The following is a 118158-nucleotide window of genomic DNA, read 5'->3' as shown; positions in this document are numbered from 1 at the left end:
ATAGCGAGGAATAATGGAACTTCGTCTCCCATCCCTCTTGCGGCCTCTGCATTTCCCTGTTCTTTTTCCTCTCTAGAAACCCAGCGGCTTCAGAGTTCCCCTAGCCCACCCGGGTCGAGGCTCCTCGCACGACTTCCCCCTCCCGCCAGGGTTGAGCTTGGCTTTGATCAGATTCAGACCACCAAGTGGCCGCTGGCCTTCCCCGTCCTCGCCACCGCTCCTGCCGCGGGGTCTGAGAGGCCACCTCGCCGCGGCGTGCTGCTCTCCTCGCGTCGCCAGGGGGTGCTCTTTCCCCGAGAACTGTCACCCGCGCTTCCAGCTTCGGCTCCGCGTGCCGGGCTGCGCCGCGATCCTACCGGGGTCTCCCTGGACCAACTACGTCGCCTTCCACGGGTCTCTGCACAGGCCTTTGCCGGAGTGGATGGGTGCCCACCGGTTTTTCTCCAGGATCGTCGGAGCAGAGCAGTTATTGTCTAAAGCGTTCTGTCCGACCAGGGCGCCCCTTCCTGCTCTTTGGTGAGAGAGAGCAGGGTTTGCCCGCGCTGTGGTGCACGCCTGTAATTGCAGCTCGGGAGGCTGAAGCTGGAGGATCGCGAGTTCAAAGCCAGCCTCAGCCATGGAGAGGCCCTAAGCAACTCAGGACTGGAGATGTGGCTCAGTGGTTCCTGAGTTCAGTCCCTGGTATCAAAGGAAAAAAAAAAAAAAAGGTGGTTGTTGTTGTGGACTTTTGGTCTGTGCTTGTTGCTATTTCCAGATTTCCAGCATCTGGGATATTGGGGCAAGAAAGAAACCTAGGCATCCCACTCCTTATACACTCTTTATATTTGTTTTATATAAAAAGCACAAGATTTTTAGTGAGAGGAACATGGAAATTATGACCATTCCATTTTCCCAGGAATGTGAAACTCCCGGGCTTCTATTTGGAAAGGGCCTGCTATGTGGAAGATCCTCTTGATGGGAAAGCAGGGGTGAGAGGATTAACCGGGAGGTTATTGCTTTAGTCCATGAGATAAGATAAAGACCTAGATATGGCCAGTAGCATTGGGTCAGAGATGAGAATAGGGGGAAAACATAGAAAGCTAATGTACGCAGAAAAAAGGAAGGAAAATAAGTCATTTTTTCATCGTAAAGCATGTTAAACATCCCTATAATGAAAGACAGGTTAACAAGAGAAAAACAAAACATTTATTTTTGGTGCTGAGAATTTAATCCAGGGTCTCACGAATGCTAAGCGCACATTTAACCACTAAGGTACACTCTCCAACCCCATAACAAATTTATTATTGTACATAAGCATGATAATTATAGAAAATATAAAACTCAAAGGTGGGACCATTTGATTTTTCACAGGATAAGAGACGGGAGCCTGTGATGGGAACCTGTAGGTAATTTTTGAAAAGTAGTACATAACTTCTAGAAGAAATGAGCTCTGAGAACAGACAATGACCTGGGCAAATTCCCTCTGAGCTCTGGGTATGGTGATTGCTCTTTAGTCTCTTCCTCTGTGATATGTATTTGGTCTTTCTCAGTTCATGAAATTTCAGGAAGAAGATTGAGGACAATCATGTTCCTCTTAGGTGGATCTGGTCTTTGGGTAGATAAGGGAACTTCAAGGATACCTCTCCTTGTGCTTTGGAAGAAAGAGAAAATCAAAGAGAATTAAGAGACAGGGATGAGGCTGGGGATATAGCTCAGTTGGTGGGGTGTTTTCCTTTCAAGCACAAGGCCCTGGGTTCAATCCCTAGCACCACAAAAAGTGGGAGGGGGAGGGGGCAGAGTGGAGACAAGGGATGGGAAAGAGCAGAGACTTTGGTTTGAGAGTATTTCTCCAGCTCAGCAGTCAAAGCTCCGCACATCAGGGTATATAGTTTTCTGAGTCCAACGTTTCTGTAGCAGGTGTCAGTTTGGCCACCAGTAGGATGATTGCCCATTCAGTACAGAGACTGTTTCTTATCTGTCAAGGGTACAATTTGCAATTTGTCAAAAGGCACATATTTTTGTATTGACTGTCTTCGGGGTTGTGGTCTTCAGTCAGTGATAAACAGAGAACTGTCCTTTACAAAAATTAGGAAAAAACTTCACTGAGTGTTCAACCAAACAAGATTTTATCTGTCCTATTCATACAGTTAAACAGAATTAGCAAGGATATGAGGTAGAGGGAATAGTATTTTGAAAAGTCCTGAAAATGAGATTTCTCCAATACTCTTAATTTTAAATGTGGCAAGGTCTGGCTAAGCTTGGCTTGCTGTAAGAGAAGAGTGAATTTTTGTTCCATCATACTGATAAACATTGAGGGCTGCTAAACAATAAAGCCATATGTCACAGAACCTCTTAGAGATGGAGCCCAGCTTTATTGGCATTTTCCTGTTTTGTTTTCCTGGTGTATGACATAAATACCCTCCCTCTCTGTGTAGGTTAAAATGTGTTTGGCTAGGGGTAATTGGCCACCTAATGGGCTGTGATTTTAAATATAAGAATATTCCTGTTTTCTTACTAAAAAGCCCAGGGCTGGGGTTATAGCTCAGCTGGTAGAATGCTTGCCTCGGATGCACAAGGCCCTGGGTTCAATCCCCAGCACCACAATAAATAAATAAACAAACAAACAAACAAATAAATCCCAGGTGAGGTTAGAAGCTGAATATCATCCAGGATCCAGGGGCTTTATTTCATTTTATTTTATTTTTTAGTGGTGGGAATTGAACGCAGGCATGTTTTGCCATGGAGCTACGTCCCCATTTTTACTTTCTATTTTGAGACAAGGTCTGGCTAGATTGTGGAGGCTGCCCTGCTCTCTTCCTGCCTCAGCCTCCTGAGTCCCTGGGATTACAGGTTCACACCCTCTGGCAGGGTCCGGGGTTTTCCAACCTCGGTTCAGCATTCTCAGCAGCTATTGCCTCCATGTTATGTGATGTAAATGCAAGCCATCACTGAAATGAGACAAGAAGGAAGCACCAGGAAAAAATGAAGTTCTCCTCAGTGCCTCTTTCTTATCAGGGAGGAAAATCTTTCTCACGTGCCCAAGGAGATTTCCTTTGGTTCCAGACAGAATTGTTCAACTCTGACACTCTCTCTCTCTCTCTCTCTCTTTCTCTTTAAAAAAAATGGGGCTGGGGGTGTGGCTCAAGCGGTAGCCGCTCACCTGGCATGTGTGCGGCCTGGGTTCGATCCTCAGCACCACATACAAACAAAGATGTTGTTGTAAGGGTCCGGTGAAGCATCGGAGGAAGAGACCACAAGAGACTGGCTTCATGCAATAAGCAGGAGGGAGTTTATTGAGGAATTCCAATTCAGCGCGCTGAGGCTCAAGGCTCACTCAGGAAGGGAGAGTGGCCCAGAGCCCAGAGCAGAGGTCAAGCAGAGCTTAAGTACACTTTTTGGGGAGGGCGGGGGGGCTTTGCATACATCAGAACAAATCATCATGAGGCGCGGGGAAATTGAACAACAACTCTGAGACATGATTAGTACATTCATTGGCGGGAACAGATTGGACGGGGGTGATTGGTCACTTCTAAGCGGAGTACACATTCAAACTGATTGGTTTTAGGGCCTAAATAACTACATGACAAACTACACAGAATCCCAGGTTATTAGACAACCAGGGAGCCAGTGGGAATATTTACTGGGCAGTTCGGGTATTGTCCTAACAGAGGATTTTAACAATACCTGGTCCTTCACTTTTTAACCCAGGCCTTGCAGTTTAGAAACTTTACAATGCCCGGTCTTTTACACTTTAACTCAGGCTTTGCAGCTTAGAATCAGCTTAGAAATTTTACCCTTACATTGTGTCCGCCGAAAACTAAAAAATAAATATTAAAATTCTCTCCTTCCCCCCCCCTCTCTAGAAGAAGAAGAAGAAGAAGAAGAAGAAGAAGAAGAAGAAGAAGAAGAAGAAGAAGAAGAAGAAGAAGAAGAAGAAGAAGAAGAAGAAGAAGAAGGAGGAGAAGAAGAGGAGAGAGCAGGCTGGGTGTGATGACATACACCTGTAATCCCAGCAGCTCAGGAGGCTGAGACAGGAGGATCATGAGTTCAAAGCCAGCCTCAGCAATGGTGAGGCACTAAACAACTCAGAGTGAGCAACATTATTTGGTTAAAACAGATCATGATACCCTACCTTATCTTAGACCATAGGTTCTCATCAGGGACAAGAGAGTATTGAAAATAAGTGGGGACACTGTTGGTTTTAACATGAATTGAGAGGTGATTCTGGAGTCTAGTGGTTGGTCTAGTAATGCTAAGTAGCCTAAAATGCATAGAACAATTTTGCATTAAAAAAAAAAGATTTTTTTCTGCCCAATATCATGCTTGTTGGAAACACTGCTATGCCAGGCACAGTGGGGCATATGCCTGTAATCCCAATGACTTGGGAGGCCAAGGCAGGAGGATTACAAGCTCAAGGCCAGCCTGTGCCACTTAATGAGACCCTGTCTCAAAATTTAAAAAAGGTTGGTGATATGACTCAGTGGTAGATCACCCTGGGTTCAACTCTTGAAGCCAGATTTAAAGTTAGGTAGTCAGTGTAGTTAGATCGGGTCTAATATCGAGTGAAATCTAAAATGGAGGCCATGCTGAGAATGATTCAGGGAAACGCAGGACAACTCATGGAATGTTAATGAAGTCCAGGAAAAAGCCCAAGGCCAGAGCCCATCCCAAAGAAGTGTTAATGAACATCCCCTAGCAAACTTGAAGGTGCTGAATCAGAAGCCCTTCCTGCTCAGACTACTTCTTTGGCCCACCTATGTCCCACCCCTCCGGCCTTCCCACCTACATTCTATCACTGAAAGAACTATAAAAAGGGGAGACAACAACCCTTCCACGGATTCCACCTCTTGGGTCCCCTTCTTCCTCCGGGAGAAGTCTTTTCTGCTGTCCTTTAATAAACTTCTAATTTCTACTCTGACCTTGCCTCGGCGTGCTTCTTTGGTGTTATTCTTCAACATTGGGGAAGCAAGGACTCGTCACCGGTCAACAGCGGTAACACTCTCAGTACCAAATAAATAGAAAAAGGAAGGAAAACACTGTCCCATGCCAGCCATAATCCACACCTTGGGTTGAAGATACAGCATTAAACTCAGTCAAGGCATCATCAGCAAGAAGAGGCATACACCTTCCTGCAGCATGTGCCCTGATCTCCCAGCAAAAGCTGGGAGGTGATCAGTGGTGCTTAGTCATCCTGGCACATTGAACTCCTTTTAGAAAGCTGCTATTATTTGCACTGACCAAATGACAAGGAAACACATTAGAGAGATCAGAATAGGGGAATTACTTCCAAAGGGTACCTTTTTTTTTTTTCCCCCATAATGAAGGGATTTCCCCTGGGGTTGGAGGCTAGAGTTCAAATCTAGAATGTCACCAGAAGGCCAGGTGTTGAAAGCTGAGTCTATTGGGGAGTAGTGGAGTCTTTAGGAAGTAGAGCCTGGTATAAGCAAATTAGGTTATTGGAACTGGGCCCTTGAAGGAGACTTGGGACCCCAGTCTCTCCTCTTCCCTCTCCTCTCCTCTCCTCTTCTGTCCTCTCTTCTCTTTTCTTCTTGAAGTGGCACCCCCTTTCTCCACAGAAAAGCCCTCTTCACCATGGCTGATTTTAGGACTATCAGAAAAAGAGTCCACTGTAAATATACTTCCTATTTTCATGTCACCCTGTTTACTTGGCCACTGGCCAAGAAGATACCAGCACTCCAGGTGCTGGACACGCTCGTACTAGTTTTTCACAAACATATCCAGTATAATACTTTGAAGAAATGTGCAAACAAGGCCTCTGGCCTTGAGCTGGGCTTCACAGAGATGTCTACATTTTGAAGATAAATTACAAATGGGCCCATGGTAACAGCTGGCAGGGGAGGAAAGACAGGGAAGAAGAAGCTCTCCCCTTCTTAGGTGTTGTCCTTGAAGAGTTAACTTGCCCAGAATAGTGAAAGCAAAAGCTGCTTTTATGTGAACTTCTGCAGACTGTGAACTTCTGAGTCCCTCCCCTTACACACTGGGTATAAAACTGTGAAACTCCCTGAACTCGGGATTCAGGGGATTGATTGATTACAGCAAAGGCTGTACCCTCTGAACCTGGCTGCAGCCAAATAAAACTGTTTCCTGCTATCTTTGGTGCCTTGCCTAGTTTGTACCTACAACATTCTCTCTCTCTCTCTCTCTCTGGCTTTCTGTCTGCCAAGAGGTAAACAGTCTTCCTTCACCTTGCACTCTAGCCAGGATGTTCTGTGTTGCAAAAGGGCCAAGTGATCCTTCTCTGAAACCTCTGAAACCATGAGCCGAACTAAACCTTTCCTCCTGTAAGTTAATTTATTGAAGGTATTTGTCACAGTGACAGAAGCTAACACAAAGTTAATGTCCCTATCCTTAATTTTAATTAACACACCATGTACATACATACTTGTGTGGTACAAAGTGATCATTTAACACATTAATACAATGTGTAATGATCATATCAAAGCAATTAGCATTTCTGTCTCCTTAAACATTTCCTTGTGTTGGGAAACATTGAACTCCTCAATTCTAGTTCCTTATAAAATATATAATAAATTGTTGTAGATTACAGTTGCCCTACTATGTTATAGAACACTAAAACTTGGTGATTCAGTGGTAGAGTGCTTGTCTAACACACAACTCCTGGGCTCTATCCATAGTACTGGAAAATAAATAACAAAACAATAAAACCTCTAGAACTTATTCCTCCCATCCAATTTTGGTGCCTGTTATATAGTCTCCTTCTAAGTTCCCAACCCTCCACCCATTCTTTTTTTTTTTAAACATTTTTATTATTTTTTTAAATATTTATTTATTTATTTTTTAGTTTTCGGCGGACACAATATCTTTGTTTGTATGTAGTGCTGAGGATCGAACCCGGGCCGCACGCTTGCCAGGGGAGCGCGCTACCGCTTGAGCCACATCCCCAGCCCCCTCCACCTATTCTTAACCTCTAGTGACCACTACTATACTCTAATTCTATGAGATTGAGGTTTTTTTAAAATTCGTTCTAATTAGTTATACATGACAGTAGAATGCATTTTGACACATCACACATAAATGGTGTATAACTTTTCATACTTCTGGTTGTACGTGGGGTAGAGTTACACCAGTTGTGTAGTCATATATGCATATAGCATAATAATGTCTGATTCATTCTACTATCCTTCCTATTTCCATACAGCCACCCCTCTCTTCACTTCCCTCTAATTCAAAATACTTCTATTCTTCCCAGCCACCACCATCCCTTATTGTGAATTAGCATCCACATATCAGAGAAAACATTCTGCCTTTGGTACTTTGGGATTGGCTTACTTTCACTTAGCATGATACTCTCCGGTTCCATCTATCTACTGGCAAATACCATAATTTCAGAGATGAACACTTTTGAGACAGGGTCTCAGTATATTGACCAGGCTGACCTCAAACTCATACATAATCTTCCTGCCTCAACCCCCTGGGTAGCTGGGATTAGTAGATATGTGCCTGGCAAGAGATCATCTTTTTTAGTTTCCCCATGAATGAAAACACGCAGTTTTGTCTTTCTGTGCCTGGCTTAAATAAATAATTTCTTTTCTTTTTTTTTTTTTTAAAGAGAGAGTGAGAGAGGGGAGAGAGAGAGAGAGAGAGAATTTTTTTTTTTTTAATATTTATTTTCTAGTTCTTGGCGGACACAACATCTTTGTTGGTATGTGGTGCTGAGGATCGAACCCGGGCCGCACGCATGTCAGGCAAGCGCGCTACCGCTTGAGCCACATCCCCAGCCCAATAAATAATTTCTCTTAAGGCAATTACTGATGATGGATAGGGTATCTCTCTTGGCAAGGAAGAGTAGAAATAGTATTCCAGCTGGAAGGAATAGACCCAGAAAATGTACTGACTCATGAAAAGCATGATGGTCATAGTTGCACCAACTCTGAACCCAGGAGAGTATCTGGAACCACTACCAGCTTCTTCAACTACCAAATTAGGACCATCTCCAGTCTGCCTGAATTTCTTGGGTGTCAATACCAAAGGTTAGATTATTGCTATTGTCTTTTTTTTTTCTTTTTCTTTTAAAAAGTCTTACAATAACTGAATGTTTGTGTTTCCTCCCTGAACTTCCTATGTGAAAACCCTAACCCCCAATGTGATGGGTTTGAATGTGGAGGTCTTAGAGAGGATTAGGTCATAAGGGTGGAGCTCTCATGAATGAGATTACTGCTCTTATAAAAAGGGACCCAAAGAGTTCTCTCATACTCTTTCTGCCAAATGAAGATAGGAGAAATCAGTCATATGGAAGCCAGAAGAGAGCCCTCATCAGAACCTGACCATGCTGTACCCTGATCTCAGACTTCAGCCTCCAGAACTGTGGGGAAAAACATTCCAGGGTGACCTCAAACGTGAAGTCCTCTTGCCTCAGCTTCACAAAAAGCTGGGATTACAGGCATGTGTCACCACACCTGGTTAGAGTAATAGATTTTTATTTATTCTGTTTTTATTTATTTATTTATTTATTTTTGTGGTGTTGGGGATTGAATCCGCAGCCTTGTGCATGCAAGGCAAGCACTCTACCAACTGAGCTATATCCCTAGCCCTATTTATTCTGTATTTCTAACCAATTGTAGTCACCCCCCCCCCTTTTTAATGTGGTGCTGAGATCGAACTCAATGTATCAAGTGCTCTATCATGGAGCCACAACATCAGCCTGTTATTTTCCTTATGATGCTAAAATTGCCCCAAATTCGACCTGTGGGAAATCCTTTGAACTGGCTCCCATGACTTTAAAATTTACAATGGCCATTGGGGATGTGGCTCAGTGGTGCAGTGCCCCCGAGTTCAATCTCCAGTACCCAATACATACATACATAAATTTACAATGGCCACTACATGTTGTACACTAATAATTCTAACCCATAACCTGTAACAAATGACCCAAGAAATCAACCCCTTATCAACAATAACCCACCCTAAAGCCAACCTGCATTAATAAAGTCAGACTTGTAGGAAGTCAGACCAATATCATAATAATCCAGGAAGCTAAGCAATAATGTTTATAAGAATCAGCTCAAAATGGCCAGGATTTGATTAAAAATGTCAGATTCTCTAATTTTGTTCCCAGTTGCAATTTTAATTTGTGCAATCAGGGAACTGCCCTTTCCCACTGTGAATGCTTTCCCCTTCTCTGCCTGCTCTGGAGCCTCTGCCAGAACCAAGAACATGGTCCATTCCCTTACTGCACAGCAAGCTCTCAATAAATGGCCTTTGTTTTTCATTTGGTTTGTGTATTTTCCACACTTCACTGAAATACAATTTATGTGCAATACAATGCACCCATATTAATGATAGTGTGATGAAGTTTGACAAATGCCTATATTGGAGGTAATGATATAGAATACACAACATATACCTGGGTAACCATAATACAGAGCATTCCATTAGCCACCCCCCCCCCCCAGTTCCCTTATGTTCCTTTCCAATTGATTCCTCCTCTCTTTTCCTCTTAACCAACTACTGATCTGAAGTCTATTACTATGGATTAGTTTTGTCTTTTCTCCTAAATCCTGTTGACATGGCCTTGATGCCTAAGCACTTCTTGAATTCAGGCAATAAAATGACTCATCTCCCCCAGAAGTGGAATCCAAGGAGCTCTGGATCCTTTTAGAGGGAAAGGAATGTAGCAACCAACATCTGGGTGCTAGGGTGTGCACTTGTTAGGGTGAAAATCATCTTGGTTTGCCGGGGGCAGTTTTAACCTGAAAGTTCAGTTTCCCAGGAAATCCTGGCAAACAGGACAAATGGTCACCCTTGCTTCTAAGCCATTGAAGTGCATAGAACTAAGAAATTTATGAGTTCAAGTTAGTATTTCAAATTTAATCTTAATATTAGAAATTTTTTTCCCCTGAATGTCTTTGGTCCTCTCTTTATATTGCATCTCTCTTACCCTCAAAGTCTTTTGTACATAGTAACATTAAAATACTTGTGTTGTCCTATGATAGACATGATTGCAAAACCACAGCAACAATATTACTGTTAACTATAAATCATTTGAGTGAAACAAAAGATTACTTTGTACTTCTTTTTCATCATTAGGATATGTCCCTCCATACTACCATTATGCCAATTTAAACGCTCCAGGGAATAAGTCTTTCCTTTATGTATCTCAGGTAAGTTACTGATTTGTCTTAGTGTTAAGTTCATTTGTTTCAGTTTGCTTTCAACTTTGAGGTTTACGTTGTTTCCTTTTTTATTTACCTTTTCGAGATGTATAACAAAATTCAAGAACTCAAGTAAGCCTTGCTTCTAGTTCTATCCCCTGCTTTTCCCCACCACCTACTTTAGGTAATGATTTTTATTTTCTAGGGTATCTTTCCAATCCCTTCTACCCAAGTATTTCCGCACCTTGCTTCATTCACTTAATATAACCTGGGACTCATTCCAAATCAACATCCGTTTCCTATTTTATGGCTGCACTGTATTTCATTGCATGGAGATACCATAGCTAAACAGTTCCCTATTACTGGACATCAGAATTACTTCCAAACTTTTGCTTTCTCTGTCACTGCAAATTAACCTTGTGTCCATGTTGCCATTTGTGGAAGTGTAACTTCAAAACAAAGTCAGGATTTGAATAAGAATTAGAAGATAAGGGGAAAATGCACAGGTAATTTTGGTACTCCACAAGGCTTGCATAATTTTTCCATTTCACCATGAAACGATTTTAATGTGTATTTCCATTACATCCTTTTATGTTTTTTTTTTTTTAAAGAGAGTGAGAGAATTTTTAATATTTATTTTTTTTTAGTTCTTGGCGGACACAACATCTTTGTTGGTATGTGGTGCTGAGGATCGAACCCGGGCCGCACGCATGCCAGGCGAGGCGCTACCGCTTGAGCCACATCCCCAGCCCCACATCCTTTTATGTTTAAGGACACCGCCCCCCCCCTTCTTCTGATAGTCATCTATTTTGTGTCCTTCCCCACTTTCCTCTTCCTTTGGTTTTCGAACTCTTTTCGGCTTTTAACGAGTTTCTGTGAGGGCTGGGGATGTGGCTCAAGCGGTAGTGCGCTCGCCTGGCATGCGTGCGACCCGGGTTCGATCCTCAGCACCACATACCAACAAAGATGTTGTGTCCGCCGAGAACTAAAAAATAAATATTAAAATTTTCTCTCTCTCCCTCTCTCTTAAAAAAAAAAAAGTTTCTGTGATGTAAACTGCAAATATTTTCTCCATACTGGCAGATAATATCCTTTGACCATCTGGAGGATGCTTAGTCTTATCCTTATTAGAAAAATCACCCGGGGCACCTTCCTTGGGGACGAATACTTCGGGTACAGTCGGTTACGCAGACCAAGGCTGAGGATTCCCGGCCCCTCGAGGAGGCGGTAGGGCTTCGCTTTACAGGTAGCTCCGCGGTTCCTGCTCAGCGGCCCAGGCGGCGCTCACCGTCTGGCGCCAGGGAGCGCATGGAGGTAGGCTCTTTAAAGCCTCCCAGGATTCGCCGTCTCCTTTCCGAGTTTACAGGGTGTCCCCGAGGGACCGGCACGTCCTGCCTCCACTAGGGAGCAAACAATAGCGCCTGGCTTTCGCCTCCAGAGATGTCCAGGCGAGACGGACCCAAGGCCAGGAGGCTGCCGCGGCGGCGAGGAGAGGGCGCCGTCCCCGGGTGCCTCGGAGTCTGCCCGCCCACGCCGGGTTCCCGCGGCTGCACCTGGTCCGCCGCGCGGAAGCATCGCCTTTCATAACACGCGCAAAGAGCGGCCAATCACGCGCCGCCTTCGCCAGATCCCTCCGCTCGAGGCCGCGCCGCAGTCGCAGGTGGTCCCGGCGAGCGCGTCCAGCGGCGGCCGCCGTCCCGTGATGCCTCGCGGCTGACCTCCGACCTCGGCGGCCCGCCCCGCGCTCCGGCCGCTTCCCTCCCCGCCCCCACGGAGCTAGCTGAGCCCCGGCGGCCGCGGGGCGCGCGCCGCACTCCGGGAAGGGCCGGGGCGTGGCGCGGGGGTGCAGCTGCTCCATTACGGCTCGAGGCCCCGCTCGGGTCAGGCGGACGGCCGGCCTCTCTCGTCTTTTCCGTCCCGGCGGGGCCGGCCGCGGGCGGGCGGGCGGCTGCGGCCACGGCCAGGAGGCGACTCCTCGGTGAGCGGCCTGGGCGATGCTGGCGGGAGGCTGCGGCGGCGGCGCGTTCGGGCCGGCGGCGGGGCGGGGCGAGGCGGAGCGGGGCCGGCGGCGGGGCGGGGCCGGCGGCGGGGCCGGGTTTCCTCCCTCAGCGCCATTTTGTGGCAGCGAGACCCGCAAATAAAGGGGAGCGCCGGGGCTGCGGCGGCGCGGCCTCGGCCCTGGTGACTGGCGGCGCCCGTGCGGCCGCGGCCTGGAGAGGTAGGTGCGGGCGGGCGGCGTAGCGGCCGCGGGGCCCCGGGACGGCGGCGCGGCCGCCCCCAGCCGGGAAGCGGGGCGCAGGGCCCGCGGGGCGCCTCGGGCCCGCCGCGCCGGCCTCGGGTTGCGGAGGCCGCGGTGCGCGGTACCGGCGGCCGGGAGATCGCGGGCCGCGCCGTGCCCTCCCCCTCCCCGTCCCCGTCGCCCCCTCCGGTCGCTCGGCGGGGCTTGCGAGGGCTGCACCGCACTGGCGGGGCGGCCGGGTTCCGCGCCGCGCGCCGGCTTGTCACTGCGGCCGCCTGCCCCGCGGACTCCCTCCCTGAGCGAGGGCGCGCCCATGAGGGGCCGGCGGCCTGACAGCGCGGGAGGTGGTCGTGCACCTCGCCGGTCCCGGTCCCTGCGGGGCTGCTGTTGGGCGGTGTTCAGGCGGCTCCCCGTAAGTCAGCGCCCTCGGCGGAAAAGCCCCAGCTCCGGTTCTGTAGAAGAAAGTCAGTTCATTTGCTGGGTCTCGGAGGATCATTAAAGTCTTCACTGGTTGTCAGATATAAAACGGTTCTTTCGCCCGGTGGGAAAGTACTTGGTCGAGCACCCCGGAGGCGTGAGTTGTCCGCCGCTTCGCCTAGCTTTTCATTAGCGATTTCCGTTGCCTTGGAAGAGCAGTGGAAGTCACAGATCTGTCATCACCATTTTACCCGGTTTTTTTGTTTTTGTTTTTTTTTTTGTTTTTTTTTTTTAATGTGGTGCTAAAGATTGAACCCAGTGCCTCATACTTAGGCAAGCACTCTGCCATTGAGCTACCACCACAGCCTTGTTTAAAAAATTTGACCCTTAAGTTCTCCAGGATAGTTAAACATGTAGACATTTGAAATCCCATTTAAAAAATTGTGGGGACGTATTTTTAAGATTGCTAAATTTTACTTATATTTTAATTCATTCAGTAGTATATGATTAGGCAAATTGGGGAAAGATTGCAGTTCATCAGTTAGCGTTGCGATGTGGTTGAGGTTAACTTCCTGAAGGGTTAATTAAGATAGAGGTGTGTTTTAAGAATGCTTTTAGATCTTCCCAATCTTAATCGGATGGCTAAGCGGATCAGTACTTGCACACACCTTTCAGTGCCAAAGGAAACTACCAAATTTTCTGCATCCTAAAGCATGGACTGTAGTAGATATGGAAATAAAAGTTGTAACAATTTTATGTTTGTACAGTACATTACAACTTTGAAGGTCTCTTGTGTCTTGAATGTATGTAGTATAGAATCGCCTTGAAAATATTGTTTAAGTAGCAATCTTGATAATTACTGTACAATGCAGTTGTATTTGAATCTTGCTCTTTGGAAGTTTATGTAGGTGAGTCCTTTATCAAAACAAGACTTAGATAGCTTTTTGATTTTATTCTTCTCATTTTTTAAAATTACTCCCACTTTCCTGCCGGTAAATAATTTTTATTTCTTGCAATTGCTAAGCATGGAGAAAACTTTTTAAAATATTTCTATGCTAGTATAATCCATTGGTTATATTAGAGTGTTCCATCAGACCAGAATTCAGTATTATAAACGTTTTTTGCCTTTTTTTTTTTTTTTGTAGATGGACACAATACCTTCATTTTATTTTTATGTGGTGCTAAAGATTGAACCCAGTGCCTCATACTTAGGCAAGCACTCTGCCATTGAGCTACCACCACAGCCTTGTTCTTCTTCGATTTTGGGGATATATTTTATGGGATTTACTTTCATTTACTGAATGCTTGTTGAAGTTTTCTTTTATGTTCATGTTTTATTTATAAATCCTTGTACGTATAGCATTTTTATGGTACTGAAAGCATTGAGATTTGCAGCATTTGTGAGGCAGAATAAGTTGGTATCTTCTTTTATGCTGTTTTGGAACTATACCCCATAGAGCTAAGTGATTTGCTCAAGATCACACACATGACTGATTGATAGAATAAGGAAGTCAGGAATTCCTGACTTTCTGCTGCATTGCTAAAGCTACTACTATATCAGATGGTTGATTGCTTGCAACCAATTATGGTTTGTTTCAGTGATTTACATGCTTTTTCTAACTAAAGGTACATAGACTGGTGTTTGCTGCTCTACAGAGAGAACTGAGTTTCCTGCCTTAGGATCTAATGCTAAGAGCCAGGAAACTGTAGGATTTGGCATACTAGGCACCCGACTAACCAAAACTGAGCTCCCCATCCCGTGCTGTTTCTCTGTGTGAAGGTTTCAAGAATAAAAGTTGGTTATGACATTATGAATTTGAGATATTACCTCCAAAGTATCTACATAATTAGCCTTTATAGATAGTTTTAAAATCAATCATCTGGGCTGGGGATGTGGCTCAAGCGGTAGTGTGCTCGCCTGGCATGCGTGCGGCCCGGGTTCGATCCTCAGCACCACATACAAACAAAGATGTTGTGTCTGCCGAGAACTAAAAAATAAATATTAAAATTCTCTCTCTCTCTCTCTCTTTAAAAAAAAAATCAATCATCTTAGGCTTTTGAAAGATTTTGAAAGATTGGCTATTTTGCTTTTCATTCTCTACCCCAGCTAAGCTTAGTGGTTATTGAGGATGGGGGAGTGGGCCATGTATCCATCTTCATTAGTTACCAACTTTTGAGAGGCACTGAATTTAGGGTCCACGTCCCCAATTTAATAGCTGATTTAATCTGAGCAAATCACCTAATGACTCAGTCATTTCCATCCTGGAAAATGGGGACTGACTTGTGAGTTTGAAGATTTGTGATTATTAAATAAGTCTGACTCATAAGTACTGAGTGTATGTTCTTCAAGATTCAGGATTCAACTTTGACTCCAAATGGTGTTTCAGTCATTCCATTTTTCTGATGGGAGAATAGTTTGTTCTTAGAACTTTGTATAATCTTTTGTCTTTATGTATCTAGAATTGACTTTAGATGGTTATTGTGCTTGTTAGTCTAAAAAAACTTCAGGAATAATAAATTTGTTAGCATACTCATACATTGTGAATGTTAACGTTTAAGGATCATTTTCTGTTTTGACTGAATAGTTGAACATTGTAGATATTTAAAAATTTTAAATTTTTTGTAATTCACCTTTTGTTAGAGTGTGCATTTAAATCTATCTATGTGGTATATCGTGAACTCTTGAGGAAAGATTGACTTTTCATCAACTAAAGTTAAGGGAATATTTTCTTGCAAATGCTGAGGCGCTAAATTTCCCAAATCAGATTACCTTATACACAAGGAATAACCTGTGATTCTAAGAGTTGATTTATGAAGAATGTTTATATGAAACAGATATTTATCCCTGACTTATATTGCAAATTTAAGATTTATTTATTTATTTTTTTGGTGCTGGATTGAACCCAGAGCCTTGTGCATGCAAGGCAAGCACTCTACCAACTGAGCTATATCCCCAGCCCTAAGATATTTTTATAAAGAAAAATTTGGATAGCCTTCAATTCTAAAATCTGCCCAACATAAACTTTTTATGGTGTTTTTTTGTCTGTACTGGAGTTGAACCCAGGGGCACTTTTACCACTGAGCTATATCCCCAGCCCATTGTATTTTTATATTTATAGATATATTTTTTTTAGTTGTAGATGGATACAATATCTTTATTTTCATGTGGTGCTGAGGTTCTAACCCAGTGCCTCACACATGCTAGGCAAGTGCTCTACCTCTGAGCCACAACCCCAGCCCCCTATTTTTTATTTTGAGATAGGATTTTACCAAGTTGTCCAGGCTGACCTTGAATTTGAGATTCTCCTGCTTCAGCCTCCTGAATTGCTGGCATTATAGGCTGGTGCTTCTGTATCCAGCCTAACATCAGATTTTTTTTTTAAGAGAAATGAACATAAACCAACATTAGATATTTAAATAATTGGGTTTTTAAGAATTCTGAAAATTAGAAATCATCAAGAATAATTCTGTGAAAGAAACAGGAAGGCCATTTTTTGGGGGAGGAAGGTTACTAAGGATTTAACCCAGGAGTACTTTACTATTCAGCTACATTCTCCAGCCCTTTTTATTTTTTATTTTGAGACAGGGTCTCACTAAGTTGGTTAAGGTCTTGCTAGGTAGCTGAGGCTGGCCTTGACTTTGCAGTCCTCCTTTATCAGCCTCCAGAGTTGCTGGGATTTCAGGTATGTACCACCACAGCCAGCCCAGGAAGGCTTTTTGATTGTTCTTGTCCACTTGTGAATGATCTCTTCAGGTTTTTCAACAAACACTGAATGAGAGTCTTGTGGTTTTTTTTGTGGGGGGCCATGCTTGTAATCTTTTTTGAGATAAGGAGCTAAGGCTTAGAGGTTCTATTCCTTTTTTGTTTGTTTTCCAAGTTTAATGTCCTTTCCTAGAAAACCAGGGTTATCCGAATTTCCTTCATATGTTTTCTAGTCAGTCATTTATTTATATATTGTAGTACCAGGTATTGAACCCAGGTCAGTTTACTACTGACATACCTAATTAACACTTCCTAGGGAAAGTGTTGGGTTGTAGGGGTATATAATAAAGTTTAATCTAGAATTTATATGGAATAACATTCATGATACTTAAGGATTTTTTGTTTTTATTTTTTGGTATCAGGGATTGAACCCAGGGGCCCTTAACCACTGAGCCGCATACCCAGCCATCTTTTTATATTTTATTTAGAGAAAGGGTTTCACAGAATTGCTTAGGGTTTTGCTAAGTTTCTGGGGCTGGCTTTGAACTTTCTATCCTCTTGCCTCAGCCTTTCCAACTGCTGGGATTACAGGTGTGCACCACTATGCCTGCTGATACTTAAGTTTTATAACCAAAATCCTACATACCAAGTTGGTAAGGTGCCTGGTAACTAGATAACAGGTAGGCTACCTAGTCTTAGTAATAAATTTAGCTGTTTTTATTTTTTATTTATTTTATTTTTTCTTTTTATTTTTTAAAGAGACAGAGAATTTTTAATATTTATTTTTTAGTTTTTTCGGCGGACACAACACCCCTGTTTGCACGTGGTGCTGAGGATCGAACCCAGGCCGCTGCATGCCAGGCGAGCACGCTACCGCTTGAGCCACATCCCCAGCCCAATTTAGCTGTTTTTAAACTGTGACTCATATAATTCTGCCACAGTACTTATTATATTAAGGTCTGTTTTATCAGTCGCAAAATTTTATGTAATGATCACCAGCACCACTTTAAAAAAAAATGTAATGGTCTGGTCATCTTGGTTAATTCTGGAAGATAATTAATTTGGCTTATTTAAATAAGTTCACCTTTATGATTTTACTACTAGAAGGAAGCATATTCATTTGTTTATACTTTCAAGTAACATACTTTAGTGCCCGGTAGGCAATAGGACATCAGTGAATGAAACAATTCTGCTATTATAGAGCATATTATAATTTCAAGAAATAGGAGGTAAGCATAACAAATGTCAGGTTGCAATAAAAATTATGAAGAAAAATGAAGGTTAATAGAAGGGGGATACCAAAAACTGGGTATGTAGTAGTTTGAGTGAGATGGGAAGCCTTTAGATTTTTGGGTTTTGCTACTCTACCTTCCACCCCTGCATTCCAAAATGGGAATTGTTCCAAGGGCCTTGTGAATGCTAAGCTCTTAGGAGCTGTACCACTGAACCACCCCCTACCCTACCTCTTTTTCTTTTATTATATAAAGTACTGGGGATCCAGCCTAGGACCTTGTGCAAGGTAGGCAAGTGCTCAAACACTGAGCTATATCCCCAGCCCTTTTTAAATTTTGAGACAGAAGTCTCACTAAGTTGCCCAGGATGGTCTCAAACTTGTGATCCTCTTTCCTCAGCCTCCTGGATTGCTGGGATCATAGGTATGCGATAGCTCACCCAGTCTGAATTAAACATATTTAGTGTGTGTCTGTGTGTCACTATTCTGGTTAAATCTTAAAGGCTTCCCATCAACTTCTGCAATGTAGGAGACCCTGAAAGGCTGGGTGCAGTGGTGCACATCTTCAATCCTACCTGCTTAGGAGGTTGAGGCAGGAGGATCGAAAGTTCAAGCAAACAAACAAACAAATAAATAAATAAGCACAGTTCAAGACCAGCTAAATGAATAAATATGTACAGTTCAAATTGTTAAAATTGTGGGTGATTTTTTTTTTTAAGTTAAAGAGGTTCTTTACATTTACTTACTATATTTTTCTGTGAACAAATGTAAAATTACAAGGAGGTGCCAGGCTTGATTTCTGTTATAAGATTTTGTAGTCTAGTGGAGGGAAGATATAATCATGCAAAAATAGAAGCAGTTAGATCTTTGTGCAGATAAACATAGTGAGGGTTTCCTCAATGATTGGAATGAGTGATTGCTATCAGATTAGGATAGTCACTAAGCAACTTTCTGTAACTATAGCATAGTTTATAAACTGCGCAACAAAGGCTGTAAAGTTGGTAGTGATGCTTTAAAGAAAAAATAAAATAGTATATATTAAGGAAATATGGTCATGACTACATAGGAGAGAAAAACTTGATTAAAGAAAAAAACCAAAATGTAGAACCAGGCAAGAAGGTTTGTACCTATAGTCTCTTGAAAGTTTGTGCCCGCCCCCCTTCTGGTACAGGGGATCCAATCCAATGCCTCGCTGATGCTAGGTAAGCACTCTACAACTGAGTTACACCCCAAACCACATATGAAGATTTCTAAAGAGAAGAATGAAAGTAGTAATTTATGATATGGTCAGTGTATGATTTTCTTCCCCTCAAACATCGATTTCTGAAAAACAGGGTTTAATGATGATATGATTAGAATATCTTTTTTTTTTTTTTAAGAGAGAGTGAGAGAGGGGAGAGAGAGAGAGAGAGAATTTTTAATATTTATTTATTTATTTTCTCGTTCTCGGCGGACACAACATCTTTGTTGGTATGTGGTGCTGAGGATCGAACCCGGGCCGCACGAATGCCAGGCGAGCGCGCTACCGCTTGAGCCACATCCCCAGCCCCAGAATATCTTGACCATATGTAGAGTTGGGATTTTGTGTATAAATAGTACTAGAAAATAATCTTGAGGAATCCCAATACTAAGAAATTAAATACCGTTTTAAAAAATTCACCTAAACATAATTTTTTAATTACATCTCTAGTATTTTAGAGTTATACTAAATGTGAGTAAGTAATTTAAACTGGATAAAAATATTTTAAAATTTAAGAGAACAGTCATGAACCTGCTGTTACAAATAATACCTAGGAATAACAAAATTAGCTTGTCTTCTGATTAAATTCAAATATTAGGAAGTAACAGAAGTGTTTGCAATATAAGAGCTAATTTCTTAGTTGGTATAAATTATATTTCAAACTCAATTAAGATGTTTGTTAACAAACGGTACAGGAACCCAAACTGATTCAATATTTTATGCTTATAGAATTCATATGAACATTTTATTGGGTTAATTATTCTATCACATATATCTTTTTTCCAGCCTTGTATTTCCTTCCTTCCTTCCTTCCTTCCTTCCTTCCTTCATTTATTTTTAATGTGGTGCTGAGAATCGAACCTAGTGCCTCACATGTGTGAGGCAGGTACTCTACCACTGAGCTGCAGCCTCAGCCCTCAGCCTTGTATTTTAAGACATTATTTAAAGTATGTTATACATTTCTTTCTCTCCTTCCCCCTTCAGTTTCTTTTTTTTAGTTTTGGTGTTTAACAAGTAATGACTGCTATTGGCCTCATTCTAAAAGACAGCATTATACAGTGGATCTGCAGTTAAATTCATTATTTATCTTTTTTTTTAATATTTATTTTTTAGTTTTCAGCGGACACAACATCTTTGTTTGTATGTGGTGCTGAGGATCGAACCCGGGCCGCACGCATGCCAGGCGAGCACGCTACCGCTTGAGCCACATCCCCAGCCCCATTATTTATCTTTAAGGCAGCAGGGTTAAGTGAATTTTGTATAAGTATATTTGAAGAGCTATTTTTCAAACATTTTGTGGAATTAATGTAGAAATGATTTCATTAGGTATAAACATGTATTTCAAAACACATACATAGAAAGATAGCAGGTGTATGTGACACTGGAAAGTAGTGAATCGTAATATTATAATAGATTCTACCTTGCTATACAACATAATTCTGTAAAAGGAAAGGCTTGGAAACTGATTATTACCTACCCTTCTCTATTCCTTCAGCAATATGTGTAGGTGACTGCCTGTGGTCAGTGTCTGATTTGAGCAGTTACCACTTCTGCTTTCAGAAGGGTGGGGGAGTTGTTAAGATCGCAGTGCAAAGTTGTATTTTTCTTGATCCTTTTTTCTCTCTTTTTTTTTTTTAGAACATTTATTTTTATTTTATTTTTTTAAGAGAGAGAGAGAATTTTTTAATATTTATTTTTTAGTTATCGGCGGATACAACATCTTTCTTTGTATGTGGTGCTGAGGATCGAACCTGGGCCGCACGCATGCCAGGCGAGAGCGCTACCGCTTGAGCCACATCCCCAGCCCATTGATCCTTTTTCTCAACATCAAAAGGATTCATTCCTTTGTTATAGGGAAATATTAAAAATTAACCAATAACCATGATAATGGAGACAACAATGAAGCTCATTAACAAGGAGCAAATTTGGTGTAGGGTATACAGGAATTCTAATAGCTTTCCACTTTTTTTATAAATTAAAACTGTTCTAACATAAAAGGTTTATTTAAATTAAAAAATGCTAATGATTTAACCAAAACTTAGTTTACTAATAAATTGCTTTGAAAGAGTATTTTTTGTTCTACTTTAATTGGAAGATAATCGATTGAACCTCTTTTCCCCAACTTTTAATTTTTTTAAATTTTTTTAGGATTCAAGATGACCAACGAAGAACCTCTTCCAAAAAAGGTATGTTTTCTCAGCAGTATTTTTTAAAAATTTTTATTTTAGTTGTAGATGAACACAATATCTTTTTATTTATTTATTAATGTGATGCTGAGGATTGAACCCAATACCTTAGGCATGAGGTCGTGAGTGCCTTACTAATGAGCCACAACCCCAGCCCTCTCAGCAGTTTGTAAGCACTTATTTTTTAATAGTAGAGTTTAAAGGACTCTTCTGTATTGTTTGCTTATTTTTTTACTCCCTTTCCTTTATAACAATAATAGCATCTGGGCCATAGGGGGATACAGTGTGCTAGCTAATTGTATCTTACATACACTCTATATTTAGACTATTTGTAGCTTTTGAAAAACATTTATCTTGATAAAATTTCCATCTTTCTCTTTCACTATAGTATGTGTATGTATAGTACTTAATAAGTAATATATAATGTATAATAAGTAAATGTATCTGAAAAAGCTATTTTTGAAATACAGATTATTCTGTGGCATACAATCAGTATAGAAATATTTTCATTGGGTATGTACTTAATAAGTAATCACTGCTATCGGCCTTCATTGTAAAAGTCAGCATTCTATAGTGGTTCTCCACTTGAATTCATTATTTATCTTTAGTGCAAAATGGTTAAGTTACACACATACACAATGTCAGTTAAAAAAAGATTACTTTTCAAGTTCCCATATTGTTCCTTTTTCCTAATTTAAATCCTCATTATCAGAATTAAAAATTACTTCTATATATTTTTTAAGATTATAGCTAGCCATTCCCTCTGAAGTTGTTTTTTAACTTGAATTTTTTCCTGTTTTCTATCCCTACCTTAACTGATTTTAGACACTATTGCCTATAGTCTGTATACATACGCACACAATGAGTGTTACAAAAGAGTAACATAATTTCTAGGAGAAATTTAGGATTCAGTTAGTAAAGTAGGGTATTTGCTTAATAAATTGTTAATACTTTAGTGCACAACTTAGATAATGTGTCATAGCAATTTCTATCCTAAGTTTTAGAATCACATTATTCACAAAATGAATAAAGAATTATATTGTTTTACTTTTTTTGTTGAGGGAGGTACTGGGGATTGAACTCAGGGGCGCTCAACCACTCAGCCATATCCCCAGCCCTTTTTTGTATTTTATTTAGAGACAGGTTCTCACAGAGCTACTTAGCACCTTGCTGTTGTTGAGGCTGGCTTCAAACTCCTCCTGTCTTAGCATGAGGAGCACTGGATGTTTGTTTTAATTTCTTTGGGATACATAATGTTACTCCTTTGTAGCCATATGCACCCCTTCCCTCCAGCTCTAAAACCACCACCCCCAACTCCTAATTTGCTTTCCCTTCCTATGTTACATAAAGGAAATCATGCAGTATATAATTTGAGATTATTTTTTCACTCAGCATAATTTTCTTAGGGTTTATTCAAGTTGTTTTATTTATCAGTGGTTTATTTGTTTATTCCTAAATGGTATTCCGTAGAGTGGATGTATCAATAGTTTAACAAACATCTATCTTTTAAAAAACACTTGGGTAATTTCCAGTTTGGGGCTTTATTTATTTATTTTTTTCTTTTTTGGTAGTTGTAGATGGACAGAATGCTTTCATTTTATTTGTTTTTATTTTTATGTGGTGCTGAGGATTGAACCCAGTGCGTCACACATGTCAGGCAAGCGCTCTGCCACTGACCTCCAGCCCCAGCCCCAGCCCATTTTGGGGCTATTTTAAAGCTGCCATGAATATTTGTTTTAATTTCTTTGGGATACATGCTTTAAGAATGCAACTGCTGGGATACATGGCACATTGTGTTTAGTTTTTGTTGTTTTTGTTTTTGTGTTTTTAGTTTTAAAAAGAACTGTGTGGTTGTGCATGCCCGTAATACCAGCTACTCAGGAGGCTAATATAAGAGAATCCCAAGTTCAAGGCCATCCTGGGCAGTTTAGAAGGATCATATCTCAAAATGAAAATTAAAAAGAGTATTTACCTATCAAATGTGAGGCCCTGGTTTTGATTCTAGTACCACATGAATAAAGAAACAAACAGAACCAGCTATTTTTCATGGTGGGCATTACCATTTTGCTTGCTTTTTTTTTTTTTTTTTGCACCAGGGATTAAACCCATGGGCATTTCAACCACTGAACCACATCCCCAACCCATTTTTTATTTTTTTATTTTGAGATAGGGCCTTGCTAAGTTTCTGTGGCTGACTTTGAACTTGCTGTCCTCTTGCCTCAGCCCTCCCAGCTGCTGTGATTACAGGTGTACCCCACTGTACGTGGCCCATTTTTTCTTCTCACCAGCAATGTATGAAAGTTCAATTTCTCCAAATCTTCACCAGCAATTGTTACCACTTTTTTTTAAAAGCCATTTTAATCAATGTGTAGTGATTCCTCATTGGAATTTTAATTTGCATTTCTGTAATGATGATGCATATTAAGATACCAAATAGTGCTGGGCCCAGTGGCCCCAATATATTTTTTAAAAAATGACAGCGGAATGCATTACAATTAATATTACATCTATACAGCACAATTTTTCATATCTCTGGTTTTTATAAAGTATGTTCACACCAATTCGTGTTTTCTTACATGTACTTTGATAATGATGACTATCACATTCCACCATCATTGCTAACCCCCTGCCCCCTCCCTTCCCCTTCTACCCCTCTGGCAGTGGCCCAATCTTTAATCCTTGTTACTTGAGTATCTGAAGCAGTAAGATTGCAATTTCAAGGCCACCCTCAGTAACTTAACAAGTCCCTCTGTACTTTAGCAAGACCCTGTCTCAAATATAAAGGGCTGGGGATGAGGCTTGGTAGTAAAGCACTATTGGGTTAAATCCCCAGTAACCCCACCCCCCAAAAAAAGATACCAGATGGTTTGCCTTTTTAAAACTACTGTACTTTTGAAAATATGATAATAACTATTTAGCATTATAAGTCTTGATGTTTTATAGGTCTCATTATAGAGCTCCTTTTGGGAATAACTTTGTGTATTTTCAGGAAGAGCAGCACTCAGTTAATTTTTTAATTCTTTTTATAGGTTCGACTGAGTGAAACAGACTTCAAAGTTATGGCAAGAGACGAGTTAATTCTAAGGTAAAGTGTTTTTTAAATCCTTTCTTTAGAATGTTGTATTTTTATTCTATACTGTTATGTTTATCCTTATGGCAAATATTATTTTGTTTTTAAAGTTAACATGTCCTTAAGTCATTTGATGTCTTTTTGACCATATTAATTTTCGTGTGTTTCTTCATTACATAAGGACTGAGAAACACAACACTTTATTTATAACATTAGCTTAGGTAACTTATAGACAAACATAGATAACATAGATTTTGATTTCTTTCTTTCTTTCTTTTTTTTTTGGTAGAGGTAAAATGTTCAGAGTTTGTTACTTGGGAGGCATTTGTACTTAATGTGTATAACTTGCTGTAAGGAAAGACCTGGCTCTAATTTTCAGTATAACAAATTAAAAGCTTATTTTGATATATTCTTCTTACTGTATATTGAAAAAGTTGTTCTAAATAATGACATTATTTAGAAGGAATTATTTAGAAGGAAGGAATGCATGATTTACTAATGTTGGGAAGTTACTCTTCCTTCTAGGGTTGACCTTGACCAATTCATTTATCTTAATGTCCAAAGGGTTTGGATTAAATTGTTTTGAAGCTCACTTCCAGTTCTGAATTTCTGTGGTTTTTTTTTTTTTTTGGTACTGGAGATTGAACCCAGGGCCTTGTGCATGCTTGGCAAGCAATCTACCAACTGAGCTATATCCCTAGCCCACCTTATAAAAGTTTTACCAAAGGAGATTATCAAGTCCCATATTATAGTATTTAAATATAAGGAATCAAAGAATAGGATATTTTATGTTTTATAACTTAAGTATATTCTTTATGTAAAATTATTAACCGTGGTTATTAAATTAAATACTTAAAAAGTTAGTATTTTTCAGGGCAACCACTGGAAAGTCATTGAACTCTGCTTTCCCTAGAAATTTCAAGGATTTTTTATTTGAAGGAAGCAAGTTTAACAGCTTGAAAGCAGGGAAGAGAAAAGATGTTTTATATGTTAAGGAGCCGGATGATGAGCTTCATCCGTCTACCTTTTGAAAGATTCTTTCCAAGAGTCTGATAATTTCCTACTTTCATTTGTATTAAACTATTCTATTGTGGACTTTAAACTTTATCTTTTGCTATGTAGTCTCAGTTATAAGACAGTTTTCCATTGAATACGTTTATCACTCTTGTCCTCTTTTGCTGAGAAAGACACCTGCTTGGGATATGATATATCATATGTTCTCTTTTGTATTTCTGACATAGGACTTCCTTGTTTATCCCTTCTTAGGTAATTTCCCTAGTCTGCAATCCACTTTTTTTTTTTTTTTTTTTTTGGTACTAAGGATTGAGCTGGGGCGGGGTGCACTCAACCACTGAGCCACATCCCCAGCCCTATTTTGTATTTTATTTAGAGACAGGGTCTCTCTGAGTTGCTTAGCACCTCGCCAAATTTCTGAGGCTAGTTTTGAACTCGTGATCCTCCTGTGTTGGCCTCCCAAGCCACTAGGATTGCAGGCATGTACCATTACACCTGGCTGTTGGGTTTTTTTTGTTGTTTGTTTGTTTTAGTGCTGAAGATCAAGCCTGGAGCCTTGCACATATAGTAGGCAAGTGCTCTATCACTGAGCTATACCCTCATCACCGCCCCCACTTTTTTTTTTTTTTTGGAGATTGGTTCTCCAGGCTGGCCTTGAACTTGTAGTCCTCCTGAGTAGCTGGGATGACCTGGGATATTCTAATAATTTTTTTTTACTCTTGTCCAGGTTTGCTTTGAACATTTAGGCTCTAGAGATCCTCCTGCCTCAGCCTTTCTGAGTAGCTAGGATTATAGGTGTACAGTACTGTATCTGGCATGTAGTCTTTTTCTTGATTTAATTATAGGAGGAAAAAACATGATAATCTTGCTGGGTGTGGTGGCACACACTTATAATGAGAAGCTGAAGTAAGATGTTTTGAAGTTAAAATAAAATTTTGGCCAGGTGTGGTAGTGCATGCCTGTAATCCCAGCAATTATAACTAAACTGTCTTTGGTGGAAGATTAGGATGAATGAAAAATTCACAATTATACATTAATGAGGTAGCAATGGTATGTGGTGACATACAGTAGTCTGTGATTTCCGTTTTAATTTGTATGGTTTTGCTTGAACATTTATATTTTTTAGTTCCTCTGAAATAGTCCCATGTATCCCCACCACCCCCTTTGAATCTGGGGATCGATCTCAGGGCCTAACACATAATAGGCAAGTATTCTACCACTCAGCTACATTCCCAGTCCTTTTAAAATTTTATTTTAAGGCAGAGTCTTGCTGGTTGCCCAATCTAGTCTTAAACTGGTGATTCTCCTGCTTCAGCCTCCCAAGTAGTACTGCAAAAAGAAAGAAAAAAGTTTGAGAAAAATCTTTATTGTTTATCTCCAGTAGTGACTAAGAGCTGCTACTGATCTATATATATATTGAGGACAAAGGAGTTACAACAAGAAAGAAAGGCTGCCTCACCCTGATAACATATGGCATTTGTATTACTTGACAAAGAACTAGAAGAACTAGAAGGTAGACGTTTGAAGGTTCTTGGTACAGAGACATGATAAATGTTTAGAGAGATGGAAATGCTGATTGCCCTGATTTAATCATTACATGTTGTACACATGTATAAAATTATTGCAGTGTACCCTGTGAATGTCTGTCCAATTATTATGTCAGTTTAAAAAGTAGGAAAAAATTAAGACTTTGAGACAGTGACATGGTATTTTCACAAAAGAACATTTTACATGCCTTTGTTTTAAATGGAAAGTAGTATGGCGTTTTTCATAGACCTTCTGTAATTTATGCATCGTCCTGTGTATCAGTGATACCAAATGAATCCGGGATGTGATCTCTCCCAGAAGAGTATATTTAGGGAGTTTCCAGCAGAGAACACTTTTCTTTGTTTCCTTTTACCTGTCTTCTGTAAACATCTAGAATTGTATATCTTACAATTAAAAATCATCCAGCAGAATTCTCAGTATTATGGATATGATTTTCTAGAATATTTAATAAAACCAATTTCAAAATAATAACTAATATGTGGATTTAATTTTCTACTAGATGGAAACAATATGAAGCTTACGTTCAAGCTTTGGAGGGCAAGTACACAGATCTTAACTGTAAGTTTGAATTTTAGCTTTCTAAAGATTATGTGAATAGTCACCTCATTTTAGATTGTTATTACAAAGGATAATTCATTTTACTAAAGCAAATGTAATTTCTACTCAAGCATTTTATTGTGAGAATTGTCCAGGCACTCTGTTGAATGCTGGGAAATGTAGTGATCTCTTGTGGAATTTCCAGTCTTTGCGGCCGACAGACATGTAGTAATCATATAATGGCATTACTGTTTTTAGTAAAATTAAGTGCTGGTTTCTGAGAGAGTATATATTATGATAACTCAACACCTACTTGAAACTTTACTTGATATGTACCTCCTTCTACATAGGAGTTTGAATTGAACCATGAATTATTAGTCTAGAGGGAGCTGTGTTGAAGCAACCATTATGAGAACTTAAATTGTAATGTTAGGATATAGCTAGATATTTATAGATTCCTTTCAAGTTCTGCTAAAAGTAATACCAACAGATTTAATAATTTTCAATCATTTTAGTCTCACTTTTCACTGAGTAACATTTGTGAGTGTAAAAACCAATGTAGTTTTCCAAGTCTAGAAAGCTTAATATCCTGATGTTTTAATAATTATGTAACTGTATTTTTCATAGAAGTTAGGAATATAATGAATTATTATATTTTGGTACCAGGGATTGAGCCTAGGGGCACTTAACCACTGAGCCACATCCCCACCCTTTTTTTTATACTTTGATACAAGGTCTTGCTGAATTGCTTAGGCTTTGCTGAATTGCTTAGGCTTCGCTAAATTGCTGAGGAGCTGGCTTTAAACTCTGTAGCTGCTGGGATTACAGGCATGTGCTACTACACCTGGCATGAAAATTTAAAGAACTATTTGTCCATGCAGTTATTGGCAATTTTTTATATTGAATTGGTTAGAAAATACCAGTTGGCATTTTTGTGGATATTATATACAATAAACAAATTCAAATAATGCCGTTTCCTGTTTTGGTTTCATTATGGTCTGACAGGTTCTCACTTAGTTGCTGAGGCTGGCCTTGAACTTGCCATAATTCTGCCTAAGCCCCCTAAGTCACTGGGACTGTAAACTCATAACTCAGTGTAGTAGATAGTTGTGGAACATAATATCATTACTTCCTAAAAAGAGTTCTCATAAGCAAGAACAAATATCCTTGTTTTAAAAATAGGAGGAAAACTATACTTGATTGACCCTGTATTTTATTAATCTTGACAGAGATCATTGAAACTTTCTTTTGGTTTATTCTTGAAATTATATTCATAATGTTTTGTAATTTTTTTCTTTTAATCAGCAAATGACGTAACTGGTTTAAGGGAGTCTGAAGAGAAACTAAAGCAACAGCAGCAGGAGTCTGCACGCAGGGAAAACATCCTTGTAATGCGACTAGCAACGAAGGAACAAGAGATGCAAGAGTGTACTGTAAGTATTTCACATTGTGTAAGCCTTTAGTTGAGGAATTGGATTTTAATTCAGATTATTATGTGTTAATTTTAAATACTTACAATGGTAAATATGAATGCCTATTATTTATTTATTTATTTTTAAAATTTTTTAGTTGTAAATGGACACAATACCTTTATTTTATGTATTTTTATGTGGTGCTGAGGATTAAAGCTAGTGCCTTAAATGTGCTAGGCAAGTGCTCATAAAGAGTGTTTCATCATTAGATTTTAAATTTTCATCTGTGGCCAAGAAGGCATTCTCTGAAATTTTCATGTTTTATGAGAATTAGTATATATGACTTACAGATATATTCTCAGCTTGATATCTGAGGGTGTAATTAATTTTAAAAAAACTCTTTTTGTTTATTGCCTAATTTCTACTGTCTAGGCAAGGCATCTGATTCCTTTATCTTCTACTCTTGACCCTTTGCAAAGAACTATTTATTCTAGCATCAGCAACTTCTGTGTCTCCTTTTTAATTGTTAGAGCATAAATTTGTGCTGTTTGACATGTCTACATAGATCTGAAATCTAGTGTTATGTTTGATTGTCTATCTTTGATAATTTAGATTCAGTGTGAGATTATCTTTGACAGTCCTAGCCATTTCTTTTTTTTTTTTTTTTTCAACATCAGTTGTTTTTCCACCTCTTTCCTAACTTTTTCCACCTGAGGGTTTTTTTTTTTTTTTTTTTTTTTAGAGAGAGAAATTTAATATTTTTATTTTTTTAGTTATCGGCGGACACAACATCTTTGTATGTGGTGCTGGGGATCGAACCCGGGCCGCACGCATGCCATACGAGCGCGCTACCGCTTGAGCCACATCCCCAGCCCCCCCTAGCCATTTCTTTTTTTAAGTGTGTGAATATATAAGAAAGACAAATTTTATTTAAAGATCAGAGGCAACACTATCATTGTGAGCCAGAGGGATTATAGGCATGAGCTATTGCACTTGGCTTGTTTCTAGTTTCAAAATCACAAATACTTCTTCAACTCTTATTTGATCAGTCTATTAAAATCTTCTAATGTATAAGGCATTATTTTGGTCACATGGATATACTAAAAGTATATAGTGTGTGTATGTGCATGTGTGTATATATAGTATAAAATACATTCCTATTTTTGCTTTCTTATAGAATGTACATTAGGGCCCAGTAATGATTCTTTCATTTCCTGCTCAGAGAGCATCTGCATTTCTTCAAAAGCCTTATTCTTTTTTCTTTCATTTCATAGCATAAGATCTGCACACATATTCATTTTCTCTCTCTCTCTCTCGTACTGGGGATTAAATCCAGGCCTCTCTACCACTGAGCTACATGTCCCCAACTCTTTGACTGTTTTTTTAGGGGAGAGAGGGTGGGTTGGTGATGCTAGGGATTGAACCTATGGCCTCATACATCCTAGGCAAGTGCTTTACCCTTGAGCCACATCCCCTTCCCCCTGCACTTCCTTTTTATTTTTTGAGTCAGAGATTTACCAAGTTGCTCAGTCTGGCCTCAAATTTTTGATCCTCCTGCCTCAGCCTCCTACACCACCATGCCTGGCTACTTTTTCTCTTCTTTCTTCACTGAGGAAAAGAGTAGGGGCTGGGGTTGTGGCTCAATGGTAGAGCACTTGCTAGCATGTGTGAGGCACTGGGTTTGATGCGCAGCACCACATAAAAATAAATAAATAAAGGTATTGGGTTCATAAAAAAATATTAAAAAAGGAAAGAACAAAGAGTAGCCTTTGTGATTCCCCCCCCCCAACCCGCTTTTCACCACTTTTCATCCTCTCAGTTTAGTTTCTGTCCTACCACTGCTACTTTTTTTCTCCATGAGAAGTAACGAATGTCTTAACAAATACTACTACCTGGGAGAGAATAAATGGATGGTATAATGTCTTATGTCATTTCAGTATCTTTTAAGTTCTTTCTCTCCTCCTGATTTCTACTCTTTATATCATAGTTCGGATACTTCTTACTAGTTGCCTAGACATTAAGTATTATTGACTCATGTCTGAGTCTCCAGCTTTTCTACATACATACACATATAGTGGCAGTTATGATCATTATCATGCTTGGTTGAATCCTGGTGGACAGTATGCCATGACCCTTGTAGTTCTTTTTGTTTATTTTTGGTTTTTTTTTTTTTTTCGTCATAGATGAACAGAATGCCTTTATTTCACCTATTCATTTTTATGTGGTGCTGAGGATCGAACTCAGTGCCTCACACATGCTAGGCAAGTGCTGTGCCATTGAGCTACAGCCCCAGCACCCCTTTACATTTTCAGTCTAGATTTTAAGATTATTTCAAGTAGAACCTAACTTTTTCATAGCTCTGCCTTGCATAGTACAGCCGGTTCCTTCAGTTATTATATACAGAGAGCAGGAGTAAAGCCCCAAGGAAAGTTGGGGTTTCAGCTGAGGGTGAAAAGAAAGGATGAGGATCTGGGATCCTGCATATTATTCTCGGTAAGAGGGAGCCACTGAAGAATTTTGAAGCAGGAAATTTATGTGGTTTATCAGATTGGTATTTTAAGTTGATCATTCTGGCTCACATATTTAAGATAGACTTGAGAATGGCCTTACAACAAGAAAACCAGTTGGTAGTTCTTAAGTAGTCCAAAGAAGAGGGAGGCGTCCAAATGAGATAATAAAGCCGCTTGTGATAGGGAGTGGGAGGACAGGATAGATGTTTTTGAGGCACAATCAGCACAGCTTGTTCAGCTGGATGTTGTTGGGGAAACAACAAGGACGTTTATGGGAGGAATCACAGCTGGATCTCAGGTTTGTCTTTTGTGTAATTGTAAGAAATGATGCTACTAGGACAGAGCCTATAAAAAAAAACCATGAAATTTAAAGATGCAAAATATCTTGTTAGGAAATAAAGAGCAAAATATAGTGTTAGGAAAACTGAGGAAATGCAATCCCATCCCATCCCTACAGTGGTAAAGAAATTGATTAATAGTGTGAAAGGCAAAAAGTAAGTTTCAGTAAAATAGGAATTTTTTTAGTTTTTATTTTTAAATATTTTGTTGGTGTCAGAGATTGAGCCCAGGCCACCTACATGTTGCAAGTGCCCTACCCCTTTCTGGTATTCTTTTTTTTTTTTTTTTTTAGTCTTCTGCCAGTCAAGTCAAAATAACATAGGAGTAAAACTGACTTTGAAAGTACTTCACTCAGTGATCTCTCTTCCCCAGCATGTGGAATTTATTCTATAAGTTATGTTTGCCTCTCTTCATGACCAAAAAGTATTAATTGTTTGGAACTTTGCAAACCTATATATAGGAACAACGTAGAAACTGTTTTGGAGTGGGGTTTTCAGTTTTTGTTTTGTTCTGTTCTGTTATTGTGGGTTTTCTTTTCTTTTTTTCTTTTTCTTTCTTTCTTTCCTTTTTTTTTTTTGAGATTGGGTCTTACTCTTGCCTAGCTAGACTGATTGAACTTCTGGGCTCAGGCAGTTCTGTTTCAGCCTCCCAAGTAGCTGGGACTGCAGGCGTCTACCACCAACCATGCCTGGCTTAAATCACATTTTACTCTGTGATATCAGCATGTGATTTTATACTATAAGATATACCTTATTCTTCCTGTGTTAAATTATCTTAGTAGTTGATTTTATATTGAATAAGAAGTTGTACTTTTTTGTTTAAACTGATTTACTTTTAAAAAATCTGCATTAAGTTAAACATTGTTTCTTTTGTATGATGAAATAGTAATTAAATATATTCCTAATCCATTTAGTATGTTTATGCCTTGTGCTAAAGCTTTGGTAGGAAATTTTAGCCTTCATCCTGTTTAAAAACAGCCTTAATGTGGAGCAGAATCTTGAATCAGTTCTACTTTGGATATGAAGAAAGTGATGAATTTAATACTAGTAACGGTATTTCACATTTTAGAAATGTGTTTTTAGTGTGCTAGTACGTAATCAACTCAAGTTGCAATTGAAGTTTTCATGTGTAAGTAGAGGGGTTCTTGAATGGTGGGAGCAGCTCTATGCTGAGTGCCAGGAGGCCCCAGAACTAGAATTCTAGTCACAGTTCTGGCCGTGACCTACCTGTATTCTTGAACAGTGGTTTCTTTCTTTCTCAAAAAAAAGCAGTTGGACTAGGTCAGTTAACTATCAGCTTTATAATTCTGTGATTTAAATCTACTCAGAAGGAAAATAAAAAGGATATGTACTTGATTTTGATTTAAGGTGCTTTAGAATTTTGCTTTTAGAAAGGTATAATGCCAACTTATATAACTATATGTACTGTATATTTTTAAATTTAGAAATGCAAATGTTTTTAAGTTATAGTCTTGTGTTTGGTATATTTTTAGGAGAATTTATGATTTTTTTTAATGTAGAATAATTTCATAGGCAAAAATCACAACAACTAATCAAGGACTCCACTGACTTTTTTCTTTCTTTTGTGGTACTGGAGATTGAACCCAGGGCATGCTGTACCACTGAGCTACATTCCCCATCCCTTTTTGTTTTTGATAGAAGGTCTTGCTACAGTTAGCAAGGCTGCCCTTGAGCCTGCTAGCCTCCTGCCTCAGCCCAGTTGCTGGGATTACAGGCATGTGCCACCCCACCTGGCTCCACTCAGTCTTTTATAATTAATATTTTAAACTTTGCCTTTTTTTTTTTTTTTTTTTTTTAGTGTGTGTCAGTATTCTTTAGTAAATACAGCCTTTTTTTTTTTTTTTTGGTGTGTGGTAGTTTTATATTTGCAATGATGAGGCCTTTTTGTTTCAGTGTCCCACATACATGGAGATGCAATCAGATGTCCACAATTCTTGCATGAATAACAACTTTCAATTATAGTTGTTCTTAATTTAATCAGTGCTTTTTCTAGTGGATTTGTGTGTGTGCAGGGAGAGAAGCCAGGGCCTTGCATTCATGCACTCTGTCACCTCATGTGCTCTGTCACCTGTCTATTCCCCTAGCCCCTTAGGGGAAAAATCTTAAGATCAAAGGGGATAGGGATTTAATAAATGGAGCTGGTAAATCAAGTTAATGCAAGGGCATTTCCCCCATCATTTTACATATGTTTTCTTTGATTTGGTAATAATTGTTTCTTTTGCTTTGCACAGACTCAAATTCAGTACCTCAAGCAAGTCCAGCAGCCGAGTGTTGCCCAACTGAGATCAACAATGGTAGACCCAGCGATCAACTTGTTTTTCCTAAAAATGAAAGGCGAACTGGAACAGACTAAAGACAAACTGGAACAAGCCCAAAATGAACTGAGTGCCTGGAAGTTTACGCCTGATAGGTAAACAAATCATACTCCCCAGTCAAGACTTCCCTGACAGTCCCACTGCGAGAAAGCTGTGGTGGGACAGCCAAGTACTCGTTTCCACACCAAGACTCAGACTTTTTGAGCCAAACAAAACAAAACACATTCTTATACCGTGCAGCTTGTAATGATTAATGTAAAACTTACCAGATGAACCTTGTGTTTCAGCTTTTTTTTCTTCCCCTTCCCTTTGCTTCTGAGGCCTGATGTCGTCGGACTATTCCGAAGAAGAGGCCACCTCCGAAAAATTCCCCTTCTAGAACATGTAGACACTTGAGAAATGTTTCTGTTTGAAGAAAATAGAGGGAGAAACAGAAGTCTTAAGTCTGTGGCACACTGTGTCTTCAGACAGTTTGGAGGATTGAAAACCTAGAGATTTAAAAATCATGAATTGAACATGTAAAATTCCAGTAAAATGTAAAAACGGAATATGCATCGCTCTTAGCCTTGAGCATAATGACTTAGAGACACTGTGTATCAGTTTTGCCAATAAGACTGTGGACTTCATGATTGTTGTTGAACTTCTGGGTCAAAACTCAAATGAGGTGATATTGCCTTTAAAGGTTTTTCTGCTGAGAACCAACTTTTAATAGTCATGAGAAAATCAAATAATAGCTGTCAGTACAAGTAGAGCATATATTTAACCATCTAGCTTAGGGCTCTCTCTTACATAATGGAGCCTTAAATCAATGTGGTTTTCATCAATGGTTCTTTGAATGGTTTTAAAAACTGCAGACAACTGAGGACTGTGCAGACATGACGGTGTGGTATTGAACTTCAGGTTTAAACTGTGTGAAGCGTTATGAACGTTCATTTCACAACTAGATTGTATAAGGACATTGGCTGTGATGATGAGACTCACTGCATTATTTTTTCTCAGTAGTGAACTTTATGAATCCCCATCCCATTCAACAGGCACATGTTAAAAGAGCATTGTCACTGGTGTTAATGGGGGAATGTGTTCCTTCGTTGTATTGGGGCCTTTTGTATTACACTCTTGATATTAAATTAAATGTGCCTTGGAATAGTCGCTTTTTTTTCCCCCAAAGTTCAAGGAATACTATGATTTTGTTGTACTCTTAACATTTTAATTTTGGGGGGCTGTGGAGAGCAGATTCATTTTGGAAAAATGGTTGCTGTGCTCTCAAAGTGAAGGAAAAAGCTATCTCATTTTTAAAAGACCTACTTTGTTCCAGCTGGTATCATAAAAGACAAGGAGACTTGATACTTATTACTTTTTGACACTTTGTCCTAGGGTATTGTAGTAGAAATTAATGTGGGACAATCTCACAGGGTGCCTGCCAGAAGATTGGGGACATAATATGTTGGAACTATGGGCTGGCCTAAGTGAGACATTTTGCGAACCAAAAAAAAGGTATAGTGACCATTTCTAGAAAATTCATATGATCATTTAGATAAATGAGGCATTATTTTCTTCATGCTTCCATCCAATCCTGGAGATGAATTTTTTTTCATCAGAACATTCTATAAGTCACCAATTTGAATTTTCGCTTGGTGATAATGGAGTCTGAGATGAGTAGAAGAGAAATGTTCCAGCTTGTCCCATCGTTTAAGTGCAGTTTTAACAAGGGTGACTTAAGTTCTTTCTTAATCATTCAAATCAATTGTAAGTATCTTGTATGTTTGTGCTTTAGGGAATTTATGGGGCAGAGGGTGGGTTGAGGTGGTTTATGTGACTTTGCAGCAAGAAATCTGCTTCTAAAAATTGTGTTTTAAATTATCTTATTGTGCCCACATTAAGTCTTTTGTATTTATTTTGTGCTTTTTAAAATTTATGGCCTAACTGTATTTATAGTAGGTCAAAAGGTAGTTCATAAAATGTATCAATTAACATGTACTCAAATTTAGCTAGCGTCTTTCTTTGCCACTTAGGTACAGTCACTTTGAGGTCTGTGGGCTATATTCATGTTATTGTAAAACTTTTCTCTTAAATTAACAAGATAATAGATGCTTGTATGTAAAATTGAAACACTTGGAAAAAGGTAGAAATGAAAAGTGAGTGTCACTCCTGGATGTGACCTCATTCTTCCACTCTGCTTTCCAGGAGTAGTAACCATTGTTGAATTTCTTGGGTATCATCAAGATAATTTGTATGCATACACAATCATTTTATGTGTATTGATTTAAACAGATGTGATTATACCATTACATACAAATGATTTGTAGATCCCCACCACCTTTCTTTTTTCTCTTGGGCATTTTTTAGTACATATAGTTTACTATATTTTAATGGTTACATAGTATTTCCATTTAGTGAATCATAATTTATTTTAATGAAATTTTGTTCTGTAAAATTAGGCTATAAATCCAAAGTTCTTTGGGTACTAAAAATACATTATTAATTTGGAACAAATAATGCTCCATCGATTATAATCAGTGTGTAATAATTCAAGTAGAATGGGGTTTTGTGTATGTGTGGTATTTTTTTTTCCACTTTAGTATTTTTCTGCTTTAATTTTATGGGAGAAAGATTCCTGAGTTATATTGTCCACTTTAGTCAAAATATTTCATTCATGTGTATAATGCATACATTTTAGCCTGTGTTTCAGCACATTTAAAGAGGTATGTTTTAGTATTTGGCAGTTTTCAGTTTGCATTTAATCACATAGGTAATTGTGTGCTCATTTCTGCAAAATAGCCTGCCAGGCCTCCCTTCACCTCGAAATACAAGGTTCATTTCTTCATTCCTTTTTTAAAATCCTTCTCTTCAAATATTTCCCATTGTATTTGTTTTGTGAGTTATTTGGTTTTAGAAATGGTGTGTGTGTGTGTGTGTGTGTGTGTGTGTGTGTGTGTGTATAATTTAAAAATTATTTCAGAAACATTTGAATGAATGAAAAAAAAAGAAAAAGAAAGAAACATTTGAATGAGAGGAATGATCCTGACTTTTTATTCATCTTTCAAACACTTTTTATTTATTTATTTGGTACTGGGATTAAAGCCAGGCCTTTTTAATTTTTGTTTTGAAACAGGGCCTCGCTAAATTGCCCAGGCTAGCCTCATGTGCGATCCTCCTTTTTTTAAAAAAATTTATTTATTTTTACAATACCTTTATTCATTTATTTTTAGGTGGTGCTGAGGATGGAACCCAGGTCTTGCATGTGCGAGGGAAGCGCTCTACCGCCGAGCCACAACCCCAGCCCTTAATATTTATTTTTTAGTTGTACTTGAACATAATACCTTTGTTTATTCTTATGTGGTGCTAAGGATCAAACCCAGGGGCTTGCATCTGCTAGGCGGAGCCTCTACTGCTGAGCTGCAACCCAGCCCAGTATGTAGCAGTTCTTCTGTCTCATCCTCCCCAGTTGCTGGGGTTATAGACCTGCCCCTCCAGTCCTGACTTTCAACTATTTTGTATGTTTTGTTTCCTAAACATTTTATTTATTTATTTAGTTGTGTTGGGGATCAAACCCAAGGCCTTGCACATGCTAGGCAAGTGCTGTATCACTGAGCTACACCTCACTGCCTGTTTGTTGGGGGCAGGTGCTGAAGCTTGAATGTAGGGCCTCACATGCTAAACGTAGGTTCCACCCCTGATTATAACCCCAAGCCCTTTTTTTTTTTTTTTTTTTTTTTGTGTGTGTGTGTGTGTATGTTATGCATCACATAAATTTTACATGAGATAATTAATAAAAATGAGATAAAATTACACAGTTTTTTTGAAAAGTGTTTTTGTGTTTGAGTTATCACTAATTTTAGAAGTGATAGTGTTATCTTAGATCAGCTATTTATAAAAAGATGAGTTTTTAAAATTTTTTTTTGCAATAGAATTTTTTTGGGAGCTGATTGGGGGGGATGCCAGGGATTGAAATCAGGGGCACTTGAACACTGAGCCACATTCCCAGCCCTTTTTTGTGTTTATTTAGAGACAGGATCTCATTGAGTTGCTAAGTGCCTTGCTTTTGCTGAGGCTGGTTTTGAACTTGAGATCCTCCTGTCTCAGCCTCCTGAGCCGCAGGGATTGTAGGCGTGTACCACCATGCCCAGCTTGCAATAGAATTTTCGATGTTTTTATATGGGGTTAAGTCAGGTCATTAATGTATTTTACAGCTTTCTTTTCCTAATCCTTATTAAATTCATAGAAAAGAATTTTCAGTTTAATTGCTGTATGCCTTGCAAGAAATAAAGTTGTTGCAGCATTGGTAGCCAAGTGGGAAGAATTCCACTGCCTTTGACAGCGGTGTTCATGATATCTTTTTTGTTGTTGTTGTCCGTAATATCTTATTTCCTCATTGTTTGGTTTCTAAGTGCTTGTTCAGTGGAGGGTAAGTCTGAGGATGCTTATGAAAAATGGGATAAATCTGAAGCTACAGTAGCAATGAAGAAGAACACCAGCTAATATAATTGAAATATAAAAGAATAAAACCCTTGTCATGTGCTAACTCGTGAGTTTCACCTCGTACTCATTTGAGTAGTGTTAAACTGGGTTTTACTGTTCCATAGATTTTTGTAAGGAAACTTACAGGCTTTTTTGTTGGGTTAGAACATAAGCTGTGATAGTGAAAAGAACTTTGCCATACTACTTGAAAGAATAAGAATTATCTATCAAGTGCTCCCAGTTTTAAAGTTCTAAGTCTTGATAGAATCAGATGCACTCAGAAGTAATGCATCAGGAAAGTGCATTACTACTAGAACAAGGAAAAACTAGAATTAAAATATTTTTAACCAATAAAGTCATTTTGAGCTTAATTCAGTGAAAAGAATGTCGTACTGTCCCAATCCACATCCCAAAGTTATTATCACAGTTATATACTTAAATTAATACCTTTAAAAGTACCAGTAATTTCTGTCAGTATTGCTGAGGCTGAAGTAAAGCTGTTATCAGGGCTTCTGATTTTACTTCTGCCATTCCTGTGCATGTGCTTATAGGAACTACAGTATATGGCCCTAGCATTTGGAAATGGAGCTATTGAAAGTAAGGCACTCCTAATTTGGTAGACATTTTTATGTTTGCATTATTTGTCTTAAGTAATCCCTGATCGTTGTGATTCATAGTTGATCTTTTTCCACATCAGTAAAAGCTAAGCTGCATATTAGTATTAAATTTTAAAACTTATGCCCCAGTTTGGCAACTTAAAAAATATCTATCTATATGATATAGATATATATACATATATATATATATGTATGATATATATTTCATATAAAAAGTTACACGAGACTGGGCGGCTGTGCCACATGCCTGTAATCCCAGCTACCTGGGAGGCTGAGGCAGGAGGATAACAAATTCAGGGTCAGCTTGGGCAATTTATTAGCAAGACCCTGTCTCAAAAAATAAAAAGGGCTGGAGGTGATGGAGTGTCCCTGGGTTCAGTCCCTAGGCTGGGGAAAGAAAAAGTTAAATGAGGCATTGATGAGTGAGTAGAAAAGAGCCCCCACCCTCCATTCCCACTGCTACGGATCAGGCCCAGGGCCTTGTACATGCTGGGCAAGTGTTCTACCACTGGGCTACCCCAGCTCAGAAGAGTTTTAAGGCTTAAAATAGTAATACTGAAAGTGCTTCACTTAACAGAATAGATATATTCTTGAGAAGTAGGAAATATTCATGTGCCAGAGAATCTATTTAGTAGGAGGAATTTATATGTTTTTCTAGCAAGGATAAATATATTTTGATTCATTTATAGGTATTTTAAAGAAAGTATATTTATGACTGATACTGCATGTACCTTTTCAAGAACTTTTGTTTGATAAAGCTAAGTACCTGAGTGTAGTTAATATGGTATATGCAAGATGTGTATTACTTAACTGGACTGTTTCTATTTTAAATGATATTTTGAGTTGAATAGATTATTGATGTAAAAGAAAAACAATTAAAAAAGGCTTTTTGGGTACTCTCTGTATAGGGGTTATTTTTGCTGGTGTATAGGCAAAATACTGACATACAGAAGATGGACATGTTCCAGAAAAGAAGATGGTAATTATAGGGTGGCATTTATTGTGAAGTAGTTATGTTCTGTATGTGTTATATCTACTGCTGTAGTAATGCAAAGAAGGTTATAGAGATTTTTATCTTCATTTTGTGATGGTTGGCTCTTTCCTTTGCAGCCAAACAGGCAAAAAGTTAATGGCGAAGTGTCGAATGCTTATCCAGGAGAACCAGGAGCTTGGAAGGCAACTGTCCCAGGGTCGTATTGCACAGCTTGAAGCAGAGTTGGCTTTACAGAAGAAATATAGTGAGGAACTTAAAAGCAGTCAGGATGGTAAGGGGTTTTTTGAAAAGTTTGTTTAACTTTGCACTGGCTTTAAAACACTGCCAGGCATGATCACATAGGTTAGATTCTGTGCATGCTGTTCTCTGTCTGGTTATATAAAGTTATGAATGTAACATTTTTAGTTAAGTCAAAAAACAGCTATTTAATTTTAGGATTTTCCCCCCTCTCTAATTGCTTACTCCACAAATTGCATAAGAAATTTTTTTTGTTTGGTGGTTAAAAGGTGTATCTTTAACCATTTCTCGGTAAGAGTGAATCTTAGAAATGTTTAGCAATTTCCAGTAGTCTGAAAAGAATATAATTTTATCTATCAGGGTCCTAGTGAATAAGAGATTTAATATTTAAATTTGCTAAGACAACCCAAGTTTAATTGTTAGCCACTGTCCTCTTTGGGGCAAGCAGAGGTGCATCCAGTGCTCTTTCTCCTGTTTGTGAAGAGGACTGATAGTGAGGCACATAGCCAAACTGAACATTTAAACTGAGGGATACCATATGTGATGGTTAATTGCAAAGAGAATCAGTGGCCAAGTACTACCTTTAAAACTACCTTTTAGTTGGGCACAGTGGCGAACACCTGTAATCCCAGTGGCTCCAGAGGCTGGGACAAGAGGATCATATGTTTGAGACCTGTCTGGGCAACTTAGTGAGACCCTGTTTCAGAATTTAAAAAGGACTGGGGTTAACTTGTACTACTTGTAAACATGTTAACTAGGAGATTTTTATATATCAGTGAGGGACTTTGTTTTCCCAAAGTCTTTTAAAAACTTAACAGACGTGTATTTGGGGGTGGGGTATGGGTAAAGGGAATTGAACTCAGGGCACTTGGCCACTGAGCCCCATCCCAGCTTTATTTTGTATTTGTAGACAGGATCTCATTGAGCTGCTAAGCACCTCACCTTTGTTGAGGCTGGCTTTGAACTCGTGATCCTCCTGTCTCAGCCCCCTGGGCCGCTGGGATTACAGGTGCCATGGGGCCCAGCTCGGACATGTGTATCTTAACTAGTCTCCTAGTAGTATTTTATGTGATTTTGTTCTTATATGTGAAGCAGTCTTTGGCAACAGCACAGACCTCTTAAGAGAATTAAAGAACCATACTGTCCTGAGGACTGGACCTACTGTGGAGTTAAGACACTGACTAAGAGGGTGAGGAGTAAGGGGATTGGCTGTGGTGAACCCACAGGTAAATGTGGGTCATATTTTTCAGGCTGTAACCAGCTATGGGTAGCAGGATGGCTTGAATCATTTTCAGCTCGGTTCTTTAATATATTACTTGAAGTATCCAATTTGCCCCCACACTCATTTCTGAATGGCTATTTTAAAATTTCAAGTAAAAATTTAAAATGTGTTGTGGTATTAGCATCATTGTTTCTTAGCTGGTCTTGGTGGCATACATACGCCTGTAATCTCAGCCACTCAGGAGGCTGAGGCAGGAAAATCGAAGTTCGAATTCAGTCTGGGCAACTTAGCAATACCTGGTCTCAAAGTAAAAAATAAAAAGGGCTGGGGATGTAGCTCAGTGGTTAAGTGCTCCTCAGTACCTCAAAAAAGAAAGAAAGTTGTGTTTCTTTACTTACTTAGTATTTATTGACTGCTTGGCTTTATGACTTTATTGAGAAATATTTTAAAATATTTTAAGAGATATTAAAGTAGGTTTGACTCTCCTTTGCACAGAACTAAATGACTTCATCATACAACTTGACGAAGAAGTAGAAGGTATGCAGAGTACCATTCTAGTTCTTCAGCAACAACTGAAGGAGACGCGCCAGCAGTTGGCTCAGTACCAACAGCAGCAGTCTCAAGCCTCAGCCCCAAGTACCAGCAGGACTACATCTTCTGAACCTGTAGAACAGGCAGAGGCCACAAGTAAAGACTGCAGTCGTCTGGCAAATGGACCAAGCAATGGCAGCTCCTCCCGTCAGAGGACGTCTGGGTCTGGATTTCACAGGGAGGGGAACACAACAGAGGATGACTTTCCTTCTTCTCCAGGGAATGGTAATAAGGCCTCCAACAGCTCAGAGGAGAGAACTGGCAGAGGAGGTAGTAGTTACGTAAACCAACTCAGTGCGGGGTATGAAAGTGTAGACTCTCCCACGGGCAGTGAAAATTCTCTTACACATCATTCAAATGACACAGACTCCAGTCATGACCCTCAAGAGGAGAAAGCAGTGAGTGGGAAAGGTAACCGAACTGTGGGCTCCCGCCACGTTCAGAATGGCTTGGACTCAAGTGTAAATGTACAGGGTTCAGTTTTGTAATATTTTTCCAGCAAATTTTTATACAGTGTCATTTAATTTGGGAGAGGATACTGTCTAGAAAATTGATGCATACTTTTTGTCACAACTTGCCTTTTTATGGGTGTGTTTTTGTTTTGTTTGATTCTTTTCTTTTTCCCCTTTCTTTTTTCTTTTTTTCCCTGGCTTCAATACCCCTGCCACTTTGGAAATTGTAACAGTTAATTTTGAATGTTGCTAAAAGGACATTTTGTGTAGGGTCAAGTTATTTTTATATGAGTTAATGTGAAGTTGTAAATGGAAATCTTTCCTTAAAAGTATAACACAATGATGTCTGTATAAATCTGTGTCTCTAGAACCCGTGCTGTGTAAGGGCATTCTTCCTCATGCTGTTATATACTTCCGCACCATTCAGACTTGTTAGAGTAGATGTGGGTTTATGACTGCCAAGTTTGCCCAGTACCGTAGATTTTTATCACTAAAAGTTGGACTTGTTGATGGAATCCTATAGTAGTTTCAGTGTTAGATACAATTTTTTCCACCATACATCTGTGCATTTTCTCTTTAGGTGACTGAATGTTTAAGATATTTGTGTGCATAGTTAACTCAATTTTTATGAACTGTTGTATCCTGTTAATGCATATTGCTCTGTGACTCCAGTATATCTTACCTGTACTGACCAAACCTAAATAAAGATTTTTATTGTAACTCTTTATCATTGGTAAAAATTTTTTGTTTTGTTGTTTTGGGTATGTTTAGCTTTTGTCACATTGTCATTGACTTGCTGAATTTCTAATCATTATCCTTTAACATGCCACAAAGCTGAAATTTAGGTCTGCCCATTCATCAGTTTTGATTGTGCACATGATTATTAATCTGTGCTTTTTTTTTGCAAAATGAAGTTGGAGTTTAGGACTGTACTTTAATGTTTTTTTCCTGACATAAAAATAATAATTTAAAAATATTTGAGGGCTGGGGATGTGGCTCAAGCGGTAGCGCGCTCGCCTAGCGTGCATGCGGCCCGGGTTCGATCCTCAGCACCACATACCAACAAAGATGTTGTGTCCGCCGAGAACTAAGAAAAAAAAATAAATAAATGTTAAAATTCTCTCTCTCTCTGTCCCCCTCTCTCTCTCACTCTCTCTAAAAAAAAAAAAAAAGAAAAGAAAAAAAAAATAAAAATAAAAATATTTGAAAATACAGAAAAGTCTAAAGAAAATAGTCGTCCAGCTATTTTTTTGGTTTTAACTGAAAAGCAGCTATATTTCTGTGGCCTGATTTTAGTTAATTAGTGTATCCTTGTAGTCAGTGATGTTTGTTTTGAAACATAGGCCAGTATTATTAGGTTTCACTAACATATCTGTATATATTATATCACTAAGTCTATGGGGGTATTGAGATGTAGGAGAAAAATGCTAAGATTGCTAAAGCTGGTTCCATTTTTTCCCCCTCAACGTAATTATACATTAACTATCAAGGACTAAGACATCATGTCTTTAGAATTCTGTAACATATTTATATACGGTTGATATAAAACATGTCATTTCTGCTAAAAGCAAAACAGTTTTTAGACATAACTTGTAACCAGTGAACCTCAGAAGTGGAGTTACAACAATAATTGTAACAGAAGTTCAACTTAATTTGGAAATGATGACTATATTTTGCTTATCTAGCTGACACATCTGTGGTCTTAAGTGGTGTATTAAAAATAATTACTGGGGGGGCTGTAGTTGTGGCTCATGGTAGAGCGCTCATCTGGCACGTGCGAGGCCCTGGGTTCATTTCTCAGCATTACATAAAAATAAATAAAATAAAGGTATTGTGTCCAACTACAACTAAAAATAATTATTAATAATAATAATAATGTATTGGGCTGTGGATGTGGCTCAGTGGTACAGTACTTGCATAGCATACACAAGGCCCTGGGCTCAATCCCCAGAACTGTAAAAAATGAAAAACCTTTTTTCCTTCATTATTGGGTATTGTGCTTGCTAGGCAAGATGTCTAGTGTACTGTGCTGAATCCCCAGCCCCATCCCTGCTTTTTGAAACAGATTGCCCAGGCTGGCTTCCGCCTCAGCCTCCCTAATTGCTGGGGTTGTAGGCATATACCACTGCCTGGCCTGCACGTAAAAAAAAAATAATAATATATATATATATATATAATATTTTAGTTGAACACAATATCTCAATATCTATTTTTTAATTTTTATGTGGTGCTGAAGATCGAACCTGGTGCCTCACACCTGAGAGGCAAGTGCTCTACCACTGAGCTACAACCCCAGCTTTTGCACTGTCTTTTGATTAACCTTTAGTTCAATCTTCTAAAGTGAATGAAAAATAATATACAATTTGCATTTTTACATGATTAAACATTTTGATACATGCTAAATTAATATTCCCTGAGCAGGGTGTGGTGGTACCTGCCCATTATCCCAGCAACTGAGGAGGGTAAGACAGGATGATCACAAGCTCAAGGCAACTTAGTGAGAACCTGTCTCAAGATTAAACAAATTTTTTTTTTTTTTTAAAAGGGCTAGACATGCAACACAGTAAAGTACCTCTGTGTTCGATCCCTAGTACTAGAGGCAGGGGGGATATCTATGGAATGGAACTCACCTGTCGTGTTATCATTGGTGTGCAATAGAAAATTAGTTTTTCAAGGAGTAGTGCAATTTTATGACTAAACTTGTGTAGACTTCTTAATGTGACATTACCAGTTGTCATGTTTCTGTTGAATCTGCCTTGATGAATAACATAAAGGACTTAGGGTTGTACATAGTCAATACTCCTTATTTTTGGAACTGGATGATGTTTGCTGGTATGACTGCTGGTAAGAAAACAGGTGATATCACAATATTCAGGTTGGAAAAGCGGCTTCTGGAATTAGTGGGCTTGAATCTTGTCATTACCACTTACTTATTACATGAGTGGGGAAAAACTATGTAAACTCTCTGGTTCACTTTTTTCCCCCATAGAATACCATTAAGTGAGTTAATACATGCCTAAATGCTTTTTGACAATGTTGTCTTAGCTTGGGCTGCTTTAACAAAAATACTATAGACTGGGTGGCTTCAACAAACATTTTTATTTTTCACAGTTCTGGAGGCTAGGAAACCTGAGATCAGTTTGGTTTGACATGCTGGTTGATTTGGTTCCCAGTGAGGGCCCTCTTCCTGGCTTGCAGAGGGCCACCTTCTTGCTAGGTCCCCCAGGATGATGCCCTATTTCTCATATCCTACCCATAGGGCTCCATTCTTCTTAATTACTCACCTAATGCTTTCACATTGGGATGCAACACATGAATGGGGGGGAGGAGCACCAACATTTGGTCCACAGCAAGTGCCAAGTACACAGTGACTGCTCAGTAAATGTCAGCCACTACTGTATCCAAGTGAAGTTCCAGTCCTTTAAGTCCATCTCCCTTTGTTAAACTACTCCCAATAGAAATTTTTATTTGCAGGGTTGGGGTTGTAGCTCAGTGGTAGAGCGCTCACCTAGCATATGTGGGTCCCTGGGTTTGATCTTCAGTATCACATAAATAAAAAAAGGTATTGTGTCCAATAAAAATTAAAAAGTATTTTAAAAAATTTATTTGAGCAGTTGATTTTAAAAAGAAGAGATAATAATAGCTTTACTTAAAGAATTCTTTAATTTTTCACAGGTTAGTGTTAGAGCTGCCCCTTTAGAGTGTTGCCATTAGAGCTCCCTCAGTAATATCCCCCTCAAAGCTGGTAGCTGAACTATGATTCCAAGAATTGAGACACTGTTAGTCTTCCTTCATTTTTCAGTAAAAAGAATTGTACCTGAACCAGAGATGCCAACTCAAGCAGTCTTAATGACAGCTGTGCCAAATACTTAAAAAGTTGGGCATAATCATGTGAAATGGCAATGGAATAACCAAAAAACTACAATTATGCAGATTTTAAATATATAGCTAAAGACATAGATTAATTTAATGGATTTAGTTAAGTACTGTCTCTTAGAAGTAATTTGGTAGTTAGGAGCAAAGCTCAATGGTAGAGTGCTGGCCTGGCAGGCTCTAGGCTGGTGTTATCCACAGCACTGACAAAAATGTCAAATTTGGCCTGTGAAAGAAATACCAATAAGAGGAATAAAAACATTTCACAAGCCAGGTGCAGTGGTGCACACCTGTATGTAACCCCAACCACTCAGACTGAGGCAGGAGGAGTGCAAGTTCAAAGCCAGCCTTGGCCTTAGCAAGGCCTCAGCAATTTAGTGAGACTGTCTCAAAAAGGGCTGGGAATATAGCTTAGTGGTAAAGTGCCCCCGAGTTCATTTCCCAGTAAAAGAAAACAAAAAACAAGTCTTGCCTTGAAGGATGGACCAATTGACATTCACATAAAGTAGTGAATGCCTCTATGCTACTACAAGGAAGATTTCAAGAACACCTGTTTTGTTAGTACTTGTTACTTAGAGCTCCATGGATGAGCTTGGTTTCTCAGCTGTTATGTGGCTGACCACTTCCGAGATACTTTTACAGAATTATGGAAAGTTATCCTGACAGTTTTGTCTCTCAGATGTTCCCCATTTCTCACACGAATAGCTCTTTATTCCCTGTACTCCATCATTATTCACTACTCTTCTATGATGATGCTGTCTTGGGCATTCATCTGTCTCCATGGCTATAATGAATACTTTATAGCCCTGAATGAAGTAATTATCTCTGATCTGGATCTATTATGGGGCAGTTGTGACGAGGCAGTGTGGAGCTACCCTTAGTGGTACAGAGCACACTGCCAACCTCCATCCTACGCAAATCCACTGGGGATTCACCACTCCTCACATGAATACCAATTTGCTAATTGGTAAGTTGGTGAATTCTGCTTTGTATCTAAAACCTGACTTGGATCCTTGCAACTGTTTATGAAACAACCAAGAATGGTTTCAAAGCCTCTGCAGGACAAACTAGCTCTGTAATACCAGTAAAATGGTGGCTACTTATAAGCACTTGGAAATTATGGTGGTTACCCACCCACTTCCTCTGCTAAGCAGCCCAGGTAACATGATTCTAGATCTAACTTAAGACTTTTTTTCTCTTCTTTCCTCCTCAATATTCTTAGCCCCCATCTGGCCCATACATACTTTTTAGTCAATATTGAGGATTTCCTGGAAGACAGCTGCTGCATGCCACTCAACAAAAAGTCACCTTCTCAAGACTTCCTCCTAAGCTGGTTCTAGATAGAGCCTCCAGGCAGGAGACAAGTGAATATATTCTTGTCTCCAGAAGAATATATTCATATTTAATGCCCCTGATGTGCTAGGAGCTACATAACAAGGTCATGATGCAGATCTTATAGTCTAGTAGAGGAGACAAATGAAATTAGGAATTATATGGTAAATGAAAGGTAAGGTGAGGTATAAGACACTAGGGGGTGGGAGTGGGAGGTCACCAAATACAGGAAATTGGAAGCTTTCCTGAAGTGAAGTTCAAAGGGTGTAGATTTCTGGTTTCGTAACAGAAGATAGTTGTTAGACTGCTCAGTGAGATTTTAAATAGAGAAGAAACAAAGGTGGGAAGAGTTAGATATGATTTGGGCTTATTTGTGTTAAATTTGATGTGCTTATGGGAAACTTAAGTAGAGAAGACCAGTCAGCTCAAGAGACAAGGAGGTTGGATAGGACTTCACAACTGTCAACATCAGGTGGTAAGTAAGGGACAAGGGAACAAATGCAAAGTAGGAACCTTGGGAATTATGTTAAGGGGTAGCAGAGCAAAACCACAAAGGAGAGTGAAGACTGGCCAAAGTTAAGAGGAAAATATGCTAGAATAAACCTGAAACCAGGGGAAAGTTCTTTGAATTCCTTGGACTCTCATATGCTTGGGGATAGGGAACAGCGTCTGGATTATCAGAAAGCAGAGAATTGCAGTGCACTGCTGTTCCCATCTGCCCCGACCGGCAGGACACATCAACGTAGGCAGCGAACCTAGATGGGGAGGAATGAAGGGACAAGAGACACGAAGGGTGACAGCAAGACAAAAGTTCTGATCAAGCTGCAAACTTTTATTGTTCACACAGGGGTATTTATGGGCTGGGGATGGGGGAGCTCTCTTATCGGCAGTTGCTAGAAGTCTTCACAAGGTGAGATAGCGCAGGATGTTTCAGGAAGACAGATGGCCATAGGATGTCTCAGGGAGATGGATGGCTGCAGGGTGTCTCCCAGGCGAGATGTCTCCTAGGGGGCTGTTTCTTGTAACTGTCAGCCTATTCTTTGAAGGAGAACTCCCTTTTGGTCCCTGGCACTATCAGGCTATTCTTTAAAGGAGAACTCCCTTTTGGTCCCTGGCACCCATCACTACCCCAGACCCTCAGGATTTGTTTCAAAGGAAACACCACTATTCAATTTTTTCCCTCTCAGAGACCCATCTCTGGGGCCTACACTGCAATTATCTGCTCTGGGTTATTTGACCCATTACATCTCTGCAAATCTTAAAGTAGGTTCCCAGTTCCTAATGATTTTTTTCAGTCTACTTTGAAGTTCAGGAGGATTCTTTCTCCAGACTTGTCAACAGCTTTTCCCTCCACAATCTTGTGACACGTTCTCTTGTTCCATTATATAGTGTTCTCAACCAACTGCAGTGCTTGCCTAGAAGCCCTTTCCTTCCTAGCATAGTAGATTCTGCCTTGCTGAGAACATGGGAGTTCTCTGCAGGCAAGCCAGCAAACTGGGCAAGCAAACAGGATGGGTATTCTTTCAGAACAGTGGAAGCCCCACAGCCGGTCCGCAGAGGTATTTCCAAGAGGAAAGAGCTAAAGCTGGCACTAGGGCACTGAGGTTCTGGGGCTGGGGTTGTGGGGTTGTGCTCAATGGTAGAGCACTTGCCTAGCATGCATGAAGCACTGGGTTCGATCCTCAGCACCTCATACAAATAAAGGTTCATCAATATCTTAAAAAAAAAAAAAAAGCTAGGAGATTCTGATTTGGGCCCAAAAGGGTATAGAAAGAGTTTGAAACAGAAGAGACCCCGCTCAATACACACACCCTTTGCCTTTCATCATCCAAACTGCCAACTATCCATCAAAGGAAATTCTGATTGTCAGACAGGAGGACAGTGCAGTTCCTTACCTTCTAGAAGAGGCCGGTAGTGCCGGCCCACCAAAGGCAAGGTGAGTCCTCCAGGTCGCGCCAAAGAACCCATGTAGCGCCCAGAGAGAACGAAGGGTTACTGGCGACCAGGCAAAATGTGGAGGAACTTTGGAAGACACTGGGGGCAAAAGGATACCCAGGAGTTGTCCCCAGTCCTACGGGTGGCAGGATTTGGGATTAAGTCTTGGGCAGACGACAGATACTCTTTTGTTAACTCCATTCTCTAGTTCTGAAAAACCCTCGGAGGTCCACATAAAGATTCAAGGTGTGTCCGTGCGCATCCGCAGACCCGGACCCCGCGCCCTGGCCCCGGTCCCCCAACGCCTCGCCTGGTCTCGGTGCCCATCTCCTGAGAGCGCGGCACCTAGCACACCGCCCGCTCTGCAGCCACCCCGGCCGCCCGGGCTCGCGCCTGCGCAGAGCAGACCACGCGGAGGCGGCGGGGGCGGGGCTGCCTCAGGCTCCGCCCCCATGCGCGGCCTGAAAGCGGCGGGGAAGAGCTTTACCACCCTCACAGGCGGCGCTGGGCAGAGGCGGTCGTGGCAAGATGAATGCAGGCTCAGACCCCGTGGTCATCGTCTCGGCGGCGCGGACTGTCGTAGGTGAGTGGCTGGCGGGTAGGCGCGGGGTCCGGGCCCCCTGCGCTTCAGTAGTCGCGCCAAGGGTCGGGCCCGTGTGGTGTGGGAAAAGGGTGGACAGGAGGGGCCATAGTCCGGTCGCGACCCCCAGTACTGCCTGAGGGCTCCCGCGCCCTGCGCCTCCCTAGCCCGGGCCTGCGGCGCCGCCCCCTGCTCGCCTGCTGCGCTCGCTCCGCCCCTCGTTCTCGGATTGGCTCCTCGTGGTAGAGCCACTGTGCTGCCAAGCCCTCCTATTGGCTGGCACAGGGAGGCGTCTTCTTGAGAGACCCCTGATTGGCCAGCTCCGGGAGGCGCCATCTGTCAGCTTGTGGTCGCTGGGGCTGAACCACTGGTGGTCTGAGCCCAGGCACTGGGCGGAGCGGGTCTGGTAAAGCGACCGTCAGCTGTGGTTGCCTCCACCTCCTTAGTGCGGCAGAACCCTCGGCCCGCCCGAGCGCCTGCTGCTTTTGTTTGGGCAGCGTGGGGCCGCATCCACACCTTCCGTGGTCTTTCTAGATGGCGCCCATCGCCCTGGCTCAGGCTACTGGAGTCCCGAAGCGCGTGGTGGGCTTCTGCAGCGCGCCCAGGGTTCAGATCTCTGCTCTCTCCACAATTCTTTGTAGGCTCATTCAATGGTGCCTTATCTACTGTGCCTGTCCAGGACCTGGGCTCGGCTGTCATCAAAGAAGTCCTGAAAAGGGCCACAGTGGCTCCGGAAGAGGTTTCCGAGGTTATATTGGGACATGTTTTGGCAGCAGGTAACTCCTGAGTGACCTCAGGAAAGGATAGGTTTATTAGAAACAGCCCCGCCCCCCGCCCCGCGCACACACCACACACAATTGCCTCCATACATTTGCCCCAAATTCCCCCTGCTAGGATTTATCCTATCTTCCTTCTCCCAGCCTTGTAACTTCTTCAGCTCGGGATTCGGCTTCTTTACATGCTTTTCTTGAATGTTCCTACATCACTAACCTACACTGCCTTTCCATTCCTTAGAAGCAGGGCCAGCCTGATACATAGAAGAAATGCATTGTCCTCCACACATCAGTGAAAATGTATTACATTCCTCCTATGAGCCTGCACTGTGCTTATCACTGTCTGGAGGAAGATGAGTCCTGAGAATGCCCCCATCGTACTTCCAGTTCCTGCTGGGTTTATAAATCAGTGATCAGTGACCATACCTAATTTGATATTAACACTCATTTTGGGGACCTAGGAGTGTAGCTTAGTGGTAGTGTTACCGCTGTTGACCGGTGACGAGTTCTTGCTCCTCGATGTTGAAGAATAACACCAAAGAAGCACGCCGAGGCAAGGTCAGAGTAGAAATTAGAAATTTATTAAAGGACAGAAGAAAAGACTTCTCCCGGAGGAAGAAGGGGACCCAGAAGGTGGAATCCGTGGAAGTGCAGTTGTCTCCCCTTTTTATAGTTCTTTCAGTGATGGAATGTAGGTTGGAAGGCCTCAGGGGTGGGACACAGGTGGGCCAAAGAAGTAGTCTGAGCAGGAAGGACTTCATTATCACTTCTTTGTGATGGGCTATCTCCAAATCTGCTGGGGGCTATTCATTAATACTTCTTCCAGGTGGACTTTGGCCTAGGGCCTCTTCAGGACTTCATTAACATTCCATGAGTTGTCCTGTTTTCCCTGAGTCATTCCCAGCATGGCCTCCATTTTAGATTTCACTCGGTATTAGACCTGATTTACCTAACTACACTGACTACCTAACTTTAAATCTGGCTTCAGTAGAGTGCATGGTTACCATGTATGTGGTAATGGGTTCACTTTCCCGCACCAAAAGAAACAAAAATATTAGTTCATATTCACTCAATACTATAAATTCTAATTAATTGTAGTAATCATTCATAATACCCAAAACTAACTTCTGCCCCTACCCAGGCTGAGACCTGATGCATTTATCTGTGTACAGGTTGAATATCCCTTACTCAAAATGCTTGGGACCAGAAGTGTTTTCAATTTGTTTTTTTGTTTTTTTTTTTTCAAATTTTGAAATATTTGCTTATACATACTGAGATATGTTGAGGCTGGGACTCAAGTCTGAACATGAAATTCATTTATGTTTCATATATGCCTTATTCACACAGCCTGAAGGTAATTTTATATAATATTTTTAATTGGTTCATGAAAAGTTTGTGTCACAGCTAAAGATCCTGGAAGGTTTTTTTTTTTTTCCTTTGGGATCCTGACTTTTAACTTTGACCTGTCACATTAGATCATGTGTGGAATATTATGACATGTCAGCACTCAAAAAGTTTTACATTTTGGAGGATTTTGTATCTTCAGAACAGACATACTCAACCTATATTTGCAGTTCCTCTTCCTAATTCTGCTCAGCTTCTCCTTATGAACCTTAAAAGATTTGTATGAATTGTGACACTTTATCGTGACTCTCCAAGACTTTAAAGTATGACTGTAACAACCTCAGCCTGATTGTGTTCTGGCCCCTTCCTCCTTCCTGTTTTCCCAGACCTGTAATTCAGATTTTTTCATTTTTCATAGGGTGCTTCACTACTGGTTTCTCTCATACCTCCTTCCATGTTTCATTGACTTCTTTTTTTTTTTTTTTTTTTTGATACCAGGGATTGAACTCAGGGCCACTTGAGCACTGTGCCACATCCCAGCCCTATTTTCTTTTTGTATTTTATTTAGAGACAGGGTCTCACTGAGTTGCTCAGTGCTTTGCTTTTTGCTGAGGCTGGCTTTGAACTCACAATCCTCTTGTCTCAGCCTCCCAAGCTGCTGGGATTATAGATGTGTGACTGATACCTACCCAGCTGTTTCACTGACTTCTATAGTATATCTTACATAATTATGATAAAAATAAACGGTTGTGGGGGTTGGGGCTGTGGCTCAGTGGTAGAACACTTGCCTAGCATGTGTAAGACACTGGGTTCAAACCTCAGCAGCACATAAATAAATAAAATAAAGGTATTGTGTCCATTTACAACTAAAAATGTAATTAAATAATTTTAAAAATTAAAAAAAAATATGGTTGTGAACTTGGGCATGGTGGTGCATGCCTGTAATCCCAGTGGCTGGGAGGATCACAAGTTGAAAGACAGCCTCAGCAACTTAGAGAGGCTCTACGCCACTTAATGAGAACCTGTCTCAAAATAAAAAATTTGAAATGTGGCTCAGTGGTTGAGTGCCCTTGGGTTCAATCCCTGGTAAAAACAAAACAAAACAAAACAAAAACCTAAAACAAAAAAACCCAGCTTTGTTTATTGAGGGCCTACTAAGTGCAGGGCCTCTAAACTCTATGCTAAATGTTTCCCTTTTGCCTCACTTAATCCTTTTAATAAATGTGTTGAATCCTAGTATCTGCATTTTACAAATGAGTAAATGAGACTTTGAGAGGTCAAGTAACTTCCCAAGGTCACAGTTTGAAGTGGAGGTAGCACATGGACACAGATCCACCATACTTCTTAAACTAGGTATCTTCCACAATCATGTAATAAATATTTAATGAGCACCTATTGTGTGCCAGGCACTAATTTAACAGTTAGGGATAAGCACTGTGTCAGATAGGAATCCTCATTTTCATTCTATTAAATGCTAGCACTATTATGTTCAGTAATCATTTCCTAAATTTAGGGTTTTGTCTTTTTAAGGTATTAAGAATTTCTTTGTGGAGGAGAAAGCTTCTTCTATCTGTTAAATAGCTGAAGAGCAGCACAAGGCAATATATATTCAAGGTCTAGACTGACTCATGGAGACTTATAGGCCTTTGTGCTTTAGTGCAACTTAGCTGTGGGCTTTCAAAAGTGGCAGGTGGCATAGTTGGCAATTTTACATGTAGTTGCACCCTGATATTTTATCTTTCTCCTTGATTGTGTAGCATCTTCTGTTCTTCTTCCAGGTTGTGGGCAAAATCCTGCTAGACAAGCCAGTATGGGTGCAGGGATTCCATACTCTGTTCCAGCGTGGACCTGCCAAATGGTCTGTGGGTCAGGCCTAAAAGCTGTGTGTCTTGCAGCCCAGTCTATAGGGGTTGGTGACTCCAGCATTGTGGTTGCAGGAGGCATGGAAAGTATGAGCAAGGTAAGTCCTTTGAAAAAATGCCTCTCAGTGACCTCTCACTGATAAACTTGTGCCCATACCATTGCAGAATAAGCTGATGCGTATCAGAACTGGAATCAATAGTAAGCCAACAAAAATTGGACTCAACCTTGACCCTACCTAAGTGTGTATTTGTCTTCAAATTGGAAGGGAAATTCCATTTGAAGAAAAAACCTCTCAACTGGAACAGAACCCATTTTTTCCAAAGTATTGTTACTGAAGCATACAGTAATTTCTGAATCAAACTCATAATGTTAGTTGTGTCCTTGGTTTTATATTTCTTTACATTTTGAAGAAAGTCAAAATTAGATGTTAAATTTTTTTAACAGGGGCTGGGGATGTGGCTCAAGCGGTAGCGCGCTCGCCTGGCATGCGTGCGGTCCGGGTTCGATCCTCAGCACCACATACCAACAAAGATGTTGTGTCCGCCGAAAACTAAAAAATAAATATTGAAAATTCTCTCTCACTCTCTCTTCTCTCTCTTTAAAAAAAAAAAAAATTTTAACATTTATTTTTTAGTTTTAGGTGGACACAATATCTTTATTTTATTTTTATGTGGTGCTGAGAATCGAACCCAGTGCCTCATGCATGCTAGGCGAGCGTGCTATCACTTGAGCCACATCCCCAGCCCCTAGATGTTAACTTTTATCTTCCTGCATATGACAAGGAGAAACCCAGGGACCAGACTTTGTTGGCCTTTTGGAGGTAAACAATGTGGAAAAGAGAACCGCAAAGCGGTGCTCTTCTCCAGTAGGTTTGCCAGGTGGGAATTGTCTCACTAAGTCAATCCTCTAATTGGCACAGAGGTGAAAAGACAAAGGATATCCCCTGCTTTCTACTGAGGCGGCTCAGGTCTGATCTGGGAATCCACTAGTCGGAGGCCAGTTCTCAGCTATTGCAGAGAGTCAGAAAGAGGCAGAATGAAGGTAGCAAAAATGATCAGTGATTTTGATGGGATCCTATGATATACTTTCTTAAGTGCTTTTGTACATATCGTCACAAAAGCCCAGTAGGATTGATGATATTATTCCCAATTTACGGGGAAGAAAATTGATGCCCAGAGTCGGCATTTAAGCACAGCTTTTGTTTTGTTTTGTTTCTCTGAGATGGGTGATTTTTGTTTTTTGGTACCAGGGATTGAACTCGGGGACACTTGACCACTGAGCCACATCCCCAGCCCTGAGTTGCTTAAGGCCTCACCATTCCTGAGGCTTACTTTGAACTCTCGATCCTCCTACCCCAGCCTCCCTAGCCACTGGAATTACAGTCAAGTGCCACTGTGCCCAGCTTGAGAATGGGTCTTGCTGTGTTTCCCAGGCAGATCTCAAAATCCTGAGCTCCTTTTGAATCAGCTTCCTGAGTGCTGCAACTTGGGCATGTGCCACTCTGCCTGGCTAAATACAAGTCCTTTGGATCCAAGCCCATTACTCTTTCCATTCGGTTACAGGTGCCAGTGAGTTGGTGGAAGTTAAGAAATTTCTACCCAGAAATCCCTCTTATTAGTCAACCTACTTATTCTCATTGTATATATTATGTCTCCTGTCAAAATAAGTAACACATTGTTAGCATTACGGAAGTCCTTAGGTGATTGCTTCAATTTACAGATAATTAGTTCCCCCTCTGGAAAGAATAATGGGATTCTGCTTCTTTTTTTTGAGGGGGTGGTGGTACTGGGAGTTGAACTCAAGCCCTCTACCGCTGAGCTATATCCTCAACTTCTTTCAATTTTATTTTATTTTATTTTTTTTTTTTTTTTTTTTTTTTTTTTTTTTATATTTTTAAAAATTATATTTAGGTCAATGACTTTTAGAATTTCTTTCTAATACATGCAATTGAGGCCTTGAAATTTCTTCAATTTTATTTTGATCTTATTAAATTGTGCATTCTGGCCTTGAACTTTGATTCCTCCTGCCTCAGCCTCTTGAGTAGCTGGGATTACAGGTATGCATCACTATACCTGGCTACAAATGGGATTCTTAAGGAAATAAGACACCAAATGGACAGGGTTGAGGGAGCCGTGGTAGTGGGTAGGTGGGAGAGTAGTCATTCCCCTTTTTTTGGACCAGGGATTGAACCTGGGAGCATTTTGTGCTGAGCTACAGCCCCAGCCCGCCTCTTTTTTTCTTTGCTTTTATTTTGAGATAGAGTTTTGCTAAGTTGCCCAGACTGCTTGAACTTGTGATCCCTTTGCCTCAGCCTCCTGAGTAGCTGGGATTACAGGCATGTGCCACTGTTTCTGGCTTAAATCCACTTTTATTTCTTGTTTCCAGGCTCCTCATTTGGCTCACTTGAGAACAGGAGTAAAAATGGGGGAGATGCCGCTGGTTGACAGTATACTCTGCGATGGTCTGACGGATGCATTTCACAACTACCATATGGGTATCACAGGTAAGGCAGAGGTAGCTGAGCATACACTAACTTTAAAAAGGTTGAAACAAGTCAACCTCCAGATCCAGCAGCCAGCCTACTTGACCTTTGTCTTAACTGGAAAGCTGAGTGTGGAATGGCACCCAGAGGACACTGATAAGTGTATGGTGTTCAGTACTTTATGGTGATCAGCGGCTGGCTAGCCTACATTTCCTCTGGGCCTCATGCCAGAAAGTGGTCACAGTTGTAGATGCCAGTGTTCAGAACTGGGCTTTGGAGGATGGAGTGTATTCAGGCAAGGAAGTAGGCCGTGCCTCCCAAATGCCTGCGGCTAACTGACTCCACCCTTAAGTTCCCACACAGTGTCCTCCAGCAGTATGTCCCACAGGCCTGGCAGAAGGCAGATATCAGTACAAAATGTGTGGCCACAAAGTGGGCCAAGAAGACTGAAGCCAGAGAAAAGAAAGCCAAGATGACAGATTTTGATTATTTTAATACACGAAGGCAAAGAAAGTGAAGAGAATAATCAAGAACAAAGTAGGAAACGTCAAAGGGCAGCACTCCGGAGAGTGTCCCCTGGAAAACCACTTGCTGGAATGCTGCTGGTGTAGCTTTTGCTGCTGCTGCTTGAACCTCCTCCTAACCCCTAAGAGTCCCTTTTAGTCCCTCGTCCACTTTTAGGTCATCTGTCTTCCAGCTTCAATACTTTCTTTTGTTTAATCCACTGTTCTTGAGGCTTTCAAATGAGTTTTTCATTTCTTTTCAAAGATTTCTCTTTGGTTCTTTTTCAAAATCTATATTTTTGAACTGCTCATTCACATTCTGCATTATTTTCTTCAATTCATTCAACTGGGCTGGGGTGGTGGCTTAGTGGGTAGAGCGCTTGCCTAGCATGCGTGAGGCACTGGGTTCTATCCCTGGCACCACATAAAAATAAACAAATAAAATAAAGGTATTGTGTCCATCTACAACTAAAAAAATTTCAATTCATTCAACTGTTTGAGTGCTTAAAAAAAATCATTCTTTTGAATTCCTTGTTTAGTATTTCATCCACTTTAATATTTCTGAAATCTGTTATTATGGAGTTATGAACTTTAGGTGACATTACCTTTTTTTTTCTTCTATTTCTTGTATTTCTATGTTGAGATTTGCAAATCTGTTGGGATTAATCTCTCTTCCACTTTTATGTGGTGTCCTTCTTAGTATGAGGCTTTCTTCTGCTAGCGAAACATGGGATATTGGTTTGTTGTATGTGTTGAGTTTATTTTCAACTGGACTCCATAGTGTGTAATCTCCCTGTAGCTTCTTTAGTTGTGATTTGTGGGTTTGCACAGGGTGTAGTGTTTCAGAGTGGGCGATACCAAGAGACACTCTGGTGCTTCAGAGTGGTGTGGGCAGCACAATATGTGGGATGTGCCTCTGTGGCCACTTCTACCATGAGAGTGGCAGTCCTATCAGGAGCTGGAGATTTCCAGATGCTATTCATAGTAGCTCTGTTATAAATGATTATGATGCTGGCTGCTTCCGTTGTGTTGAAGCACCTGAAGCTCTTTTTCTGGTACCGGGGATTGGACCCAGGGACACTTAACCACTGAGCCATCCCTAGCCCGTTTTTTAATATTTTATGTAGAGATAGGGTCTCACTGAGTTGTTTAGGGCCTCTGGGATACAAGTGTGCGCCACAGCACCTGGCCCTAAAGCTCTTGTTCTCTTTACTGCAGACTAGTGCAGATCTGGGTGCTTCACCAGGAAGGGCAGCGGCTGGATTCACACGGCTCCTCTGTGGGAATCGCCTTCCGTCCTACCAGCCCTGTACAGTGGGTCAGGTATGGCTGTGGTTGATGTAGAGAACCCACTTAGATGCGATGTCAGCCACTGTTGTGCGTCTTCTCTCTGCACCACTGTGGAGGTTTCTGCCTGGGAGCCAGCATGGGGACAGGTTCACAGCTTAGGGCTCATGTCCCTCTTCTTTAAGTAGAACTTTCTGCCAGGATTTGAGCGGGCTTCTGTTGTAGCTCAGAGGCTGAGCGTCTGTCCTAGTGTGCATGAGGCCTTGAGCCCAATTTCAGCACTGGAAGAAAAAGAGAGAGATAAAGCAAAACGAAAACAGACAAAACACCAAGGGGACAATACTTACATAAAAAAATAAAAAGGAGAAGGAAGAGAAAGATAATGATACAGGGCTGGGGATGTGGCTCAAGCGGTAGTGCGCTCGCCTGCCATGCGTGCGGCCTGGGTTCGATCCTCAGCACCACATACCAACAAAGATGTTGTGTCTGCCGAGAACTAAAAAATAAATATTAAAAATTCTCTCTCTCTCTCTCTTTCTCTCTCTCTCTCTCTCTCTCTCTCTCTCTCTCTCTCTCTCCCCCCTCTCACTCTCTCTTTAAAAAAAAAAAAAAGAAAGATAATGATACAAATAGAAATAAAAAGGAAAAAATGAGAAAGGCACTTAAAAATTTAAAATGAAATAAAGTAACAGACTAAAAGAAAATAAATAATAAAAAGTAACAATGACAAAAAAATAACAGGAGTGAATAATTCCTCCTGGCCAAGGTGCTCAGGAAATGCGAGTGAGGGCCGCTGGTCATGAGCTGTGCCTGTCATCTCCCTGGGTCTCCTAGGGTTGGAATCCACCAAGTACTGGGTGAGGGTCGGGGATGGGGGCTGTAGTTTGCTGGAATTTCCTCAGCTCTCAAACCAGTTGGGGTGCATGCAGGCTGTGTCAGATCTTTCTTGCCCAGTGAGTTAATGCAGATGTCGTCTGTGCCAGAGGTATATTCTCTTCAGAGGTTTCAGCCTGCACATCCAGGGCCTGGCAAATGCTGGGCTGTGGCAGTCAAGAACTTCTCACCAAGTTTGGGTGGAAAGCCACCTGTCCCAGGAGTATATTTGCTCTGGAGGTTTTTAGTCTGTGACCCAGAATTGTGGCAAATGCCAGAGCCTCCCAAAGTGGGAGTGGCAATTGAATCACTGAGTTCTGGGCTGATTGAGGATCCCGGGAACCAGGTGATCTGCTATCCTCAATCCCAGTGCCTTCAGACCTGGGCCCTGCAAACACCAGACCAACTGGTATTGCTCCCCATCACAGAAGCCAGGTTCACTGAAACCACTGATTCCAGAGTGCTCTCAGCAGTGTAAAGCTCTTTGCAAGTTTGTGTTGGCGACACTGCCCTAAACCAGGAGTGTCTCATGTGACTGCATTTCCAGTCAACATAGCGGGGTGTTACTGGAGATTGTAGGGGTTTTTTTTTTTTTTTCAGTTTTTGGTGGACACCACATCTTTATTTTATTTTTATGTGGTGCTGAGGATCGAACCCAGCGCCCCACGCATGCCAGGTGAGCGCATTTCTGCTTGAGCCACATCCCCAGCCCTGGAGATTGTGTTTATGCCAGCTTTTGTACCCCTACAGCAGTATAGTTGCATATAACAGGATCTTTCTCAAGATGGCTTCTGGCTGTAGCTTCTGAGAGGTTGGGAATGCACTGAATTCCTTCTCTGAAGCTGGCTTATTGTGCGGTCTCCAGGTCACTTATTTACTTAAGCTATTTGTCCAAAGGTTGCAGCCTTCCTGGTCATGCTGCGACTCTGTTTCACCTTTACCCCACCCCCCAGTGGGGAGCATCCCCTTCCCCAGTCGCCCCGTGCCAGGTGCTGGGGTCTTCTGCTTCTTTTGCTTTCTTATTCTCCCTGGTTTCTGGTTTTCATCAGGTTTGGTTTTCTCTGTCAATGTCAGTGGTCACCATGGCCACTTTCCCTCAAGCAGTTACATTGCTGTTGTTTTGTTTCTTTTCTGTGGAGGAACAGTTAGTGCATGGGGACCTCTACTCTGCCATCTTCCCAACTTGCTAATCATTTTTATATCCCTACTTAGAAATGCATAATTCCTCTTTAATGAAATGAAATAAGTATTCTCTCCACTTTGTGAATCCTTGACATTCAGATATGTTAGAAATGGGACCTACTTGGATTGGGGATATGGCTCTGTGGTTAAGTGGCCCTGGGTTCAAACTCCCATACCTCCCCCCCCCAAAAAAAAAACCCAATAGTAATAGAATTGAGATGTACCCCAGGTTTTCTGGATCAGTCCCCTCATTTACCAAATGAGGAAACAGGGCCTCCAAAGAGTGGTTCTTTCTGTAGTAGAAGCAGTATCAGATACAAACCAGTACTTCTGGTATGCTGAGAGCCACAGCCGAGTAGGGATGGCGCCAGAAGGAGTGGTTAAGAGGTGAGCCAGCAAGCCATTAAGATGATGATAATTAAATTATAATTGCTGTGACTGGATGATGCTGGATTGAAACAGGCTGTGTATTGAGTTGTATATGGACCCTGCTGTCCGACAATAGGGCGGCTTCTGCTGCCTCAGGAGCCTGCTACTTTGGAGTCCCCAGTGGAGTTCTCGTGGGGTGCCCGTTGAGTTCTCCTGGGGTGCCCCTTGAGTTCTCATGGGGTGCCCCTTGAGTTCGCGTGGAGCCCAGTGGAGGGTGAGAGAGTTCCCGGGGAGGCGCGTGGAGTGCTGGTTGAGTTCGGGCAATAAAGTTGTTCCTGTTGGAACCTACAAGTGCCTCGTGGAGGCTCCGTTATTTTGTGCCCTGCCAGACTGCGGCACTGGTACTTAACTGTTTTTTTGCACTCCTCGTTACATATTAGCCAGCTATCTAGAAGGCCCCTGGTTTTATGTTTATTGACAATGCAATTGGTAAATCAAAATAACTCATGCTTTTTTTTTTTTTTTTTTTTTTTTTTTGGTGATAGGAATTGAATGCAAGGACACTTTGCCACTGAGATACATCCCAGCCCTTTTAAAAAATTTTATGGTGAGAGGGCCTTGCTAAGTTTTTGAGGCTGGCTTTGAATCTGTGATTCTCCTACGTCAGTCTCCTGAGTTGGTGGGATTATAGGTGTGTGCCACTGCACCCATCTCCATATTTTTTATTGGGGTACTGTAGTTGTATGCAATGGTGGAATTCATTGTTACAGGTTCCTACATGCACATGACAACATGACAATATTATTTGGCCAATATCATTCCCCAGTGGTTCTCCCCTCCTGCCTCCCCCTGGCTCTTTTCTTTACTCTCCTGATCTCCCTTTGACTTTCATGAGATTCCATACCCTACCACCTTTTCCTTTTTCCTCTCCACTTTTGCATGTGAGAGAAGGCATAGGACCCTTGACTTTCAGAGTTTGGCTTATTTCACTTAACATAGTGTTCTCCAGTTTATTTATTTTCCTGTAAATGATATAATTTCATTCTTCTGTGTGGGTGAATAAAACTGTATTGTGTATATGTACCGCATTTTCTTTACCCAGTCATCCATTGACAGACACCTAGGCTGTTTCCCTAGTTGGGCTATTGTGAATTTTGCTACCATCAGCATGGGTATGTGTGTATGCTATAGTATGACGACTTTAATTCTTCAGGATAAATACCGAGAAGTGGTATAGCTGTGTCACATGGTTCCATTTCTAGTCTTCTGAGGAATCTCTGCAGTGATTTCCATAGTGGTTGTACTGATTTACAATCCCACCACCAGTGTAAAGGTGTTCGTTTTTCTCCACATACTGTCAAGCATTTATTATTGTTTGTATTCCTGATGACTGCCATTGTGACTGGTGTTGATGAAGTCTAAATCTCAATGTAGTTTTGATTTCATTTTCCCAATTGCTAACTTTGTTGAACATTTGCATGTATTTGTTGACCATTTATTTGTATTTCTTCTTTTGAGAACTGTCAGTTTAGTCAGTTTAGTTCATTTGCCCATTTATTAATTGGGTTCTTTGGTTTTTTGGTGTTAAGTTTTTTTTAGTTCTTTAAATATTCTGTATATTAATCCTTTGTCAGAAGAGTAGCAAAGGTTCTCTCCCATTCTATAGGTTCTCTTCATATTGTTGGTGTTTTTCTTTTTTTCTGTGCAGAAGCTTTTGATGCCATCCATATATTAATTTTCGGCATTATTTCCTGAGCTTTTAGAGTCTTATTGACAAAGTTATTGCTTGCACCTATATGTTAGAATGTCGAACCCACATTTTCTTCTAGAAGTTGCAGTTTCTGATCTTATTCCTAGGTCTTTGATCCAGGGTAGAGCTTGTCTCAGTATTCTACATATGAATAACACCATTTGTTAAAAAGGCTGTTTTTTTTCTCTAGTGTTTTCAGCACCTTTGTCAAGGGTCAGATGACTGTATCTGAGTGGGTTTGTCTCTGTCTTCTATTCTGTACCATTGGTTAATTATCTGTTTTATGCCAGCACTTACAGTTTTTGTTACTATAGCTCTATAGTATAATTTGAGGTCAGGTATTGTGATGTTTCCAGAATTTTTTTTTCTTTTTTCTTTTTTTTTTTACTTAGAATTGCTTTGGCTAGGGCTGGGGTTGTGGCTCAGCAGTAGAGCACTCACCTAGCACATGCGGGGTATTGGGTTCCATAAAAATAAATAAGTAAAATAAAGGTATTGTGTCCAACTAAAAAAATATTTAAAAAAAATTGCTTTGGCTATTCTGAGTCTTGTATTCTTTCAAATGAATCTTAGGACCGCTTTATCTAGTTCTGTGAAGAATGTCATTGGTATTTTGATGGAGATTACATTGAATCTGTATATCGATTTTGGCAAAATGGCCATTTTAACAGTATTAATTATCCATGAACATGGAGGGTCTTTCCATTTTCTTGGGTTGTCTTCAATTTCTAATATTCATTGTAGAGGTCTTTCATCTCCTTGGTTAGGTTATTCCTAGATGTTCATTTACTTGTTATTGGTCTGTTTAGGTGTTTTTGTTCTCTTAATTCAACTTTAGTAGGTCATATATATCTAGAAATGTATCCATTTCTTCTTGGTTTCCAATTTATTGGAGTTTTCAAAATAATCCCTAATATCCTTTGAATTTCTGTGATGTCTGTAGTGATTTCTCCTTTTTCATCTCTAATTGTATTAATTTGGGTCTTTTTCTTTTGTTAGGCTATGGGCTAATCAATCTTGTTTATCTTTTTCAAAGAAACGATTCTTTGTTCATTGTTCCTTTTTATATGTTTTTCTCAATTTCATTGATTTTTGACTCTGATGATTATTTCTTTCCATCTTTTGGTTTTGGAATTGGTTTGTTCTTTTTCAAGACCCTCGAGTCAAATGTATCATTAGATTTATTTGGGTTCTCTCTGATTTTCTTATGTGACGTGACACTCAGCTATCTTTCTTCTTAGAACTGTTCTAATAGTGTCCCAGAGGTTCTGGTATGTTATATCACAATTCTCATTGGATTCTAAGAATTTTTAAATTTCTCCCAATTTCTTCTATCACTTATTCATCATTCATAAGTGTGTTGTTAAATCTCCATGTGTTAAAATAGTTTTTCTAGTTTTTTTTTCCTAATTTCATTTTATTATGATCAGATAAGATGCATGGACTTGTATCTTTTTGTGTGTGTCTGTGTATATGCTGAATTGCTTTGTGGCCTCAAATATGTTCTATTTTGGATGTTTCCATGAGCAGCTAAGAAGAAAGTATATTAAGCTGATGTCAAACGAAATGTTCTATAGATGTCTGTTAAGTCCATTTGATTTAAATTTTTTAGGTCCAAAGAATCTTTACTGCATTTATGTTTGGATGAGTAATATACTGATGGGAGAGGTGTGTTGAGATCATCCACTATTATTGTACTGGGGTTGAGGCTTTAATTTCAGTAGTGTCTGTAAAGGCAAACTCTTCTTTTTGATATAAAACCAGTTAGTCCATATCAAAGGAATGTTGGCATTAGAAATCATGAATGAAAGCTAAAACTAATGAAGAAGTTTAATAAGAAGATATTTTCCTAGACTTAGAACAACTTCCCATAACTTACTGATTAATTATAAATGGAAAAATAGTACCTGTAGAGTTAGAAACCTGGCAGATACCACTGTAACCAGGGACCAAATCTGACATCACCTGGGATACATTGATTACTTTCATGTCCTGACAAGATTCCTGAAAGATCATGCCCTGACAAGATTCCAGAAAGATCATGCCATCATTTGGTGGTATTCTGCCTTTAAGCAAAATTGTCACATATAAGCTTGAGGAAACATGAGACAACCCAAATTGAGGACATTTGATAAAATAGCTGGCCTGTGCTCCTCAAATTTAACATGCACAAGGCCCTGGGTTCAAATTTCCAGTTAAAGAGGAAAAAGAAAATGTGTAGTTCAAAGTCCTTTTCATAGAGCAGACCATGCTGAAGAATCTCAGAGCTGGAAGAGCAAGTTTATGAAACACAAAGGTAGTCTAAAGAATGTTCCAGATTAAAGGATACTAGAGATGAATAGTTAAATGATGTAATACATACTCCTGCATTGGATTCTGTACTGAAGAAGAAAATATCTTCCTATTGACTAGTAGGATGATAGGTTAAATTTGAATAGGGACCAAGAATTAGACAGTAGTATTAAATTTTCTGATTTTTATAACTGTGGTTATGTTAAAAAAAAAAAGGCCTTGTTTTTGGGACATGTACACTGAAATTAAAATTCAGGGTGAAAGGACAGTGTATCTCCAGCTTTTACTCAGATGGTTTGGAAAGAGAATGTTAAAGCAAATGGGGCAAAAATGGCCTGAGTCATTGCAGCATTTTCAGATCGCTGCCAGGACAGGGCATTGCAGACAACGCCCAGCATTGCACCTCAGCCCACTAGGAAGCCTGCTAGTAGGTGTGGTCTGCACTGCTTTAAGTGTGGACAGCTTGAACTACCAAAAGCTAGTTTATGAAAATGTTGGATTTTACTTTGTTTTTCCACAGCTGAAAATGTAGCCAAAAAATGGCAAGTGAGTCGAGAAGATCAGGACAAGGTTGCAGTTCTGTCCCAGAACAGGACAGAGAATGCACAGAAAGCTGGCCATTTTGATAAAGAGATTGTACCAGTATTTGTATCTTCTAGAAAAGGTGGGTAATAAAAATCATAATTTAAACCTTGACCTATTTATAGTAAGAATCATATATAGGAATTTTTATACATTTTTATCTTAGGTTTTTCAGATTGCAAGGATGTATCCTGGTTATATCTGAATGTAGGGGAGAGAAGATGCTGTATTTATGGGACATGGTAACATAGAAAACTGTTATCAGCCATTGGCTTGTGATTGTTAAGGGGCAACAGCTGACCTATTTCCCATATAAGCTAAACTAAACCTTCTCAGAAGTCAACCTCCATTAATTCCTCTTGCTTCTGTGTGTGACTCATATTCTGGAGAATGGATCTTCTAGAGAATGGTCACATGTCATTGTCTAACACAGAATGCTGCAATCAAGTTCCTTCATTGATAACTGACATCTCACCTCCAGGCAATCTTGAGATTGGCTGTAAGACTTCCTGATTCCCTCAGTTTTAACCAGCCAAAAGTGCTATGATGCAAACTCTAGCACCTTTTGCTTTTACATCTCCCTTAGGAAAGGTTACGGAATTGGAACATACAGTAATTGTACTTTTCTTCTACTGGAATGAGTGGGTATATATTAACAATCTTTCTGCCAAATATGAATCCTCATTTCTGGGAAACCTATCATTCCCAGGACACTCAATCTAAATCTTGGCTTGTCTTCTTGTAGGTCTCACTGAAGTTAAAACAGACGAGTTTCCTCGCCATGGGAGTAACCTTGAAGCCATGTCCAAGCTAAAGCCCTACTTTGTTACGGATGGAACAGGAACCGTCACCCCAGCTAATGCTTCAGGTTCAATTTTTGATGGGTCTGGGGAGATATATTTTCTGCAAGGTCTAACAAGTGAAGTGAATACCTTTTTATACACAAAATGGTTCTTAAAATTCATTTAGTTTAAGGAAGAATTCTATTTGATCATTAACCTATATTGAATTTGATTTCTTGGTAGTCCAACTAGACATAGAAAATACAGTACAAGGCTGGGCATGTGGCCCAAGTGGTAGCGCGCTCGCCTGGCATGCCTGTGGCCCGGGTTCGATCCTCAGCACCACATACAAAGATATTGCGTCTGCCAAAAACTAAAGAATATTAAAAATTCTCTTAAAAAAAAAAAGGAAAAAAAGATATACAGCTGCCTTTATGCTTTTCTAATACAGAAATTCCTAGTACCCTTCTGTGATTCCTGAGTATATTTATTCCAGTAGAGACTTCCTAAGTCTCTACTACTCCACTGCTATAACCTCTCCATTCTTTCTTTTTCCCAGTATGGTAACTGAACCAAGGCACTTTACCAATGCTGCATCCACAATTTTTTTTTTTTTTTTTTGACAAGGTCTCGCTAAGTTGCTCAGGCTGGCCTTTAAGTTGTGATCCTCCTGCCTCAGCCTTTTATGGTTGGAATCACAGGCACATGCCACCATGCAGGGTCAAACATACCGATTCATTTTTTTTTTTAGTGTTGGGGCTCAAACCCAGGGCCCCATGCATGTTTCACAAATGCTCTACCACTGAGCCACATTCCTAGCCCCAAATGGCTTTTCTACACTATAAAGTCTGAATTGTGGCAAATGGCTTTGCCAAGATGGCCAAGTAATTTAATGTCTTCAAATGGAAAAGTGAAATTCTTTTAAGTAAAATTAACGAGCATCGTGGAAATCAAGTCGCTTACATTTTATAGGAATAAATGATGGTGCAGCAGCTGTGGTTCTCATGAAGAAGTCAGAAGCTAACAATCGTGGGCTTTCACCTTTAGCAGAGATTGTTTCTTGGTCACAAGTAGGTGTGGAACCTTCCATCATGGGAACAGGACCTATTCCAGCCATAAAGCAAGCTGTAAGTGTAACTTTAGATCTCATCCTTCACTCTAGGTAAGAACTCTTTAGACCAATAATCTGTGTTCCCATATTCAGTTCACTTCACTTCTAATTTTTGGTTAGTCTTCCTACTACTTGGGATGCCAGGATTGTGCTTGGTTTTGTCAGGTTTCATCTGCTCTTTCCCTTTGTAAAACACAAGTCCTTATTAGTAGCTTTGAGTTGTTTCTTACCATGAAGAGCAGCATTCGGCTCTTTTCTATTCCATCACCTTACATGGACATTACTGACGCTACTGGTTCAATTTTTGAGGGATGTTTTTAAACAGCACACCCTTAACCTTTTGGATAGAACTAAATCATTGGGCTGATCTAGGAACACCACATAGTGGTAGTTTAAGAAATCCTTAAATGTGGAACATTATCTCCGTAAGTCAACAAACAAGGTTTAACTTTAAGCCTTTCAACCAGACCTATATCCCATTTATCTTTCTTTAGGTTGCTAAAGCAGGCTGGTCCCTGGAAGATGTTGATCTGTTTGAAATTAATGAAGCCTTTGCAGCTGTCTCTGTTGTAATAGCTAAAGAACTTGGATTAAACCCAGAGAAGGTAAATAAAAAGAAAAATCAGTACAATGAAAATATGAAATTAGATATTTTTAGAGTTGTCCGCTTGGCAGTGGATGATATTGGGACTCGTTAACAGATTTTTTTTTTTTTTTTGCCTTGCAAAGCATGACTATATTGGTTTGGAAGTTAAATGAGCTTTATAAGATAATTACAAAATAACAAAGGGGGACTGCAGTTGTTGCTCAGTGGTAACGCACTTGCTTAGCATGTGTGAGGCACTGGGTTAGATTCTCAGCACCACATACAAATAAAGGTCCATCAACAACTAAAAAATATTTTAAAAAATAACAAATAACAAAGGTTGTCACCAATGCATATCAAAGGTTATGATTTTATTTCTAAGCAGTCATGATGAAAATTGAGCTTGAAAGTTTTGACACTTAAGTGGACAAAGATATTTGGGATTTTAACCTCTATCTGGAGATCAAGGGATCTAAGAAAAATCTTTTTCTTCTTAGGTCAACATTGAGGGAGGGGCCATCGCCTTGGGCCATCCTCTTGGAGCATCTGGCTGTAGAATTCTTGTGACGCTGTTACACACATTGGAGAGAACTGGTGGAACCCGTGGTGTTGCTGCCCTGTGTGTGGGAGGTGGGATGGGAATAGCAATGTGTGTTCAGAGAGGATGAAATACTTAACAACCACACTACTTAAAGCAACCTGAACTAATAAAGTTTGTGATAACCAAAGTGAGGATGGAGACCATCTTCACAAAACAGAAGTTGATAGCATGCTGTACTTTAATGTATACTACTCAAGGTATAAGACATTGCATTTAACATTGTTATAAATAAAAGGGAGATTCAGATCAGTCATCAAGGGCTCCAGAGTGAACAGCATCTTCATAACCTCCATGCTTATCATCTTTACTTTCTGGGTGTAATTTAATAAGGTCATCAATCCGAAGAATGGTAATTGCCGCTTCTGTTGCAAATTTCAAGCTCTTCACTTTAACTACGGTTGGTTCAAACACTCCTGCTTGCTTGTTGTCTCGAGGTTTACCATTGACCAAATCAAGACCAATCCTACAATTAAGGTGAAATAGCTGATTAAATGATTTCCCACAGGTTGCTTAGGTGTCCTGTTATTTCCAATTATTCCATTCAAATATTAATCTTGAGAAATACTGGCTTTATGGTTACACTTAACAAACAGCACTGTGCAATACAAAAAGGAAGAAACACTGTTCCCAGACATCTAAAACACGTTATGTGCTGCATGATAACATTTTGGTCAATGAAAGCCCAAATATAAACATTGGTCCTTCCTAGAAGATGATTACTATTACCTATACCTTACAATGTTCTCATGATGATCACTGTGAAAAGGAGAAAAACTATATGCTTACCATTTTAGATTTTTACGTTCTGGATTAACTTGAGCCTCATTATGAAAAGCTCTTAACTTTGCAACCAGATCTATGGAGTCTTGGGCAGCATTAACTGCCAGTGTATTAGGAATAACAAGAAGAGATCTTGCAAACTCTGCAATAGCAAGCTGTTCCCGAGAGCCCTAAAAGGAAAAGATAATTAGGTTCTTTTCAAAAAGGAAAATCCTAAGGTTCACAGCAGCAATTAAGATCCCAGACAAAGCATGTTAACAAAATGCCAATTACAGCCCCTCTTGAAAATCAACTCTTACCATGCTGGTTGCATAGTTTTCAAGGTATATGGAAAGGGCTGCTTCTACAGCACCCCCACCAGGAACGACAGATTTCGACTCCAAAACTCTTTTCACCACACAAAGAGCATCATGTAAAGAGCGCTCCATCTCATCACACATGAAATCATTTGCCCCACGTAAAATAATCGATGCAGATGTTCGTGCCTTAGTACTAATAAGAACAAAAAGTAAAACTGTTAAAAAAGAACATTTATGAATACTATACAAAAAGAATATCTAGGGCTGGGATGTAGCTTTGTGATAGCTCTACCACATTTGTCTAGCAAGCTCAAGGAATTGGGGTTCAATCCCCAGCATTGTAAAAAGTGAAAAAAGAGGGCTGGGGTTGTGGCTCAGTGGTAGAGCATTTGTCTAGCAAGTGCAAAGCTGTGAGTTCAATCCTCAGCACCACACGAAAAACAAAAAAATATATATATATAAAATAGAAAACACTGTCTAGACCATGCAGAAGAGATGAAAGTAACTTCACCTCAATTTACAATGGCCCCATATTGTTTTATCCCACGCGTATAACTGCTTATATCACTGAGAGACTATAGCAGCAAATAAATGGGAAGGAATTTTTTTACTCAATGAAATCTGTATAGCTTTAATTTGGAAAGTAGCTCTTACTTTTTGATTAAGATCAACTCATCATCACAAATTCTCTCCTGGACCACTTCTTCTGCTTGTCCCAACATTGTAGCTTCAAAAGTTTCTTCACCTTCCAAATTGGCCAGGGTTGACAGAATAGTTGCTATAGGAGTTAAAAAGATCTCTAAATATTGTTTCCCATGATATTAAAGTCTTAAATAAAGAAACATTTATGATAAAAGTGATGCATTACAAATTAAAGGCTTACAGCTAATTATCAGATAATTAACATTTATATTTTATACTAATATGAAACTATATCATTTTGAAGTGAATAAAATCAGTTCATGAATTCCCAACAAACTAAAGAACTTTTCCAGTTCATGAAAAATAGCTCTATATTTATTGTGGATAGTGCTGAGTGTTTTTGAAGCTGCTCAGTGCCAGTACTCCAAAGTAAGGCTTGTGCCAGGGAATGCATATCAACACAAGGTTTTTTATTCAAGATCTTGCAGTTGTAGTACCTCCAGAAGCTTTAGCAATACGCTTAAGATCCTTTTTCAAAACTCTTCTAACTGCCATGGCGCCAGCCTCCACAAAGTATTTCAGACACATATCATCAATTCCACCAGTGGTTAGAATAACGTTGGCACCCGTTGCCAGGATCTTCTGAATTCTCTCCTTGGTGATATCTGATTCTCTACAGAGAAAGTATTTTCGTTAACTCGTTACTTTCGGTGTTTTTTAATACTACAACTCTTAACTTCCATCGAATACTTTTCACAAAGATTAGTGTAGCTCAATGGTACAGTGCTTGCTTAGCATGCACAAAGACTTGGGTTCAATTACCAGCACCACAAAATAAAAACTCCAAAATACTTACCATGAAATAACTGTAGGCTAAGTTATGTCAACTGTTCTTTCCTACCCAGAAGCAAAATTAAAATTAACCACTTTGCTCTCCTCAACTCCAATTTGAGTTCCTATCAAGTATGGTTAGAAAGAAATAGGAGGCCCTGCCTTCAAGAATCTTATAGGGAATTACCAATTTCTCAGGGCAAATGTTTAATAAAGGGATCAAGAGTTAAACTGCAGAAATAAGTAGGACCAGAATATGAATCTGGCAGGACACATTAAAGAGTCTAGATGGCTAAGATGCTGGTGTTTCGAAGCAACAGTAGTATTACCAAATGTGATTCTTTTTACATGGAGTGAGGATTGAACCCAGGGCCTCATGCATGTTAGGTAAGTACTAAATACTGTACCTCTGAACCATACCCCGCCATCCTTTGAATCTGTATTTTCAAAAGGATGCCAATGTCCACATGAAAGTTGCAGTGGAAAGATTAAGGACTGAAGACAAGGGGACAGTAACTGGGGATACAGAAGTATCCCTTATGAGGACCGACAGCATGAACGAAAGTCAAACTACAGGCACAGGTAAATGGGAGGTATGGGCTTGGGGCAGGTTGGGAAATCAAGAGCACAGTTTGGGATGTTGTAAGTTTAAAGTCTCTGTTATTCAGGGAAGGCTGCAAAGAGGAAGTCAGTATATAAATCATAAGCAACTCTAGTAAGGAAATATAGATTCAAAGTCAATATACAATTGAAGTCATGGAGTAGATGAGATTATTCAAAGATTTTTTTCAAGTAGTCAATCATGCATTCATTTTGGTCAATGATAGGCCAAATAAACAACAGTGGTCCTATAAAAAATTATAATGAAGCTGAAAAATCCTTATCACCTACTAGCATTATAGCAGCTATCTTGTCACAATGCAGTGGACACACATATGTAGTGATGATTATTATGAACTAATGACACTTATCAGTTGTATCAAAGCACAATCAAGCACAGTACATAAAACTTAAATGATCAAAAACGACTGTTACTTGTCTGTAGACTTACCATACTTATTGCCTCTGCCTCTCAGGTAAGAAAGACTACAGACTACAAGTATGTACCACCATACTTAGCTTGTTTATTATTTTATAGAGTACTACTACTCACCCAGTCTACTAAATAAGTACTGTGTACCAGATACTAAAGAACCAAGGCTACAAAGCCAAAGATATAATTCCATCTGTATATTCAGAACTCACATTACAGTTGTATACATAGCAGAAACTGTGTAAGCCCAAGAAGATAAAGACTGGAATAACCCAGATTGAGGGAAAGCCTCCCTTCTTTAAAGGCATGTTAAGACAGAATTGGCCAAAGGCTTGATCAAGAAAAAGGAGGCTGAAGATGTCAACTGACTTTCATGCTAGTGTTATTATTCGTGACCCTGACACTGGAGAAGAGGGATAAAAAAGGATCGAAAAGTAAAGTCCCAGCAAACATGTTTATATCACTCTTGTGGCACCTGCTTGATAAGAAAGGACAGGGAGTAACTATGTCAGGTGGATGAGCAAAATGCTTTCAGGACAGGAGAGCTCCAAGTGTAATCCAGCAAAGGAAGAGTTGAGTTAAAGATGCAGTTGTTAAAGAACAATCAATGAAGGAGAGCTCTAAGGGAACAGACTCTGGAAAACATACTGCTGGAGAATTCCCCTATGATAGGAAAGAATAAAAGGATACACCATGCATATAGATTTCGAAGATGGGCAGCATTTCTAGCTTTTGGCAAAGATTTCTTGCAGTCTTTGGTTAGTTGTTTATTCAAAGTAACCAAATAGCAAAAAGTAAATAAATAAATAAAAAAAATAAAAACACACTTCCAAGAAGAAGTAGAGATTAGAATAACAGTTATCAAAGTCTGGGAAGGGTGTGGGGGAGAGATGCAAAAAGTTTAATGGGTACAGGGACAGGAAGAACAACTAACTGAATGTTTCAAAATAGCTAGCAGAGAGGATTTTGAATGTTCCCAATACAAATAAATGTCTGAGGCAACAGATAATGATTATCCTGGTCTGATCATTACCCAAAGTGAAGCCACACTGCACTCAAATATGTAGTTACTACATGTTAAAAATAATAATAATAAAATGAACGTGGATAAAGCGGAAGAAAGCAGGCAAAATCCTCGGAGCAAACTACCTTCACAACTAGCTCTTCCTGTGTGCCAATCGAGTAACACCATCTGCAGTCCATATGGATACTATGGTATCCAGTATACAGTAGCAAAAAGTCTGAACTGCTTCTTTGAGGAAATAGGTTCTTGGCTTTTATACCTTTAATCTCAAATCAATTCATAAAGCCAAAAATTCCACAAAAAGTTCAATTTTCACAGAAGTCATAGCACCCCAAATCCCTTTTAAAACATCATCACATTTCCTATTTTTTTTCTAGAGGTTCATGTAGAACAGTTTGATTTGGGTAAATGTTAAGTTTTCCAAAACTCTGATACTTAAAAAGTCCAGTTTTGTAAATACTATGTTCTGCCACACAGTAAGCCATCAGAATGATGACTATTCTGTCCTATGAGAAAACTCATTCTTTCAAGTCTACTGTCGCCTGGTTCAACACAAAGGAGTTTTCCAAACACCCCTGACAAAGGTAAAAAATCTCTCAATATAGTGCCGAGTGCAGTGATGCATATCTGTAGTCCTGGCAGAGGAAGGCTGAGGCAAGAGGATCACAAGTTCAAATTCAGCCTCAGCAAAAGTGACTTGCTAAGCACCGCAGTGAGACCCTGTCTTTAAAAATAACACAAAATAGGGCTGGGGATGTGGCTCAGTGGTCGCCGAGAACCTGTGTTCAATCCCCAGTACTAACAGATTAAAAAACAAAACAAAACAAAACCAAAAAACCCCTCAACATACCTCTGTCTAATTTGGTCCAATTTTTCAGGGTCTGTAATAATCACTTGTACACCAAGCTTCATTTTTGTTTTCTGTAGGCTGAAGTCAAGGCAAGCAATTTTTGCATTAACTATTCTCTTGGGCATGCCTATAAGTGAACATAATATTTTGTGATAACTATAACAATATTCAGTTCACATAATACACCTATCCCTAAAATTAATAGAATAAAAATTATGAAGCCTTAAATATAAAGGCATTAAGGGGAGATAATTTCTTTTAATTTGCACTTTATCTTAACTTTTTTTATGTGCTCAAGTTACAAAAGATGTATTTTAACTATAGAAATCTCATTCTGATTAAATTTCAAACCTTACCCTGAGATCCCACCACACAGTTAAGTGCATAGCCACTGATCAGCATGCTCTCCATCTGACTTCTCCCATGGGCTTTCAGAATATTAACAGAATTGATAGGATAGCGAGGCTGGCCTCTCATATCTGTGTATTTAATAGCAAGTACAGCATCTACTACCATATTAGAGAAGAAATCACCATCTCTAAGCTGATAGTTAAGGATAACAACAGAACGAATGAACAAAGGGTACACATAAAAATCAAAGGCAATTGAAAGTGACTTTCTTTTTAGCAATTTCATCAAAGAAAAAATATTGATCAAAGTGACTTATTACTTATCACCATCCACAATTCATATCACTTACACATGCTTTACATTATATTTTTACCCTTGAAATACAAAGAAAGCAACAGGCAATTTCAACACAATGTCATATCTCTGACAGATTTATCAATTTGCATTAAATTGATATTTAAAACTTTTACTGTTTAAAAAAAAACCCCAAACCTAAATCAGGTTCAATCCCTAGCACTCTACCCACCAAAGGGGTAGGGGTGCTAAACTTTACTTGGATGCAAGGATACATTCCAATAATTTTGGAAGACATGGAAGTCTTAGCAGCATTAATCAGGCAATCTTTTCCAAGTTCATCTGTGTTAATAATTAAATTTTCACTGATATAGCGCACTGCTTCCCTGTTTAAAGTAAGGGACAGAAAAAAAAGTCAATTCAGTACTCAAACCTTTTAATGTTATCACATTAAAAAAGACACTTTTTATATTTATTTTTTAGTTATGAGTGGACACAATATCTTTGTTTTATTTTTATGCGGTGCTGAGGATCGAATCCAGCGCCTCACATATACGATTCGAGGCCAGTGCTCTCCTCTGAGCCACAATCCCAGCCCTAATGTTATCACATGTAACAGTTTCAAAATGTCAAAGGAAAGGACTTTTTGTTCAGCCATTTCATATAGAAGGAGAACACTTGAAAATCCTCCCTCTTCAGATCATGGCAACTTTAATCTATCCCATAAGCATAGCCACTAAAGTCTATTATTAGAAGAAAATGTGGTAGTCATATGGGAAAAAACATCACTGGCTCTAGTTCAATTGTTACTTGGTTGTTAAAACACAACTTTTTCAAACCAAAATTTAATTATTAATTAAAACACTATTTATAACTACTGTGTCAAATAAAAAAATTCCTGAGAATGCAAACAATCTTACTTGCAAGCAAGTCGATAGCCACTAATAACTGATGTGGGATGAATTTTCTGTTTGACTAATTCATCTGCATTTTTCAGAAGTTCTGCTGCAATAATAACCTGTTGAGAAAACAGTCATGTGCTAAGATGTCTGGCACTGGATATATCATGCACCCACAAAAGCAACACTAAAGTTGTCAGGTATTATTAACCAGAATGGTGATGGAGAAATGAATAAGTGGCTATTAAAAATATGAAAAAAGGAAAACACTACAAAATATTCTGTATGTCAATGGCCAAACCTAACAGATGAAAGTCAGAAAAATGTTCTAAGAAACTAGTTCAGCAGTAAAACAGAAGACAACAAATACATCTATTACCTTTAGAGATTAAATGCCCAATGGAAGCTAAATTGCTGTTGAAATGACTTGGACTGTTTTAGACTTTTGGGTTAACTCTTTTTAAGGAATGCTAAAAATGTCTTTTAATTAGACTTTTAGAGCTAAGGATATAGTTTGGAGGCAGACTGCTTGCTACATCCAATCATTATGACTGTCTTTTGCATGTAAAATAAATAAATAGTATTAAAAAAATATATATCATCCTCTCCTTTATTTTTCCCTCCTCCTTTTGGTGGAGTTTGAACCCAGGAGCATTTAACCACTGAGCCACATCCCTAGCCCTATTCCCCCTTTTTTGGGTACAGGGATACTGGGGACTGAACCCAGGGGCACTCAACAACTGAGCCACATCTCAACCCTTTTTTGTATTTTATTTAGAGACAGGGTCTGGCTAAATTGCCAGACTGGCTTTGAATTTGTGAACTCCCAGTCTCAACCTTGCAAGCTGCTGTGATTACAGGTATAGACCACCAGCTGGGTCACGGGGTTCTTTAGATAATTACAATAGCAAAGATTTTAGACATTTCCAAGCCTCAGGTGATGGTGGGTAAGAGAAAATACATTTCAGAAGCCATATTAAAAAAAAGAAAAACCCTTATGTATTAATACTAAGAGAAAAAAAGTCCCCCAAACGTGTGAAATCCAATATTTAAAATGACACTGAATTTAATTAGTCTGAGTTTCTTTTCTATTTATATTGCTCAAACTAGCTATAATTATCAAGTTTTGTTTCTGAAGCACTGCTTGAGAAACATACCGGTTTCCTTTTAAAATATGTAACTTATTTCTGGCCCACAGCTTCAAATGGGATAAAAATACTTATTCTTTAGCCCCTCTCCCAGGCGACTACCTACCACTGAGGTAGTTCCATCTCCAACTTCTCTGTCCTGCAGATCAGCCAGCTCACAAAGAACTTTAGCAGCAGGATGTTCTACCTCCAGTAACTTCAGGATGGTAGCACCATCGTTTGTAATGGTTACATCCTACAGAAATTTCCAGGAAAAGTGAGATAAATTCAGATATCCTTATTATGACACATTCATCTTTGATATACTTTCCAATATCAGGTTCTGAAGAAAACAACTTGGAGAAAAAAAAAAACTTCAGATCTTTTCTTTTTAGAGCAATCAACACAACAGATATACTTACACCAATATCATCCACCAACATCTTATCCAAGCCAACTGGACCAAGAGAACTCTTAACGATATTGGCAATAGAAGCTGCAGCCATAACTGTAGACAGTTAATGAAAAAAGTACAGTAAAATCAGAAATGCACAGCTCTAAAGGACAGTCATCTCACCCACAGAAGCAAAATAACATCTCACAACCTCCAAACTGCTCGGATCTACAAACGCGCCCCAAGGAAGCCTAAGGAAGGCGACGGGCAAATTTCGTCCTGAGCGTAGGAGGGACGCCCCGTTTTTAAGGGTTCGCTGCCCGGCTGGGTGATCAGGCCCCGAGCGCCAGAGCCTTCCGTTATTCTACGGCAGTCGCCGAGGGTCGGGGCCACTTCCGCGGGAACACGTCGCCCCTAACTACGCGGGCACCCGCCCGCCTGCAGTTCCGACTGGGCCTGGTCGTTGGTGGACGATCCCCGACGGACAAAAGGGGCAGCGGGAGGCGGGCACGTGTCTCCGCACCGCTCCCGCGAGTTGGGAACGCCGGCGGCGCCCTTGGCGTCCTCCCCGACGGCGAGGCCCCGCACGGCGAGAACAGCCCGGGTCGCACCGGGCCGCGCCCTCGGGAGCCCCTTGCGCCGAGGGAGACGCGAGGGCAGGGAGCCGCGGGCCGCCCGGGCAGGCCCAGGCCTCGCCCGCCCTTACCGTTCTGGGAGCGGATGGCCTCCCCAGTGCTGCGGTCCCCAAACACGGACAAAGGCCCCTCCATCTTCGCGGCAGGGTTTGCGTCGAATTTCACTCACACCGCAGGCAACCCGTATCTTAATCCCCAGGCCGGGCGGTGGCCGCTACAGAAGTGGCGGCGGCGTGGAGAGACCCGAGAGGCGCCGCGGGGGCTGCTGGGTAACTCCGCCCCGCCCGCTGCCTCTCTCCCCAGGCTCGGCCGCAAGGCCTGGCGGGAAAAGAAGGGCGGGAACCGGGAGAAACAGGAAAAGCAGCTTCAACTCAACGGAAATCAGAGGACCAAAAAGGGGCAGGTTCAGTAATTTTGCCCAATTAGAGACCGGAAGAGAAAGGACGCTGAGGGAGGAACGGTTGTCAGGAGTTGGAGGACGCTGGAGGTAGGAAGTACTCTTCTGCGGGCAAGGTTACGCATGCGCGGATGCACATTCTCCTATCTTCTAGAAAAGTTGGACAGTGGGGCGGAGTTTGAAATTGTGTTACGAGAACGAGGCGGGCTCTGCTTCACGGTAGAGCTGGGGTTCTAGTGGGCTCTTTAACCTTGTCCTCTTGCCTTTCTTAAATGCTTATTCGGGAAGCTTGCGGCAGATTGGACTTTGTTGTGGGACTAACAGGCATGACCTTGCGAGTTTGCACTTGGTTAGTATGGGGCCAGGTTTTCCAAGGGCCACAGGGGAAAGCCTTCAGTTCCCAAAAGACGGCACCCTTTTTGAGGAAAAAGTGTGAACATTGCTCTGCCTCCTTTCCTCCCAATTACTGTGTCCACGCTACAATGATGGGCTTAAGGGACCAGACAACCCAAATACGGTAACTTCAAGTTGTGTCTTGGGGGCCGAGCTTGGTGTAAAGGGTAGTCTGCAACAAACTGCCTTTCTATCAGGTGATTGGTTGGCGCCTAGCGTGATTGCGCCTCGACGTAGGCACTGATTGGTGGAGCGGGGTAATGTGCGGCAGGGGCCTTGTGGGTTTGAAGCTTCAAGGACATGCGCGCTTCGACTTTTCCCTGAGTTCATATGGCGGGTTAGCCGCTGAGACAACCGGAAGGAAAAAGAGGCGAGGCTTTGCTGGTGATCTCCTCAGCGATGGCACTTCGGCCGCGGCTCTGGAAGTTGGTGTTGGTTCGCAGGAATCCGGGTAATTAATCTCGCCCCGCTTGCCAGCCCACTCCCCGGGGCCTGCCCAGTAGATGCGAATCTGCGTGTCCTCTTCTGTTCGACTTGTCCCGAGAAGAAGCAAACGCGCCCTGGGCGCTCCCTCGGGACCCGGGGACCGGTGAGCGGAGGCGGTGGAGTTAGGCCGGCCCCGGTGTCCACGGCGGTCGTGCTTAAGCTCCATGTGGCCGTGTCCGTTCCCCAGAGCGCGGGTTTGCAGCCCTCTGCACCACGCCGGCGGCGGAGCCCCACGCTGAGCCCCTGGGAAATGAAGCCGTCGCGCCCGAGTTCACCAACAGGAACCCCCGGAACCTGGAGCTCTTGGCTGTGGCCAGGAAGGAGCGGGGCTGGGGGACAGTGTGGCCCTCGCGTGAGTTCTGGCACAGGTAACCAAGTCAGCCTGCGACGGCCCGACGGAGTAGCGCCGGGCCTCACAGATTGCTTTGCTCAGCAGGACGGTGCGGGACGTCGGGGACTCGCCCCGGGGGCGCCTCGCACGTGCCTAGAGGCAGGACAAGCGGAGGGGTCCCAACCCTGGAACCTACGGGTGCCCTGCAGACGACAGTGTGTGGGCTTGGGGAGCTGGGTGCTTACCAGGGTCGCGGAGGAGGTGACGAGGTCTGAAAGATAGAAGAAGGAGCGTTCTAGCAGAGGCAGCTGGGTGCGACTGCTCTTTGTGGGTGGGTGGGAGGATCCGTAGGCCTGTGTATCTGAGTTGTTTGGGCAAAGAGGGGAAGATGAAATTGGGGAAGCACGTAGAAGGAGGTTAAGTCGTTAGCTTTGCAAGTTAAGGTAACCAGTGAGAGTGGAAACTGCAAGATTTAAAATTTGAGCCTGAACCATCTGGTTTTTGAAGTTCATTCTAAGGTCTGGAGTAGAGTGCTTGCCTAGCAAGTGGGAAGTCCTGCAAAAGGAGAATAAAAATAATTCTAGCTGCTTTAGGGAGAATAAACTTTTAAAGAGTGAGAATAAAAGGAGGAAGACACACATGTCTTGTGCAAGGTAGGCAACTGCTCTACAAATGAACTACATCCCCCAGCCCCTTGGTGGGTTATTGAAAATATTTGCCAGGAACGATATAAAAAATGTACTGTTCATTTAATCCTTAAAATTACTTCATGGAGCAGGTACAATAATTTTCTCCATTTTACAGGACCGGGGCAGTTGGGGGGAGACACCATTAGTGACTGCCAGAGCTAAGATTAAAACAAGTAAGAGTTTATCATTGTAGACATCAAATGATTTGATGAAGATGGTGGTTTTATTATTTGCAGTAATGGGGGGATAAAACCCAGGGCCTTCCTTGCAAACGGTAGGCAACTGCTCTACAAATGAACTACATCCCCCAGCCCCTTGGTGGGTTATTGAAAATATATGCCAGGAACTATATAAAAAATGTATTGTTCATTTAATCCTTAAAATTACTTCATGGAGCAGGTACAATAATTTTCTCCATTTTACAGGAACGGGGCAGTTGGGGGAGACATCATTAGTGACTGCCAGAGCTAAGATTCAAACATATTTTATATGACCTAGAACCAGGACACTCAATTATTACCACTATGCTGCAGGACATAGATATTATTTCCTTGATGAAGATTTGTTAGCGTTTTTCCTGTTGTGTGTGTAGTGTTGGATATTGAACCCAGGGTCTCACACATCAGGCAAGTACATTACCACTGAGCCACATCTCTAGACCCCTGGAGTAGAATTATTTCTAAAGGACTACACACAGTTATCAGGACAAGTTAGTAATCATAATTATGTAAATGCATTTATTTATTCAGCAAATGTTGGGCCTGTATCACTAGGCATTGTGCTAGATGTAGGAAAAATAATGATAGAGCATAAGACTAAGGGGCTCACTAGAACCGCAGTTCTACCATGGAAAAGGGCTTGCCCCTTCTGAAATTCTTGTCACTGAAGTTTTTATAGTTTCATGATGGAAAGCAGAATGAGCATGGTGTTATAATTGCTATGATACATTTTTGCTTAGAGGATACAGGGAGGAGTCAAAGGGAGGAGGCAGTTCACTTTTGAAATAACCTGGATCTTAAGTCTAAAATTCTTTTGAAACATCCAACATTTCCTTCACTTAATATTTGAATCGTTTAAATTAGACTTATTTCCCCCCCACTCACTGGGTCTGCCCTATTTACCAAATTATCACTACAGAATTTTGAAAGTCTAGGAAATGACCTTAGAGATGGAGTCCTACCCCTTCATTGAATACATAGTTGAAGACAAGGGTCTTAAAACTGTGGCCTATGCAATTTTCTATGAAGTATAATTTTTATTAGCACCACCAGCAAAACCAAGAGAACCCACAGTTCCAAATCTAGTGCCTTTCCTGCTTTGCCTTAGGAGTGCTAGTGAAGATCTTCTAATTTGAGTGTTTTCTTTAATTTGAGCTTAATTTAATTTTGATCTGGAGGTACGGATCAGTATTTGTATACTGACTGTGTATGTGTATACACAAAGCCCTGAGTTTAATCCCAGTAGTAAAAAAAAAAAAATAAAGAAAAAAAAGAAAAGAAAGAAAGTGGAACAGCCATCCCTAGGTATGCACAGGGGATTAGATTAAATATCTTACATAAAATGGCACAGTATTTACATATAATTTATATTCTCCTGTTACTTAAAACCATTTCTAGATTGCTTATAATACCGAAAACAATGTAACTGCTATGCAAATACTTATACTGTATTGTTTAGGAAATAGTGACAAGAAAAGTCTGTGTATGTTCAGTACAGATATAATTTTTTCCCTCAGATATTTTCCACCTGTGGTTGGTTGAATCCAATGATTTGTAACCCCATGTTATAAAACCCCACAGGGACTAGTTTTATATGTATCCTTCTAGAGTTATGCATATAAGCAAAAATGTCTTTTTTTAAAAATTATTCTTGTTAAATCATAAATATTGTTCTAGAATGTTCTTTAGCCCTCCTACTACTCCCTAAGCATATACTTGTAGATCCTTCTTCCTGGTGGATAGGAGGATTGGTTCTGGAGCCAGATCCCTAGACCTAATGCCTGGCTCCACTGCTCCCTAGTTGTAATCTTATGTTATTTTTCTGTGTCAGTTTCTGTAGTTTAAAAAACACATGGAATGCCAGAAGCAGTGACGCATACCTGTAATCCCACCTGCTCCAGAGGCTGAGGCAGGAGGATCTTGAGTTCAAAACCAGCCTTAGCAAAAAGTGAGGCATTAAACAACCCAGTAAGACCCTGTCTCTAAATAAAATACAAAATAGGGCTGGGGATGTGGCTCAGTAGTCCAGTACCCCTGAGTTTAATCCCCAGTACCCAAGTGAAAGAAAAGCGAATGGAAGTAAGATGGGATTATTTTGAGACATGAGCTATACCTATAAACAATTAGGATAAACCTAACACAGTAAGTGCTCAGTCAGTGTTAGCTATTGTAATCATAAAATGTTACCTCTTTTTAGTGACTGTATAAAAAACATGGCATGCATGTTTTAGTTAATTAGCTTCCTATTGATGATTATCTTTTATGATTACAGTGTTGTAATGAATTGTCTCATCCATTCATTTTTTTAGATCAGAGATTGGGTGTATATTTTCCTGGATTTAAATGTCATTAATATTTTCTGTTTCTTTGAACAGTGTTCAGATCTTTTACTTCTTAAGTTATTGGTAAATTTCTTATTTATTATAGGAGATTTTTTACAAATTACAGAAGTTAGTCCTTTAAAAAATAGAGGAGTTTAAAATATTTTTCTGTAGCACAAACGCCTGAAATTCTAGTTATTCAGGAGGCTGAGGTAGGACGATTACAAATTTGATACCAGCCTCAGCAATTTAGTGAGACCCTATCTCAAAATAAAAATAAAGGTCTGGGGATGTAGCTCAGTGGTAAAGTGCCCCAAGTCCATGTACCAAAATACATAAATGATAAATGTTTTTATTCTTTTTCGTTGCTTTGTCCCCCATTCGTCCCTTTCCCCTGCCTATGCTAAGGATTACCCCCAGGCCTCATAGATGCTAAGCAGGCACTCTACCTTGGACTACACCCACAAATGCATTGTTTGTATTTGAACTTAATTTTTGTTTGTTTGGTTTTTAACCATGTAGAAAATCTGTCATCTTTTATTTGACATCTAATTATTCTATAAAAGCCATGGTTGATTTCACATTTAAACAGGCTTATCTTATTTTGACATTATAAAAAAAAATTCCCTTATTTTCTTTTAGTACTCTTCTGATTTCGGTTTTTACTTTTAAATCTTTGCCCCATTTTTCATTTATTTTGGGGTTAGCTGGAAAATAAAAGCACAGAGTAAGTATATCCTTATCCAGGATATAGTCAGCAACTTAGTTGCATCTCTTCAAGATTCCTTTTTTGAAGTATATGTATAAAAAGTAAGACTCGGCTCTTCAGAAATACCAAGTTTCTCCTTGATACTTGAGGTTAAGTGCAAATATTTGATTTACTGTTATTGAGATAGTCTCATTAAAGACAGGGAAAACACCTGTCTCAAGTAAAAAGCCAAGTAAGTATGTTGAAGTAAATCAACCATCCATTGAATTCTCAAGGGATACTTAGGCATTCATTCACTTGAAGTAACTTAACTTTAGGATGGATAGATGGATAGTTTTTTGACTTTTATCCTCTTCTCTTCCCATTTAGACTGCGAGTTATAAAGACTCAGCATCATGTAGAAGCGATTGTAGAGCATCAAAACGGCAAGGTCGTGGTTTCAGCATCCACTCGTGAATGGGCTATTAAAAAGCATCTTTACAGAACCAGAAACGTGGTTGCTTGTGAGAGCATAGGACGAGTACTGGCAGAGCGGTGCTTAGAGGCAGGAATCAACTTCATGGTCTACCAGCCAACCCCTTGGGAGGCAGCTTCAGACTCGGTATTTTTTTTTTTTTTCAATATTTTTTAGTTGTTGATGGACCTTTATTTTTATTTATTTGTTTGTTCATTTATATGCACTGCTGAAAATTGAACCCAGTGCCTCACACGTGCTTTGCAACTTCTCTATCACTGAGCTAGAACCATAGCCCCCAGACTTGGTATTTTTGTTTCCATTTGTGTTTACTAAAAAAGTATTTTAGGGCTTGGGATGTAGCTCAGAGGTAGAGGGCTTCCCTAGCATGTGTGAGGCCCTGAGTTTGATTGCTGGCACTGAAAAAAAATTCTAAGAGGCATTGTATTGATTCTTGATGTTAGGTACTTATATAATAATAGTTTCCAAGTGTTCTCCATTTGGACCCTGGGGTGAGTATTCTGACATTACCTTATTTAATCCTTACAGCAGTCTAGAGTTAGGGACCAATTATTCCTGTTCTATACACAAATGAACTGAGGTCAGAGTCATTGTTTGGTTGATTTCAGAGTGACTGATTCTCTAGCCCATCATGTCATCATGTTTATGTATTGACATCTTGTGATGTATTTCAGAATGCTGCTGATCCCTGACATTTCTCAATTCCTTTTTTTCTTACCTGTGTCATTCTTAAGATCCTTCTCTGAACAACTAGTGTAGGCTGGGAAGTTAGCAAGAGCACATCAGTTGTTATTTCTTTGTCTCTTGGAAAGCAAAGTTTATTTTCAGCTTACTGATGAGCTTTATTTTTTCCTTTTTTTTTTCCTGATTTTTAAAACAAGATGAAACGCTTACAAAGTGCCATGACAGAAGGTGGTGTAGTGCTACAGGAACCTCGGAGGATCTATGAGTGAAATAGAAGCATAGAAGTTTTGAACACATAAATATCAAACTATCAGCTTCTACAGCGGTCTAAGAAAGCATCTGGAAGAAAAACAAGCTTGGAAGTTTTGTAACAACGGAGTTCAGTGGAAGATTATTTGTAGTTATGGTCATCCCCCTCCCCTTTTGTGTGTGGTGGTTTTTTTGTTTTAATCAAATGCTAAATACTCTCTCCTCTGGGAGGTGAGAAGTACAAAGCAGACACCAGTTAACTTTTGAAGGACAAATTAAAAATTGCTTGTAAGTTATCAAATAAAGGCATATAAGAACTATTGTTTTCTGGTTATATGAAGTTTCTTGCCTGTGAGCTCACTATTTTAAGGGTAACATCTGATGTTTGTGTAAAGCACTTATTACTACATTGGCTCATGATGAGTGATCCCAGTGAGAGTTACTTGCTGCTCAGATTGTGGGGCTGTTTTTTTTTAAAGTGGGAGATGTCACTATCAGTCTAAACTTAGAATCTTAGGATAAGAGGGCAAATGCTAATAAACTTCCTGGGGCCCTTGATTCCCAGTGTTTGGAGAGGCGAATTTGAGAGTTAAAGGTGCCCTGAGGAACTGCAAATGGAAGTGGAAAGGAGGGGTAGTGTGTGCTCAGATTGCTGTGAAGTGAATAATACAGGAAGCAAAGTGTTAACTGTTTCCAGCTACCTGGGGAAAATTAATTGCTTAAGTAATTAAGGTGGCTTTGAAAGCATAATTTTCCCAATTTTTAGGTGTGTTCACCAATTACACATTTATTTAAAAATGAAATGCCATCAATCTGAATATGCAATGTAATTTTTGAAAGACAAGTCTTAGCGCCAACTCTCTTAACAGTGTGACTTATGTGGAGACTTTCAGCATCCAATGGTTTACTAGTCCCTTTTGATAAATAAATATCCCTGTGAGGACGTTCAAAGTTACAGATTATTATTATTCCCTCAAAGATTTGAAGATCACTGTTCTAGAAAGGTGTTCACATAGAAATCTACAATTAAAGGGAAGACGTGTAAGAAAGATTGTGTACTAGTGAGTGAAAATTAGCTAACAAAAACGGGGCCTTCCCTGGGTGTAGGCGTGGAGGTGGGAATTGCCACAGGGAGTAGGCGAGTGCCAGACAATTTGGGCGCCAAGGACACCTTCAGTCTAAGAGGCAGCTCTTCTTTGCAAACGACCTTCACCTTGGGAGCAAGTTAGGCTCTAGGCGGGTGGGCAGGTGCAGGCTATGCGCTGCCTCGCGGGGTGGGCGGGTTTCCACGTGCACGAGCCCTTTAAGGCCCCCGCGCAGCGGAAGCGCGTGGGTACTACGTGGCCTCACTGGCGCCCTCGGCCCAGCGGCCATGGACTTGGGCGCAGAGGAGTTTGAGCAGAACCTCCCCTTCCTGCAGGAGCTCGTCCAGGAGGCGGACTTTGTGGGTAAGGTATCGGGGACTGCGGGCCCCGTCACCAGAGTGCCTTGGACCAGCTGGAGGACGGGGTAGCACAGGTGGGATACGGTTGTGGCCAGGCCGCAGGGGGCTCAAAGGGGCCCCTGCCCCTCGGAGGGACAGGCGGACTTCTTACGCCCGCAGGCAGGGGGGGCCATAGGCATCGCTCACATGAGTGTTGAGTAGCCCTGATGTCTTGGGCCAGACTCCCTGAGGTCCAGGTACAATCCCCATGGTTTGGCTGGTCCTTGCCTCGGTTCCCTCCATTTTCCCCTTTTGCCCCCACCTGGCCTCTTGAACACAAAATGAGCGACATGCTTAGGCCACCTGTGGCATCCACACTGTGGAGTGGTGTCTGCCCTGTGCTTGGGGACTCCTCTATCTTTTGCCTCCCCCTTAGGTCTGGACATAGAGTTCACTGGCCTTCGTTCTAGCCTTCCCGGACCACAGCAGATCAGGTAAAGCTAAAGCTGTCTTAAAGCCCAAGAGCTGGCTGGCCTGTGTCCCCCAGCCAGACCAACATGATTCTCAGCAGGGCAGGGTTGGCTTCCCTGGGTGGGGCAGGTCAGTTTGTGTGGGCTGCTCCCACCTGTGGGACCTAGTATTAGTCCCCTAATGCTGGTAGTATTCCCTAGTTTCTGTAATAAGGAAAAGATGTGACCCCTGATTGAGTGGCCAAGTGAGCCTGCTCTGGAGCCCTAGTATCTTGACCAGATCTTGTTGATGCCTGTTTTTTTCAGTCTTTTTGATTTGCCATCCGAGTGGTACCTAAAGACCCGCCAGAGTGTTCAGCAGTTTACCATCTGTCAGATTGGTGAGTCTGAGGGTCATCTCTTCCTTATGAATCTGTTAAGAAGATATTGTCTTTGTTTCCTATTGGTGAAAATGGCTTTGTCACTTTTTCAAACACATTGGCTATCATTTTTGTATTCTTCTGTTTTTGGCTTTAGATCCAACACTTTGGAGTAAGCAGAAAATTTAACCAACATTAAGTAACAATTACTGTTGTTCCTTGTTCCGTCTTTCAACTAAAAATGGGTGTATGATTTTGGACGTATGATTATATTACAAATATTTTGTTTTTCCCTTTGTTTTTACTTCATGGAGTTTGGGGTTTGGAGATCTATATATCACCACATACAAACATGTTCATTTTTTAACAGCACATAGTATTACAAACTATCAATGTATCTGTTAATCTGCTAATACGCATGTTTCAATTACATTTGTGTACAATTAAACAGACTTGCACTGACTGCCTTGGTATTTATATATATGATCCTGTACTTTTGTACTTTTGTGAGTATATGCATCTGAGATACTTCTAGCAGTGGAATTGCAAAGTTACAGTATGTGTTGGAATATTGAAGTAATGATATGTAGTTTAGCATTGTGTTGTAAACGCAGGGCTCTACCACTGAGCTATGCCCCCAGCCCTCACTAAGTTTTTGTTGTTTACACTAATAGAGAATGTGTCTGTTTCTCCAACACTGGATATTATCAGTCTGCAACTTTAGTCCACCTGGTAAACGAAAAATGATTGTTAGTCTGTTTACATTTTATGATAGAAATGTTGACAACCTTTTCTATAAAGGGCTCCATAGAGAATATTTTAGATCTTGCAGACAATGTGATTTCTGTTATAGCTACTCAATCTTACCCTTGTAATGTGAAATCAGCTGCACATAACGTATAAACCCATGAGCATGGCCCTATTCCTGTAAAAAGCTTTTTCATAAAAGCAGACTTTGGGCCAGAGTCTACTGACTAACTTTCACTATGGATGATGCTGGACATCTGTTTTCCTCCCTACCCTTGTCCTTTGCTGTTTCTCTTAACTGTGTGATCTCTGAAAAGTGTGGACAACAGCTCTTGGTGCTGTTGGTTATGTTCTGTTGTTCACCCCCCAACACACACACCATTTTGAATTTTTCTTTTATCTTTTGGTAATAGTCATTTAAAAGCTGTTAAATTTATAAGACTTACTTTATGGGTTTTGGTGTTTCCTCTGGTTAGTTTTAAAACTATGAAAATTGATTTTTTTTTTAAATACTTGTTTGAAGAACAGGCCACAGTTGTCTTTTTTGTGGGGGGATAGGAGGATATTGGGGACTTAATCCAGGGGCATTTAACCACTCAGCTACTGCCCCAACCCTTTTTATTTTTTATTGTGAGATATGAGACAGGGCCTCACTAAGTTGCTGAGTCTGGTTTTGAACTTGGGATCTTCCTGCCTCAGCCTCTTGAGCTGCTGGGATTACAGGTGTGTCATTGCACCCAGCTTCAACTCTTGTCTCATTCTATAAGGATCTTATCCTGTCCCGCCACCCACATAGTATCTGTGGATGCAAAGTCCTGTTGGAAATGTTTGGGCTCTGTGTTCACCTCAGGGAGCTTATTCTCAGTATTCATTACTTCCGCTATTGTTCTTCTAGGATTGTCTGTATTTTCCACTATCGAAGGGGAGTTCAACAAGTACGTATAAAGAGCTTTTGCAAAGCAGGGCTTTTGCCCATCTGTGTTCTACAGCTATCTCCACTTCATATTCTGCCTTGGTGTCTGAGTCATTTTGTCCTGGACACTCTGTTCTCTCCTACTTCTGGCTCTTCCACTGGCTCTGTCCTGCAGATTCCAGCTTACCTTCAGGTCTCTCCTGAAAGGTACCATTTCTGCAAGGCCTTTTCCACCACCCCTGCCTGGTACCTTATACGCTCCTGTCCTCTTTTCCATTGTCTCTTGTGCACCTTCACGAGAGCAGTTAATAGTGTGTATTGTGATGAGGGTGCTGTCTGAACTGCCTGCTAGCTCACAGGTACCAGCTGGTTCCAGGAGTGTGGAAGGGTGCTCCCTTGATGGGGTGGCTCCTGCCCAGAGCAGCTGTGGGACTGACTCTAAGCAGCAGCCCTGGTGGTTTTATTGAGAGCCTGTTTCTGTAGCAGACCATTTTCTGAGGGCAGGATCACTGCCTTTGTTCTTTGGCTCTCAGTGCCAGGCAAAGTATCTGAAGCACAGTTTTTCCTAAATGGATGAAAGAAAGAATCTACTCTGAAGCTGCTTAATGAGTCAGTGTGTGTGTGTGTGTGTGTGTGTGTGTGTGTGTGTGTGTGTATGTGTGTTTTAAGTGCCTTTGGCTTTTTCTTATGTTTTTATAGGTATGTAGCCCATTCATATAACTTCTTTCTCTTCCCTACAACATTTGGGATTTTGGATTCAGAATTCTCTTTCCAGGCTTCTAGTGTTCAGTTTTTGAATCAATACGGCTTCAACTATAACAAGGTATGGCATTGGAGGAGGGGAGGGGGCAGGTTGAAAGTCCAGTCTAATGGGCCCACAGGACCCTTTTTCTCTTCCCGTTTTTCCCATGAGATACTAAGTAGGCCTGGCCCTGCTTATCTCCTGAGATGGGGTGCATTTGGGGTGGTGTGGTCATACACTCCTCTTCCTCCCCTTCCCCTTCCTTTGTGGCTTGGAGGATGACTCTCACTAGTTTCTGTTTTCTGTGTTTAGTTTCTTAAAAATGGAATCCCATATATGAATGAAGAACAGGAGAAAAAAATTAAGCACAACATCCTGACAGGGAACTGGAGAGTTCGCAGGTAGGGTGTGTTTCTTTAAGTGCCTCTTGGTTTCTTTGCTGCTGTGTCCTGTGGGGTCTGTGCTGGTTCCAGGAGTGTGGTGACCTTGAACCATCCATATGTCGTGGTAACTGCATCAGCCTCCTTTGCTCAGCCAGACGGTGTGGCTGCTGGTGCTGGGGATCCTCCACCTGAGGTGAGGAAAGGCAATCCTGTTTCCACCCCCCTTTCAGCTTCTGTATAAACCCCCTCACTGCTTCAAGCGTGATTTTTAGCATTTAAAAATGAAAAAAACAGAAGCTGACTCAGTTTGCTAACTCACCAAGATTTCCATTCCAGTGCCAGAGGGGCAACTCCGCTCTGTTGGACTTGCTGTGAGATGGTCTGTTAGTGTCCAGTGTGTTCTGAGGGCTTTTCAAGGCTAACTCACACATAGCCCTGACTGTGCCAGTCATTCCAGGCACTGACTCTGGACTTGGGCCTCCTTGGCTTGGCTATGTCCCCCAGCATGCCTGACCCTGCTATGTGCGAGACTTGTATGACATTCCCACTCCTCAGCCCCATCGAGGGCAAGATTGCTACCTCTTTGGCTCCTGTGCCTGTCCCACACATTGCAGCCTCATACTGTCTGCACTATGGTCAGGAGTGACCAGAGCGAAGACAGTAGCACAGGGTGGCAATGGAACTGGCCACCCAGTTCTTGTCTGTCAGAACTGTTGACCAGTTGTTGAACTAGTCATTTAAGCCTTTTGGGCTTTAGATTCTTCACCTTTAGCAGGAAGGGCCGTCAACTCGACAGCTTATAACTTTGAAATATGATGACTGCATGGTCCAGGTAATGATCTTGTGTAATGCTGGAGAGCTTCTTTGTTGTTTTGTTATTGTACTTGTTCCTGATTTTAATATAAAAATGTAGGATTTCATAAGGTTCAAAAAATTTTTTTTTCTTAAATCTCAAATGTTGGAGAAAGAGCTTTCTTCATCTCAAAGAACACTATGTCCTTACATTTCTAACAAGGAGCCGAGGGTTTGCCAAAGTCCTCCTTTGCCTTACGCTCCCAGTGGGTGTTCCTGCCTCTGGAAGCCTTACAAAGAAGACAGTCCTGACAGTGGCCTTTAGAGCTGGTTAGAGCCACTTCCTTTCCTAGTGTGACAGGTGGGGATCACATGAGCTCTAGGAACCTGTGAAGAACGAAGGCCAGGAAGTTGCTGCCTTCTGCATGAAAAGATGGAAGACAGTGATCTTGTTTTGGTCTTTTGTTGTTGTTTGGTACTGGGGATCAAACTCGGGGGCACTTAACCACTGAGCCACATCCCATCCCTTTTTTTTTTTTTTACTATTTATTTAGTTGTAGTTGGACACAATACTTTTACTTTATTTTTTATGTGGTGTTGAATCAACACATGCTAGGCGAGCATTCTACCTCTGAGCCACAACCCCAGCACCCCCTCCCCCAGCCCTTTTTTATATTTTATTTAGGGACGGGGCCTTGCTAGGTTGCTTAGGGTCTTGCCAAGTCGCTGAGGCTGGCTTTGAACTCATGTTCCTCCTGCTCTAGCCTCCCAAGCTGCTGGGTTTGTAGGCTCAATCAACTGCATCCAGCTCATCTGTTTTCTTCGTGAGCTCACGAAGTGAAAACCAGGAGCTCCTGAAACCTCTTGTTAATGTCGTCTTGTGATTCTGGCATGGTTTTCTCCAACATTTGCATTTTCATGTGCCCATTTTCAGCTCTCTGGATAAAGACCAAATCAAGGTGGTGATTGATGAGGTGACGCGATGGCTGGACCTAGCTGAGGAAGGTGACCGGATGACTCTGCCTGGTATTGCTGGTAGGCAAGAGGCTGCTCCTTCCGTACTGGGAGTGTTGGGTCATGGTTACCTGACAGGAGTTGGGGGACCCATTCTCTTTCCCACAGATCCTGGTCCCAAATGCCTCTCAACTGAGTCTAATACATTTGCTTAGTTGGTGCCCAGTCCTTGGGGTCAGATAAAGCTTCAAAATTCAGAAATCAGAAAGTCGGAAAGCTTTTCAACAAACATTGAATTTCAAGGCCAAGGAAGTCAAGTTCATTTCAGAGCCATCTTGTTCATCCTGTCCTGAGTGCTCTATATCAAAGTATATCACTTGACTATGACTTGCTGTTTTTGTACCGTTTTTTCCCCTGGTGCCATAACAGTGGGGGTTACACCTGCCAGCACCTCAGCACAGATTAAGGCAGGAGTCCCACATCATGCTTTCTTCACAGCCACTTGCTCTCAGTGCAAACAGCCGATTTGGCTTAAGAAGCTGCTTGGTGAGGAAGTGGTATGAGTGCTAACTAAGTCTCAGCCTTTGATGGGTCATCTGTAAGTATCCTATGTGAGCATAGCATGAAGAAAAGCACTCTGCGGCTGTGCTGGTGCATACCCCCACCCAGTGGTGGGGCGAAGGAAGAGCATTTGAAGAGCATTTGAGTGTGGGTTTTTTTTTTTTTTTTTAAGAGCTGGATCTGCCCCCCTGCCTGCCCCCGCCCCCAAGTGAATATCATTTTCTTTCTAGAAAGATCTGACTGTTTGAACTTGGGATTTTGCATTTATTTTCCAAATGGAAAAAGTAAGCCTGACCCTTTAGGGAAAATAATGCATAGTAATAACAGTAGTTATGAAAGACATAACCAAGTTTTGAACTAGCATCTGCTACCATAAGCTCGACAGCTTCCCAACACGGAGACCTTTCTGATGAGAATAGTGGTCAGATAGTCAGTTATACAGGTATCTTTTGTGGTTATTGTAAAGTAATAGTGCTAGAAAGTCCATTAACAGTGGTTTCAGATTCTTTGTGACAGCTGAGGTTTTAAGAAGTTACCACATGCCAAAATCATTCTTTGTGTTATAGAACACCCAGAGTCATCTGACAAGGCTGGTAACACTTCTTCATTGTGTCAGAGACTGGGATTTTGTCACATTTCAGTGCAAAAGCAGATACGATTGCAGCCAAATATTAAAGTTTGCAAAAATGTAAAATAATATATCATGATGTTTTTTTGTCTTGGAAAGTAGTTCTTTTTATGAATTTTACTTTTGTTATTGTATATGGAGCTTTTTGTTTTAAAAGAAGATTCCATGTTTTTTTCATTTGAAGGTTTTAATTTCTAAAATAGTTAACATCAGTGGCTGTATCCAACAAAAACAAACTTTGTTGTCTCCAACTTAAAATCATCTTTGAGGTCAAAAACTGAAAATGCGGGGCTGGGGATGTGGCTCAAGCGGTAGTGCGCTCGCCTGGCATGCGTGCGGCCCGGGTTCGATCCTCAGCACCACATACCAACAAAGATGTTGTGTCCGCCGATAACTAAAAAATAAATATTAAAAATTCTCTCTCTCTCCTCTCTCAAAAAAAAAAAAAAAAACTGAAAATGCTGCCCTAGAATGTCACCACAGGCCCTGCATGCTCTGTCATGTGGCTGGTGAGCTTAGGCACCTCTACTACCTGCCTTTTGCTGTGATCCACAGCTCCAATTTTGGCATTTCTTTTCTTCTTGGGGCTCTTTTTTTTTTTTAAGTTGTAGACGGACACAATACCTTTGTTTATATCTGTTGCTTAGGATTGAACCCAGGGCCTCAATCATGCTAGGCAAGTGCTCTGCACTGTGCCACCACCCCAGCCCGTCGTCTTCTTGGGGCTCTTGAAGAGGAAGGGCTGTGCCACTCAGTCATGCCTTGTGTTTGCCCCACAGGGTTCCAGGCCTTTGAGGTCCAATTGGTGCTGAGGCAGGCCCTCCCCAACATCTGGACGATGCTGAAAGATCAGGGCGTGAGTCCTCCCTTGAAATGGGCTGTCCTTAGCGGCTTCATTGCCCCTCTCACCCACCCAAATCCAGCCTCTCTAAAAGGCTTGTCCCCTGCTTTGTTATTTGTCTATTTTTTCATGTCAGGTGGTGGTGAAGAAGGTGAGTCGGCAGCATCGCTGGTACCTTGAGAACGCCTCTTGTGATCGAGCCAGCTGTTGGAAGGAGCAGATTCTCCTCTCTGCGAGGGGTTTTTCTGTTTTTTTCCAGATGCTGGTGAAAGCCCAGAAGGTAGGGAAAAAAAATCTCTTTTCTTGGACTTTCACAGTCTTCTGTATTTCTGGCCCTAGATGTTGAAGGATTCTTCAACAGTAAAATCTGATTTCTTAAGACGAGTCCTTTCTTCTCCTTGATAACTGGCTTCCTTGACCTAACCATTTACCAAATCGTGATGGGTTAGTGTGGGGAAAGGCTCTCCACAAGAAATCACTTTTTTTTGCCTCTTCCTATAATACAGGGATTCCAGTAATTACCTAAAGTTTCTTGAAAGAGCTGTCTGCTTCACAGCAGGGAACCCTGCTTAAGTCCTTCCTTGAGTCTGTCCTGCCCCACCCTCCACTGACCTCCCCCAAGCAGTCCCATTCCCTCATATAAGACAGAGAGGATGAAACAGTCCCGTGACAACAATGGCAGTGGGTTCCAAAGATGCATCCTTCACAAGAATCTTAGTCTTTGGTGTCTGTCTTTATAATTTTTAAAATTTCATTTCTCTCACCTGCTGATCTACTCCAAGTAGCCCTTAGTGGGGCATAATATGATGATGGATCTGTTGCATCTCCATGAGAAGTTCTTCAGACCTCTCCCAGGTAGGGACAGACTTGTCATCTCCTTCCTGTATCTCTATTTGCCACCTGGCCTGAACTTCCCAGTGTCGACAGAGGTGCAGCAGGGTCCAGTCCTCAGATCTGTTACCATCTGCTCAGAGACAAGACCAGAGACTTCCTCAAGGGAGAAAAACCTAAATTTGCATTGGTATCCTTCCTCTATTCCTGAAGATGCTCAGGCCCATTGTGTAAGATCTGGCAAAATCAGAAATCATATTTAATCATAAACATTTGGTTTTGTATTTGGAAGTATTATTTTATGTCATTAAAAACCTACTAAACCTATTGCATGACATTTTTAATGTCGTGTGATGCTGTCTTGTGGGTATCGCCTTTCCGTGGTTGATCTGAGCATATTGAGAGAATTACAGGAGGATTAGGGGTAAAATCAACAGTGTACACTCAACAAAAACCTGAGCAAACTGTGGGACAAAGTATTCACGGCAGGGAGACAGAGTGCAGGAAAGGAAGAGGCACCCGGCTGCCACAGCACCCCTCGTGAGGGCGCCCCAGGGTGGTGCAGGCAGGCCTGTGGGGAGCTTGTGCTATGGGGTGGGGACAGCGGGAAGCAGTGACCAGCTGCAGGTGCCCCCATCGCAGCACGGGCATGAGACCTGAGGGAGGAGGACTGAAGTGGCTGCCCTGTGGACTAGGGGATGTGGAGGCAGGAAGAGGGCTACAGGGCCCCTCGTTGGGGAGGTGTGTGTTGTGGGTTTGGTTTGTTTGCACTAAACCTCTTTTAAACTACATACAGGTATGACTTTGAATTTGTCAGTTAATAGTTTTTACCCCTTTATCAGTATACTTCTCATCAAATGACTTTTAGCTGATTTTTCTTGGATATTCTCTGAACAGTCATTTATAAATGATTTTTCTTTTATCTGCCTTTCCAAAACACCATTTCTCCCCCTCTTATCCCATTGGCTAGAGCTTCTCAAACTGCATTAGAGGATATCTTGAGTTTAGTGGGGAACCTCTTGTTCTTTACACCTGTAAGTGGTGAGGGTAGCTTGAGATTAAAAAATCCTCAATCGTCAGAAATAAGGTGGTTTTCAATTTCTATTTCGTTTCATTTGCTTTATTAGTTGGCGTTGGTGGCAAGCTAGGTTAGATGGTGGCTCCTTCCCATTTTACCAACAAACTCACTCCCTTTTCACTCCCTGGATCTTTCCCCTCAGAAAGCTATGATCAGTTTAAGCAGAATATCCATGACCTGTTTCCTGTTCTCATTGATACCAAGAATGTGACAAAGGATATCTGGAAGGTAATGAATGAAATTGCTTGATTAATTGTGTCCACACTAATAACACTTTTCAAAAACTTTCCTTGAACTCTTATAAAATCGGTAAAAATCGGTATCCATTTCCTTTCATATTTTGTCACCTATGGTTGTTCATCATACTAGTTGTCATTTCTTTCCTTCCCCCATTCAAGCTCCCAGGTTTTGACTCATTTGTATATAATTGGGATGGTTAGAGTGGACAGTGCAATGATTTGATTCAGAGCCTGATCTATTTTTCATAAACATTTACAACATAATCAAAGTACATGAGGGTAGAAGGGTCCCCTCTCAAAGTCTTGAGAAACCATCTTTGCTGAGCACGAGATCATGGCTTCTCTGGGGACAGTGAGTTGGAATCACTAGGTAAGTTAGCCCCTGTTAGCTTCCTGTGTGGTCTGCAATGGGGCCAGGCCGTTTTGAAAGCTCCCCAGTTGACTGTCATGTAGTCTGGGTTGTTGTCCTCTACACATGGAAAAGGGAAGGGCCCAACTGTTTTAAATGCTTCTTAGAAATTGAGGACCAGAGAAAGGGGATTGGATCAATGTCTTCAAGCCTTAGGTTCCAGGTGTGGTGAAAGCTGAGGCAGGAGGATTGGAAGTTCAAGGCCAGTCTGGGCAAATTGAGTGAGACCCTACCTCAAAAACAAAAAGGCCCAGGCGTGGTGGCATATACCCTAATCCCAGTGACTTAAAAGGCTGAGGCAGGAGGATTGTAAATTTAACGCAGCCTAAGCAACTTGAGTCCCATCTCAAATAATAACAGGTCTGTGAGTATAATCGGTGGTAAAGCCCCCCTGGGTTCAGTTCCACTTTATCAGAGGGGTGGGGGAAATCAAGCCTTAGGGTGATAGATTGAGCTCTTCAAGAAAAAAGCCACAAAAATAGGAGTGGGTCCCTTGGTCCCTCTTTGTCCAGAAAGGCTCTAGTTTTTGTACTTCATGGGTTTCTAGCTTTGATGAACTCCTAGGACTCCGAGGCCAGGCAATCCCCGTCCCTCTCTTTCTAGAATGCCTGGTATTCCACAAGTGTCCAGGTCTCTGTGGAGCGCCTCGGGTTCCGTATTTCTAGACCCCTACGCTCAAATGCGGAGGGAGGTGGTGTGAGGTGGTGGTGGGCAGTCGTTCCCAGCCTGGACTGTGGGGAGCCCTCTGGGGAAACCCAGGATCTGGGTCCCTGGCCCTGCATTTGAGGAGTAAGGGCAGCTGGGACGCTGGAGGAGAAGGAAGAGGTGGTGGGCGTGGGGTTCTCCAGGACACTTTGGCGGCTACTGGACAAGACCTGAAGCAGATGGACGACAGCACAGTGTTCTTTTTCTCGCTGATTTGTTCTTCACAATTTCAGGAGCTGCGTTTCCCACGGGTCTCCAATCTCTCAGAGGTGTACGAAGTGCTGAGCAGGTGAGGGGCGCTTCCGGAGCTGGTTCTGGGGCAGGGGGCCTGTGGCTGCAGCTGCTGTGTGGCTCCAGATCCCTCGGGTCTGGTGGGTGCTCTTCCCACCCATCGCACTGCTTCCTGGAGCTGGTGTCCCCTCCAGGTCCTGCCGCCTCAGCCCATCTCTGCAACCCTCTTGGCCCCCATTTCCAAGAATAAGGCCAAAGATGGGAAGAAAGCCCTCAGCCCCTGCCTGCCCTCGGGAGCACTTTTGTTTTGCCATCTTTCTCACCAGCAGACCCAAGCCCTTCCGTGTGTGCCGGGCAGCCGGGGCTTGCCTCCCCGCAGTGGCCCTCTGCCCTTCTGGTTCCCTCCTCTCTGCAGCCTCCCGCTCGCCTGTCCTTCCCTTTAGCCTCTCCCTCGGTTTCTCTGGTTTCTCTCGGCATTAGCACTTAAAACTCAAAATCAAACAGAATCCCTTTTGTTTGGCTACTGTTGTGACTGCATGGTGCCCTCCATGCCTGTAGTGGAAAACATGGGAGGGGGCAGGTGGAGTGGGAGGGTCGTCACCTCTTCACTCTAGGAGAGTCAGTGCTGGGGGGCCGCCTGCAGCGCACCCATGTTACTCAGAGATGTGGCACCTGTTTTCTGTGCAGCGAGTCCCTTCAGTGGCCTTCACCTTCCCTCTGTCCAGTGCTGTCAGGGGTTCTCTCACGTGACGCCTTACCCTGCACTGGCTTAGCCTACCAGAGCAGGCTCGCCTCTCGTCTAAGATGGTAGAATGGTGTACGTAAGGGACAAGACGTGGCACATAGTCCTGGACAGGTTTTTGCTTCATTGGGGCATTTGAGACCCTTGTCCTCTCCCTCTTCTTCTGGCTCATATCCCCTTCTGGATTCTCTTTTCTGGCTGGGGTGGGTGCATATGTGCAGGGGTGGACGTATGGGTGCATGTGGATTTTTCACCCATTCCATGAGCATTACTCAGTTCAGTTCGTGGGCTCCATCTCCTCTTGCTCAGTCCCAGGGGGGCCTCACCCACTCCCTTTCTGCAGCTGCTGCCACCTGGGTGCACTGTGGTCTAGACCTCCTCAGCCTTGGGGCACTTCATGTACCAGCTGCCTTCTTGACCTGCAGCACCTTCGATTTCATGTTGATCTCAGTTCCTCCATCTTATCCCTGTGCCTGCGTATCTGCTGTCTTTGTAGCACCAGATATGATACTGGGAGCCTGTGTGAAGAGGTGGGACCAGAGAGGGTTTTGTTTTGTCTTCTAATACACAGGCTCTGGTTCTAGTCTTCCTTGGCTTAAATCCCAGTTTATCCAGCCCTCACTGGTTTTTGCAAGTTACCTGCAGAAAATTGTTGAATCTCCCTGTGCCTTAGTTTCACCTCACAAGGTCTTTGTGAGGATTAAATGAGCTTATCCACCACAGGGACTAAGACACTGCTTCGCCCTCACTCCATGTTTCTTAAATGCTGTCCATCATTGTGGACAGTCCGTCTAATCCTGTAGTGTGGGCAAGGTCGCCATGCCTGCCTTACAGACGAGGAAGTTGGGCTCAGAGAGAGGAAGCACACAGGTTCTGAAAGACGGGTGGGATGGTTTCCTCACTGTTGGATGCTGTCGCTGCTTTCACACCCCAGAGCCGAGTGTCCCAGAGCTGGGCCGCCTGTGTCTGTCAGCCAAGTCTAGTTGATGTTGCTCCATAAATCTCCTTAAAGTCTCCCCTTCTTCATTCTCGGGGTCACTGCTGTTGTTCAGGCCTTTATTTTCCATTCTAATTGTGGTGGTAGCCCTCACTGGTATCCCAGCCTGTGGCCTGCCCCACTTCATTTCTCATACCGCCACTTGCGTGGTCTTTAAAATCACAGGTTGAGTTCTGTTCGTGGCTGAGTCTCTGGCACTCCCTGAGGCCCCCACGTGCCATTGAGCTCCTTCTCTGCCTGGCCCTGCCTCCACTGTGGGCCTTGGCCACGCTTTGCACAGTGTGTCCTGGTTCTGTGCCCCTGGCTCTGCCTCTTCTCTCCTGCACCACTGCCTTCCTAATGCCTCTAGGCCAAAGTGGCCCAGAGTGCACCGTCTACTCCTCGGCATTGCCTTTATGGGGGGAAGACGTGATTGTCTCTGTACTCGTCACTCAGGCCACTAGATGGCAAGCTCCAGAGGGCAGAGATGGCTCCTCTGTTTCTCTGGGCTGGGTTCAGGCTAAGCATTTCCTGAATGCCAAGGATGATCCAGTTGGAGCCTCTAACACTGCTGGTCTGTCACCTGTCCTGTTGCCTAGTTACCAAGACCTTATTTGTATATGACTAGACCTATGTTTAAGACACGTGTTGAAGACACATTTATAACTTCAGGGACTTGGGGGAACAAGAAGGAATTTTCAGCAAGTTGTTCTTTATCCTATTTTTAATTCTCTTAATAGTAACTTGAATCCCACCAAGAATTCTGGACCAGTGATTGTTCATGCGAGCAAATGTGAAAAATATGGTATGTTCCCACGAGCCCCAGCTCCTTGCACAGGAGTGCTGCAGGCAGAGCTGAGGCTTTTCCTGGACCTTGGTCTCCCAGGCTGGAGGCTGTGCAGTTCAGGGTTTCCTTCTCTGTCTTCCTGTCCTGCTCTGCATAACTCCTGCCCTCAAGATGTGTGATCCCAGAAAGCCCCAGGGCTGTCTGTTTCCCCCTTGACGTGGGCTCCTGGCTTTGTCCATGCGGGGAGGACCAGAGGGAAGCTGGCTTGTGAGCTGGAAGAAGGCACCCATGGTAGCTGGTGGTCGAGCATGCTGTGGTTGCTGTGGACGTGAGGGTGGTGGGGGTGGAGAGACTTCTTTCCCAAGTGCATTGCTCGTGGTTTACTTAATCTCTCTCCTTATTATGGAAAAATGCTTCAGCCCAGAACAAGTGCCCCCATGAAGCAGCATATGATGCCTTTCTTTGTGGGTCAGGTAAGAGTTGCCGTCCTTCCAGAGGAGACTGGCCTTGGTGGGTGCCCTCCCTAGGTTCTCGTTTATATCATGCCGGGTTGCATAGAAAGTGTGAGTTTGCATATTTCAAGAAGGCCTGTGACATCTCTAGCATTTTTGTTTCTTTTTTCCAGTTCTTCTGAAAGTGGCTCACCTGCTCCTTCAGAGGGTGCACAGGTGAGTGTTCTTTCCCTCCAGTCGCTCAGTTAGCAGTCAGGAAACCAAGACGTCCCAGGGCCCCCAAAGAGGAAGAATACTGCAGCCCTGGGAGAGTAACATCCAGCCTCTGCCTGTGTGGCAGCCAACACAGTGGCCTTGCTTCACAGAAGCCCTTTCCTGCCACCCCTGCCTCCTGCCTGGGTGGGGCTGGTCCTGCCCCCCTCTTGGCACTGGGAGAAGTAATGTCCGGGGACCAAGGGTTTGACTTGGGTTCTGTTGTCTGCTTCAGTGCTTCCCAGCTTGGTGTGTTTGCTGTTACCCCATGAAACTCCAAATTGGAATTTTGAACGTGTTTCCTGTGACAGCAGCATCCCCCATGCCTCCAGCACTGGGCACAACAGGGACACCAAGTGCATGCTGTACATGTGCCTTCCGTAGAGCCAGGCTGGGGACGCTTGCTTTAGGACTTGGCAGGCCCAGCGAAGGAGCTAATCAGACTCTGGCCTGCTCCTCAGGACTGACCTAGCAAGGCAACTTTGATCTGTGCTCCGTGAACTACCTATACTTGTCCATTTTTGGCAATGGATGTGATAAATACAGATGTTCTATGTCATGTTGATATGAGTTTTATAACTTAAATGAGAAATCTACCAGTCTGGAGTCTCGTAATGCATCAAAGAATTTTTTCTGAATTTTTTTTTTCTTTTTCTAAAAATTAGAAAGGCCCTCCTCCTCCCCACCTCCAGGGGGGAAAAATTCCACCAGCCCACCTTCCTCCTTCCTGTAGTTTGGCAATGTCTGAATGCCCAAGTGCCCACTGGCAGATGGTGTGTGCTGGGCAGGAAGAAGCTTCCAGCAGAAGGGTGGGCGCCTTTCAATTCAGCTGAAAGCTCTCCTCTATCTAGAGAAGCCTCTGGCTGTCCAGGCCTGCCTGGTTCCCAACCAGTGCTCCCCCAGGGCCTGCACACAAGGGCTGGTCCCTGGAAGGGTGGGGCTGAAGGTCCAGTAAAGTCAGGCGAGGGATACCCATTTGGGGTCAAGTGGTGTCGTGCTGGGGAATGATGAAGTGGAGCCCCCTCACAGGCTTCTCGCTCTCTGAGCCTGCCTCCAGTGCTGGTCAGGGAGCGTCACAAAACTGTCACAGAGGGTGACCCTCCAGAAGCTCCGCTCTTTCTGGAGAGGGCTCTTTGAAATCACCAGTTGAGAAGCCCACTGACATGGGCACGAGACTTGGGGGTGGAGAATTGCCCAAGGCAGCCGTTTCCCTGTGTCGCCAGATCCTTGGCTATGGCGAGGACAGTGGGTCAGTGCATGCCTGAGCGCTTTGGCTTCTCTGTCCGTGCAGCAGCGGACCCATGCCTGAGCCATCCTTCCCTCAGTACCTCGACGTGCTGGCTCCTTACGTGAACCAAGTCAATCTTATCCGAGCTGGGGTCCCTAAAATCGTGAGTAGGTTTCATATTGCTCCCTTACCTTGCTCAGAGACTCCCTGTGGAGGTGGCCTGGTGTCGCTGGGCTGAAGGGGTGCGAGAGCTGGACAGGGCATTTACACCCCTGTGAAGCTGCTTGTTTCTTGTGTTTTTCTGCCCAAACCCACACGTTCTCGCTCCACCCATCCTTCTCTTTGCCTGCTTCCAGCCCCAAACAGTCTTTCCTAGTCCCTTCAAACATTATCTAATTGCATAAGATGTCAGCAAAAATTGTGGGAAATCTTTTGTTCTTCATGTTTCTTAGAATTTTTCTGGCCCAGATTATCCCAGTATTCGGCCTCCCATCCTCATCCTCACTGTTAGGAGGTGGCCCGGGGCCAGCGAGCAGCAAGTCTACCGAGAGTTCCAGAATCTCTGCAAGTTCGATGTCAGGCGACTCACTCGAAGCCAGTTCCTGCTCCTGACCAATAAGTTTAAGGAGTAGGTGCCCAGGCCCCAAGTCCCTCCTCTCTCCCCATGTCATCCTTTTTGCCTCCCCCTGCTTCAGGCCTAAGAGCAGTCCCTGTGGCCATACAGTGTGGCTGACCTTGGCAAATTTCTTTTGGCAGTGCCCGCAGTATCCTGAAGGAGTACAGGTGCCACCCAACCCTGCAGGTCTCCCTATACCGGTATTGGAGACATTCCCCCAACATCAACTGCGTGTTACAGTAAGTGGCAGGCTGGAGGCTGCTCTTCCGCCTGTAGCCCCATTGGGTCTGACTCAGCCCAGCTCGCTCACTGGTGAGGGCCGTTAGGGAGTTGCTGACAAGTGCAGTGAACTGTGGGTCACTTGGTGTTCTACAGGTACTGGAGCATCTGCAGTGTTGGGCACTGTTGGTCCTAGGGCTTCGTGAGTGGGTAAAACAAAAGTCCTGCTCTCGCGGAGCTCCATACTAATGGGCAGCAATCAGCAAGTGTACTAACCAGGGGACCTTGTGATGTGTCAGTTGGCAAGTGCTTATTAAAAATGAGAGAAGAGAGGGTCTGGCAGGTCTGAGGGGTCCTGTTCAAAGGAGGTGATGGAGGATGGGTCGTGTTAAAAACTCAAGGATGTCAGGGTGAGCCAGGGGGGTGCGCAGGACAGTGCAGGGCAGGGTCCTTGAGTTGGGGAGGCACCTCACCGAGGGCCGATGAGGCCACTGTGAGCCGACGTAGGCAAACGAGGATGGACGAGGCAAGGAGGAACTGGGTCCTGTCTGAGTGGGCATAGTAAGGGCCACTTGGAGGAATTGAGGATCACTTGGTTTGGGCAGAGGAATGGCACCATCCAACTGTCTTCTCTGCTGAGGTAGGCTAGAGAGGAGGTGGAGGGCAGGGGCACCAGGAGGCCAATGTGTCTGTGGTATGGCCCAGCCTGGTGGTAGTGGGGACAGAGAAGGAGCCAGTGGCAGAACCAAGAAGAGCTGTGTGCACTGTTGTGAGGCAGGTTGCTCAGAAAAAACACCAAGTCCTAGTTTTGTCCAGATTGAAGAGTATTTAGCCGGCTGGCCGGTGACTGCCCCCCACAGGAGGGGTTATAACTGTCTCTGCAAGGAACAGCCCCAAGACTGAGCGTTTTAGGATATTTAAAGGCAAAAATCACATCCGGGTTGACATAACTGCAAGCTAGCAGGTACAGAAGCTGAATTGGGCAGTTAGCTAGACAATGCAATGGGTACATTGGTAATGCTCATGGGACTTTTCAGGTTGGTATAGCAGCAGGCAAGCAGAGGCGAAGGAGATCAAAATGACCCTATTTCAGTACACATTAGAGAATGGTTACGAATGTATAGACAATCAATCTCTGTAGATTGCCCAGGAAAAATGGAAACCAAAGAGAATAATTTGACATTGTATAAGAATTGCTATTTTGTGTTGTCAAGTATGTTATGCTAGGTAATGGGTACAGGGGTGGGGCCTTCCCATGGCAGAAGCATTTCTTACATGACGTGGAGTCTCAGGGTAAAATGGAGTCTGTTTGGTTATTGCCCATATAGCCTGGACCATAACATGCACAGTCAAGGTTCGCCCTGAGTAACTCGAAAGACAGACTTGCAGTTACTGAAGTTTTACGAGGATTCTGGTGTGCTATATAGGAGCTGGATCTGTAGTGGACAGCACTGCAGAAGAGAAATGGTAGCCTCCCAAACAGCTCTTTGTCCTCCTGCCAACCTCTGATCTAAATCACTAGGGAAGGTGAACTGTTTGTATCCCAGAGCCATGGACCCTGAGAGACGAGCAAGCAGCTCAGTGTTGGCACCAGGAAGAAAGGAAGGACGTCTGGGGTTGGCAGGAAGAAGGGGGAGTCTGCCTGCTACTTTGAGACCTGCCAGTGTCACAGAAGAACCAGGCTTCTGACCCATGTCCTTGTCTTACAGAGTCTGTGGAGTGGTCACTACCTGGGCTCTGCTGGCGTTTCTCCTGGGAAGATCCAGATCCTGAGTGCTGCAAGCCTCTTGGCCTGTGTTCTGTCGCCAGGCCTTCCTGGGGCGTGTGTGCGTGTGTGTGTGTTAATATGTGTAAATCATATTCTCTTTGCAGGTGGATTATATTGTCCTTACTAGAAATTTTGTTATGTTTTGAATGTGAAATTCTGTAAGTACTGTAGTGATAAATGTGCTATATGCAAAGATTTCTTTGTGGCAAAAGCTGTCCTTCCTTTTTGGAAATGACTGGGAGCGGTCACAGCTGCTGGGGATTTAAGCCAGCACCCTGGGCTGTCTAGAGCAGACATGACAGCTGCACACCAGGTGAACCAGGCTGATTTCCCTGGGAGAAAAATTAACGGCCAACAGGTTGCTGGAAGAATAGCTTAATCACAAAAGGAAAAAAAGCTTAATCACAAAGGGGAAAAATAAGCTTGGCAGGGTCAATGTCATGTGCTGGTGACACTTTGGATCAACTTTTTAAATCATTAAGATACTCATTTTGGAGACAAGATTACCCCCAGCCCTGGAGCGCACCTTGGGTCGGTCAGTCTGACCGCTGCTTTTCTCTGTGGTGCTCCCTGCCCACCAGCTCCCCGTCGCTTCCCCCAGAGTGGGGTTCTGCTCAGCCTTGAACTTCAATTCAGCAAAGCCGCCTTCAACTCTAGATGTTTTTTCTAGAAAAAAGAAAGCGTGCATGTAGCCAGGAGCTTGAACTTTTCCAGCATCCCTGTCCTGAGGGGTGGGAGACACGATTTCATGGCAGCTTATGATCAAATGACAGCAGTTGTGCCCGCAGGGGCAATTTTACTCCTCAGCCCAGTGTCCGAGTGGGAGGCCCAGGATTTTTAAATTTTAATTGAATATCTTTGTTTACCTGAGGAGAGTTCCCCTTCTCTGTGGCCTTTGGGGGCCTGGTGCATCTTGGGTAGTCCACAGAACAGCCAGCTGAGTGCAGTCCATCCACAGTGGCCCTTAATGACCAGGGGACCCAGTGTTATGCCTACTGTTCCCTGTAGGAAAGGCCGGAGGGAGTGGGGAGGGCCCGGACAGTGTGGCGGGTTTGCAGGTGAAGTTCACTTTGATGCCTGTGATCTGAGCCTCCTACAGAAATGGCGGTGTCCCGAGCTGCCTCCTGTCCTACTGGGGCAGAGCTTGCTGAGCTGCCACCAACCTTGCTGCTCTCTGCTCTGACACCTGCAGCTCTTCATGTCTGTTTTACCATCAGCTGTCCACTAAAACCCACAGACCCGGGGAACCAGGTGCCCTGCCCTTCCCTTAGCTCTGTCTGCCTGTGACCCTTCTTCCCTTTCAGGATGAGTGGGCTCTGTCGCCCTGCCCACCAGCAGCCCTGTGAGGCCTTAGGTGCTCCGGGGCCCAGGCCAGCCTGCACCAGCACCTTGCGTCTGCTGATGCTCTGCCCTGAGCCTCAGGGTCATTCTTCTCTCAGATGCCCTCGGTCCTTCAGCGTGTGGTGTTGGAGGACTTGGCACATGGGTTCTGTGCCAGCATGACCCTGAAGCTTCTGGTCCAGCTGGCATCTCTCCTGGCTGCAGGTCACCTGCTGAGCCTTCCTAGAGTGTCCCACAGACATGCCAGACTCCGCCCAGCAGAAGTCCGTGCCGCCTTCTCTGATGAAGCCCCAGCTCCTCCCGGTTCCTGCCCTGCTCTGCTGGTGGTCTGCCCTGGCCCTCTCCACCCAGGCTTGCTCTGCTAGCAGCTGCTGGCTGTGTCTGCACCCTTCACAAGGCCAGGAGAGCCAGTACCTTGGCTGTGACAGTCCTGCTGCCTGTTCCTCCCCTCTCTACCATGACCTTCAGGCACAGGCGAGGGGGAAGGCAGACATGGCCATCTCCTGCCCACAGTCCTGTGGATTCTGTACCAAATCCTTGAGCCCTGAATCTCCAGGACTGGGACCCTGCTGTTTGCTGCTTCTGTGGGCATCTGCCTCTTCCTTGGGTTCACAGTTTCTCTTCTATCTCCCTGGGGCACTCACTCCCTTGAGTCTCAGATCAGTTAATGACTCATTATGGTACCCAGCTAGGCTGGTGTCCAGGGTTCAGCCTGCTTCTGGGCACCTCACGCCTGCCCCTGCTGAGACACTTGGTACTTTGTGCCCTGGTTGGGCCTGCATGGGTGAGTACTTCAGACTGTGGAACCTGCAGGGATGTCAGTGTCTTCAGGAAGGGGCCTGAGCTTAGATGTTGCTGGAACCTCTGGGCCATGTGTGTGTAGTGTTTTTTGGGGTTATTATTTTTTTGGTACCAGGGATTGAACTTGGGGGCATCTGACCACTAAGCCACATCCCCAGCTCAATTTTGTATTTTATTTAGAAATAGGGTCTCGCTGAGTTGCTTGGCACCTCGTCATTGCTGAGGCTGGCTTTGCGCTCACAATCCCCTGTGTCAGCCTCCCGAGTCGCTGGTATTACAGGTGTGCCCGGCTGATTTTCTTTTGACACAGGGTCTCATTAAATGCCCAGGCTGGCCTCAAACTTGCAATACTCTTGCCTTAGTCTTCTGAGTAGTTGGGATTATAGGTGTGCATCACCGTGACCAACTGGGCTGTTTTTATTTTTTTGGTGCTGCTCATCTGTCTTCCACAGCTATTATAAATACCTATAAAATCACACAGAAAAGGGGTTTCAGCCTGTTGCTTTTGCTGAGGTAGCCATCCCAGTGTAGAGAGCAGCGGAGCTTGGTGAGGAGACATAGCCAGGAGGGGACTGGAGACCTACAGCCCCCCAGGAAGAGGCACTCCCAGGGGCCTGGGATGTCCCCCTAGGCGGCACCTCCTAAATCTCCGCTGTCTCCCAATAGTGCCCCTTCATGATCAAAACTTTCACACACAGGTCTTTGGGGGGACATCTCGGACCCAAACTAGAGCATCAGGGAATGAGCTGTAAAGATGGCCCAGTCTCATTATTTTGTTCTATCTGCCAAAGAGAAAAGGGATGAATGGGTCCCCCAAGCCTACCCAGCCCAGGCTGTTCTTACTGGTCCGTGGGTCCGGCTGCTGTATAAGTGATGTGACTCCACATCATTCTAAGTTTCGAATCTTGATTCTTTGTAGTTTACCATTTTAGCATGAGATTGTGACTCGAAATAGCAGTCTTCATCTTAATGTTAACTAACCTTTCTCTTTACATCCTTCAAGTACCTCTTTGGCTGCTGTAACAAAAGAACCACAGACTGGGTGCGGGGCTTCAGCAACAGACATGTATATATTTCTCCTGGTTCTGGAGGTCGGGGAGTCAGATCAGGATGGCAGCAAACATTTTAAAAATGCACTAAACGAAAACACCCACCCAGGCTACTTGTGGGAGGCTGAGACCAGGGCCTCTAGTCTGAGGCTGCGTGAGGTGGCAGCACTTAACGTGCCCTGGCTGTTGTTTCCACAGTTCCTGTACCAGCTGGTGACTGCCACCTTCAGAGTGTGTGCAGGATGAGCTTGGTGGCTGCAGGGTGGCCTCAGAGTGGAGTCGGCCTCCTGGGGGCTGCCGGTGCCTTACACCTTCCCTCCTACCAGGTCCCTGTGACCGCCTCATGGAGGTGCTACTCTGTCACCTTGTACTGTATTTGCCGTGCTTCTTCTATTTATGAAGCCATTTTTGTCCCTAGTTACACGTGTCTTCTTTGCAGTGTAAGCTCCTTTGGGATGCAGACAGTCTCCTGTCCCTGCAGGCTGGTGGCATGGTTCAAGGCTGAAGCTAGGCAGTCGCTGCCCTCCACCTAGAGGGAAAGCTGAGTAACTGTGACAGTAGGTTGGCAGTCCCGGCTGGAGGAGGGCTGGCGCCTACATAGCAAGGGCCCCTACAGAGTGATGCCCAAGTGGCAGGGAGGACGCTCTTGTCCCTTATAAGCAATAACCTGTGGTCGTGTCCGGCAATTGCTGCACGCTAGACTCGGCTGTCCATGCACTGCAGCTAAATAGTTCATTTGCTTCTCCCTGGACCTTGGAGGGGAGCACTGGCTCTTCCAGCCCTGTGGAGTAGAGGCTCTGAGAGCAGAGCAGGAGCTGCCTCCACCAGGGTGGGCAGCTCTTCCTTCCCACGCTGCCTGCAGGGGTCAGGAGCCATTGGATATCCTTAATGGTTTGTTTTTCTTTTTTAAATATCAGAGCTAATCACACCAAAATTACCCTGGTGTAATTTTAAATGGGTTAAGAAAACAGGACACGTGACAAACATCTGAAGGTCAGGGCTAAGCTGGGCGTGGTGCTGCATAAAGGTAATTCCACTACAGGCAGGCGACTGAGGCAGGAGGAGACAAGTAGTACAAGGCCAGCCTGGGCAACTTAAGACCTTGTCTTAAAAAGTAAAAATTAAATAAAAATAGAGTGGGGCTGGGGTTGTGGGTCAGCCGTAGAATGCTCGCCTAGCATGTGTGGGACACTCGGTTTGATCCTCAGTACCACATAAAAATAATAAAATAAAGGTACTGTGTCCAACTACAACTAAAAAAAAAATAAGGACAGGGCTTGCCCTTTTGTGGGACCTCAGCACACGCCCCCTGGTGGTGGTTGGTCCTCTGGGCTCCCCGGGCACCTCATTTCTCCCAGTTCTGGAAGAGAGCCTCTGGTGTCCCCATGTCAGAAGTGTGGCTCTCGTGTCCCAGTGTCATCGAGACTCATTCACTCTGCTGCTGTCCCTCTCTGCCATCATTGTGTTGTCTCATGTCCCAGCTGTCAAATTGCTGTCATCTTGAGACCCAGTTCTGGAAACCTCAGCTGGTGCCCGGTGCTCCCTCACTGGCTCCCAGCGTGGAGAGAGAACTGCTTTCGACCAGTTCTCTGTGGGAGCAGAGCCATACAGCGTCCTCCAATGTCTGTTTTTATGGCCAAAGAGAGCTTGGGTGATGCTTTTTATGGGTCTTGACACTTAATGAAATAGCTTGGACTGTTGTGTGTTGGACTCCAGGGGATGGTGGTGTTTGGTGGGGAAGACCTAATAGACAACCCATCGCTGAAGCTACCTCTAGGCCCTTTCTATCCTCATGACCACACCTGTGGGGGCAAGCGGGGTGCATGCATTCCGAGCAGAGTTACCTTCAAAAAACTAATAACATGCATTAAAATGTTATCTCGTGGGAAGATTCTTAATTTATTTCTCAGGCTTCTCTGGATGCCACAAGTTTTCACAGTATAAGCTTGTATCCCTTCAAAATCAGAAATGGCCTATTTTTAAATATCAGTATATATAACTTAGTATCTTAGTGATCACAATTCTAGGAAAGTTATATACTTTTGTTGAACAGGGAAAAGTATACACAAAGTTTACTACCTACCTAAGATTTGAGGTATGAGACTTATGTAACTTTTTATATTAAAAAGTTATTGAAGTGAAATTAAAACCGAGAGAAGAGATACTAAAGTGTGGACAAGGTAGCTTGGCTTAAGTAATTAAATTGAGCTCTTCAAGAAAAAAAGCCACAAAAATAGGAGTGGGTCCCTTGGTCCCTCTTTGTCCAGAAAGGCTCTAGTGTTTGTACTTCATGGGTTTCTAGCTTTGATGAACTCCTAGGACTCCGAGGCCAGGCAATCCCCGTCCCTCTCGTTCTAGAATGCCTGGTATACCACAAGTGTCCAGGCTTCCGTGGAGCGCCTCGGGTTCCGTATTTCTAGACCCCTACGCTCATCTGTGGAGGGAGGTGGTGGTGGGCAGCCTGGACTGTGGGGAGCCCATTGGGGAACCCCAGGATCTGGGTCCCTGGCCCTGCATTTGAGGAGTAAGGGCAGTTGGGACGCTGGAGGAGAAGGAAGAGGAGGTGGGCATGGGGTTCTCCAGGACACTTCGGCAGCCACTGGACAAGACCTGAAGCAGATGGACAGTATTCTTCTCTTGGTGATTTGTTCTCCACAATTTCAGGAGCTGCATTTCCCATGGGTCTCCAATCTCTCCGAGGTGTATGAAGTACTGAGCAGGTGAGGGGCGCTTCCGGAGCTGGTTCTGGGGCAGGGGGCCTGTGGCTGCAGCTGCTGTGTGGCTCAAGGTCCCTCTGGTCTGGTGGGTGCTCTTCCCACCCATCGCACTGCTTCCTGGAGCTGGTGTCCCCTCCAGGTCCTGCTGCCTCAGCCCATCTCTGCAGCCCTCTTGGCCCCCATTTCCAAGAACAAAGTCTGATGGCACAAGCAGAGAGAGGCTATTTGGACAGACCTGGCAGAGCTGAGGGAAGAGACCCCATTTTCCCCATTCCTCCATCACTCATTTATTCCCTTCAGCAAATGCCATCTGAGCACCATACTGCGTGCGGAGGCATTGGGCTTGGCCCCAGGAATCCAAGGAACAGCAAAACCATTGAGGTCCAGTCTCAAGGAGTGTGGGCTAGAAGCATAGGATGGGAGCCCAGCACTGAAATTGACATTCAAGTCATTTCCAACAGCGAGAGACACTGGAGGAAAAGCAGGAGGTGCTGTCAGAGCAGAGTGACCACACAGTATGACTGTGGGAGGGCAGCCCGCCTGCAGGGTCACCAGCACTGAGAGCTGGGGCCTGGTGGGTTCTGGCACTGCTGATTCTGTCTCAGGAGAAGAGCGGGCATCCTGGAACACGGTGCATGAAGCCAGTTTTCAGGTGGCTGAAGAGAGAGAACAACCCTGCTGCTGCCTGCTCTTTTCCCGATGCCACCAATATATTGAAACCTTGTGTGTCTCTTCTGTCCCCGTGGGCATGCGTTGAGATCCTTTGCTGGGCACCTGGGTTCTGGCTGGGCCTGGAGTTCCCTGGGCTCCCACCCTAAGTCTTTTGGTCCACCAGGGCTGACACAGTCCCTGGGTCATGGTGACTTCTGAGCCCATTTGTCCTGAGAGCCACTCTGTAGCAATTAGCCACCTATGTCAGAGGGCCAGCCCCGGAGGCTGTGTTTCTCAGGTGACATGCCTGCTGGTGTCAGCTGGGTTTAGTCAGTTGGAGGCCTTGGAGCAGGGGCAGGAGAAATGGAGGAGCCAGCGTGTGTCACCACCCTCTTGGCTTCCTGGCCTCAGCAACACCTTCTGCCGCAGCCCGACTGCAGCAAACTAACCGGGGGGTGAGGAATAACTTGTGTACCTTGATACAGCAGGAGTAGGAGCCGATTACTGTAGGACAACAGAGCTATTTATACATTTTGCACAGCTTATCTTAATTAGCATAAACTAGATACATCAGTCAACCAATAAGGAATCTCCACACTTAGTGGCTCACTTTTGTTACTTCTCAAACCACTCCCTCTGACATTTTGCCAGGCACCATCCAGACTTGTTTACGAACTCTAACATTCCCCTGGCAAAATACCAGGTGTTATTTTGACTTGTTTACAGACCTTAACAACCTTCCATCCTCTAGCCCCTCCCCAGGAACCAAGTCCAGTGTTACCGGCTCTGGGGGTCCTCACGTCCTGTCTGCCCTTTCAGCCCTTCTGTCATCTGCAGAACCAAATGGCCCCGTCCGATTCCTGCAGGTGGCATCTGTTTTCCTGACAGAGCTGCCTAATTCAAGGGTGGCCTCTCGCCCATCCAGTGTGACTTCCCCTGGTTATGGGTTTTCCCATGGAGGTTGCCCTCAGGGTCCTGCACTGCCCCCAGGAAGGTGCTCTGGAGCCTTTTGGCTCTGAAGTCCCTCAGCCCATCGAGGCTTCTCTTCTGTAGCCCGCCTCCCACCCTGGGCCCCCGGCCTGCCAGCCCCGGCTTCCCGCCAGCCTGGTTGCTCGAGCACTTATCTCTGTTTGGATGGAAAATTGCGCCTTTATCGTGGTGTATTTTTTCCTACCCATGATTTCCCTGTCAACTCCGCAGAATCCAGGAGGCCTGCTATGGAGATGGCGTGCCAAGTCGTCAGAAATGTGAAAAAAATAAACAAAACAAAACCTCGCCGAAGAGCCAGCTTTTGCAAATCAAGAACGCTTTGGCTTCCATACAGTCGACTCTGCTCCGTCTTTCCAAAATTCTGTATAAATTAAGCTCAGAAGCCAAGAATGTGACTTTTTGGTCAAAGCTGTAGCCTACCTTCCCCTGGGACAATTTACGTCCCCGGCTTTGATGGATGGGCGGGGACAGGGAACCTCAGTTTAGAAATATCCAAAGTTCATTCTCTTAATATTGCCATTTTACAAAGGAGGAAACAGAACAGTTTTTGTTCCTTGCCAATCAACTAAGGACAAACCAATATCGATTTTATTTCTTTAATGTTTCAACAAACTGTATTTCATTTCCTGGTCTGACAAAGACAGGCCACTGTGCTTGGCAACTTTCTCTCACCCTCTGACTTCTCTTTCGTAGTCATAGGTCTAAGAAGAGCAAAATGAAAATACCAGCTTTGCATCGCTGCAACAGAACACCAGAGGCAATTAACCTACTAGAGAAGGCAAGCTTATTTGGCTCACAATTTTGGAGGCCACACTGGCCTGTTCTCTTGTGAGGATGGGATATGGTGGAAGGTGTGGGAACAGCAGTCATCCCGGAGCTGCAGAGAAAGAGACCTATACTGGTCCCACAATCCCCTGGGAGGGCTGGCCCCCAAAGACCGGGAGACCTTCCTCTAGGCCGTCTCCCAAACCTCCTCTACCTCCCAATATCCCCACCCTGAAGGCCCAAGCCCCCAATCACGACGGACCCTCGGAGGACATGCAGACAAATCACAGCCGTGGGAAAGCCTGATTTGCTCAGTCCCACTCTGACTTTAGAAGCTCCATTTCTCTGAACTCAACCTGGTCAGTTCTTCATTCCAGTGCCGTCTCGTGTCGTCGTCACCATTGTCACCTCTGTGCCCATGTTGTCCCAGCTCAGACGGCAGGAGCCAGGGAGCCCCTTCCTGTTCCCTTGGCTCTGCTGCCGCTGCAACACCTAATTTCTAAACGGAGCTTCCTCCCTCCAGCCAGCCCTCTGCTCAGATGCCACTTCTATGAGATGCTGTTTTCGTCAGCTTTTTCATCACTGTGACCAAAAGACCCCACAAGAACAATATTAGAGGAGGAAGTTTATTCAGGGCTCTTGATTTCAGAGGCCTCAGTCCCAGGACAGCCAACTCTATTATGGGGGGGGCCTGCAACAGAACCTCAAGAAGGGTGTGGAGGAGGAAAGCGGCTCAGGACTTGGACACCAGGAAGCTGAGAAACAGAGAGCTCCACTCATGGGGGACAAAATGCAAACCCTAAAGTCAGGCACCCAGCGACCCACCTCCTCCAGCCAAGCCCAGCCTGCCTAACGTTACCACCCAGTTAACCATTCAAATGGATTAACGCACTGATTAAGTTAAGACTCTTACACCCTAATCATTTCACCTCCAAATTTTCTTACATTGTCTTATGCATGAGCTTTTCTGGGGAACCTCATATCTAAACAATAACAGATGCCATCCCTGACCACCACAGAAACGTAATAACACCTCTGTCACTCTTTGTCCTTTTTCTCTACTTATCATTATTTTTATCTGCAGTGCCTTAAACAGTGCCAGGCACATGCAGGGCTCAGTGGACATCTGCCTAATGAATGGAACAGTCCTGACCAGAGATTCTAATAGGCTGCACCTCAGTCCTATGCCTGAGTTGCAGTGGCCATGGGGTACAGAGAGGAACTGTGCTGTGTCCTCTGCTTCCCACACAAGCAAGAGGCAGAATGGTTTTGATGCCAGGGCAGGAAAAAAAGAGCCATTCAGACTAGAAAGATGAGTATCCTCCTAAATTATTTTTATCATAAACTAGGAGCACCATCAGTAGATAACTGACCCTACAACCTAAATTGTATAAGAATGATTTTTAAATCACCTACATTAAACTCAAAATGGTTTTGTTTTGGCACATAATTCGCCCCTATTTCATCAGTCCGTATCCAGGAAGGGTATGCAGCAGGGGAACTCATGTTCTCACTCGGAAGTTCGCCTGACAGTCTAGTCATTTTGGGGTTGATGTGGAAGCCACATTCTCAGATTCAAGCTTTTTGTCAGTGCATTAAGATTTTTCTATGATCATAATGGGCCATGCTGACTCCTGCTCTGGAAGTCTTCAGGGTCAAGTCTGAGATGGGCTCTGTGCTATGTACCTTCATTTTTTGTTCACAAGCTATGGGAGAGCCAGAATGTTTTCTAAGTAAAACCCCAACTTGACGGTAAGTGCTTCTCCGTGTACTGGGTGTTCCATACACAGATGGAAAACTGCTGTTGTGAGCATGAATCTTGGTTAGGCTTCTTAATTTTCTCCAAAGTTTCTCATTCCCATCAGCTGATCAGTTAATTTTTGAAGTTTGTTGGCCAGCCCCAGGATCTGTCTTGCCCACCAGGATATATGCGGGCTGTTTCTGCTCAAATTTGATCAAGTTCCCACCTGGAAAAAATGTACAGCCATAATTTGAAAGACTAACTATGCATCAAATTCCTTAGATATCCTGTTAGTGTCATGGACAGTTAGAAAGCCATCTACCCCACCACCACCCTAGAATTACTCTCAGCTTAATGAAAGGAGGCATCAGAAGTGTCCATGCAACTGAATATTATTTGGCAATAAAAAGGAATGAAATACAGATACATGCTGTAATATTGGTTGAAAACCTGCTAAGAAAGAAGTTGGTCACAAATGACCACACGTTGTCTGATTCCGTTTATAGGAAATGCACAGAATGGACAAATCCATAGAGACCAGAGAGAGATCCACAGCTGTTGGGATCTGGGGCGTGATTGCCAACGGGCATGGGCTTTATTTGGGGGAAGGAGAAAATGTTGTAAAAATAGATTGTGGCAATGGTTATGTAAGTCTGTGAAGCCATTAAACTGTACATTTTAGATGGGTGATTTTGATGGCTAGTGAAGTAGATCTCAATAGAGGTGCTTAAAACAGCCAGAGCTGCGTTTACTGTAGGGTGGATTCTAAGCCTGTATCCCCAGGAAGATCCACGGCAGAAACTGTTCAGAGCAAACACAGCCCGTGTGTCTCCTGCCTCCTCCACCAGCCCTTCCCAGGAACCAGGTGGCTTGCAGAGAATGCTGGTCACTCCCCACCGACCCCAGGTTTTTCTTTTTAGTTTGAATGCAGAAAGCCCACACCCTGTACCTGGTGCAATGTGACGACACATGACCGTGGCCTGCATGTTCACATCTTTATTTTCCCCTTGGCCTTCATCTCCGGTGCTACCTGTGCTTTTCTGATTTCCACTGTTACCCATTTCACTTTCCATTTAATTCATTTGCGTCAGCCTCTTCATGCCCTTTGGTGTGTGCGCAGATCAAGTGAACACACCTCCCTGTGGCCATCCTTAGAGATGGGACTTATAATGGCCTCCTGAGCCTTCCAGCTCCTCTTAGGATGAATCTGGAAGGTGAACCACAGTTAGTCCTCTGTAATAGTTGGGACAGACAATAACCCCTTGCACTGTTGGGTTCTGGAGAAAGGGTGGCAGCTGACCGGCCTTTAGATAACCTATTTGCATGAATGCCTCAAGACCGCTGGACCCAGAGAAACGGAGACTTTGACCCCGAGGACCTCCACATTGAGTTGCTCGAGGGCTGGTTTGGAACTGAGCACTCTTGAGTTTTGTGTTTTCAGCTGAGAAGAAATTAAGAAATGCCATTAAAAAAAGTCTGGTAGGTTGACAAGTTTGCATCATGTATATCTAATATTTTTGTTAAATCCATCTACCAATCCTACCCCTCAAGAGAAACAGCCACCTCTTTAAAAAGTTCTGTACTTTTAAGAAAGTGATCAAAGTTCAGGAAGGGATCATTTCAATTATTTCCAGAAGGGTTAGAAAGATTATAAGAAACAGAGTAATGGATATCATCATTAGAATTATTTATTAAGAACAGAAAGGCCACGTAATAGCACAAAAATAGGGAACATAAGAGGGTTTTACACTGGTCAATGTTGTTTTTGTTGTAAACACAACTGCTCTCTTTTTTGTGTGATGATAGGACTTTTCTTTTTTAAAAAATATTTTAGTTTTTAGTTGTAGTTGGACACAACACGTTTATTTCACTTATTTATTTTTATGTGGTGCTGAGGGTCCGACCCAGGCTGGGTCTTGCACATGAGAGGCACGCCATCTACTGCTGAGCCACAACCCCAGCCCATGATAAAACTTTTCTACAGAAACATTCTTTTGAAATATTCAGTGTGTGGGGCTGGGGATGTAGCTCAGTGGGAGAGCACTTGCCTAGCATGTGTGAGCTCCACATAAAAATAAACAAAATAGAGGCATTGTGTCCATCTACAGCTAGGAAAAAATATTCAGAGGGCAAAATATTATTGCATTCTTCCTTCCTGGTTTCTTTCCAGATATCTTTGCAAAGAAATAACCAAATAGGATTGTTTTCTTTCTTTCATCTTAACTTTGATTTGACTTTTCCTTGCAATTGATTTTCACTCTCAACACTGTCCTTTCCTTCAATGCACCCCAGGTGAGATTCTTCTGCCTAGCCCTGAACCGTCTTTTCGGGGTCTCGGGAGAGTGAGCCGGCGCTCGAGCCACACAGACGTGTTGGTGGAATTGCTACTTGAGGAGAATTTGAGGAAAACTTCCTGATACCTTCCCTGAACTTGGTTTAGTAAAATGTGTCCCACCCTGTCACCTGGGCCCCCACGACACTGTTTGCATCGGGAAATCAAAGGTTCAGTCAAACCCCACAGGTGATCCCCGGAAGGCACCAAGAGTGGAATTTTAAAAACTGTCCACAATGGCCCTCACTACTGACAGTTGCTGTGACAAGCCCTTCTGATAGTGGATGCAACATCCTCCTGTGTCCTGGGAGGCAGATGTCCACCAGCATGAAGAAGCAGGGGGCCTTGGGGACTCAGGGAACTTGCCCAGGACCACAATCAAGCATTGATGAGCTAGGAGGGATCTGAGCCCAGGTTTGAACAGCCCTACACACACACACACACACACAACCCATGGGACAGAGTGTGGTGGAGCCCACCAACCCCTAACCCATGTGGTGACTCTGAGGGTGCCATGGTTGACGGAGTGGGCAGAAGCTATTGGATATGGAAAATGAAAACCCCCCAAATAATGAGGCCTGGGAAAAGGGAATGAAAAAGCCAGACTTTCTCAAGGTAAATCTCTTTCAGATGCTGGCCGCAGGTAGGGGAAAAAAATGTGTCATCAATCCTAAAGTGGTAGTCTCTAGGGAGCACTAATCTCTTCCAAGATAATGCCTCTTCAGGTGCTGGCCACTGACCTCCAGCCCCAAACTCAAATTCCTCAGTGCCCAGACTGACACGCTCACTAAATCACCCACAACCTATATAAGCCCAGTCCCCGCCTTTGTTCAGTGGCTCATTTTCCACCAGGAAAATAGGTCTGTTCCCGTAGGTGTGGTCCCGATCCTGAGTAAAGGCTGAAATGATCTATGAAGTGTGCATCCGGTAAGCCCGTCTCTTTGTGCTAATGTTCTGCTGAATGAACTATGATTTGGTGGCACTAGGACTGTTCCAACAATGATTATCACCAAATATAAATTAGGATGTACTTTAATAAATACAATAGTGGGTTACTATCCCTTAAAATATGGAATGCTCAATTAAACTGAGGAGAAAAATGTTGGGCCGCTAGTGGATGAATGGGTGGAGACATGGTGGGTAACTTATAATCACACTGAGTCACACAGACACAAATGTTAATGTCTAGCTTATAGACGTAAGAAATGTTCAGAGTCACTAATAATCAAAAATTATAAATCGAAGTCACAGGATATAATTTTAGCCTATACAAACAGCATAGCCTAGAACCAATACAATTGCAACTTTTTCTGTATTCTTTTTCTTTTCTCTCTGGGGGTGGTGGTGCTGGGGGTTGAACCCAAGGCCTCAGGCCTGCTAGGCAAGTGCTCTATGACTGAGCCCCACCTCCAGCCAGTGTGAGTTTTCCAACTAGCCGGAGTGGTAAGAAGGGCACACACAGATGCTGCCGAGAGGAGAAAGGCCTGTTTTTACCCTTCTGGAAAGGTCAAGAGCTTCACACCCTTGCTCTGTCCTGCAGTGAAGGGTGATCTGCTGGGGCTCATTTTCTATGCTGAAAAGAGAACTTTAACCTCCTTTTGCCCTTTTGCGGATGTCACGGAGAGGGTGTCTTCACCAAGAATCCCGACTGTAAATGTAGCCATGCACCCTCTGGAGCCCTTTCTCATCAAACAAGCAGTTGTGAGGAGTAATAGCTATCCATCACCCTCAGAAGGAAAGGATGCCATTC

The 118158-nt window shown here is 42.6% G+C and overlaps 5 protein-coding genes and 2 non-coding genes across 9 annotated transcripts; 4 read left to right on the top strand and 3 right to left on the bottom strand.

The window, feature by feature from the left end:
• The first annotated feature begins 11136 nt into the window (after positions 1 to 11136).
• Positions 11137 to 43433, top strand: Wtap (WT1 associated protein). Of its 3 annotated transcripts, none has more exons than XM_077801967.1 (8): positions 11137 to 12090; positions 21091 to 21128; positions 24158 to 24213; positions 27260 to 27318; positions 28603 to 28730; positions 33810 to 33988; positions 40079 to 40233; positions 41917 to 43433. In XM_077801967.1, the coding sequence occupies exons 2-8, from the start codon at positions 21099 to 21101 to the stop codon at positions 42498 to 42500; spliced, it is 1191 nt and encodes a 396-aa protein (XP_077658093.1). In that variant the 5' UTR covers positions 11137 to 12090; positions 21091 to 21098; the 3' UTR covers positions 42501 to 43433. The 3 variants fall into 3 exon arrangements, with proteins under 3 accessions (XP_077658093.1, XP_077658092.1, XP_077658094.1); XM_077801966.1 differs by lacking the exon at positions 11137 to 12090 and adding an exon at positions 12225 to 12330; XM_077801968.1 differs by lacking the exons at positions 11137 to 12090; positions 21091 to 21128; positions 27260 to 27318 and having other exon boundaries at positions 24195 to 24213; positions 41917 to 43430.
• A 6615-nt stretch (positions 43434 to 50048) lies between these two features.
• Acat2 (acetyl-CoA acetyltransferase 2) lies at positions 50049 to 68631 on the top strand. Its single transcript, XM_077801604.1, has 9 exons — positions 50049 to 50187; positions 50826 to 50960; positions 54080 to 54261; positions 56550 to 56667; positions 65423 to 65566; positions 66230 to 66352; positions 67239 to 67393; positions 67872 to 67982; positions 68461 to 68631. The coding sequence occupies exons 1-9, from the start codon at positions 50133 to 50135 to the stop codon at positions 68629 to 68631; spliced, it is 1194 nt and encodes a 397-aa protein (XP_077657730.1). The 5' UTR covers positions 50049 to 50132.
• A 93-nt stretch (positions 68632 to 68724) lies between these two features.
• Positions 68725 to 78000, bottom strand: LOC113178265 (T-complex protein 1 subunit alpha-like). Its single transcript, XM_077801605.1, has 12 exons — positions 77795 to 78000; positions 77117 to 77202; positions 76822 to 76950; positions 75589 to 75686; positions 74944 to 75054; positions 74380 to 74561; positions 74024 to 74150; positions 70783 to 70958; positions 70298 to 70421; positions 69644 to 69836; positions 69351 to 69514; positions 68725 to 69027 (listed from the first exon to the last, which is right to left on the bottom strand). The coding sequence occupies exons 1-12, from the start codon at positions 77856 to 77858 to the stop codon at positions 68811 to 68813; spliced, it is 1671 nt and encodes a 556-aa protein (XP_077657731.1). The 5' UTR covers positions 77859 to 78000; the 3' UTR covers positions 68725 to 68810.
• On the bottom strand, positions 70115 to 70242 carry LOC144256746 (small nucleolar RNA SNORA20). The gene has a single exon (XR_013344233.1). It is a non-coding gene; the product is annotated as a small nucleolar RNA SNORA20 (small nucleolar RNA).
• LOC113178269 (small nucleolar RNA SNORA29) lies at positions 75309 to 75448 on the bottom strand. The gene has a single exon (XR_003300193.1). It is a non-coding gene; the product is annotated as a small nucleolar RNA SNORA29 (small nucleolar RNA).
• A 111-nt stretch (positions 78001 to 78111) lies between the features above and the next one.
• On the top strand, positions 78112 to 84996 carry Mrpl18 (mitochondrial ribosomal protein L18). The gene is made up of 5 exons (XM_026382673.2): positions 78112 to 78210; positions 78711 to 78964; positions 79187 to 79367; positions 83637 to 83868; positions 84624 to 84996. Exons 2-5 carry the CDS (start codon positions 78913 to 78915, stop codon positions 84693 to 84695), a joined length of 537 nt encoding a protein of 178 aa, XP_026238458.2. The 5' UTR covers positions 78112 to 78210; positions 78711 to 78912; the 3' UTR covers positions 84696 to 84996.
• Positions 84997 to 86047: 1051 nt separating this feature from the next.
• Pnldc1 (PARN like ribonuclease domain containing exonuclease 1) lies at positions 86048 to 104115 on the top strand. Its single transcript, XM_026382672.2, has 19 exons — positions 86048 to 86123; positions 86535 to 86592; positions 86875 to 86948; positions 88570 to 88609; positions 89287 to 89410; positions 89642 to 89730; positions 91439 to 91539; positions 93427 to 93503; positions 93625 to 93768; positions 94274 to 94343; positions 95540 to 95625; positions 96984 to 97039; positions 99440 to 99504; positions 99906 to 99959; positions 100112 to 100154; positions 101482 to 101581; positions 101871 to 102046; positions 102175 to 102273; positions 103963 to 104115. Exons 1-19 carry the CDS (start codon positions 86048 to 86050, stop codon positions 104024 to 104026), a joined length of 1596 nt encoding a protein of 531 aa, XP_026238457.1. The 3' UTR covers positions 104027 to 104115.
• The last annotated feature ends 14043 nt before the right edge of the window (positions 104116 to 118158 follow it).

This window comes from Urocitellus parryii, chromosome 8 (genome assembly GCF_045843805.1).
Source record: "Urocitellus parryii isolate mUroPar1 chromosome 8, mUroPar1.hap1, whole genome shotgun sequence".
Classification (NCBI taxonomy): domain Eukaryota; kingdom Metazoa; phylum Chordata; class Mammalia; order Rodentia; family Sciuridae; genus Urocitellus; species Urocitellus parryii.
The sequence above is the reverse complement of the archived record's forward strand: the minus strand, read 5'-3'. Positions and strand labels throughout refer to the sequence as shown.

Coding starts and splice junctions, on each gene's coding strand:
- Wtap (XM_077801967.1), top strand. CDS start 21,099: ATGACCAACGAAGAACCTCTTCCAAAAAAG. Junction 24,214..27,259: donor AGAGACGAGTTAATTCTAAG/GTAAAGTGTTTT, acceptor ATTTTCTACTAG/ATGGAAACAATATGAAGCTT. Junction 27,319..28,602: donor CAAGTACACAGATCTTAACT/GTAAGTTTGAAT, acceptor TCTTTTAATCAG/CAAATGACGTAACTGGTTTA.
- Acat2 (XM_077801604.1), top strand. CDS start 50,133: ATGAATGCAGGCTCAGACCCCGTGGTCATCGTCTCGGCGGCGCGGACT. Junction 50,188..50,825: donor GGCGGCGCGGACTGTCGTAG/GTGAGTGGCTGG, acceptor AATTCTTTGTAG/GCTCATTCAATGGTGCCTTA. Junction 65,567..66,229: donor ATTTGTATCTTCTAGAAAAG/GTGGGTAATAAA, acceptor GTCTTCTTGTAG/GTCTCACTGAAGTTAAAACA.
- LOC113178265 (XM_077801605.1), bottom strand. CDS start 77,858: ATGGAGGGGCCTTTGTCCGTGTTTGGGGACCGCAGCACTGGGGAGGCC. Junction 76,951..77,116: donor TGTTGGTGGATGATATTGGT/GTAAGTATATCT, acceptor AAATTTCTGTAG/GATGTAACCATTACAAACGA. Junction 69,837..70,297: donor GAGTTGATCTTAATCAAAAA/GTAAGAGCTACT, acceptor TGTTCTTATTAG/TACTAAGGCACGAACATCTG.
- Mrpl18 (XM_026382673.2), top strand. CDS start 78,913: ATGGCACTTCGGCCGCGGCTCTGGAAGTTGGTGTTGGTTCGCAGGAAT. Junction 78,965..79,186: donor GTTGGTTCGCAGGAATCCGG/GTAATTAATCTC, acceptor TCCGTTCCCCAG/AGCGCGGGTTTGCAGCCCTC. Junction 83,869..84,623: donor GGGAGGCAGCTTCAGACTCG/GTATTTTTTTTT, acceptor TTTTAAAACAAG/ATGAAACGCTTACAAAGTGC.
- Pnldc1 (XM_026382672.2), top strand. CDS start 86,048: ATGGACTTGGGCGCAGAGGAGTTTGAGCAGAACCTCCCCTTCCTGCAG. Junction 88,610..89,286: donor ATCGAAGGGGAGTTCAACAA/GTACGTATAAAG, acceptor ATGTTTTTATAG/GTATGTAGCCCATTCATATA. Junction 93,769..94,273: donor TGCTGGTGAAAGCCCAGAAG/GTAGGGAAAAAA, acceptor TACTCCAAGTAG/CCCTTAGTGGGGCATAATAT.